Source organism: Rattus rattus, chromosome 5, assembly GCF_011064425.1.
Source record: "Rattus rattus isolate New Zealand chromosome 5, Rrattus_CSIRO_v1, whole genome shotgun sequence".
In the NCBI taxonomy this organism is placed as follows: domain Eukaryota; kingdom Metazoa; phylum Chordata; class Mammalia; order Rodentia; family Muridae; genus Rattus; species Rattus rattus.
This window is the reverse complement of record NC_046158.1, coordinates 124,115,623-124,247,589: the sequence shown is the minus strand read 5'-3', so window position 1 is coordinate 124,247,589 and position 131,967 is coordinate 124,115,623. Positions and strand designations below refer to the sequence as shown.

At 42.5% G+C, this 131,967-nt stretch overlaps 5 protein-coding genes across 6 annotated transcripts; 2 read left to right on the top strand and 3 right to left on the bottom strand.

Annotated features, from left to right (window-relative positions):
* Positions 1-3,926: 3,926 nt before the first annotated feature.
* On the bottom strand, positions 3,927-5,284 carry Smim26 (small integral membrane protein 26). The gene is made up of 2 exons (XM_032904336.1): positions 5,113-5,284; positions 3,927-4,260 (listed from the first exon to the last, which is right to left on the bottom strand). The coding sequence occupies exons 1-2, from the start codon at positions 5,225-5,227 to the stop codon at positions 4,052-4,054; spliced, it is 324 nt and encodes a 107-aa protein (XP_032760227.1). The 5' UTR covers positions 5,228-5,284; the 3' UTR covers positions 3,927-4,051.
* A 2,848-nt stretch (positions 5,285-8,132) lies between these two features.
* On the bottom strand, positions 8,133-46,191 carry Sec23b (SEC23 homolog B, COPII coat complex component). The gene is made up of 21 exons (XM_032904335.1): positions 46,022-46,191; positions 45,759-45,903; positions 42,816-43,050; positions 40,427-40,484; positions 38,187-38,273; positions 35,982-36,218; positions 35,795-35,880; positions 34,907-35,051; positions 34,105-34,263; positions 33,662-33,777; positions 31,556-31,679; positions 29,540-29,620; positions 26,367-26,456; positions 25,348-25,454; positions 22,341-22,494; positions 19,320-19,397; positions 14,457-14,618; positions 12,824-12,910; positions 12,260-12,415; positions 11,708-11,773; positions 8,133-8,597 (listed from the first exon to the last, which is right to left on the bottom strand). Exons 3-21 carry the CDS (start codon positions 43,034-43,036, stop codon positions 8,508-8,510), a joined length of 2,304 nt encoding a protein of 767 aa, XP_032760226.1. The 5' UTR covers positions 43,037-43,050; positions 45,759-45,903; positions 46,022-46,191; the 3' UTR covers positions 8,133-8,507.
* A 7,046-nt stretch (positions 46,192-53,237) lies between these two features.
* On the top strand, positions 53,238-59,471 carry Rbbp9 (RB binding protein 9, serine hydrolase). Its single transcript, XM_032904334.1, has 5 exons — positions 53,238-53,416; positions 54,671-54,713; positions 55,846-55,951; positions 58,267-58,352; positions 58,702-59,471. Exons 1-5 carry the CDS (start codon positions 53,318-53,320, stop codon positions 58,926-58,928), a joined length of 561 nt encoding a protein of 186 aa, XP_032760225.1. The 5' UTR covers positions 53,238-53,317; the 3' UTR covers positions 58,929-59,471.
* A 790-nt stretch (positions 59,472-60,261) lies between these two features.
* On the bottom strand, positions 60,262-76,719 carry Polr3f (RNA polymerase III subunit F). 2 transcript variants are annotated; one of them, XR_004388036.1, is made up of 10 exons: positions 76,431-76,719; positions 75,526-75,643; positions 69,827-69,894; positions 69,077-69,144; positions 68,312-68,424; positions 66,726-66,869; positions 66,440-66,547; positions 65,065-65,256; positions 63,565-64,259; positions 60,732-60,756 (listed from the first exon to the last, which is right to left on the bottom strand). XR_004388036.1 is itself a non-coding variant. In XM_032904332.1 (9 exons), the coding sequence occupies exons 1-9, from the start codon at positions 76,655-76,657 to the stop codon at positions 64,182-64,184; spliced, it is 1,116 nt and encodes a 371-aa protein (XP_032760223.1). In that variant the 5' UTR covers positions 76,658-76,719; the 3' UTR covers positions 60,262-64,181. The 2 variants fall into 2 exon arrangements, 1 of the variants encoding a protein (XP_032760223.1); XM_032904332.1 differs by having other exon boundaries at positions 60,262-64,259.
* Positions 76,720-77,847: 1,128 nt separating this feature from the next.
* Dzank1 (double zinc ribbon and ankyrin repeat domains 1) lies at positions 77,848-125,811 on the top strand. The gene is given in 22 exon segments (XM_032904331.1): positions 77,848-78,117; positions 78,623-78,739; positions 82,309-82,462; positions 91,469-91,583; positions 92,870-92,966; positions 94,064-94,188; positions 97,338-97,423; positions 98,944-99,061; positions 100,904-101,017; positions 102,104-102,196; positions 108,984-109,106; positions 110,265-110,429; positions 111,606-111,813; positions 115,306-115,409; positions 116,512-116,586; positions 117,564-117,660; positions 118,255-118,355; positions 120,973-121,053; positions 121,526-121,653; positions 124,620-124,694; positions 125,489-125,585; positions 125,587-125,811. Coding segments are annotated over 22 exon segments (2,427 nt in total). The 5' UTR covers positions 77,848-78,032; the 3' UTR covers positions 125,656-125,811.
* The last annotated feature ends 6,156 nt before the right edge of the window (positions 125,812-131,967 follow it).

The following is a 131,967-nucleotide window of genomic DNA, read 5'->3' as shown; positions in this document are numbered from 1 at the left end:
AAAGGACCCGCGGCTAAAATAGCCATTTAACTCCCTAACAACTGATTTAACTTAGACACATCACGGTGGTAAATAGGTATATGAGTCTAGAATTCTAATTCCTTCCTAATACAAATCTAATATGTAGCTCTATCATAGGATTGTTAGGAAATTCGAATAAGCTGTAAAGATGCTTAGATGGCTACAAAGAACTGTATAGCTATTACTGTAGCAAGTTTTCATTACTAAAACAGCATCTTCATGGCCTAGTAGTAGAGCACGTGATTATAATTAAAAACAATAAAAGGGAGGGAGGGAGGCAAGATCATCCCAGTTACTTGAGATGAAGCAGAAAAGTGTTTTAAGTCCATGAGTTCAAGACCACCAAGGCAGGCAATATAATAAGGCTTTTCCCTTAAAGAAGATATGGGAGTATCAGAAAACGTTCACCCACTTCAGAATGTCTTCGCTTTGAAAGCCCCTACCAGGATTAGCAGATTCAGGAAAGCATTTGATAGAAAGCAGTTTGATAGAGCTATGATTTGGCCAGAACACTCCAAGGAACAGAGGTCCCACATCTGAGATCCAAGCATTCTGGAGACTACAGTAGGAGGTAGCACAGGATACAGAGTGGGACATTGTCTCAAAACACAACAAAAAAGGCCTAGAAACATGCATTATCGTGGGGTATCCACCAAAGACTACTCAGACCAGGGCTTAAGGCAATAGAAAGTCTTTATTAGCCAGCTGGAGACTATACTGGGTGTTCAGGATCCCAGCATAGCCCAGACTCTTTTTCAGAGTGAGTATGTTAGTTAACAAGCACCGTTAGGCAAAAGCAGAGTTACAGAGATCAAAGAGCAAGGTTGGTACATTTAAGGACTTTCCCAGAACTGTGGAGTTTGACTGATTGGGTCTTCCTTTTTTGTTTTGGCAGGTGGTGCTGTCTATGTGCTGAGTTTTATGGCCTGAATGGTATTTCTACCATGGAATCAGTTGTGCAAAGATCTGGGAGCCTCTTCCATGATGCTTAAATATTAAATAGTGAATGCAAAATTGTATGAATTAATGTCACAGATACCCGTAACAGCAATAAGATAAATGGGCTTCCTGATCCTGAAGGACACAATGGTAACTCTGCAACAACAAAACTTAACCTGGGGCTAGAAGTGTAGCTCAGTGGATATAATACCTACCTACCTCAGTGGATACAGTACTTACCTACCGCGTAGGAAGTCCTAGGTTCAATCCTCAGGATCATAAAAACCAGGGATGGCAACCCTTACATGGAATACCGGCACTCAAGAGGTAGAGAGGCAGGAGGGTTCAGGGTGGAACTATACAATCAGAATGCAGGCTGAGCTGCATGAGACTCTGTATCTAATTGTTTTTAAAAAAAAAAAATCTAAATTAAGAACATTCTATCAGGTAGTCAATTTTTCACATCCAAAGGAAAAAAAGTCTGGCTCAATGGGTACAGACAGGCACTCACTGCCTTTAATGACCTGAATTTGATCCCCAGGTCCCTCCCTGACATCACTAGATGTCCTCCAAGCTCCACATGTACCCTATGTCACATGCAAATGCATGTTAACAGACATGTACACAAAACGAATAAAATGTGAGAAGGCTGTACTATATGCATGAACTTTGGTACATCCTGACCAGGATAAAAAGAAAGGGGAGAAAGTTGTTATTAGGATGCTAACAGTGAGCTCACTGACCCAGGAAAGCACTGTTTATAATTGTGGTTTCATTACAAATGATTCATATTTGATTAAAGACCTTTCTCGGAATAACTGATCTACAAATATTAATTTGGTTCTTCCTAATTTAAAAAAAAAAATTCTAGTTTGCTCTCGGTAGTGTCTACCAAAAATGGGAATTGGATCCCCTGGGACTGAAGTTATGGATTGTTGTGAGCCCCCATGTGGGTGCTGGGAATTGAACCCAGGTCCTCTAGAAGATATGCAGTGCTCTTAACCATTGAGCCATCTCTCTAACCCTTTATGCTGTATTCTTACACTATACTACTGTCACTGACAGTAGAAGTCTCGCACTTTATCCTATACGTGATGTTTTAACACCTCTTTAATGCCGGATGACATACTCCCTTAGCTCTCACCTTTCCTTATTTTTCTGGAAATCTCTAAAGATGGCAGATGTTTTGTAAGACACCCGCTGTTGGTTTCGAGTGCTGGGGATTTAGTCAGTGCTTTCTTTACACGAAGAGAGCATTCTACCAGAGGCACCTCAGCTCAGCCATCCATCTCATGCTACCCCTCCTGTCTTAGGCTGATCCTCGCCTTCAGTTCGATGTTCTAACATAAATATATTCAATTAGTATTAACTGGCTCTTGGCCTAGCTAAGGAGATACCTTGGCAGCTGGGATTCTTTTTGTTTGTTTGTTTGTTTTTTGTTTTTTGTTTTTTTGGGTTTTTTTGTTTGTTTGTTTCTTTTTTTTTTTGGAGCTGAGGACCGAACCCAGGGCCTTGCGATTTTAGGCAAGTGCTCTACCACTGAGCTAAATCCCCAACCCGACAGCTGGGATTCTTATCATACCATCCACCACTATGCCTTGCAGGGTCTCTAATAGCTATGAGTAAGCCGGGGTGCGGTGGCACATGCCTTTAATCCCAGCACTTAGAAGACAGGCAAGCAGAGCTATTGGAAGCCAGCCTGATCTACATGGAGTTCCAGGATAGCCAGGGCTCCATAGAGAAGACTCTATCAAGACCAAAAAACAACAAACGAACAAAAACATTACATAAGGGTAGAGCCATAGCTCAATGGTTCAGAGGTTCAATTCCCAGCACCCACTTAGCAGCTCACAGCTGTCTGCTGTTCCAGTTCCAGAGGATTTGACACCCTCTTCTGACTGGACATCAGTCGGTCATGGAGTGCACATACATACTGTCCCCAAGAACAGGTCAAGTCTATTAACTTATAAGTTACATTCTAATTCATAAGTTATCCAGTAGATGGTAGAGGGCTGCTTTGAATGCCCCATGAGATTGTACTCCATCCAACCTTAGTGGGACAGCTAAAGCACTGTCTAATAGCAGCAGGAAAAATAAGTTATATAAACTATTTGCCAAAAATTTAGCTTACAAAACCTGAATGTAATTTTCATTATCAGAGCCAGAGAAATCATTCAGTAAGTCACCGTGTTTGATGCTTGACAGCATGAGTTTGGATCCCACATAAAGTCTGATGAAGAGGCATGTCTTAGTCCCAGCACTCCTACAGCAGAGACAGAATCTCCTGAAAGCTTACAGCACAGCTAGCCTGGGGTACCCAGCGCAGCAGCAAAGAGAGATTGTCTTTCAAACAAGGTGGTAGGTTAAGACCAGGACTAACATTTAAAGTTGTCCTCTGACCTCAACACCCATTCACGGTATGTGTCTGCCCTCAGGTACAAATGTGTGCACACACTAATTTTTTTTTTAATAAGATTTGTTTTTATTGCTTTTAATTACATTCAGGTGTGTACGTCTTCGAGTGGAAATGTGCATTGAGGGCAGGTGCCCACTAGGGTCAAAGGCATCAGATCCCCTGGAACTAGAGTCTATGAATGTGCCGGATGAGAGCGTGCTGAGAACTGAACTCTGGTCCGCTGGGAGTACAACGAGTACTCTTCACTGACGAACTATTTCTCCAGCCCCATAAGTAGATTTTTAAGAACTGAAATTTCAGGGCTAGTGAGATGGTTCAGCAGGTGCCTGATGACTTGAGTTTGATCCACACAGTGGAAAGAGACAACCAACTCCTGCAAACTGTCCTCTGACTTCCGTGCACACATATAGCATGCACACGCATGCACACATGTGTACTCACACACACAACTTTTAAAATTTAATGGCTTTATATCAACCTTTCAGCCATGTAAACATGGAAGACTACCTCTTGAATTATGTGTTCAGTACCGTCAAGAAAACACTTGTCACACATTATTAACGCTTATATTTTACAAAGTAAAATTAAATACACTCTTTCCACAAACATGAAATGGAAATCAAGGCATCTGTCAAATACTGAGCCAAGTCCTTGTTTTCAGAATGCAGCAGCTGTTCATGATTGAGGGCCAGGCCCACCAATCCATGAGTTCAGATAGTTCAGGATCCTCTGAGTAACTGGAACAGAATTTTCTGAATACCTTACAATTGTCTTCGTATAAAACCCTTTAATAGGCTCAGCCCTTTCCATTGCTAAATCAGAGTCTTCACTTGTAGAAAAAGGCATTTCATCGCTTGAGTCATCCTCTTCATTTTCCCCATAGTCTTCAAAAGAAAAAAGAAAGAAACCTGAAATTATTAACTTAGACATCAGTCATTAAAGCCTTAGGCATAATAAACCAAAGTTTGATTATGCCATCATATTCTATTGTTATCTTTCTCCAAAAAGGAAAAGCAGAGACAAAAAGGGAAACCATGATGACTGTATGAAATTTCAAACTACAAACACCTTCATGACCAAAAAATTTCCAGCAGATTTTACACTATGGCTTTATTGAGATCTACCTAACATAACATTCAAACTCCTATTACAAGGCACGGTTCAATGGTATTTAGTCTATTCGGCTTGGGCAACCAGACCCGCAATCGATCTTAGAGGACTTTCAGCCACTAAGAGTCACCTTTCAACCTCATCATCACTCCGGTCTCAAGCGATTACGCCAACTGACTTTCCGGTTCCTTAGATTGCCAGCATGTTATCTAAAGGTTTAAGGAGTTTCACGCAACAACTGAGGTGATTTTAATACTCCTTGGTTGCTGTTAAGGCCTGAAACTGCTTGCTCGCCGCCTGCCACAGGGTCGCAAGGAAATGAACGGCACCCGGGCTATTGTCCGAGCCTCTGAAACCCACCTGGCACTACATGGGAGAATTCACAAGTTCTGGCTGAACACAGGGACAGTCTTAGTCAATCAATAAATAAGATGATCCAGATGATAATACTTATTAGCTTCTGGAGTCTTGCTCTTTGCAGATTCCATCACTGCAAATTATCTAAATACTCTTTTGCAGCAGTTTTGCTTAGTACCCCGGGGTTCAAGTACAGAAGGTGGCTTCGGTTACCGGGAAAACAGTCAGGAAGCGGCGGCTGCAAGGCCGATCTTGCCGGAGAACCCTACCTGACATCTTCGGTTTTCGTGTAAGGAAAATCGCCGAGCCCAGCACCGACCAGGCGCCTAGTGCATAGACAATAGACATCCGCCGGTACCAGATCGTAGCCTGGTCAGGACGCATGACTCCATAGGAGAGCTCCAGGGTTCGCGAGGAGGAAGTTCTTCCAGGTGACCACCCCAACCACCAATGGGTCCTCAGCCACTTCCTGGTCAGGCCGCGATGCCTTTTGGGACTCGTAGTCCACGGTTAATCCTGGCTGGGACGAACATTTTAATCGAGACCATAGCCATAGGTTAAGTGCTCAGCTGGCTGCTGGCAATTGTACTGTGTACTATGTGATAGGGAACGGATAGTGATTTGAAACTTCCTTACTTGCAAAGTTGTAATACCTGCCCTCCATATGTCAGGCAGTATTTGAAATGTCGCCCACCATTCCGGCTTCACCCTATTGGTTTTTATTCTCCCTCATACAAAGGTGCACACATCTTTAAAAAAAAAAAAAAAAAAAAAAAAGGTGGGGTGGGGCTTAGATTCCATCGACTACTTGTCTTATTAATACACTTCTGCCAGGAATAATTTGTCTGCACACCAGTAAACCAAACAATCTGAGAGTAAGCCTGAAGTGTTTGCCCAGAGCCGGCTGGGTAATATATTTTGCCTGTTTCAACCTTCCTCAAACTTGATTTCCAAAACAACTGACACCACTGACCCTGCATGCTTTTCTGGTGGCTTCAAAACATTTTTTTCTGTTTCTTTCCTTTTACATTTGTGTTTGCCCTATAGAAATATATACCTGTGTAACATTTAACTCAAAAGAGACTGTGCGTTTAAATATAAAAGCTAAAATTATAAACCTAAAAGCAACCACATACACACACAAAAATCTTTGCCATGCTGGAATGGGCGAAAACTTCTTTGGATATGAGACGCATGAACCACATGAAAGCTGCTTAACTGGACCTAAGAATCACAGTTGAGGAAAAAGAACAATTTCTAAGTCAGAGGTTGACATCAGGTTAATCACTCTCCACATAATTTTGTGACGGGATCTCTCACCTGTAGCTCACTGACTCAGCTAGACTGGCTGACCCAAGCTCCAGAGGTCCTTGAGTCTCCACTCCCCAGTAACTAGGATTACAGACACTCACTTATGCCTAGTTTTTATGTGGGTGCTGGGATCAGAGCTCAGGTCCTCCTACTTGAACATCAAGCACTTTACCTACTGAGCCCGCTCTCCAGCCCAGATGAGCAGCTGGAATTCATGTTATATTGTCTTTAAAAGCCGGCAGGCTTTCTTTTTCAAGATTTTTCTTTTTATGTGTGTATGCATGTGAGAGAGACTATAAGTCACATATAAGTGGGTGTATGTGGAGACCAGAAAATGGTATCAGATCCCCCTGGAGCTGGACTTATAGGTGGTTATGAGTATTCTGACGTGGGTGCTGGGATCTGAGCTCAAGATTCACTGGAAGAACAGCAAGCGCTCTTGACCTCTAAGCTCTCTCTCTCCAGCCCCTAAGGTTGAACATAGAACAATCTTATAATCTATTCCATTCTACTCCACTCCTAGTTACTTCCTCAAGAGAGACAAAAAGCTGTGTCCAGATATATTTTATTCTCAGTAACAAAAGGAGAAACCACTCAAATCTGAGTAGAAGTTAGATTAAAGAGTAGTATACCACCTGGCAATATTTATGAATCTCAGATGGTTTAGAGTAGATGAAAAGCAAACAAGACAAAAACCCTAAAAGTAAATGGAGATAAGAGGGAAAAGCTGGTCAGTAGCCTATGGCCAACACCTACGGCCAACACATAGGTTTCATCTAGCAAACTGATTGAATTGTACGCTTAACTGGGTGAAGATATTGTATGTAAAATCCATCTCAACGAAGCTCTAAGGAGCAGAATAATTGTATTATTTCACAATTGCCTTTCTTCCCACTCTCAACTGTTTGTGTTACCTATAACAACCTTTTGGTCTCTCTGGAGTTTCTGCTGTATACAAATCCAGACTGCCAGTCTACCTAGCACTTCTACTGTGCATCACCCAAGCTCCTTAAAATGTACAGTATTGAACTAATGACTGCCACACACAAGAAACAAACTTTCTCTTCCTGTTCCCTAATTAAGGCAGTGATTGCAAAACTAACACCCCAAAAATATTGATCCTTCCTCATCTGTTATTCTGCTCGCCACCTCTGAATACCTTGCTCTGGTTTAAGACTAACTTTTCTCTTCTATCCTTCCTGACATTCAAGTCCCAGGTTTTCCCACCAGAACTGACCGCTTCAGCCCCTGTCTGAGGTAAGTGAGAGATGTGCCTTGACTTCAAACAGAGCTCAGAGTCTTCATGAGGTACACTGGACTCAGGGGTACCCACTTAGCAAGCATTCAACTCTGTACCCCCTCTGAAACCCAGAAGTGGGACTGTATGCCCATGTCCTCCGTGCCAGTCTCTTGGAGGTGCTCTCACCTCATTTTACTATTAGAATACCTGGCTTTCCTCTGTTCATTTGTAACAGATAGATAGGTCCAATGAGGAAATTTTAGTTCCAATCTACTTTTAGTTTTATGTACTCCTCTATAAGATGTGTCTCAATTATAAATTATATAAAAATCTTCTAGAAAATGAAATATATAAATTCTTGACATCTGAAATGTTAACTGTTGCACAGTAAATGCTTCTACAGAAGAACAAATATGAACTCAAAAAGTGGACAACTGTCATCAGTCAGGCGCCCGACATCCAACTCATAATTCTCTTTCAGGCTCAACTTGGGGCTGGTGAGAGTGCTCAGTAGGTAGACACATGCCAAGATTTGATGCCTGAGTTTTATTCCTGGGACCCACAAAATAGAAGGAGAAAACCACCTTCAGCATGACCTCCATGAGCATGAATATGTGCATGCTCTCTCTCTCTCTCTCTTTCTTTCTCTCTCTCTCTTTCTCTCTCTCTCTCTTTCTCACACACACACACACACACACACACACACACACACACACGCAAAATAAAAATTTGCATTAGTGTTATTTTTGGCCAAAGCCATCCTCATCCAGATTTATTTCCTTTATGATCATTAAGACTGTCACTTAAACAAGTAGTCAAAAATACATAAACTCTGATTTTATAGACTCTAAAGCATTAAGGTACAAAAAGTAAGTAACATCTACAATTAGCAGAACATTTATGACATATAATTTCATGTATAGGAAAACAGGTAGAGAGGACTACAAATAAATTATAACCTGAAGACATACTATAACCTGAAGACATACATATAAAAAAAGCCTTGGGTTATTTATTAGAATCTCCCAGAAAGGTGAATGATGCTAGGACACTATCAACAATGTGAACACAATCTGACAGCATTTTCTTCCACTTCTAGGCTGTGCTACCAGCTTAAGAGGCACTGGACACAGCCAGCTTCTTCAAATGATCCATGAACACCTGCAGGCTGACATCGTCTGTCAGGATGGGCGCTCCAGTTTCCTGAAATAAAACCAGAAAGGCTTACTGACAAGGAACTCAACAGCCACATTTGATTCCCAAGCTGCTCAGGGCCTTCTGCCCTAAAACATTCAAAGGTATCACCTTTGTCCCTCACCACCCTGTGTTCCGCCTAGCTAATGCTATCCATCAGAAGCTTGCTTTCCTCTAAACCCTTTCCTGAGACTGGGCATTCCTGCCACTGCTGAGAGGGCTGAGTATATAGCTCTCTATTTCATCCCTTCTCAGAGTCCTAGAGACCTGTCTGAAATTATCTGGAGCTCCTCTCCAGTCGTGAACCCTCCAAGACTTGTACACCAGCCCCGCATGGAGCACGCCAAGGCCAGCACCACACCTATCTCTGAAGTGTGCTAACAGAAAGGTGTCACAGGCAAGTGAATGAATGACACTAACACTAGATGCTATTTATACATCAGAGCACATTTATGAATTAATGTTCCAGGGAAAAAGACTGGATAGAAATCAAAGTCTGTAGCAAGATATCAAATTTGAAAAGAACTAACATATGAACACACCTAAAGGTATTTAGTTTGTATTGCCTAGAAGGTAGCTAGAAATAGTGCTATGGGTAATTTATCTCTTTCTTTCCTAAAATTCAGTAGTCATGAGTATAAGAGTATAGTGTTAGAGGTATGACAATCCCAAAGGTCCAAATCAATTACAGAGCCATAGTCACAGAACAGAAGAATCAGAACATTTTTCTAAAAAGCAGTGGCTTTATTAATGTCAGATAAGGTAGATGTTACTGCAGAGAAAATTATTAGAGACACAGGAGGGCTAAGAAAACATAATTCTAAATATGCACACACCAAACGGGGCTGCGAGGCATGTGAGGAAGTAACTAATGAAGGAACAGAGGAAGACATAAACCAAGAGCTGGGGCTAGAAAACCCATTTCCAAACCAGTAGAATGACAAATAGCTGTAAAGATACATAGGAACGCAGCGATGCCACCAACTGTGACCAGACTGAATTAACATTGGCAGAGCATGCCACATGGCTGCTCAATACACATTCTTTTCAAGTGACTCTGGAACATAAAGCAAAACGGATCCTGTCCCCAGATCATAAAACAAACTTCAAACAAATTTAATAGAACTGAAGTCATACAAAGTATGTTTCCAACCAAAATAGAATCTACACAGAAATCAGTAACAAGAAACAAGGAAAACTCTGCATAGTTGGAAACCAAGCAACACACACCAAAACCGACGAGACACAGCAGCAGCTGACAGGGAGCAGCAGAAACCAGGGGAAGAGCGTCACACTGACAACCACCTGCTTATGTATTCACTAGTCACCTACTTATTTGTTTATTTTACGAGTATAGGTGTTTTACCTGCATGCATGTCTGTCTTGTGCATGCAGTGCCTTTGGAGACCAGAAGAGGGCATTGGATCCCATAGGACTGGAGTTAAGGATGGTTGTAAGCCACCATATGGGTGCTGAGGACCAACTGGGCTCTCCTGAAGAGCAGCCAGGGAATGCTCTTCACCTCTGAGCCCTCTCTCCAGGCCCACACACCAACCATTTATGCTCTATCACCAGAGGAAAAGAACTCTAAAGGAAACAGAAGACAGCAGCAGAACAGAGGTCCCAAGGCTGAAAACAGAGATGATAGAGAAAGTCAGGGAAATGAAACACTGGTACCTTTGAAGAAAAGTAAACTTCCAAACTCTAGCAGGCCAGGGGAAGGAGATGAAATTGACTAATATAAGGAACAAAACTGGAATGCGACCACAGAGTCTTTGGACAACTAAAGAATGGTGTGTGTGTGTGTGTGTGTGTGTGTGTGTGTGTGTGTGTGTGTTTGACAGCCTAACAAAAATGATTCCCCAAAGCACACAACTGCCAAATTACTCAATAAAGATAATTTTGAAGGCCCTGTCACTATTACAGAAAATGAATTAGGAATCTAAAAGACATCTCTATGCTCTGACAGTTTTACTGGAAAATTCTAGTCAATTTCTCAGGAGTAATTCCAGCAAGATAGCACATACATGATTTTAATCACAGGAACACTGAGCGGATTACTGAGTGGCAAATGTTAAGATATGGCAGGTAACAGTGGTTATGAAAGGCAATATGAGAGAGAGATCAACATAGTGACAGAAATGCCTATATCACTGACAATATCCTGACCATGATATTGAATTATTATTTTTCAGAATGTAGCTATTATCTTAAAAATTATTTTTAGAGGTTGGGGATTTAGCTCAGTGGTAGGGCGCTTGCCTAGCAAGCGCAAGGCCCTGGGTTCGGTCCCCAGCTCTGAAAAATAGAAAAGAAAAAAAAAAAAAAAAAAAGCCCAGCATCAAAAGGGCTGGAGAGATGGCTCAACGGTTAAGAGCACTGACTGCTCTTCCAGAGGTCCCGAGTTCAAATCCCAGCAAAAACATGGTGGCTCACAGCCATCTGAAATGAGATCTGATACCCTCTTCTAGTGTGTCAGAAGACAGCTACAGTGTACTTATATATAATGAATAAATCTTTAAAAAAATTATTTTTAGGAGATCTCTTTATAGAATTACAATTTTTTTTTTTTTTTTTGAGACAGAGTCTCAGTTTGTAGCCTTGGCTAGCCCAGACTCAGCAATCCACTGGATTCTGCATGCAGAGTGCCGGGATTAAAGGCATGTGCCAGTCATGTTCAACTTTTGTATTATTTCTTATAACTGCAGATAAACCTACGGTTATCTCAAAGCCAAGTTTAATTTAAAAACATTTTAAGGATCATTGAGAGAGAAAGAAACTTGGGGAATATTAAGGAATGGAGTCAGGCTGACAGTGAACACAAGATAGATTAACAGGGAGCAGGAGATGGCATATAGACAAGAGATAGAAGTTGAGGCCACGTTCCATGTGCACGAGGAGAGCTGCACAGAGGCCGCGTTGGTGCACTCTACCCCTAGCACAGTAAACTGTGTATAGGAGACCCACATAGGTAGTACCCCACTCACAACACAATATGTTACCCCTACAAAGTTCCAACTCATTCTGTCCCTCAACCACAACAGGCCCAATTTATGGGCTCAAAGAGGCTTTAAATAAAAATAGATGAGCTTTCTCCCCAAATACCTGATGATTCTTACCTGTCCCCAAGCATACAGGTTATTGTGTGTCTGAGAAGGATTAACTTTAGACAACAGGAATCGAGCCTTTAAAAAGATATTTTAAAAATTAAAAGCAATATTAGTGTACAAAAAAGTAAAGATTTTACAACATTTCCTTATTTAAATTAGAGGGAGTTTGGGTTTTGTTTTTTGTTTTTTTTAGAAATCTATTGCTTTCATCTTAAGCCCAGGCTCCTCACCTACAAATGCTCCAGAAATATTGAGAATCGTATACTTTTGTATCAGCACATTCATTTAACAAGTCACCACTAGGCACGGCAAGGTACATGTCAGAAGCAGAGATATGAGGATCATGAGTTTGCGGCCAACCTTCGCTATACCTAGGAAGCCTCAGGCCAGCCTGGAAGTGCAATAAACTAAAACAAAACAAAACTCACAGCTGAAAGACCACCTGTATGGAAATTTACCCACCACATAAAACTGTAACCAGCCTACTTACATTAATAGCTATAAAATAAGTCATGAACAACAACAAGAAAATCCATTAGCGCTAGAACAGGGCTCACCCACCTGACTGCCACCGTGCTCTGTGTTGATATATCGTGGCATTGGGAAGCGTGCTTGCAAAATTTCTTGGGCATCATCCAGCGGTGCCTGCAGAAGGTGCTTGAAGTTCTCATACTCAGGCATGTCCTGGTAGCCAGCTTTCCGCCACTGGGCTATGGTCTACACCAAAACAAACCAACCAGAACTGCTGGTGAGGCCCTGCTAACAGAACCCACTGACACCTGAGACAGTTTTCCACTAGCACAATCCAAAGAAGGGCAAGAAGTCCATGACAGCTGGTATGAACTGTTCGCCTGACAAATTCTAGGATCACCTAAGGCTGGCCTCTAGGCACCAAGCCTGATGACTGAAATTTGACCCCTGGACCGGGTGGTGGGTGAAGAAAGCAGCCTGCTACAAGGTGTCCTCTGACCACCACATTCACATTGGAAGGTATCTGCCCCAGGACCAAGATGGTGGAAAGACAGAAATGACTCCCCAAGCTGTACCACAGATTCACAAACATATACACACAATAAACTGAAGTAAAGAGCAGGGGAAAAAAAGAAACTGATGACCACATCTTACCTCACCAAGGTAAATGACAATTTGGAAGAAAGTATCCATCAGCAGAATTCTGTCAGCTAGAATGCTACTGCTGTCCAGGAGTACAGGCTATGGAAAGACAGACAGCATTGGTCTTCCCTCTACACAGACGGCAATCCAACCCCAAATGCACAAGCCCACAAAACAGCCATTTGCAAATGGTTCCAGCACAAGGCTTCCCCTCTTCACACACTGCTATCTTCCACTCCCCAAACTAGTAACTGGTAGCTCTAAATCTCAGTTTTGTAGAAGAAACAAGCCCCTGGCACTCCATCAACCGGGGATAGAAACTGATGCCATCCTGTGATCCAGAAGCCAGAACATCATCCTGAGCTTTCTGTTTGGTGCAAGAACTACTCTTAACCAGCTGATCTCTCAAGTCTCCTGCAGCTACAGCTAAAATGAACAGGGATGCCTACTGGAAACACAGAATTTAATGTAAGATTTTAAAGTTTACCACAAAATATATTATGATTTTTATTTCAATAATAAAAAGCAACTTGTACTCGTTTCAGAAAATCTGTAGCTGAAAACAAGTAATACTCATCTTTTGGTTCACTTCCATATCCTTTATTTTTATAGTCCTAGTATATGCAGCTTAGAGTTTATTTTCTTGTTACCCCTTTTTAGTTTAAAACCTTTATTGGCTTTATTTGCAAGTTGGACAGCATTGCAGTCATTAAGTTTTTAAGGCGTTTTCTGTGGTCCACTTGCCCATCACAGCTCCAAGTGGAGGCTGCTAGAGCCAGAGGGACCTCGCTGTGACAACTGCTCCAGCGTCTCTTCACCTCCTCCTCTGCTACTGATCTCCACTCTTGCACAGGATGGGTTCACTTCTGCTCAAACACTGCTCCATTAGGTTTTAAGGCTAAACTTTCTCCAGAGTGTTTGTCACAGGGCATTCTTTACTAAAAGATTTATACTTCGGTTTTTTTGTTTTGTTTTGTTTTTTTAACCACACAACATCTTAACATTTTACAGCTTTATGTAAATTATGTGACTATTCTTAGAATACTTAACTACTTCCTTCTACCAAGTACATGGATTGTCATCGACTCCTTTTTACCTGGGCCTCATGCATTCACGGCCAGACCAACCCCGAATTCTCTTGGAATAGTTCATTTTCTGTTTCTTCACATAAAACTTATTTTGTATCCATAGTCATATTTCTCTCAGATACCTCACATGGTTGGAATTACTGAGCAAAGTATGCAAACTCAAAACATTGTGGTTTTTAAGGTTTTCTTTTTTCTTTTGTTTTGGTTTTGGGTTTTTTGTTTTGTTTTGTTTTGTTTTGTTTTGAAATATATTCTTACTTTCCACACACCCACACAAAAAGCTTTATCTTTTGACTTTTCCTATTTATTTATTTATTTATTTATTTCGGAGCTGGGGACCGAACCCAGGGCCTTGCACTTGCTAGGCAAGCGTTCTACCACTGAGCTAAATCCCCAACCCGACTTTTCCTATTTTTTTAAATACTCAGAAACAACATAAAGTTACTATAAACTCAACATTTTGTTTAGTTCTGCCCTAAGACTATATTTGATAAAGGGAAACAAAGAGCCCTTGTGACGAGGTCACGGCTGAGACAAGCGTGTGTGAGCAGCCTCACCTCTGGGGGTCCGTGGAAGGAGTAAGAGTAGAGAATGGGCTGGATCATGATGAGGGACTGAGTCAGATCCTGCCGGGCAAAATGGTGTCTATAATAGGACGACTCGTCAGGACTGTTGTTAAACACTTGAAGAAATGGAGATCTCCTCAGATGGAACATGAACTGCGTTTGCAAAAGCAAGAGAGAGAGAGGCAAGTGAGTACATCCATGATGCTAGACACACAGAGTCAAGTGAATACATCCATGATGCTGGACACACACAGTCAAGTGAATACATCCATGATGCTGGACACACAGAGTCAAGTGAGTACATCCATGATGCTGGACACACAGAGTCAAGTGAATACATCCATGATGCTGGACACACACAGTCAAGTGAGTACATCCATGATGCTGGACACACAGTCAAGTGAGTGCATCCATGATGCTGGACACACAGAGTCAAGTGAATACATCCATGATGCTGGACACACAGAGTCAAGTGAATACATCCAAGTGAGTACATCCATGATGCTGGACACACAGAGTCAAGTGAGTACATCCATGATGCTAGACACACAGAGTCAAGTGAATACATCCATGATGCTAGACACACAGAGTCAAGTGAATACATCCATGATGCTGGACACACACAGTCAAGTGAGTACATCCATGATGCTGGACACACAGAGTCAAGTGAATACATCCATGATGCTGGACACACAGAGTCAAGTGAGTACATCCATGATGCTGGACACACAGAGTCAAGTGAGTACATCCATGATGCTGGACACACAGAGTCAAGTGAGTACATCCATGATGCTGTGCACACAGAGTCAAGTGAGTGCATCCATGATGCTGGACACACAGAACCGATCTACTCTGGATCTCTAAAACATGAGCCTGAACTCAAAAAAATCTGTGGGTTCACAAACACGAAGAAGGTGCAGCGGAGCCAGCAGAAGACAGAAATAGCGAGTGTCTTTCACTGGACACACAGTCAAGGTGGGTTTTGTTTGTTTTGTGACAAAATGACCTTGTCTGTCTGGCCTCAAACCTGAGACCCTCCTGCCTCACCTCCAAGTGCTGGAATTAAAGTGTGTGTCCCTCTTGCTCTTTGTTCTTCTTCTCTGCTCTTGTGCCCTCTCTGTCCTTGTCCCTTCTCTCCCCACCCACACCCCTCTTCCCTCCACGTGCTCAAGGCCCGCCGTTCCTCTCCTTTCCTCTCCTCTCCTCCTCTTCCCTCATTAAACCTCTCCGCATTGGGGTTGGGGGGCGTGTCACCACATCTGCCTCAGTGTTGGGATAATATTATTGTGCACTGTGTAAAGACTCTCTTTGTATTATTCAAATGCTTATTTCTGTGCCCTAAAGAGCAGAGAGTTGAGTGCAGGCTGGACTTTGGTATTGTTATTCATATGGCTACATCATACTTTGTAAATACTCTCTCTCTCTCACCTTCCGATTGGTTTAATAAAAAGCTGATGGCTATAGCAAAGGCAGGAAGTAGAAGGCGGGACTTCCAGTAAGATAGGAACTCTGGGAGAGAGTCAGGCTTGGGAAGAGGGGATTCAACAGGTAGACATAAACAAGCATGTCTGGACTGCAAGAGAAGTAATTAACAGGCCACATGGCAGAACTTAAGTTAGGATGGAGGAGTTAAGTTATATGAGCTAGCTGGGAACAAACCTAGCTGTAAGTGCCTAGACATGCATAAATAAATATTTCTCCACGTCATTATTTGGAAGCTAACAGTCCCAAAAAAGTCATGTTATAGCTCAGTTAGATAAAAAAATTATAGAGATCTGGTGCACAAGAATGTGAATGTATTTAATACCACACAAGTATATATTTCAAATGGGTTAAGGTGATAAATTTGAGGCTAGAGATGCTGCTGCTGCAAAGGATGTGAATCCAGCTCCTAGCACCCAGGTGGCTTACAACTACCCACGATTCCAGCTCCAGGGGATCCACTGCCCTCCCTGAAAGCGCTGCACTCTTACTTACGTCCACAACTACACGTACACGCCACACGTTAAATCAGTCTGTAAAGTTATGTATTACTTAATTTTATGTATGTGAGTACCCTGTAGCTGTCTTCAGACACACCAGAAGAGGGCATCGGATCCCATTACAGATGGTTGTGAGCCACCATCTGGCTGCTGGGAATTGAACCCAGGAAGAGCAGCCAGTGTTCTTAACTGCTGAGTCATTTCTCCAGCCCCTAAATCTTTTTTTAAGTAAGTTTTTGCCTGCATGTGGTATATGTATGCATATGTGTGTAACAAACAGTTGTGTATGTGTACCTGTGTGTAACAGATGTGGAAAGCTCAAGTATGTCCTGTGTCTGTCACTCTCTGCTTTTACTTATTGAGGTGGATCTCTCATTTGGACCGAGAACTCAACAACAGGCTACCCTAGTTAGCCAGCTCGCCCTGGACATCCTGTCTGACTCCTGAGCACTGAGTTTTCTTTTTTATTTATTTATTTATTTTTATTTCATGTGCATTGGTTGGTGTTTTGCCTACATGTTTGTCTGTGTGAGGGAGTCAGATCCTCTGGAACTGGAGTTACAGACAGGTATGAGCTGCCATGTGGGTGCTGGGAATCGAATCTGGGTCCTCTGGAAGAGCAGTCAGTGCCCTTAACTGCCAAGCCATCTCTCCAGTCCAGCACTGAGAGTATAATAGCCACCATACCTACCCACCTTTTACCTAGCTAATGGAGATCTCCTTAGGCCCCAAGATGATACATTTTGGTTTTTTTTTGTTTTTGTTTTTAACCACAGTTTTAAAAAATGTCTTATGATTGTTGTTTTTTTGTATCATTTTTTGTGAGTATATGTGGGGGAAGGGAAGTGAGTTAATTTTACATGTATAGGTGTTTTGCCTTCATTTATGTCCATGTACTATGTGCATGCAGTCCTCAAGGAGGCCAGAAAAGGGAGTCAGATCCCCTAGAAGTACTGTTACAAAGAGTTGTTAGTTTCCATGTGGGGAATCAAACCTGTTTCCTCTGGAAGAGCAGTCAGTGCTCTTAAATGACTTCAACCCCTTAAGGATTTGATAATAATGGGGGAAGCAGGGGCATGTGCATGAGAGTGCAGGTCCACTCAGAGGTGTCGGACCTCCTGAAGCTGGAGTTAGTAACTGTGAGCGAACGGACATAGTCCTGAGAACTGAACTCAGATCCTCTGCAAATATGCTCTTAACAACCGAGCCATCTCTCTAACCCTTCTAGATAAGTTTTCCCCCTTTGTTTTGTTTTCAAAACTAGCTCTATAAACCAGGCTGGCTTCGAACTCACAGACATCTGCCTGCCTCTGCCTCCCAAGTGCTGGGATCAAAGGCTCACACCACAACCCACACCTAGCCCAGGTAAAATTTTTAAGATTTATTTTATTTTTATTTTATGTGTGTGTGTGCCTGTGTGATTGTATGTAACATATGGGCACACAACTAGGCCACACTAGGTGCTGGGTCCTTAAAGCTAAAGCTACAAGAGGTTGTGGGCTGCCAAATATAGCTGCTGGGAGCCCACGTTAGGGCCGTGAAAGAGCAGCACCCACTCTGTCTGACCATTTGCCCAGCCCCCAGCCCAAACGCCTTTGTTTGCATAAGCAAACCATAAGGTTTGTTTTTTAAAGAGCTCCCCATGAAGGTGCACACTCTGGAAGGCACCAGCTGTGAAGGCTTTTATGACTTGGTGTACAGAGCATCCTAAGGTACCAGTCAGGAGCCAAAGAGCCTAGGTCAGAGTCCTACTCCGTGGAGGTGACTTTGGGGAAGCTGCCTACTTTTTGGTGCCTCAGTTTCCTGACCTATAAACTACAGAGGTGGGTTTACTCTCAAGTGCTTATTCTGCAAGTAAGAATGGCTGTCACGGTTACCATTAAAAACCTTGATTTAGTATTTGGAACTTTAGGATGCTTTTACTTCTCAAGGCTCATTTTTATATTCTAGAGACATTTTAGAATTAGCCAGAGTCTGCCTGCCCTGCCATCAGTCATCACTGTCGTCCTCTCTGCAGACCTGACCCTCATTCTACCCTACAAGCTGTGTCCTGAGCGCTCGCGCTCTCTCTCTCTCTCTCTCTCTCTCTCTCTCACACACACACACACACACACACACACACACACACACACACACACACACGCCTGCTGTTCCTGTTCTCCTTCTTCTGTGGCCCTCTGGTCTCTCAGGATGAATCCTCAAACCCCACAGCTTCATCCCCGTCCCCAAACACAGTACACTCCCTTACTGTGGCTCAAACCTCAAAGCCTCAACTGTGCTTTTCCCCCAGACCTATTTTCTGTGGGAAGATATTCTTTCTCTTGAGCAAGTCCCTGGGGAGTACAGGACCTCTACAGTGCAGGGACCCTGGAGGGTGGAGGCTCTGGTGGAATCCAGTGGATCCAGGTGATGGGGATACCCAGAGAAGCTTCAGATCTGCCTGCTTTTCACATTGGCTTCTGAGGGAGGGTAGTTCACAGAAGGAAAGGATTTCACAGCTTTAAAGAGATTTCAAGTCACTAATCTAGACCAACCCTCCTTTCTAAAGATGAGGTAACAAAGACTCACAGGTCTCAGACCTCACCTAAGACCACCACCACCAGCAGCAGCAGCAGCGCCAGTTCTGACTCTCCGCCCTGACTGGCCAGCCCAGAGCTCTTTCACATCAACAGGCACCTGAAAGTCCCGGGACCCAGATACTGGCTGCTCACACATACAAAGCACTGTCCAAGTGCTATACCCTTGCTTGACTTCAACAGAGGCTCAGAAGAGATGGGATCTCAAACCATTAGTCTTCCTGTTCTACCAAACATGAAAAGTTAGGTTCTGATGATCATTCTTCTGTAATTCTCTTTAAAAACCTATTTCTTACCTGAGGATACAGAGAAAAGGAGTCTGACAGCCTGAAAGACGTGGGGTCTTCTTTGTTATACTGTCCAAACTTCTGACACTGTTGAAAGGAAATAGGGAAAGACAGAGTCTGAGTTAGTGCCACCTAGAAAAGTCCCACATGGGGCTGGAGAGATGCTCAGCGGTTAAGAGCACTGGCTGCTCTTCCAGCAAACCTGGGTTCAATTCCCAGCACCCACATGGCAGCCCACAACTGTCTAACTCCAGTTCCAGCGGATCCAACACTATCACACAGACATACTTGCAGGCAAAATACAGATGCAAATAAATAAACTAAAAGAAAAGTGCCAGACAAAAGCTATGTAGTGAGCTACAGCTCATGAACTCTAGCCTGGCTCTCAGGCACGAAGGGTAGAGAATGAGCAGGTCTTGTTAAAACACATATTTTGCATGTGAAGGCCCTGGGTTTATCCCTAGAATTTGAATCAGGAGGGGCTGCCCACACCTGGATCACTGGCAGTCGGGTCCCCTGAAGACCAACAGTCACTCATAGCTACTGAGGCATCTCTCCCACAGGACCTTCTGATCTTATAGACCTGTTTTCTAAGGTTTCAGCAGTTCTTTTTTTTTTTTTTTCAGAGCTGAGGACCAAACCCAGGGTCTTGGCTTGCTAAGCAAGCGCTCTACCACTGAGCTAAATCCCCAACCCCAGTTTAGCAGTTCTGTCAGCTCCTTCTTCCCTTCTTCCAAATGGTCGCTCCACTCCCACTGCACTGCCCTGTCTCAGCTACTGCCATCATGCCAGAAATCTTTCCCCGTAATTCTCCTTACATGGTGATGTTACTGGTAACACAGCAACATGCCTATCTTATTCCCTCTTGGGAATTACATGCAAGGGGCTCAAGAAATGGTGCAGGAGTTAGGAGCACCCATTCCTCTTGCAGAGGACCAGGGATCAGTTCCTAGTATGCATAAGGTGGCCAACAATCATTCATTAGGTCCAGTTTCATGAGATCCAACCCTTCTTCTGATGTCTACAAGCACAAGACATACATGTGGTACATATATATTATATATGCAAGGAAATTATTTATACACATAAATCTAAAAGAAAAAATTTTAAGAAAAACAATCACATATAAGTCTCTTCTTAAAGTTAAGGGAGAAATAATCAAGGTTATCCTCACTGCCTCTGCTCCCAGCTCCCAGCCTGCTCTCCTGTGACGGGACCTTCCTCTCACCATAGCTGAAGGGCACAGCTGCTGCCGCCTCCACGAGCTGCCTCATGCTGGGCCCTACTGGCCAAACTCTGCCTTCTCTCCTATCATGCCATTTATAAGAGGATCTGATTCAGGACTGACTTCCCACATGAAGCCTTTGCCAGCCCTTGGGACTCTGGTCATCTGAGGACAGTTTGTTTGAAATCCTGGCACTCCCAGATGAGTAACTTTATAAGGTACAGATATGGACCTGAGACATTTAACACACCTCCTTCCCAGGCTTTTGATCACAAACACAGGCTGAGAATCTGCAAGAAGGTGAGGTTCCATGGTGTGTCAGTTAGCTATTTATTGCCCATAGGGCTCCCACTCGCCCTTGTGTCTATGACATGGATGAAGCCCTTAAACTGCTTGCCCAGCTGCTGTGATACACAGCTTTGTCGACAGAGGGCAATGGAGTGACGGTCGGCTGCAGAGTCCTGGTGTGCTCATGGATTCCATGGAGCTGAGATGCTAGAGCACACCCAGCCAATTGAGACCCCAGTCCTTGTATCCTTCAGGTGAAAATTTTCCTTGGGAACAGATTTTCTCAGTCCCCAAGATGATAGACGTCATCTAATTCTAATGAGTTTCTAGCAAATTCCTTGGGTACAACACCATGATAATCTGTGTTATGAAAGACTCACTGGGCAATAGCTATGCTCTTTTACCTAGGCCTGGTCGGCCCGGTGGGAGAGGGCCTCTTCCTTTTGTTCTCTGTCTCAGCCCTAGAAGTAGAAGCCACTCATTCTATCTGCTAGTTATCTATGTAGCTCTCATTGTCCTGGAACTCGCTTTGTAGACCAGGCTAGCCTCAAACTCACATGAGTGCTGGGACTAAAAGCATGTGCCAGCCACTACAAGCATCGCTCTTCACTTGACAATCAATCCTCCTTTAGGCGACAACCTGCCTTTCCTGGAACCTAGGGCTTTACATATGCCAGACGGATCCTGTACCACTGATCTATACCCCAACCCCAGTTGTTTGTAATATAAAGCTTTCCCTTTTAAATTATTATTTGTGTTTACTTGGGTTATTGTTTTGTTTTTCAGAGTCATTGAGGACTCAATATGTACCTCATGCTGGCCTCGAGCCAGTGGCCCTTACTGCCTCTACCTCCCTAGTGCAGAGATTAGAGCCGGACACAACCACACTTCTTCTGTCTGTTCTCTCTTTCCTAATCAGACCTGGGTAAATACATAAGTTCAGGGTATTTCCCTGAACTTGCGTGCCTGGACTCCAATTTCTAAAGCCTCCTTTTGATCTCCTAGAATACCAGGCCATTGCAACCGGCAACAACTCCTCTAACTCAGCTTTTAGCACACATAGATTTGTACCATTCCCCAAATGGTCCATGTTGTTTCTTACACACTGCAAGGTCAGCCCTCAAATGAAAATGTACATTTAACACTTCTTTCATTTCTAGTGTTTGGCCTAAAGTGAGCAACTGTTAAATTCTTGCTATTTGACTATATAACGTCATAGGATTTGGGACTGAAAAGAGTCTCAGTGGTTAAGAGTACTTGCAGAGCCTGGGGTGCATTTCCTAGCACCAACACAGCAGTTCACATAACTTCAGTTCCAAGGAGATCAAACCTTCTTCTTGCCTCCACAGGCTCCTACAAACACTTGGTGCACACACATGCACTCTGGCATGCGCACACACAAGTAAATACATAAATACTTTTAAAACATAAAATATAATAGGCTAAAGCGGGAGTTTCCTTTTGTAGAAAGTGGAAGAGACACAAAGACTAAACTCTATGCATTGCTCCCATCTTACCAATCTGATGAGTTGTCGATCCAGCCACCGGAGCACGTCAGGCCCCTCCTCTGACTCCGCCCGGAACACTCCAAGCCGTGCCATCAAGACTGCTGCAGCCTCCTGGTCAAACGCTGCTTCTATGTGCCTCAGCTGACTCTGTGCATCTGCCCAACTGACAACCAGAGTTAGCACCAGACGTCTGACTGGAACTACCAAGGCGAGATCTCCACTCAGAGATCCCATTCCATTGTCCAAGACAAGGTTGCCCTGCATTTTTGTTAAGGAAGTTTGGCAGTCATTTTAGTCACTCTCAGGTGCTGGCTGAAGGTTAAAAGCACAACAGAAGGGGGCTGGAGAGATGGCTCAGTGGTTAAGAGCGCTGACTGCTCTTCCAGAGGTCCTGAGTTCAAATCCCAACAACCACATGGTGGCTCCCAACCATCTGTAATGAGATCTGAGTCCCTCTTCTGGTGTGTCTGAAGACAGCTACAGTGTACTTACATATAATAAATAAATACATCTTTAAAAAAAAAAGCACAACAGAAAAACTTCCCCATAATCTACCAGGCAAGTCTTAATTCAGACTGCCTTCCTCCAGGCCAGTCCTTATGAAAAATCTAAGCATTTACAACTTTACAAAAAGACTTCCTAGAATCCACCTCCTTGGAAAAGTGAATGAAGAACATGTATAAGAGATTTTCAGGTCACTAAAAATGAAAAGAGCTAAAAGATCATGAGGGAAGAAAAGCAAATGCAAATACATAATTATTCTGCAAACCAATGAAGAAAAGTGCTATCACCCTACACAGCTGGGCACGGAGGCACAGGCATATAAACACAGCACTTTCCAGGTGGGGCAGAGAGACAAGGATCTCCAGGTCATACTCAGCTACAGTGAGCTCAAGGTCAACCCAAGGAGAGGGTGGGGGGGGATGGGAAGAAAAAGAAAGAAAAGATTTTATAATCAATGGCAGACTCTGAGAAGATCCGATCTGTCAACCTGACACAACTTAGAATCAGCTGGGAAGAAAGTACCATTCAGGGACTACTTAGGACAGGTTGGCATGCTGAGGGCACCCATGCTATGAGGGATTTCTTTAAATCTTTTCCTTTCTTTCTTTTTTTTTTTTTTTTCCGGAGCTGAGGACTGAACCCAGGGCCTTGCGCTCTACCACTGAACTAAATCCCCAACCCCTCCTTTCTTTTTTAGAGACTTATTTTTTATGTTTATGTGTGTGTGTACAGGTGCCCTTGAAATTAAGAAAAGGGAGTTGGGTGTCTGAAACTGGTCACGGGCAGTGGTGAACCATGCCGCGTGGGTGCTAAGAACCCAACTCCAGGCCTCTGCAACAGCAAGTGGTCTTAACTACCGAGCTATCTCTCTTCACTGGGGTGGGAAGACCCAGCCCAGGGTGGGTGGTATCATTCCTTGGGTTTGGGTCCCAGACCGTGTAAGAGTGGAAGACATGGTTGAGTAGTAGGAACATATCTATTCTCAGCCTATGGATTGACTGCAGATGTGATCAGCTCCCTCAAGCTTCTGCCACTGTGGCTTCCCCTCTATAATGAACTACAACTTGGACTTGTGGGCTAAAATACCCCCCCCCCACATTGATGAACTAGAACAGGCTTGATCACAGAAGAGATAACATGAAATATCAACTCAATGATAAATGTGGAAATCTAAATGAAAATGAGATATTACTATTTGCATTTACATATTAATACCATCCACTATTAATGAGGTAGTGAGGTACTCTCCTTACCATACTGAGGAGAGCACAAATCACTTAGGGTAGCAGGTTTTGCAGTTTCTAGAATTTCAACTCTATGAAATGACTGACAAGAAATACACTTGGGGCTGAGGCTGTAGCTCAGTGGTAAAGTGAGAGAGCATGAGAGATGGACCCTGGTTCAGTCCCCAGTACTGTGGAGAGTATATCAGGAGGGAGAGGGAGAGGGTCAGGAAGAGGGAGAGGGACAGGGACAGGAAGAGGGACAGGAAGGGGGAGAGGGACAGGGAGAGGGAAACACTTCCATATACAAATGCCTAAAACTAAAATGTGAAAAGCAGCAGCAGGGAGTAGCACCTGCAGTCCTTTAACAGCAGCAGCAGCCCACATAAACTATGCAATAGTATGTGACCACTGAAATAACAACACGAGACATGCACACCAGGGATAAACACACACAGATATAAGTACACAGACATAGAAATAAGCTGGAGTGTGCAGTGAAGTTTACACAGCTTTAACTCTGAGAAGGGGAAGTAAAGACACCCATAAGTAAGTAGTTATTTCTCACTATCTACTGGAGACACCCCCTCCCCACCCCCTCGGTTATCAAGTCACTGATATAAAACAGCATAGTTCACCTGGGCATGGCAGGGCATGTCTTTAATCCCAGCCCACAGGAGGCAGAGACAGGCAGATCTCTGTGAGTTCAAAGCCAGCCTGGTGTACACAGTAAGTTCCAGAACAGCCAGGGATACATAGTATCTCAAAAATTAAATAAATAAATACAGATACAATGCCATGGTATTTGTAAACATCTAAATAGATTGTCCTACATCTCTACACTACCACTGACCATGGAAACGCTATATAAATAGCTGTTATACTGTATTGTTTATGGAATTTTTAAAGAAGTCCCTACATGTTTAATACAGACATAATGTCAAATAATATCTTCCATTCCAGTATGGTTAAATTTATGGTTATGAAACAGATGGATACAGAGGACCAACTGCACTTATGTTCTGTTTACTTCCTTAACAAGATGCATAATTTACTTATCTAACAAATAAAACAAAAAAAATTTTAATTAACTATATTGCTGCTGAAAGCTGATTTCTTCTTGGTAAGTGCATAAAGGTTCACTTGGGTTAACCAAGAAGGGCTGATCAGTGAGTGAGCAAGGAACTGGGAAAACCAGTCAAAGAACCAGAAAGCTAAAGTCAAAGCAGTTAAAACGCTCACAGGACACGCCTCAGCCTTGGTCAAGAAGAAAAAGACAAGACACTCACTTGCGGGCAATGGTGGTCACTCGGATGCGCTTCTGAGTGCTGGAATGTTGATACTGAGTGACAAACTGGATGGCACCTCTGCCTCCCTGGGGAATCGGGGCATTGTGCTACAGGATGAGAGGCCACACATCTGGTTACTGTCACAGGCATGACTTAAAAATGGTCCTTCTAAAGCACTGAGGTTCTCAGTACATTTTCATTGGTACACTTAGGACATGCATGTTCTATGGTATCATTGCATCTTATCTAAAAGGGAAAGGGGAGGAGGAGGAGGAACAGTAGCACATTCAAATGAACTGGGGCTGGCTATGTAGCTCAGTGATAGATCGTGTGCATACAATACATGAGGCCTTGGGTTCATCCCCAGTATCAGAAGGAATAAAGTAAACTCTCAGTTGACGAATTGGTGCTGAACTATTTAAAGATGAAAACCACGGGTGACTGCAAGTTGCTCTGAAGCGTATCAAAAATAAGCCAGGTGTGGTGACGTACACCTGTGATCCCAGGTGTGGCGATGTACACCTGCGATCCCAGCACTTGAATATGGAAGCAGAAGGATCCGAAGCTCAAAGCCACACTGGTCTACAAGACACCCTGTCTCATCTCCCCTGCACCCACAAAAGCACAGAAAATAAAATGGAGACAGTTAACAACGCGACTATGTAAAATAGATTATAGAATCTAAGTAGTGGTTATGCAGGTGTTCCTGTACAAGTCTTACCAACTCTTCTGGATATTTGTGATTTCTCATAACAAAATATTGGGAAAAGACTGATTCCCTCAAAAATTCATGAGTTATGATGGCTAAGAAAAGCCAGTACTCATCTCAGGACCTTGTCAGATCAACAATAAAGGAGCAAAGTAATTTGCTGCTTGATTCTAACTAAATGCTGGAGGGAATTTTAAAAGAGCACACCAAATTAACACAACAGCTAGCAGGATACCAAAGGTATATCAAGCCAGGACACAGTACATCCTAATAAATCAGAAGAAATTGTAACATGAATATTGCTACACACCTGATTGACAACTTCAAAGTAGATGCCAAGAGTAGACGAGGGATCCAGGCCACAGATCTTCCACTGACTTGTGCCACCAACACCAAGCTCCTAGGGATGAGAGGGGAATTTCAAAAGGCACATATGAAAATAAATCCTGAGGGAAACCAGGAATTAGAAACACTAAATGAGCGGGGTAGGTCACATTTGAACATTTGGTCCAAGCTAAAATTTTAAATTCTAGTAAAAACATTTAGAAAATGTGTAATTACAAACCAGAAGGAGTCTTGATGTTTACATTTATAGTATTTTTTAAATTAACCTTTTTATACAGGCACTCTAAATCATCTTAATACATCATATATATAAAACACATATATAGCATATAATACTTAAGTCAACAAAGAATCATGTCAAATGTTGGGGAAGAACACGAAGAGAATTGGTTTAAAAGCTGCAATTGCTTTTTTCATCACTATTAGATAAAAAAACAGAGCTGAAGATCAACTAGAAATCATAGGGACAGACAGAAGCTTTGAGCAGATTCCAGTTTTATCTTTAACCCTAACTTGCATTCACTCAAGCACAGGGAGGAGAGAAACAGCTTAAATACCACTGTGCAGAAGCAGATGCCCCAGACCGCAGACTCCTCTAGAGAAGATATTCAGCACTGCCTTCAACATCACTGTCTGGAAACATAAAAGCACAGAAACAGAAAGAAGAGACCAAAAGGTGAGGCTAGGCTCGGGCTTGAGAAATTAAGGCTACGGAACTGAAAGCAACGCTGGTGGGATTGGGAGAGCCACAGAGAGCAGTTGGGAGCAAACTGGGGCGAGAGCGCAGGCTAGGTGTTGTACCAGATGCTACTGCGAGATCATTGTTCATTTTCACAGACTTGACAATGAGGAAATGATATAACAGCCTTATTTTTAAAACACACACACTGTATATCACTTAAGAACCAAGTGTTATGACATCTGAAAATTATTTCCAAAGGTTTCTGAGAATAATGGTGGCAAAGCAAACATACCAGGAGGTCATAACTACACACAATGGGCAAATGCAGCACCAACTGCTATGGAATGCCGCAACACCTCCCAGTGGTGCTAGAAGATGGGTACACAGGAACACATGTACTGTTCCTAAGACTGCAGCATGATTGCAGCTGCGCTTTCCTTAACCCTGAAAGCATCCTCACCCTCCAACCAAAACTTCAATGCTGAATTCAAATGGAAACTAATCAGTGTGGTGCAAGTTTTAAAGTATCTTTTTAAAACCACTGCAGGAAGCTTCGCCAGGGAGACTTTCCAGCTCACAGAAAGTATTCTGCGTGGGGCAGCCTTCCAAAACCCTTCCACGCAAACAGGAATGGTGGTGCAAATCACTTGGCACACAGAGACAAACAACCTTCAGATGGGCTTTGGGGCAGAAAGTCCTTCATCCAAGGACTACAGAGGCGTGTATACAAATAGTGACCCCCCCTGCCAAGCTCGACAAAACTTTCATTTATATAGTCACTGCCAGTGTCGGCTCTGACATACAAGAGATATACAACTTGTATAGGGCTCCAGTGTGTCTGGTCCTAAGTATGCCAACCGACCAACCTCATTCACTCCTAACATTCTTAAGTAGATATTGCTATTTTCCCATTTTCTAGAAACACTCAATTATAAAGCGTTAAGAATTGTACCCAGGCCACTCAGCTAGTGAGTGTATGCACCCTAAGTCCACAACAGTTCTATCGTCCACCTCCCACTGTGGATGACAAGAAGGGAAGGACAAGACTGTGTAACAACATCCCAGGACACCTCAGAGACTGCAGTGATACAATTTTATAGGGGGGAAAAAGTTCTTGGATTCTAAAGGATTGAAATTTTGTTGGACCTCACAGTCAAATACACCTCTTGACCACAGGCTAACCTACTGTGCAATCAGTGTGTTGGAGTGCAACCTTAAATAACAATGTAACACTAACCTTACTTGCCTTGGACAGCCCATGAGTCAGCTTTTACACCTGAACTAATGCACCGAGCTAATCTTACATTATATACTCTCCCATGCTCCTGAGCCGGAGTAAGACACGTGTACATATGTATACATGCAGCTAACAACAGCCAACATGTTGGAAACGACCTTATAAAACAAATACTCACCGCGCATCTTAGAAACAACATCTAGGCATAGCTTGTTTGCAGCACTGAGTGCAAATTGGGGTTACTTGGGGTCAGTAAAAACACCTCTCCCCTTGTAAACCTGTTAGTGACTTTTGTAAAGAAACCCTCTTCCTTCTCCATGGGATCCTTCCTGGGTTGTTCAGTAAATACAGACCACAGACAGACAAAGGGAAAGTGAGACACCAGACAGCATTTAGACACCCATGGAGATCACGGATAGACCAGTAACTATGGACAGACAGAAGAACAGAGAGAAGTGAAGAGCTCAAACTTGGGCTTACTCTGGATCAAAGTAATCAAAGTGGAATCTGTGACTTCATCCCTTGGTGCAACACTCACTGATACATTTTCATATTCTGAGGTTACACTTAGTGCAACTCACTTACAACACTCACTGATACATTTTCATATTCTGAGGTTACACTTACTGCACGTAACCAATGCAGAAGAGGCCACATAAATCAGGTGCTGTGGCTTCTAGCAGCTAAAGCATGCTCACAGCATGGGGACTATCAGCAAAGCCACTTACTTACGCAAGGGGATGCCTGCACTTTGCTCTCATAACTAACAATACATATGCATCTGTATCACCCATCCACTGTCCGACCAACTAAGAGGTCTCACTCGTTATCAGCTGAGTGAGACGGGGCACCAACTCTAAGATATGGAGCACACAGGTTATTCTGGAAGAATTCTGAATTTGCTGTAGGGAATTGCTTTTGTTCTCAGTGAGACAGCATCCACATATCAGATGTTGTGGGAGGAACCTGAGATCTGGGTCCTCTTCATCAGCAGCTGTGTAAGGGTTAACTTAACCTCCCTGACTCCATGTTTTCTTCTCTGGTCAAAGACATATCAGTGAGCAGAAGGACAGATGACAATACCTCTTAGAGTTGTCATCAGTGAGGGTTAGAGCTCCTCTCAGACAAGTCCACCTCCCGTGATACAATACAAGATCATCACAGTCTGACTTAGCTAATGAGTTTACTACAGGGCAAGTGAGAAGGTGATTTTCCTTACATTTTCTGACACACATGGTCCTTTCACATTCAGAGACACGCATGGACCAATGGCACCTGCAATCTTCAGTTCCCGAGAGGTCTAAAACAAATCACACATTAAGTTAACAGTCAGCCTGCTGCTACTACAATCACAATACAAACTTAGAGGAAAATTCCCAGAGAAAATCGCTAATGGAGTACACTATCTAAATGCCCACTCAGGCTTTTCCGAGAACACTAGGAGCTGGTTAAAGCATCAACAAAGTCCACCGTAGAAAGTCCATCAGAAGACCAGGTGTAATGGTTCAATAGTAATACTCAGCAGGCTGAGGCAAAGGTGAAGAGTTCAAGGACAGCCTCGATGTATAGTGAGTGTATTTGAGGCCAGTCTGAGTTCATTAGACCATCTCAAAATCAAGACAAAGTTCTTTTGTTTGATTTGAAGCAGGATCCCCAAGTAGCTGAGACTGGCCTAGAAATCCATGGATAGCTCAAGTGAACTTACACTCACAATCCTCCTGCCTCTGCCTAAATGCTAGGATACAGGATGGCACCACCACACCTGGCCAGATGGCATTTTCAACTCTATTCATTTCCAACCTTTGATACTGTTATATATGAAAGGTAACAACTCTACCAACTGCATTACATTCTTTTCCAAATACCATGCATATTCATACTTATTTACATATTTCTATCCAGTAAACATTGTCTTGTATTCCTTTAAAAATACTGAATTCACAAACCCTAACAAAATGATAAGACCAACGGAGATCTTTTTCGTTTCTTTTCTTTCCTTTTCTTTTCTTTGAGGCATGTCACCTCTATGTAGTCCTGATTGTTCTGGAACTCACTACATAGACCAGGCTGGCTCTGAACTCACAGATTTTTCTGACTCTTAATTTTTTTTCTTAAATTATTATTTTAAAATCTGAGTTCATTTCAATAAAATGAATTCAGTCCACACCTCTTTTTGGGGGAGGCAGGGGTGATTTTAGACAGGGTTTCTCTGTGTAGCCCTAGCTGTTCTAGAACTAGCTTTGTAGACTAGGCTGACCTTGAACTCAGAGATCCACCTGCTTCTGCCTCCACAGTGCTGGGATTAAAGCATGTGCTCAACCCATTCCTCTTAGCTTTTACATAGATGCTGGGGTCCTAACTCAAGACACTCATGCTTACACAGCAGACACTACATCCACAGAGCCAGTTCCCTACCCCCTTTTTAACAACTTCCAACTCTGCTAAATAAGCAATGAAGCAAATGCCTTAAACATGTAAAGACACTGTTTAAAGCCTACCGTAGATAATTTAATGCTTTTCTCTAATTCTCTAACCAAGTTTCTAACAGCCCCTTTTAATGGTTTCTCAATTACTTAAGATTCAGCTGTCTAGGACTCTGATTTCCTACAAAGTATTTGAACACCAGCGTTCTTCTTAAATATAAACCCCACTCTGCAGTGCAGTGGCTCACACCGATGGCTGGGTGGATACTGACCATGTGTGACTTGTCTGTCTTTAAGCCCCAGTACGGTAACCAACACCCACCACACACCCAACTAACTCTACCTATCCTAAACCAGGGTGCAACAGAGCAGGGTCTGAGGGGAAAGAGAAACTTTCTGTTTAGAACCTTAATAAAACACATGGGTAATCCCTGAGAAGAAAGGAATACAGTGGACCACATACTTCGTGATATCCATCTTACTGGATCCTTTTAAGTGGTCATTAAAGCTTATATCTATCAGCTGAGGCTGCAGGGTCAAACTGAGCCACACTAATCCCAATCAAGTTTCAAAAGTCTGTCATATGGCTACGTACAATACAGCACACTGGAGGGAGAAGCAGCAGATCTCTAGGAGTCCGAGGCAAGCCTGTTCTAGACTAGTGAGTTCCAAGCCAATTGAGGATACACACAGTAAGACCCTGCCTCAAGTAAATAATAAATAATTAAATATTTATCATGCATGTATGAAAATGCTATAAGCTAATTATATAAGCTAATTTAAAATCAAACTTTTCTAGAAACCTACTGCACCTTGACTTCCAGTGTAGCACCGAACGCCATTCTGAAATCTCCATTGAAGTCTTTACTAAAAATCCTTTGGAAGGTCTGCTTGAAGAGAGAGGTGTTGAATGAGTCTCCCATCACCATGAGGCCTCTAGATAAGAAAGGGGGAGAGTACACATTTCAAAGGACTGGAAGCCATTTTGGTTGTTCCCGTAAGATTCGCAAACAATTCACACACACACACACACACACACACACACACACACACACACACACAGAATTTCCTCCCTCCCTGACAGGTGTCTCCAGGTGACCACGTGCCCCCTGTAAATTGAATGTTTAAAGGAAAAAGCACACCATCTCAGCGAGGAAACCCAGCACTAAGGGATCACCAGTGCTTTTTCCAGGAAAACCCTCTACTACCCCTCTAGCTCAGCCTGGGGTCACTGTGACTTTGCCTGAAATAATCCTCCTAGACCAGACCATGGACTGCTATTGTTTTCATGGTTGTTTTAGTGCTCCCTCCCATCCCACACCCATTACATGTGTCCATCATCTCCTTGTATGTGTGTATTTGTAAGTTTCTGTGTGGGTGGACATATGTCATGGAGGGGTCAGAGGTCAGAGGACAACCTGCAGGAGTTGGTGTCTCCTTCCACATTTGAGGGTCAGGGACTGAAAGCCTCAGACTTGGTGGCAGGCAGGCACCTCCCTGCTGAGCCATCTTGCTAGCACTTGTGTTATTGGCTTTTGTCTTTTTTGGAAAAGGGGCTTTTCTTTGTAACATCAACTTCTTGCTATACAGCCCAGGCCAGCCTTGATCTCAAGATCCTCCAGAGTGCTAGTGTTACAGGTCTGCCACCAGGACCAGTGGGAACTCACGCTATTCCAATCCATGTTCAACAATACATGTATCTCATCTCTAGTACATCTGACCACTCCAAAACACGTTCAAATGACTCTACCTCCTATGCCCTCCCCTAAGAGAGCAGAGAAGAATCACTATGGAGGTTGATTAGAAAGGCAGAAATCTGGACCAGAAGATGGTTCAACAAGTAAAGGTGCTTGCCACCAAGCAAGAGATGTTCAATCTGAGTTCCACACAGTGGAAGAAGATAACTAACTTCACACAGTGTCCTGCGACCACCACATGTGCACACTGGTGCGTGCGTGCGTGCGTGAGTGCGTGCGTGCGTATTCCGTCGATGTAGGTTCTGATTTAGCAAGTGGGAAATGAGGTCTGAGAGGTTGCACTTTACTGAGCAACCAGCGAAACCAAGGCTGTGTATGCTCAAACTCTGATCTATGTTAGAATCACAGGACAGAAACTTTGAAGAATGCTGATATGCAAGCCACGCCCATGTTCATTATATTAGGCTGCTGGGGACTGGGAGTGGGGAACATGACAGCAAAGCAGCTTGTTTGGTTGCCCTTTCACTCTTAACGCTCCCTAGGTGACACTAATGTGCAGCTGAGCTTCGGATTCAGTGTCCACCTCAGTGCTTCTCGCACTTTCATGAACACCCCAATCTACACCGCTGCTCCCCGAGAGCTCTTGATGCAGAGGTCTGAGGAAAACCAAAGAACACTCCTAATCAGTTCCCATGAGTGCCTAAGGTTCCTAGGCCAGCCATCACTGCAGGCTGAGAATTTATTCTACGACTTCACTTGAGGACAATATGACTTGTTGACAAGTGTACCCATACGGTGACAGTGTGACTAGCATTAATCACAGAGCCATTGGCCAGGTCAAGCTTCTTCTAACTACTTGACACTCAGATGGCATTTACTCTCTATCACAAAGAAGTGCCCTGCTGAAGGCCAGGTACTGCATACCAGCTTGATGGCCTAGTCTGCAGACAAGTCTAACAACTCCAAAGAAGAGACAAATTAACAAAGTTACTCGGATGCAACTTGTTCCCAGTGAAATCCTGAGACCTCTTCTAAGCACTGTTTCTTCCTCCACAGGGTCCACAGTCCCTTTCCAGTCACCCATTCCAAACCTCAGAGCCACCAGAAAACTCCGAAGCTGGCCTCACTCACCCCTATAACTCCATCGTTCATTCACTCACCCCTGTAACTCCATCGTTCATTCCTTCCCTATTTCCCAGATGTTCAATGTGAACCTCTTACCCTGTAAGATTTGGACAGCACTTCATCTCCAGAAGTCCAGTTTGATCAAGGGCACAAGCATAAATATCAATGCAGTGACCATTTGTAGCAGTTCGATTAGCAAGCATCTCATAATGCTGTAAAGAAAGAAAACTCTTAGCATAGTTCCCAAGGCACATCTTACCACACCTAAGGGTCTTATCAACAACGGGAGCACAGAGTTCACCGCCTATAAAACAGCCATGTAAAATCAAAAGGCAGCCTTAGAGTCAAAACTCTTTAAACACTCTAGAGCCGCTCACTCTAATCAGTCAGGTGGGGTCAGTGAGTTCAAAAGAGGCAAGATCTGGAAGACTGTCACTACACAAGCACCTGCTGACCTCAGCAAGCGGACATCACTGATCTGGAGCAGTCCACACCTGGCTGTGCGACTGTAAGTACAGCTGGCATCTGAGGGTACCTACCTTGGTTGCCTTTTTCATGAACCGTGCATTATCTTTCTCAATATCGTGCCAGGAACGAATAGGAGTCTTCAATTCATCTCCAACCACCATGCCAGGTCCTTGGGTCGGGGGCCCACCAGTGAACAGCATGATCCTGGCTCCAGTATTTGGGAATGTACCCTAAAAATAGAGTTAGCGTAAAGACTGTGGCAGAAACATACAGTTCCACCTCTGAGCACGGTTTGTTTCTATATTCAAATCCTCCAGAGACAACCAACTGTCCTCACACTCCTGCTGCCTCACAGGTTCTTGGCACTAGTTCTGCTGCAGAGTAACATCCATGCGGGGGTGGGGGAGAAGAGTATATCTTACTGTCTCCAAACCAGTAAACTTCCATTACTTTAGTAAAAGCACTCCACTACCCTAATTCCCTTAGCTTTTCATGAAAACTTTGTGGTATTTGCAAAATACTGAGTTCCTCCTCGATGTGGATAATAATGACGGAAACATTTTCTTTTTTAAAAAAAACAGATTTATATATTTATTATATGAGTACACTGTCACTGTCTTCAGAAACACCAGAAGAGGGCATCGGATCCCATTACAGATGGTTGTGAGCCACCATGTGGTTGCTGGGATTTGAACTCAGGACCTCTAGAAGAGCAGTCAGTGCTCTTAACCACTAAGCCATCTCCCCAGCCCAAAACATTTTCTAATACATAGACAAAGGGCTGACTTGAGGCACAAGAAATTTTCCAACAAAGCCAACAAGAACAAGAACAGCTTGTATGATTTGATAGGTCTCTATAAAAATCTGAATTACCTCCAACAAGCCAACAGCAATGGACAAAGCAACACCAGTGGATCTCAGTGGTCTCTTCCCCTGAGTTACGGGCCATGGGTCCCTCTGCAGCTCCCCAAGAAGATCTGTGAGGTTCATGTCAATCTTGTGAACGGGCTGTAGAAATCTGTATGATTTCAAAAGGGAACATCAGTTGAGATTTAATAAAGTACCTTGACCTTCAACCCTAGGTCACACAACTAACCACTCTTCAAAACAATTATCCAATAGGAAAAACTCAAAACTTTTTCCTTCAAAATGATCTCTATAAATACAGAAGCAATTCCAAGCAATTTTAGTGTGAAATATGCCATAAAATCTAATAATCACGCACTTATGCATGTATCATAAAAAAACCAAGTTGAAAAGGGAAAAGTAAGTTTAATTAAATTTTAAGCAGCAGGGAAACCCTAATGATAAGCCTAGTGTGGCTCCCGTTTGTTTGAGGCCCGTTTATGTGGAGAGTCCTCTCCAGGCTGAAGCTTCTGTTTCCAGCTTGGGCCTCAGCAGCTGAATAGAGAGAAACTCTGGTTTCTGAACAGAGAGGAGGCTGTCTCCAGCAACCAGAAGCTTTCGATACACTGACAAAGTGAGTGCCTCCTCACAGGCTTATTTAAAAATACCCACAGAAGTGATTTATGTTCTGTCTGCTTTACTTAAAGATGAAGGATAACAGCCATGTGCCAATGAGGAGACCGGATGAACCGTGTCGGAACATTTCTATGAAGAACTGAGTATCTACTGGTTTGGTCTTTATTTTTTTTTCTTCTTAGAACTATGGACCCAGAAGTCCTAGGGCTGCTCTCCCTTGTCACCTGGGCTGTTAGGCAGGCCCACCACAAAGCATGACACTGCACCCTGCTGTCTTACCTACTGGAAACAGCAGGCTGCTCCTGAGGTTGACCAGGTCTGACTTGCTGCACAGGCATAGCTGACTTGGTCAGGCCCAGCATCTCCTAAAAGTGAAAAACAGAAAGATCCAATCCCCATTAACACTACAAGTAAATAATGCCGTTGCAGACCCACCCTTGCTCCTGCTTCTTTATGAGGTACTAACCTGTATTTGCTTTGCAGTTAAATCCTTGGTCCCTCGGAAGACATAGCTCTTGGAGATTCCTTCACAGCTTAGCTCATGAACCTGCACCATCCTCCCAAAAGTGATAAGACCAACCAGGGCATCTGGAGGAAGGAGACTCAGAGACATCTGCAGCGACTCTTTGAGTGCTTGAAGGTCATCTTCTTCCAAACACGTGTCAACCACATAGAGAAAGATCAGAGGGGACCGAGCACCTCTCTTCAGGAAAAGAAAAATGGCGTGATGATCAGCATGCACATAGGCATAACCAGGGAGCACAGAAAGAACACGAAAAGTAAATAATAAACCTCTTCACGAGGGACAAATCTGCATTCCACAGGACTAATCAGGTACAATATAGGAAGTCTCCACGCCTGTAAATATCCAGGGGAGGAGAGCTATATAGTAAGAACCTACAGCAGCTTTACCTCATCAACTGATTACCTCATCATCAAATGATGAGAGCCCAAAGTCTATCAAGACAAACATAAAACTAAAAATGTGTTCAATATTCAATACTCCTATGTGCCAGACATTACTGCAGACCCTGGGCTACAACACTGAACAGCAAAGGGGAGGAAGCCGGGGGCAGCAATAGTGAAGGAGGAGGGAGATGCCAGGTCCCTGTGTTAAACAGAGATCATGGCTGGGGATGCTAGCCCATGACTGTAACCCCAGCACTCAGGAGAAACAGGCAGATGGATCTGTGTGAGCTTGAGGCCACCCTGGTTATATACTGAATATTAGGACAGCCAGACCTACATAGTGATACCATGTCTCGAAAAGTAAATAAATAAAAAAATAAAGAGATAGAGAAATGAGGGCAGCTTCATTAAAAAGGTAAAAGTTGAGGTAACTAGATGGCTCAGCAGTTAAAGGCCAAGCCAAGCCTGATGACCTACACTCAATCCCCAAGACCCAAAAGGTAGAAGTACTGGCTCCAAAAACTGTCCTCTGACCTCCGCACAGCGCCCCCACATACATGCACACACTCACACACAAGCATACACACGCATGCACACATATGCCCCCACACACACACACACACACTCAAACACACATACATGCACATGCACGCATGAGCACTCATGCATACACATACACAAATATACATGAGCACACACTCTCATACACATGCACACACAGACTTACACATGTGCACACACATGTATGCAAGCACATGCATACAAACACACACAAACAAATTATGGTTGTGTGGAGGAAGGAGAAAAATGGGGAGCAATGCAGAGCAAAAAGAGTTCTAACACCCTCCTGCAGGTGTGGCACTTGAGGATTCAAGAAGGCCCATGGAGCTGGGCAAGGACATAGCAGGAAATAAGACAAGGGGCTTGAAGACTGCGTTTTGCTTTGGTGAAGAGGGACCGATTCAATCCATCAGTAACCAAACATATGTCTGTATAGAGTTATACTGACTGTTGGGTTAAGACTAAAACACAAACAAAGATGAAGAACAGCCAAGAGACTGTCAATGTAGCTAATGAGAGGAGGCACATGGCCCAGGATGGCTAGGGCTGGGAAAGGAGTGGTAGGTGGGGTCTAGGTATGTTCTGAATAATGCATCAATGGATGGTCTACCAAATGAGACAGGGAATGTGGAAGAAAGAGGTCCCTGATAAGAACAGGAAGGGGTGGGTCTGACCTTTCTAGCCCAGGCTAGCCCCCAGCACTGTTCATCTCTTCAGCTGCATTTGGTTGTTGATTTCACTGAAATCATGCTCAAGAGAAAGAGATAATGGGCGCATGGGTGAAAAACTTACATCCCAGACTACTAAGAGCAGGTAGCTAGGAAAGAAAACAGACTACAGGATTTAATTCAGGGTAAGGTGGTCCTTGAAAACCCATCTTTCCTTCTAGTAGATAGAGACCAGCGGCAGGAAGGAAACACTGTACGCTGAAGTCCACCACCTAGAATATGAAGTATCTTCAGGTGACATGTGGAAAGCTGAGGAGGACAGGCTTTCAATTTGGTCAGGTCCATCCTTTTTGAAGCCTGGGTCAAGACTTGAAAATAATACAAGTAACACAAATGTTCTAGAACATACCATCTAGAATCCTGCTCCCAGGGACACCAGCTTTTCCTCTTGAGAACAGGTGAGAGACACAGGACTCTAAGTATTTCAAAGAAACTCAATTTAACAGTGTTCATTAAACACATGACAAAATTACCTGGATCATGTACTCGATTGTGGAAAACTGGGGCATCAATTCAGCAGGCTGGTTCACCTCAGAAATGCCTGCATATGCTGGGGGAAACTGACAAGAAGAAAGGAAACAACATTTACTTAGGGCTGAGAGTCTGGTGTTCCACACTTTCCTCTGTACTGGGGACTAAGCCTAGGCACATCCTTGTTAGGAAAGTGGAGCTTCTGAGCTCCAGCTGTGCACGGTACACTTATTTTCTGTTTACAAAATTTATTTTCTGAAAGCACAAAACATAAAACATGTTGCTAATACATACATATAAGCACTCAAAGTTTCTAAATCTCTTACATGTCTATGATTTTATAACCTTAAAAATATCTACTACTTAGAAAGGGCCTGTTCACCTACCCATCCATACAGCCAAGTTCACATGGTTCAAAATATATGACCCAAAAAATCTGGAGAAATGGCTCAGTGGTGAAGAGCACCAGCTGCTGTTCCAGAGGACCTGGGTTCAATTCCCAGCACCCACATGGAAGCTTACAATTGTCTCTAACACCAGTTCCAGGGCATCGGACACCCTCATATGAATATACAAGCAAAACATCAATGCACATGAAATAAAAATAAATAAAATAAAAAATAAATAAATAAATAAATAATTTTTTTTAAAAAAGACACAGTGCTTAAGCTTTGCCTTGCACATTATATTCTGAGGCTGTCTTCAGTAATCTGTACAAAGGTGAAGACATACTCAGTGATACAGAACTTCCCTAGCACACACAAGGCTCTTAACTCTGGGAGGAGAAAAAGCACATATAGTCGATAAAGTCTTTATTAGGTTTATTATCAATAGAATAATGCACTGTGGTGGTCTGAATAGTTGTGGCCCCACAGACTCATATGTATGCATGCGTGGCCCATTGAGAAGTGGCACTGTTAGGACCTATGGCCTTGTTAGAGTAGGTATGGTCTTGTTAGAGGAAGTATGTCACTCTGGGGAGTACTTTGAGGTTGTGTGTGTGTGTGTGTGTGTGTGTGTGTGTGTGTGTGTGTGTGTGTGTGTGTGTGTGTGTGTGTTTGCTCCACCCAGCGTGTGATAATCTTCTCCTGGCTACCTTCAGATGGAGATATATAACTCGAGGCTCTTCCAACACCATGTCTGCCTGTGGGCTGCTGTGCTTCCTGTCATGATGATAGTGGACTGAACCTCTGAAACTGTAAGCCAGCCCCAATAAATGTTTGCCTTTATAAGAGTTGAGTGGTCATAGTGTCTCTTCACAGCAGTGGAACCCTAACTAAGATATACGTGCTCTGTAAAGAAAACCTCACAAGCTTAGGAAAGTGAAAACAGTCACCAACTGTATATTGCTTATACTGTGCTTGTCATCCTTGAACCTAGTATGTGCTTTATCTGAAAATGAAGTTAATCATAGTTACGATTAGCATAGGAGTAAATACATGTCCTTAATAGCTTGGGAGCTGTTTGACTTCTGTATATAATTAGTGTTATCAACTTTATTTAGGTATATTTACATACCATAAAAGTCACCCAGTTTAAGCACATAGATAGCTCCATGTGTTTTACAAATAAGTCGTGCACTAATTACTACAATCCAGTTTTAGAACAATCTTATCCTACAGCAGTTACTTTTAAAAGGAGGTCTTAGCTGTGGGTATTGTTCAGTTAGCATACACAGGTCAGAGATTTGATCTGAACACCAAAAAGAAAAAAAAGAAAGAAAGGGAACATTCCATTGGCATTAGGCTTTCTTTTAGTTTAAAAACCTTTAGCCGCTGGGAACAGCAGCACATGCCTTTAATCCCAGCACTTGGGAAGCAGAGGCAGGTGGACCTCTGAGTTTTAGGACAGGCTGGTCTACAGAGTGAGACCCAGGACAGCCAGGGCTACGCATAGAGACCCAAAACAAACAACAGCAAACTTTTCAAGCAAAAGAAGCTCAACACTGATACTGGAACCCTAAAGTTACAAGATGAAAATGTAATGTCGTCCAATAAAATATGAACAGACCTATTTTCTTTAGGTAACATATTCACCTCCTATCAAAACCTTAAAGAAAAGACAATTCTACGTCCTCTACTATTCAACACCAATGTGCCTCACAAAAGCTATTAGGTAAGTGCACCAAAGACTGCTAATTGCAAGTGTAGATAGAAATTTAAATTAATGTAATCTTTCCCAGAGCAGTCAACCAAAACAAAATGTGTAAATATAAACTTACATATTATTTTAAATTACATACCTGATTTCTTTGAAAACAGAAATTGCAGGCCCAAAGTTTTGCTCGGTAATCAACTTGACTGCAAGATAGATAAATAAATATTATAATCAGATATCATATGTATTTTCAAGCTAGAAAGCAAGCAAATGCGGATTTAAAGTTCCATAAATTAAATAGATGTCCGTTTCTGAGTGTGCATATACAAACGGATTGGTGGAACTGCACTGCAGGGAAAACTGGCTATCAAGCACACCAAGAGTTTCCCGCAAATATTTGCACTTAGTAAATTCTTTTCTATCTTTTCCAATTCCAAGATCATGTTTTAAAATTTCTTCACTCATATAAGCTATAGGCTATTTCCTTTTGCATTCTATTTTTTAACCTGGTCATCATGATTTATCCAACATTTTTATTGTTCAAAGTAAAACCTTTTAAAAGATGTTTAGTTTTATCTTATGTGTACATGCCTAGCAGAGGTCAGAGAGGGCAAAGAATCCCCCATTTCTGAGGTTGAGAAAGGTCGAGCTGCAGCAATAAGTACTCTTAGCCACTGAGCCACCGACTTCCAGCCCCTATGTCAAACCTCTTAATTTCAATGATAAAAGCACATTTCACACTTGGGCCATTGATAAACAGGGTAGAAATGGTTCAAGAAAAACCATCTGTTACTTCCTCTCCCTTTCTGTACCTAGGATATTAACAGACAACAGCTATCACTTTACAGTGTTATCACTGTAAAGCAGAGTTGAGGCATTCCTAACATGAGCCTGATAAATAAAAGCAAAGGGACATAAAGGTAAAAGTGCTCCAACATACAAAATTTTCAACACTCTCAACTTGCTTCAAAATCCCTTCAGTCGTGCATGGTGGTGCAGCCTTATTTCCTCCCCATGATGCTAGGGGGTCACACAGCACTAGAATTCGAGACCCACTTATGCAACATAGACATCTATCTCAAAAAATAATGGTTAAGGGCTGGAGAGATGGCTCAGCGGTTAAGAGCCCCGACTGCTCTTCCAGAGGTCCTGAGTTCAATTCCCAGCAACCACATGGTGGCTCACAACTATCTGTAAAGAAATCCGATGCCCTCTTCTGGTGTGTCTGAAGATGGATATAGTGTACTTATATATAATAAATGAATAAATCTTTAAAAAAAATAATAATGGTTAAAAATTCTTCCCAATAGTGTCCAAATATACTAATAGAGTCTCAGATAAAAATAAAATAATTATGGGGTTGGGGATTTAGCTCAGTGGTAGAGCGCTTGCCTAGCAAGCGCAAGGCCCTGGGTTCGGTCCCCAGCTCTGAAAAAAAGAAAAAAGAAAAAAAAATAATAATTACACCTAATAATAAAACTGTTAGGAGTTAAAATTTCTTCGGCCAAGGCTAGAAAGCCAGGTCCATGGCTACCAGCACTTGCTGTTCTGAGGAACAAAGTTTAGTTCCTAGCATCCAGGCCAGGCAGCCCACAGTACCTGGAACCTTAGCACCAAGTTCTACTCCTTCTGCCTCCATAGGCACCCACATACAGATGCATGCACATATACATGTGCACTTGTGCAAGCACGTATGTTTTTACACACACACACACACACACAAATAATCTTTACCAAAAAAAAAAAAAAAAAAAAGAAAAAAAGAAACCAATTCTTCTGCAAAGTACTTCTTCTAGACATACTATATCATCATTAAGGTACATACAAAAAGAGCAAATTTTCTGTATATTTTTTTAATGCTTCAAAGGATACCCCTTTAAGTCTATAATCAGTCCAGAAACAAACTGATAATCTGAAAGTGGGGAAAAAGGAAGGAAGAAAGAAAAGGAAGGGATGGAAGGAAGGACAACTCCAAACTCTTTCTATCCTCCAGTTTTCTTCCAGCCATGCCTTTCATCTCAGTACTTGGGAGTCAGAGGCAGGAGGATTTCTGTGAGCTAGAGGCCAGCTGGGTCTGCATAGTAAGTTCCAGCACAGCCTGGGATACATAGGGCTACACCCCTGGAAAAAAAAAAAAAAAAAGATAGATTCTGATTTGTCCAGGGCATCTGCCAAAGAGGGTTCATCCTCTAAGAATCTCACCATCTACTTCTCATCTCAACTTGAATCTCTCCTATAAAAAGCAAGTAACTTTCACTGGGGAGGGTCGGTATGGAGGTAGAGGGAGTGGTGCACGTCTTTAATCCCAGCAAACAAGAGGCTGAAGTAAGCAGATCTCTGTGAGTTCAAGGACAACCTGGTCTACAGAGCAAGTTCCAGAACAGCCAGGGCAACACAGAGAAACCGTGTCTCAAAAAAAACAAAAAACACAAAAAAGGAAGACAAAAATAATCAAGTGACTTTCATAAGACTTGCAAAAAGACAACAATTTACTATACTCATTATTTTTACCAGTTTTCTAAAAGGATTCATACCAAAGTGGATTGAGAATAGCTTTGCAGGTAGGCCTACTGCAAAGCACAGGTTCATACTGTACAGGAGGTAAGTCTGGGCGCTCTTTTAAAGGAGTGAGGAGACAAGCCAAGGGAACAACCATTCTTGTGGCTTCAAGTCGGCTAGAAGGCCACACGTTCCAACTGAAACGCACGCCATCTCGTTCTTCATTCTGCTGAATGAATTCCAGATATGTTGCCATGGTCTAAAAGGAAACTAAAGATAAAGTTTTAATTATATGCAAAATTCTCAGCTGATCTTCAAAAAAAAAATAGTTCCAAGCCAGGTGCAAAGGTTCACTCCAGAAATCCCAGTGCTCAGTCCCAAACAAAAGAAATGATCTTATAACATAGTATTTCACACATACCTAGTCTAGAAAAATCTGTCACTGCAGGATAACAGTGACTACCTTCTCTCGGATCCCCAAAGTTGATTACTCTTCCTTTCTTAGTTTTCTATTGCTATAACAAACAGCATAACCAAAAGAAACTCGAAGAAGAAAGGGTTTATCTCAACTTTCACCACCCCACCCCCAAGGTGCCCAAGTGCTTTCTGTGTAGTGTCCATCATCTTCCAGGAAAGTCAGAGCAGGAACAAATCAGGGGCCACGGAAGAACACTGTGTTCTGGCTCTCTCCTCAACGCACACTCAGCCTGCTTTCTTATACAATTCAGGGCCACCTGCTTAGGGGTAGCACCACCCATAGTGGGCTGGACCCTCATACATCAATCATCAATCAAGAAAATGCCCCACAGGCCTAGCTGAGGTTCCCTTTTCTCAAATAACAATGGCTTGTGTCAAGTTGGCAAAAAAGTAAAATAAAATAATCAGCCCACTTTCTCAAACCATCTCTGTAGAACTTGAAAACATGTGATAAACACGGTCAGAAGGTGAACTACTTGACCATTTGTTAACTGTGTGTAGTTGAATATTATTAGTATTTATTTATTTGTGATGCTAAGGGTCAAATCCAGTACCTTGTGCATGCTAGGCAAGCACTCAACCACTGAGCTACATTTCTCAGACAAGCCAGTTTCAACCGTGTGTCCAAAGGTAAGTCTCAAATTCTGTTTTATCATCCAACAATATCCCTGATTCTATTCCTTTCTTTATTGATCAAAGTAAACACCGTATGAAATGTCACATTCCAAGCCTTGATTTTTGTGTGTTTGTCATAATGCTGTATCCCCTGCCACGCCCACCACTTCGCTGACTGTGGAGAAAAGAACTGCATGCTGATCTGAGAATCCGGTTATTAACAGGAAGCAGCTTGGCACTGAAGCATTTCTAATGGGCATACCAACACTATGAAAGGAAGTTTGCTTTTGTATTGAATATCACCATGTTCTCCTCCCTTACCATATTTGCTAATGCTCATCCTTTAAAGACTCTGACTCTTTAACAATTAGTCTTTCAGACTAAGCTTTCAGACTCAGATAACCCAAGGTTGTTAGGCAAATGCATTCTATTCATGATCTAAAATACACTGACACATGAACGACTGAACTAGCCAATCAGGAGAGCAAAAAGAACTAGCAAGTTGGTCCAATGGGTAAAGTGCTTGCCACGTAAGTCTGACAACCTGAGTGAGATCTTCAGATCCCACAAAAAGATGGAAGACCCAATATCACAAAAGTTGCCTCTACCCCCAACATAAATGGCTTGACAGGTGCACAGACAAAGCACAGGTTCAAGCAAATAAACTTTTTAAAAAGGAAAACAAGAAAACTAAACCTATGAAATGAGAATGGATGCATATTCTTGTAATTTCCATATTCAGGAGGCTGAGGCAGAAGAACCAAGGGAATTCAAAGCCTCCTAGATTACATAGGGACATCCCATCCAAAAAATTAATATATATATATATATATATATATATAACTTATATGTATGTAATTTGGATAATATATCCTGCAAATAATTTGGACGAGAACAATTTTACATACCAAGAAAAACCAATTAATTATTCTACTATACAGAATCCACACAATGTCTGTTCCAACTGAAACTCTAACACATTTATTTGTTAGTTCTGGCAAACTCAGGAAGATGAAACACTGACTACACAGAAAGCACCTGGGTGAGGGGCTAGCAAGTAAGTCACAGTACATTCTACCATCACTATTTCCAGTAGATACTTCAGCAAACCCCACTAAATAATGGTAACCCCTCTATAAAGTTCTTTACTTAAATGTACACGTCCCCAAGCATCAACTCATAACATCTGCTCCCTATTTCCCACTGCATCCTTTCCTCGACCTTCTAAACCAGTTTCTTAATCCGGGACACGCAATCCACAGAGGATTTCAGTGAATTCATGAATCCTCTGAAGCTCTATGTATTTTTACTAAATTCTATGTGTTGAGAAAAATGTACATTTTCCACTGCTTCTATCAAATTCTCACCGAATACGGGTATCTGAAGAGGTAAATAGCCGAATGGATGAATGAATGAGTGAATGAAGAGAGAATGACTGACTGGCTGAGTGACTGGGTAAAAGAAAGGCCTAGAAAGGCACCCAATAAAATATCTTAGCCACTCTAATCTCTCCAGCACATAACTTTCCAGGACTTAGTAACCAACTGTAGACACAGTTAAACACCTAATCCTGTACTGAAGATCTGGGTTCTGGTTTCACTTAACACAAAACAAAATTCAAGATTTTCATGGGGATTCGGTCCTTTTGGATGTTCAAGCCATCATCAACACCCCAATTCTGAAGGCTAAGAAGTCAGAAATCGGTCGTCTGCTATCAGGCGTGGTGCGGATGAGTCAACTTTCAGCCGGCTTCTGGGTCATCGATTCCCTCTGATTCCCCCCCATAAGCAAGCCCACCTTGCCCCGTCATCTCTGGCTTCCGCCCTCTTCCTAAGCACCCACTCACTACGGCAGAACCAGCCGCTCACCTGTCCGGAGCCACTCACCTGGACAGAGCCTTCCGCGCCCCACGGACAGCAGAGCTCAGCTCCGGCTTCCACCGCCAAGTCCACCTCAGCTCACAGTCGATTGGTCACTGCTCCAAAACGTCATTTCGCGGCGCCATGCTGTAGCCAATCAGAGAGCGCTTCTCTGGCAGACAGGAGAAAATGAAACAGTCAGAAAAGTTGCGCCTCCATCTTTGAATAGGGCAAAGCAGTAGTTTCTCACCCTATAAACTTTAGAATGTAGAGTTCCATAGGATACATACTTTCTCAAATATATTCTTAAAATTTTCTCCTGAATAGAACCACGGCGCCTACGAGACCGTCATCCAAACGGATCCAGCACTTCTCAGGAAACCTCCTTGACACAACATGACGTCTGTTTGCCTAAGAGGGAAGTCCCTCTCATCACCTAGTTACCGGGAACCGAGAAAAGTGACGCGTAGCCCCAGAGGAAGCTGAAGTTGTCCAAGTTGTCCGGAAGAGGCCCTCAGCCGGAGGGAAGGGGCTAAGAGGTGACAGAGTCTCACCGCTAGTTGGTGTTCTTTTTCTGCTCAGCAGGTGCAGTTACTTACTTTCTCACTTGCTGCTATGGTTTCTGTGCTCCATAAAAACTGTTTCTGGTGAACATCTTCTGCCATTCCCCCGCAAGGAGATGAGTAACTAGGAACGGTCTTATTCAATCCTTTAAGGAAACTAACAGAGTCCGTATTGATGAGTAACACAACTTTCTGTGGCCGCCGCAATCATTTTACACTTTCTTACAAGTGGCATAGACAGGCAGACAGTCAGACAGACAGGCAGACAGTCAGACAGATCAGCAAATTCAGCGTGTGTGTAGTGCCTGCTGAGGCCAAAAGAAGGCATAGGATCCTATAGAGTTAGTTACCGTCTGTTGTGAACCTCCTGATATGGGGGCTGGGAACTGAACTCCAGAAGTATACACTCAATCACTCAACCAACTCTTCATCTCCAAACTAAAATCCTACAGTTACAACGCTAAAACATGTTTAGACATCCAAAAAGTATCCATTAAATAACCCAATTTACTAGTAATGCAATAATACCATTTTCTTTACAACAGAGCCTAACTATGTAGGTTTGGCTGGCCTGGAACTCAGAGCTCCTTTTTCCTCTGTCTTCTTATGCCTCCTGAATGCTGGGATTAAAATCACAGGCCACCACAGCAGCTAAATCAAAGTTTTTGAAGTCTACAAATCATAGGACTTAGTTTAAACAGATGTTACTATGAAATATTACTGTTCGCATTCAAAGCTTTTTAAAATAAATTTATATTTTTCATCATCTTACCATAATGTTAATGATGGCATATTTAAAACCTTAAGTATTTTGGGAAATGTAAAGTTGTCTCTTCCCAAGGAAAAATATTCAAGTAAAATAAAATATACATGTTCATTATATCGAACGATGAGAAAAAGAAGTATCTTTTAAAATAACAAACACTAATGTAATGTGATTTTATTTGTCAAAGATTTCCCTTTCAGTTTTTGAACCTGGATGATTTCCAGTAATTTCTGTAAAACGGATTTTTTTTTTTTAATTTCATGTTCAAAGTATAAAAGGTTGAATGTCCTTACTTGGGGAAATTTTAAAAGTATTTTATTTATATGAGTATACTTGCAGGGCAGTAATGGTGCATGCCTGTAATCACAGCACTTGGTAGGCAGAGTTACGGGAGGTATCTGTGAGTTGGAGACCAGCCTGGTCTACAGAGTTAGTTCCAGAACAGCCAGCACTACACAGAAACACTTCATCTCAAAAAAACAAAACACCCCCCCAAAAGTACTTTTTTCTGTAACTAAGATCTTTTAATTGGAGAAATATAACGATTTGACTTATTGTGTGACTCAACAAGGGTGTCAAGATATCCTGTTCTCTCATAGAAATAGATGTAAATGTTTTCTTTTTCATTCTAGCCCGGCAGACACATTGACATATAAAGAACAGACAGCTTTAGTTCTACACTCTCAGCCCCAGGTCAAAAAGAAATTCAGAAAGATAAAAGTTTGGTGCACTAGAGAAGAAGAAAGACACTTCTTCCCGTTGGTGTGGCAGTCTGATTGTCTTGTAGAATGACAGAGACAGTCAGAGAGCACTAGAAACTAGATTTGCTGCCACCTCTTACCTAAGACACTACCTCTTTAAACTTTTGTTCCCTTAAAGGGAAATGCCTGGCAAAACCAAATTTCTGGTTGTTGGTACTATCAGTGGGAGGAGAGTAAACTAACAGCCATGAGTAAACCAGAAAGAAGAACTGAAAATCATTAGAAAGAAGAAAAGAAAGCCAGGGGAGCAGTACCCTCTACTTAGCATTTGCCTTCTAGGACCCAAGGGAAAAGAAACAGTTGAGCTTAAATTACACCCTGTAATGTGCTCTTTCGTGATGTGAATCCCAGTTCTATCTAGAATCTTAGTGAAAATGTTAAGTGTAGAACATGGCTCGATGGCTCAGCAGAACCTGGAACCCACGCAACTACTGAAGGAGAGAACCACTTCCAAAAGTTGACCTCTGATTCCAACACCCACGCCATGGCAATGCCCCCTCCACAAAAAAAATAACAACAACAACAACAACAATAATAATAATAATAATAATAATAATAATAATAATAATATAGATATAGATAAATAAAGGTTTTTTTAATATTACACAAACAAGATAGTCCAAATAATTTACTTAACTCACATATTAATGAGGAAACCAATAGAGATGTTCAAATTGGTCTTAAGAAAATCTCATAAAAACTTATATTCTGTACCATACAGTGTTATATTCATTGTTATGGGCCTCAGTTTTGTATGTGTTTATACCTGTCAACTTTCTAAAGTTAATCTGTCTATACTGAGTTGTATAGTAATGCAAAGTATAAAAGTGCACAACCCTCAGATGACACCAGCACATCTCACAAAATGTCCAGTAGTCCATGAAATATAATTTCCTTTTTCTGTTTCAAAATGTTTTACAAGACTCCCAGCATATTGTAATGGCTAATATTTATTCTCAACTTATTGGATTTTAGAACCACCTAAGAAACACAACTCTGGTTGTATCTGAGAGAGCATTTCCAGACAGGAGTAACTGAAGAAGGAACCCTAAAATGGCTGGCACCATCTCCTACAGTGGAGACCCAGACTGAATAAAGTGGGGAAAGGAGATGGCCAGATGAGTATTGGTTTCCCTTTCTCTGTGGTTGACACTATAGACTAAGCCATCTGCCTCCATGCCTTTCCCAGCCTACTAGACTCTGAACTGTGAGCCTTTATGCCTTCCCACTATGATAGACTGTTTCTCTAAACTGCAAGCTAAAATATATCCTTCCTCCCCAGAGTTGCTTTTTGTCAGCTATATCATCACAGCAACAATAAAAGTCTATACAGAGCAATACTGTAGAGAGAAGTGAGTTGGTTCTGTGAGGAACATGATTAGTGTAGTTCCTGGACTTTCTGAACTATGTTTACAGAAGTTGAAGAATTTGAAGCTGTAGGCTGGAGATTTAGAGAGCTGTAAGCAGAGATGAATGGACCACCCAGTGAGATTTTGGAAGACTGGAATGCCAATAGAGATATGAACAGCAAAAGGTGTGCTTACGACATTTCAGATAGGAACAAAGACTGTGCTGAGAAATGGTCAAGAGATCATTGGTATGAGAGTCTGGGCAAGGCCATAGCTGTGTTTTCACTGTGTCCTGAAAACTCGACCAAACTAAATGCAACAGGGACCATCTACTGGTTCTCCACAGCACATGAACAATTAACACCAGGTTCTTCTGGCACGCAGATGCAAGCAGACCCTGCTGAGCCACACATGCCATGGCCTCTGCATGCCTTTGACCCTCAAACTGGGGAGCATTTTCCTAGTCCAGGAAAGAGTTTCAATAGAGGATGACATTCCATCCAGGCTGAGGAATGGTTACTGTTCATCACATATATTGTGGTTTATTATAGATATTTAGCAGGAGGATGTGAGAATGCAGTATCGTACAGACAAGGGCATGAACATGCTAAAAGATGCAGATGAAGCAAAGCTGGAGCGAGCAGCTGTAACTGAAAAGAGATTGGCACCATTAATGGGGAACATTTACACTGGGGCAATAAGAAATATGCCCTGAGGTTCAGACCCCACCCACCAAAGGTTCCAGCTCTTTTTTTTTTTTTTTTTTTTTGGTGCAGCTTATTGATGGTATTTAAGAGAGTGGGAAGGGCTCCCTAGGCCCCTCCTGTTATTATGGGGTCTGGGATGGAATTGTGAGGGAGATGCTCAGTGTTGGGGGCTGAGTTGGGATGGGGACTCCTCAGCAACTGAGGGCCTCTCTCTTGCTCTCAGTATTCTTGCTGGGGTGGGGTGGGTGGTCCACGTTTCTTACTCCTTGTAAGCCATGTAGGCCATGAGGTCCACCACCCTGTTGCTTTAGTTATATTCATTGTCATACCAGGAAATGAGCTTTACAAAGTTGTCATTGAGAGCAATGCCAGCCCCAGCATCAAAGGTGGAAGAGTGGGAGCTGCTGTTGAAGTTGCAGGAGACAACCTGGTCCTCAGTGTAGCCCAGGATGCCCTTTAATGGGCCCTCAGATGCCTGCCTCACCACCTTCTTGATGTCATCACACTTGGCAGGTTTCTCCAGGCGGCATGTCAGATCCACAACGGATACATTGGGGGTAGGAGCACGGAAGTGAACTTCCCATTCAGTTCTGGGATGACCTTGCCCACAGCCTTGGCAGCACCAGTGGATGCAGGGATGATGTTCTGGGCTGCCCCACGGCCATCACGCCACAGCTTTGCAGTGGGACCATCCACAGTTTTCTGAGTGGTGGTGATGGCATGGACTGTGGTCATGAGCCCTTCCACGATGCCAAAGTTGTCATAGATGACCTTGGCCAGGTAGGGCTAAGCAATTGGTGGTGCAGGATGCATTGCTGACAATCTTAAAGGAGTTGTCATATTTCTCGTGGTTCACACCCATCACAAACATGGGGGCATCAGCGGAAGGGGCGGAGATGATGACCCTTTTGGCCCTACCCTTCAGGTGAGCCCCAGCCTTTTCCATGGTGGTGAAGACGCCAGTAAACTCCACGACATCCTCAGCACCAGCATCAACCATTTGATGTTAGCAGGATCTCGCTCCTGGAAGATGGTGATGGCTTCCCGTTGATGACAAGCTTCCCATTCTCAGCCTTGACTGTGCTGTTGAACTTGCCATGGGTAGAGTCATACTGGAACATGTAGACCATGTAGTTGAGGTCAACGAAGGGGTCGTTTATGGCAACAATGTCCACTTTGCCAGATGCAGAGCAGAAGGCAGCCCTGGTAACCAGGCGCCCAATATGGCCAAATCCATTCACACCGACCTTCACCATCTTGTCTATGAGATGAGGTTGGCACTGCACACGAAGATGAGTCTGTCTCTGGAACAGGGAGGAGCAGAGAGCCAGGTTCCAGCTCTTAAAAGTACAAATTTGTTTAAAACAAGAAATCCTGAACTGAGAATGCCCCCCCCCCTCTCAAGGGTTCCCTGCTGGCCAAGGGAAATGTTCTCCCAGTTTCAACGTCAAAGGCAGGCAGAAGCCATGTCATTGTGGCACACCAGCATCTACCCACATTTAAGTGGCAGCAGAACTTGATGTTAATTGTCCAGGTGGTGCTGTCTTAGCAAGCATGCAGACTGTGAGTAAGAGGGATTTGCTAGGCACCTTGGCATATGAGGTAAGTTGATTTCTGTGAGTTCCAAACCAACCCAGTCTATATAATGAGTTCCAGCCCAGCCTACCTAATGGCAGCCCTATCTAAAAGTAAATAAAATGAGAGCACATGAAGGCTTGCTCTAAGGTTCTCGAAAGCTGCCATGACTAACAAAATATGGCTCGGTTGTATTTTCTGTGGAGAAGCCCTGAAAAGTTGTTGCATGAGTCTGTGAAAGTGGAGCTTCAGTTGCAGTGGCTAGCACAGGATACTGGAGACACAGGATACTGGAGACACAGCTCATGTCTAGCATTCATGGAGTGGGAAGCAAAGAGATCCCTGAAGCTTGCTGGCTAGCTACTCTTGCTAAATCAATGAGCTCCAAGCTCCAAATTCACAGATCTTGTTGCAAAACCCAAATGTAATGTGGAAATGAAGGAAAGAAGACACTCAACATTGACTTCTGACACACACACACACACACACACACACACACACACACACACACACACCCCACATACAATTAAAAACATAGAATGTGGCTATTTGTTCTTGAGTTGACTTGGCAAGATTTGAGCATAGTTTCTACACCCAAGGTTCACATTATTCTTGGCAAAATGCAGTTTTCATACCCACCTCAATAAAACCCTTAAGGAACAGAGTCATGACAACTGATCCTGTGTTCTTTTCCTGGCTTGTTTGCCTGGCTCTTTGCAAAGTGTCTTTTCTCCTCTGCTACTCTGGTTTCATTAACAACTCCTGTCAGCTAGCCACGACCTAGAACTAGAATTGTTGTACACTGCAACTGAAGTGCAACTCTCACAGACTCATCGTGGGCTTAATGAGAAGTCATACATCAGCTGACCTGCAGGCACGCCTGTGGGAGATTGTCTTAATTGAGCTAACTGAAGCAGAAAAACGCACCCTGCTCTTTGACAGTTCCATTTTATGGGCAAGCCCTGAACTGTATCAGAGTGAGGGAAACCAGTCACAATCAGATTGGACAACCCAAGTTCAATGTCAGGGACCCACACGATGGAATGAGAGAAAGGGGTCCTTCAAGTTGTCTTCTAGCCTTTGCATACATACTCATCTATGCTCAACGGTACACACATCATGTGCGCACACACATGATAATTTAAAACAATAATGGGGCTAGAGCAATGGCTCAGCCATTAAGTATAGGTGCTGCTCTTTCAGAAGACTGGAGTTCAATTCCCGGCATTCACGTTTGACCCAACGCCAGTAACTCCAGTTCCAGGAGACCCAACATCCTCCTCTGGACTCATCAGGCACTACCACTCCCACTCCTCACATATGTTGTGTATGTATACACACACACACACACACACACACACACACACATATGTATATATATAATTCTTGCTGAATATGGTGACACTCCTTTAATGCCAGCACTCAGGAGACAGGGTCAGGCAGATCTTTGTGAGTTCTAGACCAGTCTGGTTTCCATAGAGAGCTTTCGGCCAGTAAGGGCTACATAATGAAACTGTCTTAAACAAATTAATGAAAGTTCATTTGAAAAAATAATCCTTCCTTAAAGAAATACTGGTACAACTAACAAAAAAAAAAAATAACACGTTCTGAGCATGCTGTTGCCAGTCCTTCAGAAGGGATGTGGAGTATGAGAATGCTGGAAAGGGGTAAATCGAAGGTGATTAATATTTGAAGGTAATTTACAGGGTTTTTTGGCTGCCTATGAGCTAACCGGAGAAGGCAAAAGCCTGCGTGTATCCAAGAACTACAATTCCCAGAAAGCTGCGGTGCGGGCTCTGGGCCGGATGTAGACTTAGTCTGAGCACTTCTGGTCCAAGCTGGGCAGGGGTCTCACGTCTGCATTCATGGCGTCCCCTACCAAGGCAGTGATTGTTCCTGGGAACGGAGGCGGGGATGTGGCCACCCACGGCTGGTACGGCTGGGTGAGAAAGGGGCTGGAGCAGGTAAGGAATGCGCTCCTGCTCTTTGGTCAGCGTGGCTCAGAACGAAGGCAAGCGAGGCTCCAGCCTGTTGTGCCCACCCTCCCACCTGGCGCAGCGGCTCAAAACTCTGAAGGCTCAGTTTTTGAGACTAAAGGGAAAACTTGTACAATGGGAGAGAATGCCCCCTCCCTATCCCCATCTAATGCCTCAGATTACAGACTTTTCAGATAATTTTGTTTATATTTGTTAACTTTTTAATTCACCATGTGATATTTAATATATACAAAGGATTGTATAACATAAATAAACTACCAAGCTAAGATAATTTTTCCCTCTTCTGTCTAAACCCAAGGTGTCTTTGATAATGTGTCCTGTTGTAGAATTGAACTACACTCCCAGGACAAAATGAAACTCTAGAACATTGCCAGTATTTTCTGAATAATCTGTCTGCCCCGTGTCCTATGTGTATGACATTCTGAAGTTTATTTTGCTTCTCTTTAAATTATTGTGTGCAAGGAGGCATCTGGAAGTCAGAAGACATTTTGGAATCAGTTCTTTCTACCTTTACATGGGTTCTGGGAATCGAACTCAGGTCACCAGGCTTGTACTGCAAGTGCCTTTGCCAGCTGGGCTGCTTTTCTGGCCTTTTTTGCTACACTTTTTTAAAACTTAAAAGTATTTTTTCAACCATGTGTATAATCTTTTGGCTTCTTTGAGAACTTTATAGAAACATCATTGCACCCTAGGTCGTCCTGTAAACTTAATAAAAGAAAAAAAAACCTCCTTCCGTAGCCCAGCAGTTAGTTTCCTGAGTTGGCCTCTAGAGTAGAGTTTCAGGAGAAAATAAGGGTCTGTTTGGAATAAAACTTCAAGGTTGTGGCTGAAAGCTATGGGCAAAGAAGCAACTCACAGGTCAAGCTGGAAATGCCCAGTAGGACTGGATACACAACTGTCTCAGTTCTCAGTGCTGTCTCTGTTCTTTTTGACTGTCTTTCTGTGGCACGGTGTTCAGCTAGGTCATTCTGTCTCCAGCACATTCACTTAGGTCTTTGCTGTACATGAAGCACAGACTGAAAGTGCGGAAACCAGTCTCCGCACAGGTCTACAACTGGACAGAGAAGTGTGCGTGACTGTATATTCATCCGAAGCCCCTGACACTGCTTAATCTATTTCATGTCATAATATTAGCAAATATTTACTGAACTAAGCACGGTCATCTCAGGCGTCACATTTTTAAGCTCTTTATTATAGCTTTTCCTTTCCCTTATATCACAGATTCCTGGTTTCCAGTGTTTGGCTAAAAACATGCCTGACCCAAGTAAGTCTGAAATTTGTTTTTGAAAAGCCTCATTTGTTAGATTTTTGAGCTCACTATTTGTAGGGTGAGGCTTGGAAGCAGGAACGTCATAGAAAAGGACAAAAATACACACTAAGAACAAAGAAAGCAAGGAGCTCAAGGTGGTAGGAGCTCTTGCCTAGCCAACACACACACCAACACACACACACACACACACACACACACACACACACACACACACACACATACACACACAGAGGGAAGATTTCAGTAACAAGATATATAAATTTTTTTTTTTTCGGAGCTGGGGACCGAACCCAGGGCCTTGCGCTTGGTAGGCAATCGCTTTACCACTGAGCTAAATCCCCAACCCAAGATATATAAATTTTAACTTTAACTTTGTAAGCTAGCAATTGTATTTTCCATGTTTAAGTATCAGGCAAAATTTAGGTGTTTTATTTGAAACAGGTAAAATAAAACAAAGCCTTACAGTATCTAATTGAGTTCTTATGTATTTAAAATTATAAAATTGCCCTTTTTTGTGGGGAGGGGTCTGTCTATGACTTGGTTCAGGAAAGAAGTGATATAAACCATATATGGGTTTTAGAATGTTGTCAAGGTTTTGTGTGTGTGTGTGTGTGTGTGTGTGTGTGTGTGTGTGTGTTTTGTTTTTCTTGGTGCTGGGACTGAACCAAGGATCTCACACATCCTAGCTGAGTAATCTGCCCCTGAGCTGTACCTCCAGCTGGGGTATTTGTTTGCCATGTTTAAATTTGCACATTAAAATATTAGAATTGAGGCCAGTGATCATGGTATATGCCTTTAATCCTGACACTTGGGAGCTCAAGGAAAGAGGATTCCGGTGTGGGCTACACAGCAAATTCCAGACTAGCTTATGCTCATAGTGAGGAGGCTCTATCTCATAAAAGAAAAATGGGTGGGAGGGAGACTTCACTTCAGTTGTAATGTAATTTTTAAGAACATGGTAGGTATAGAAGGGAGGGGCGGAGAGCAAAACTACTAAACCACAGGACAGAATCTGCTAACACAAGCCCCCATTTAAAAGCTGTGAGCTCCTATTTACTTAGCGAGGTGGGACAGCATCAGACTTACAGACTACCCCAAGTACCAGACTGTTTTACCCTGACCACAGTTACCGCTCGAGAGAGCATCTGGCTGCCCTTCATGGAGACAGAACTGCACTGTGATGAGAAGACCATCATCATAGGCCACAGTTCCGGGGCCATCGCAGCCATGAGGTATGACCTGTTGAATTGCTGCCCTGGGTGTGTTGTAGGCATGCTTGCTTGGGAAATAGTTTTGTTTCTTAAGTTTCCATTGCAGAGGAAACAGTGCTGACCTCAAAAGAGGTAACATAATCTGCCCTAATTTCTTCCTTGTTTGTTAAGGGATTGAAAGAAACTGATTGCTTTTACCAGGAGCAGTGATCCTTTAAAAGCCTCTATGGCCCTGAAGAAGCTTCCTGTTTCTCAGCTCTGATGTCTTCCCCTCACCTCTTTTCTCCTCTTAACCAGGCATAGTGATGTCATTGAAGTTCCTGGAATATTCCAAGTATACACCGGCCTTATCCTGCTCAGCCTTCTAGTTGGGACATCATCTACAAGCTGCCTGACTTTCTCTTACTGTACTCTGCTTGGATGTCCCTTTTTGGGCAAGATCTGTGATCTGTCCATATAAAGGAGCAGCCTTACTTTACTATCTCTTTATATTTAATACCTGCAGTGTTTTGGTTTTGTTTTTTTTTTGGGGGGGGGGTTGGTTGTATTATCATCCGACACATGTTGATTTCTTCTGTGTCCCTATTAATAGAATGGAAGCTCCACAAAGGTTCACTGACAAGGCATCACAGTGCCTAGGAGAGAGCCTGACATAGTGCCCAACCCGCTCAACTTGGAAAATAGAGGTTGCTTTCCCTACCCACCTCAACCCCCTAATCCTTGGGATTCACATGTACACCCATAAATAATGCTTTTATCAAAATCTCTTATCTTCCCCATTAGCCTATTGAGTAAGGAATTAGCTGCCAGCTGTTTAAGGTTGAACTTTTTCCATAGTTCCTACCCTGGTAACAAAGGCCATCCCCAGCAGTCAAGATATTGGATGAATTATCATGAAATCTTGCCAAATTTTACAACCTTTTAGCTACACAGGTCAAGGGAGTGGGGTAACGTGTTTGAGTACAGATCCAGAAAACAGTCGCGCAGTAATAGCAGAAGGGCTATTTACAGATGTGCAGAGGGAGCGGTGCTGACCTCAAAAGTGGAAATTGGATCTGTCCATTTCTACCTTGTTTAGCAGTTATTGGTAAAACTGTAATATTTGTGTGTAAGTCTTCTGGGTTCGTTAAGACTGTCAACAACCTTCTAAGAATGGACTCCTAAAGCTAAGAGAGGCAAAAACAAACAAACAAACAAACAAACAAACCTGAACCATCAGTGTAAAGGTATGAAGAAACAGGAAACTGATACAATCATCAGGGGCTGCTAACTGACTTATTAAGGGATATTGAGCCTTCTCAATAGAAAGTGCTAGAAACACCTTAACAAGCAATCAAACTTAGTGTCACTGACAGTGGGACACACAAATACCTGCCCCTGGAGTGATGGCAAGGCTCTCTTGGGAAAAATGTTTAACCTCAGTCTTATTGTGAGAAAACAAGTTCAGTTTAGGGAACTGACCTTAAATCCTTTGTGAGAATACAGGAAGCACTAAATTTATTGGGTGCAGTAACATTACTAAGGTTATTCATAAGAGACACACACTAAGGTAAGTATAAAGTGTGGTAATCTTAGAGAATCTGGATGCTTTTCATGTCTTCTGTGGGTTTGATATTTCTGAGTAACCAGATAGAGGGAAAGGTTTAACCTAAAGAATGGTATTCTAGGGGGTTGGGGATTTAGCTCAGTGGAAGAGGCCCTGGGTTCGGTCCCCAGCTCCGAAAAAAAGAACCAAAAAAAAAAAAAGAATGGTATTCTAGGCCTAAACGTTTCCTAGCACAAAAGCTTCAAAGGTGTCACATCATTCCTCAGCCTACTCTTGGCTGAGCAAGGGCATCTGCAGATAGTGAGCTGGTGGTGTATGTGTAGGGTGCTGTTCTAAACACTTTTCCTGCCCGTACAGGGCCAGTGATAGTTTATCTGGGAGTGGAGCCAAACACAACACAACTGAGAATGTATGTGCAAGGGACAGTACAAGTATTTTTCTGGCACTGTCCAGCTTTTCTAAAATCATGGTTCACAGTTTACTTGTACTAGTCAAATGGATTAGAGATTGCATGCCTTAAATTTGCAGGTTCCTGGGCCTTAGTCCCTCAATTGCATGCTCTGAGGCTGAGCCCCATGCTGACTCAGCATGTTGACCACCCAATTAATGCTGACACATAGAAAGGTGGATAAAGGCACAGGTCAGAGACAGTGATTATGAGATCTTGATGTTTTTCCATGCTCTCAGTAGCACATGCTAACTACCTTCCTGTGAACTTACATCAGGTAGGTTACTGTTTTTTCAGATTTAATAACACCATGTCTTATTGACACTATCTTTCTCATTCCAGGTATGCAGAGACACATCAGGTATACGCTCTCGTATTGGTGTCTGCATACACATCAGACTTGGGAGATGAAAATGAGCGTGCAAGTGGTAAGTCTTTAGGAAGAGCCCCTAGAAAAACCCCTCCCTAAACATAGGACAAACTATTCAAGTTACAAAATAGTTATTCTCTCTCAACCTAAAAATATAACTAGCAAATGGGAGATTTTTGACTTACCTTTGGATGTGAGGTAGATCTCTGTTCTAACTAGAATGAATCCCAGGACCTGGTTTTATTTTAGCCTTTTCCTTTGACTTTGTTAAGTCAGTACCAAGCCCCACAGAGACGAAAACCAAAGGACTGCTCTGAACTCAGGTCTCTGCTCCTTTGCATCTTTGATATTTTCAGATGTCAAGGCTGACGATTCATGCACATTGATAGGTTTTTCCACTCCTACAGGGTACTTCAGCCGCCCCTGGCAGTGGGAGAAGATCAAGGCCAACTGCCCTCACATTGTACAGTTTGGCTCTACTGATGACCCCTTCCTTCCATGGAAGGAACAACAAGAAGTGGCAGATAGGCTGGACGCCAAACTGTACAAATTCACTGACCGTGGTCACTTTCAGAACACAGAGTTCCATGAACTGATTAGAGTGGTGAAGTCTATGCTGACTCCTGCTCTGTAACACACCAGGATGGGGTAGAATAGTAACAGCCACTACCCTCACACAGCTTAGACATGGGACGTCCGTCCAGTTAGGCTACAAAAGTGTCTGAGCAACAAACCCATTTGAACACTCACACTGAGTTACTAGCACTTCCAGTTCCCACAGAGCTTAAATCTCCCCGAAAAGCTACTAGCTACAGCAGTATGTTTCCTGTTTGATAAGAGACAGGTTTTTTATTTTTAGCTATCCTGTTGATGCAGAGAGAGTTAAGTCAGAAGAATCCAGAACTTGACATAGACCTGGTTGTGTGTCCCTGTAATCATTTCAGAAAAAGCAGGGGATCAGGAGGGGAAGGCTATCTTGACCCTGTCTCAGAAAGGGTGAGCAAGATGACCCAGGTCTCCTGAAGCTCATTCCAAATTATAACTCACTATGTTTAGCAAGATGTGTTCCACTTCTGAGACCCCAGTACTTGGAAAGGTGAGGAAGGTAGATCTTGAGTTTGAGGCCTTGTCTAGGCTAAGTCAAACCCTGTCTCAAAACAACAAAAACAGGTTTTCATTCAAATTATATGACTGACACTTTCCATTTAAATGAAAACACGATTCAAGGTCCAGAATGTTGTCTTAGAACTCAAAACTCTGGTTGCTCTTTAAAGCTGGCTCAAGGGAATAAACTCAAACTTGGGTGTTCATCATTGAAATTCCTGACCCCACCATGTCCCCAAGTCCTTCTAACAGGTTGAGAGAGAACAACATATGGATGCTTAGTAAGGGACAGATAATCTGTATATCAACTGTATAGGACTGGCAGGATTCGGTCATGGGGAAGTGCTGCAATATAGAAATGTGACCAATACTTATTCTTTTTTTAACTGGAGAAATATATGTGTATGTGTATATAATCCCTACATGAATTATGGTAGCTGGGAACAGCATTGTAATTAAAAGATTTGCAAATGCTACAAGACAAAGACCAGGTCATCCCTTTGTGAACTTGGTCGTAAACATTTTTAGAATCTCTATGAAGTCCAAGAAAAACAAGATAACTAAAATGGACATAATACTAAAGGGTGGAAAACAAGGGAGCAATCTGTATTTTGTTATTAAGTTTTTAAGTATCTTCAAAAGAACTTTTCCAGGGCTCGGGAGAAGGCTGAACAGTCAAGAGCACTGACTTTTTTCCAGAGGTCCTGAGTTCAATTCCCAGCAACTACACGGTAGCTCACAACCATCTGTAATAGGACCCGATGCCCTCTTCTGGTGTGTCTGAAGACAGCGACAGTGTACTCACATACATAAAAAAAAAAAAATCAAAAAAAAAAGAAAGAAAAAAAGAAAAAACTTTTCCACAATGCAAGTTTAACTCTAGAATATTCAACCTCTTGTAGAGTGCATTCAAGGAACACTGCAGACTTTTCTTATACTCACTCAAAAATAAACAACTTTTTAAAACTGCTTTTTATATTGTATAATTCGATGTATAAAATGGTTTCATGATTACATTTTTGCTGGCTTATAAAGTACTTTGTCCACATGTTTAAAAAAATGAAATAAACTGTTTATTTCCTAGTACCTTCTGACTGCTGTGATGGCAGAGATCTCATGTGCACCTACACTTGACGACAGAACCTGTTACTGACACAGAAATGTGATTCTCCACACTGTTACCCTAGAAGGGGTGCAAAGCTGTTGTGTTAGCCTACAATGATTTGGGATTTTCTAAAGTCAGGAAAGATTTTAACTTTTAATAATAGGTATCTTTGGAGGATAAGACAATTATATGTTCACATGGCGAAGAATAATATCAGAAACAGAAAGTTATATCAAATGAATATATTTTTATCCTGCAACAGAAAACAAATTGCAAACTGTTATTCATATGTTAATTTTTTAAGATTTCAAAAAAGCAGGGTAAATAATTCAAATTCAAGTAGACTCAAATTGGATTTTAGGTTTGGCTGAATCACTGCAAAAAAGTCTGTTATACACACACACCCACACACACATAATGAAAACATTTTTTTGTTTTCCTAACTTTAAAAAGCTCAATTATAAACTAACACATTTCAGTGTGAAATTCCCTAATTCCCAGGGGGAGAATATGCAAGAGAGCTCTCTGTTGAGCTGTGCTGTCTAATATAAACAGTATGCACAGGCAACTAAATAAAAACTTAGTTCCTAATCGTGTCAAGTGCCGGCCAGCCATCTGGCTCAAGGTTTCTGTATTAAACACCAAATACAGACTATTTCCATCATGGTAGAAAATGCTATTTGTCTAGATGTTGTGGTGCCTATCTATAAACCCAATAGGAGCACGCAGAAGCAGGACTGAGTTCAAGATGCTGTCTTACTGGACCACACTGCCACAGGGCACCTATTTTGTATTCATCTCTCACCTGCTATATAGTAAATCTGAAACTACCTTTTCCCTTCGCTGTTGGGCTGATGGTTGGGGCCAGAGACCTCACCATACCAGGAGTATTCTATCACTGGGTCCATCACAGAATGGAATTGTCCGATTTCATTGCTTAATTGATCACCACCAAAACCCTTATATAAAACTTATTTAATGCCAAACTGAAAGTTTAATGTGAGAATCCACATTCATTAAAAAACCACTAAATTGGGGTTGGGGATTTAGCTCAGTGGTAGAGCGCTTGCCTAGCAAGCACAAGGCCCTGGGTTCGGTCCTCAGCTCCAGGGGGAAAAAAAAAGAAAGAAATATATCTAAAAACCACTAAATCATCTCATGATGTCTCCTTTTTTTGTGGATCACTTTTATTCGGGGTCCTCAACAGATTAATATGTGTTCTCAGGTGAAGAAAGTGCCTAATATGAAGTGGCAAAGTATGAAGAATCTGGGCTTCATCTGCAGTTTGATTTTGTGACATTATGATTTTAGAGGCCCACAATTTCTTTTGATAGCTTATTTCTGTAGAATTCATTTTATTTACAGAACAGTTGCAACATTTTCAAACTTACCTATCCCTCTTCTCAGTTAATACTCAGAGTAGAAAAAATGTTATAAGGCAAAAATATTCAGAGTAAAAAGTAATGCTGAGAAAAAACATTTAAGCTATCTCTTTATGCTGGTGAGCATTTCTAGCCACTGAGTGCTGATTTAAAAACTCTAATTATCAAGACAATGCAAAGCCAGGCATGGCTGCATGCCAGCACCTGGGAAGCTGAAGCAGGATAACCACAAGTTCAAGGCCAGGCTAGACCCTAAGACCATAAACTGAATTCCAGGCCAGCGTGGAGAGACGCTCTATGTCCAACAAAACAAAAAGGACAGAATGCAGAGTGCGTTTAGACAACTCGATTCCTTCTCTCTTATTGTCATTTGGTTTTTCAAGATAGGGTTTTTTTATGTAGCCCTGGCTGTACACTGGGCTGTATAGACCAGCCTGGCCTCTCACTCAGAGATCTGCCTGCCTCTGCCTCCTGGGTACTTGGATTAAAGGCCTTCTCCACTATACTCAGCTTACTTTGTGTCTAAGGTTTTGTTTGTTTGTTTTTACTAAGTTTTTTAAACATATAATCCAAAAGCATGGGCCAACTGAAAGGGTTTGTATTGTGCTCCTCTTTGGAGCTGAGCTCTACCACCTTTTGGCAGTGTTCTAAGTGAACAGAATCATTAGTTACCCTGATATATAGATCAGTAAAATCAAACTCACTAGCTCATTTTTATCAGATGAATTCCATGGCCAGCTCTACAGAGTAAGCATTTAATGTCACCAGCTTTTTTTGAATGCTAGATTATATATAAAATGCAAGTTTTTTCCTCCACTTCTTGTGAAGGGTGGCAATGGTAACAAAGTCTACTCTAACTGGATCTTACTCCAGTGTAAGATAAGCACTAGTCTTATCTTACAAACCCTGTCTCAAAAAAAAAAAAAAAAAAAAAGACAATCCACCTGCTGAGATCCTTCAAAGGCACATGGCTGTCTTCTGTGCAACTGGTACACAGTGATAGCTTTCTGCTTAGACTTGTCACACCACAGTTGTTTTTTGAAGAATAAAAGGGGACCAGCTGAAGACCCCTTAGAGAGTGAGTGAAGGGTAATGTTCTGTTTTTATGTTGGAGACAGGGTCTATCCCTATATAACCCTGGATGTCCTGGAATTCACTATGTAGACTGGGCTAGCCTTGAACTCACCACTATCTGCCTACCTCTGCCTCCCAATCGCTGGGACTCAAAGAATGCATTACCACACCCAGCTAGTTTTAAGTTTTAATTTTAGTTAAAAGATCAGCTATTATCTAGTCTATCTGCTTTGACAGCGCACTGTAGATTGATGGTTTATCAAGGAAATAATTCTAAAAGCTGGGAAATCCAAGGTGCCAGTAGATTACTCATCTGATGAAGGCTCACTTCCTTATTCTTTTCTTGTGTCCTTCCATGACAGTGGGTAACAGAATACTTTGGGTCTCTTCTATACAGGCCCTAACTCCACTCATGAGGATTCTACATACAGTGTCACCTTCCAAAGGTCCCATTTAGCATATTCCATGTAGAGATTAGACTATAAAATTTGAATTTGGCACTCGTGGTAGAGAGTCACACTACAGGCATGGAATAAGAATCTGAAAAAAAAAAAAATTCCAGGAAATAATACACTTAAGGCATACAGAGAAAGTTAGGGCCTTACCAAGAAAGGACAGTGAGATTATTTCCTTTAGTATGGAGGATCAGTGATGTGGAAACATGTCCTGGACAACAGCGTTTGGGAGGGATGTCGGTATGGAGGCACGCTCCTCTGAGAGTCCTACTGGGGTGAAAAACAGATGGTGTGGAAAAAGAAATACCCACTTTACCACCCAGGCCCGGGCTGGTATACACTCCCATTACCAGCTGGTCCTGCCTGCACCACTTGTAATTTCTTCTCAACAAAACCCAAGAAAAACCAAACAGAAATGGCGGTAATAAACCCGATGAGTTTTCAATGACGATCTTAAGTAACTCAAGTGGGCATCTTCTCACTCCAGCCTTTATCTCAGTACACGGTCAACGTAGGTTTGCTGGCTTCTTTTCCTTGGTCTTCCAGACCTTCAAGGTATTTTACTTAATGAAGAAGAGACTTCCCAATTAAACTTTATTAAACTTAATCTCCTTTGTGTTCTGTCTTCATAAATAAGTGTTTCCATAGCAGCAAGTCAGTACCCATTATTGTGAAGTATGTTCTCAAAGTAATTTGACACTCCATCATGAATTATTTGTTTCCCACGAAGTTCAGTTTGCCAAATGTAAATAAAGTTCACAGCTCTATTAAAATTCGAGCCACTCTGTCATGTAAATACAATTAGATGGTGAAATTTCACCACCTTCATGGCAGTCATCAAAAACCTTAAAAAAAAAAAACATAAAAAGTTTATATTCAAGTTTTTTTTTTTTTTCGGAGCTGGGATCGAACCTAGGGCCTTGCGCTTTGCTAGGCAAGCGCTCTACCACTGAGCTAAATCCCAACCCCAAGTTTTAAAATATCAAAACCCCACCGATTTAAAGCAGTATTAAAAGAAAAAAAGAAACTCTTTGAAACAGATGAGGACTACATTGAAGAGCACACTGTAACAGTGTCTACTTTGTGGTCATGATTAACTATAAGCTTTTATATTTTTGTTTTTTTAAGAAAGGGTGTCATTATGTAATCCTGCTGACATGTTCAGAATAGGCAGGCTTCAAACTCAGAGATCCAACTGCCTCTGTCTCCCAAATGCTGGGACTGCAGGTATGCACAACCCTGCCTGGCTTGGAGGCATATTAACACAGCATAAAGATGAACCTTTCACCTGTCCTTTTACTTGGGCAAAAGGTTATCAGCAGGTGCATAGGAATGAAGGAAGTGAGTCCTATACTTATCGGCAATTTAATTTTTACTAAATTGAAGATATTCTGTGTTTAGGTATCTTCAAAGAGTGCTAAGTAGAATTATCAGGATGTTCTTGGTCCTAAGAACAGAAGCATGTACCTACCCTGAGTGCTCCAAGAAAGAATATAAGTCCTATTCATCAATCTGTGAATCCATCAAGGGTCTGGGGGAGGGGTTAAATAGCTCATGTGACACAGGTGGGAAGCCTGCTGTGCCTGTTGTTTCTTTATGGCCTCTGCATAAGACGGTGATAGAAGTAAAACTGAAGCAGCTTTCACTTACGGGACAGAGTCCACAGGGTGCCCGGACCAAGCCTGTAGGTGGGAGGATTGGGTTGACTGCCCTGTACAGTTTCATGTGTCCATCAACGCTCCCAACAGTGCCTTCCTTGGCAGCAATGATAGTCATCTCCACTTTGCCATCATAAATGAGTGTGTTCAAGATGGTTTCAATGTCCTCCATGGACAACTCTACCTAGAAATGGGTACATAGAAAGCATGCATAAAGGACAAAGAAACCTCCTTTCAGAGAAGGTATTACAAACAGCAAGAGGTCACAGCCACTCAGTCGAGTGGAAAAGCCATGCTCTAGGGAAGAGTAATGGAAGGCACTAATAGGATGAGTAACAGTCCACATGAGCACAAACCACTGACATGCTGAGGACAGAAGTCTATCTTCATGCCCAGCCTCACACGATGTCAGCATTCTTTAGAAGAAAACCTAGAAGGCTTATGAAGTGACATTTATTAAAAGATTTATTTATTTTATGTAAGTACACTATACACCATCATCATCTTCAGGCACACCAAAAGAGGGCCATCGGATTCCATTACAGATGGTTGTGAGCCTCCATGTGATTGCTGGGAATTGAATTCAGGACCTCTGGAAGAGCAGTCAGTGCTCTTAACCACTGAGCCATCTCTCCAGCCCTGAAGTGACATTTCTTTGGCAACCAAAACCCACAAGAATTTGGACATTCTTTAAAAAAAAAAATTATTTAATGTATATGAGTACACTATAGCTGTCTTAAGACACACCAGAAGAGGGCATCAGATCCCATTACAGATGGTTGTGAGTCACCATGTGGTTGCTGAGAATTGAACTCAGGCCCTCTGGAAGAACAATCAGTGCTCTTAACCACTGAGCCATCTCTCCAGCCCTTGATGAACATTCTTAAAATGTTGCTATAGAGAGACACTTGAGACATGAAATAAATTGAGTTCCTAATTTTTTAATCAATGAGAATCTGGGAACCAGAACTGAAAATGACTTCTCCAAATGCTACTTTGGCTTCTTTGCAGACCATGAAAAGCATCAGTGTCCTTATGTAAAGGTCTTCAAAAGGATGCTGAAGGACCCTTACATTTGACTAAGTAAGAAAGTATCAATAAATCATACTAACACTGTAACAAACTCAACTATCAGACAATCAAGAACTTAGAACATTTTCATTTTGGGTGAACAGAACTGCCAGGACCCAATTGAGAGGAGTTCTCCAGAGTCAGACACTTATGGTGTCTGCCTACTGTAAGACAATGCTTTTCCAAAGTGGGTTCAGCAGAATGTGGACCTGAAAGGGCGATGGGTCAAACACACCACAGCTACAGCCTTGTGAGGAAGACTAGACCATACAGTCGGGGTAGAAATAAGCTCTGACCTTACTGATGCCCAGTTCACAGATGTACTTCCACACTTCATGTGATGAAGCAAATGAACTGTTTCTTTGTATCACTGGATTCTGTTTACTTTCTCTTGCAGTCTCTGCCTGTGAGATTAGAAGAGGAAGCTCAAGCAAAAATTCATGTTAGTGCTAAAGTTACATGCAATACCAACAGTAGCACATATGATAAAAATTTCCAATTTTTGGGATTTTTAATCTACAAGTCAATATTTCACAAAATCTCTTTTTAAAAGGACTTGTGATGTTTCCTTAATGACCTCACCTTGCTCTGTAGGAATTTGAAACACTGTTGATTAAGCACCTCAACAAATTCAGATTCAAAATCCTGGTCACTGTACCAGGCCCCGCCAGTCACAGACCGGTCTGGCTGCAGGTTATAGAGCATGTAAACCTTCTTTTTGGAAGCCTAGGAAAGAATATGCACAGATCATTTCTTTATAAACTTCTAGAAACTAAACTTGAACAGCCAACACTTATATTTTATAACAGTTTTCAATGTACCGAATTACTGCAAAGATAGCAGAGTCACTGAATTTGGGACTGTCTCTAAAGTGAGGGCCGTCTTCAAGGGGAACTATACTGCAGCCAGCACTGTCCATGGTCTGCTGCTATGTATTGTAAATCAGAAGCCTCACAGGAAGAGAAAGAACACTGGTTCAGATACAGTATGGTATTTAAGCACATTTTCCTTTGCCTTTCATTTTATAGCCACCATTCATTTCTACAAGTACTTAGGTCAGCCTCTATTCCTCTAAGCCCTACTGGTGTGGTTTCCAAAATTCTGTCACAGTTATTTTAATTTTTAAAATTAATTACTTCATGTGTTGGTATTGATGTACATCTGGGCTATTACCCACAAAGGCTAGAAGAGGGAACTGAACCTGAGTCCTCTAAAGAGTAGTCAGTGCTCCTAACTGCTGAGCCATATCCAACCACTACTTTCTGCATTCCACTCAGGCATCCCCTAATCCCCTAATGTCTAAGTAACTTTTAAAATACTAAAAAAAAAAAAAAAAAAAAAAATGCAGATGACTGGGCATGGTAGCATACACCTGGAATCCCATACTCAGGTGGTTAAGGCAGGAAAGATCCTGTATTCAAGACATTCAAGACCAGCCCTGGTTATATTATCAGACTTCTCTCTCAAAATAAAATAACACAGTACAATTAAGATTACTCTGTGCATTGTTTATAGGTTTCAACACATGCTTAAGGCTTTTGTTTTATAGAACAATTTAGCTGCCCCAAAACATCTCCTGTGTTTCATCTTTTCTACGTTCCCTAGGTCTAGCAAACATTTAACGTTTTACTGTCTTTCCCACAATGTCACCTAGTTGGAATCACAGTGTTGCCTTCTCAGTATGATTTCTCACACCAAGCAATAAGCATTAAGACCACTCTATGTCTTCACAATAGGTCATCTTTTTTATCACTGAATATTCCAGATAGAGAGAGAGAAGGAAAAACACGTAAGAGACACAGAACAGGAATCTTTCTCTGACTCGGTCATTAACATACTCCAAGTGCAAAGCAGTACCTGCCTGTCATACTCCAAACAACAAACACTCGTTGAGTGACAACACAAAAACTAGGAAAGGTACTCTATGTTTTCTATAGAGCACAGGACAAAGTAGGAATAGGTGAGACATCAAGAGTCCAGAAGGCAGCAAGTTAAAGTCAGCACAACAGGAGCTAAATTTTAGTCTTCAAAACAAAACAAAGCCCCAAAACCAACAACAACAAAAACATGTCTTAAATCCCACATAAATTAACGAATGAGAGGCTGACAAAGCTGGCACGGCTGCCTCAAGTGAAATCCACAATGAACTCAGAAAGCCGACTACTCACTGCTACAGACTTCACAGCTTTAATAAGCTTTTTACTTTCCAAATTCTTGAGAATTTTGTTGATTTCTGTTAATGGCAAGTTGCTTTTGTACCGAATATCTCTGCTCCATATTCCTGTAAGAAAGTAGGAAAGCTGACAGCACTTCATTTAATATAAAGTTTAGAACTGTTCTCAGAAACTAAAACCCGAGAAACAAAACAAAACAACTGGGATAAAGAAAGACTACAAGAGCCAGTCATAAAGCGTCTGCTTTACATTCTAACTGAACATTTCTCAGAATCTTGGTGTGGTTTGGTTTTGTTTGGGTTTTCTTGTTTTGTGTTGTTTGTTTTCTGAGAGGGCCTCACTATGCAGCTGCTATACAGACCATCCTGGGGGTGTGCACACGGTGGGGAGGAATACAAAAATTTAGCTGTTTCAATGCAGCATGTACACCTACTATTTAAACAACATTCTACTTGTAAGACAGAAAAAAAAAAAGCTATGATTCTTTCATTCAATAAATACCCATTGTGGGAAGTTATGAGTTTTCTTTCAAACAAAGAAAGTTGTACACGAAGAAAGAGACTATGTATCAAACATACATGCTTAGCTTCATGTAGTAACATGCTTGCAATCCCAGCAATCAGGAAGACAAGGCAAGAAGATACTGAGTAGGAAAGCCTGGTCTACATGATGGGACCCTCTCTTAAAAAATAAAATGAACAGAGCAACACAACTTTAGGTCTAGACCTAAAGACAAAGCATCGCCCTCCACATGCTCACCTTTATTCCCTGCATCCTCTATGATTTGGTAGACTAGCTTTTCCTGGTTATCCGACCCCTTCATTTTACTGCAGGGAATAAAGCAGAGTAAAAAAGGAAAAATTGTAGGCTATGTTATCATCTGCATGACTACTTAATTAGCAGACAAGGCTATCACACTGACTGATTTAGCAAAAGAAGGGCTTACCTTAAAAAGAATGAAAAGAGCTGTGTGTACCAATATGAAAAGATGTCCAAAGTACAATAAATTAAAAAAAACAAGTTACAGGACACTATGGATAGCATGAGCTAGTCTTTAAAAAAAAGAAAAAAAAAAGAAAAAGAAAAGGAAAAAAGCGATAACATATAAATAGAATCGTCTATGAATATTTAAATCTATCTAGAAGAAATTACCTAGAGCAGTTACTCTGAGAAATTGAAGCACAGGACAAAAGGCAGGGATGGTGAGTTTACATCAGTTTCTTCTGTGTCTTTCAACATATAGCCTAAATTGTCTTTAACCTCATCATCACCCTGCCTCAGCCCCCATGTGGTAAGTCTATAGGTGTGTACCACATACTGAGCTACATTATATACATACAGTCTCACATCGCTCAGGCTGGCCCTGAACTTTCTGCCCTGCTTCCCAAGTGCAGGCATATTGGTGTGTACCACAATACCTGTTACTATGTTAGCAATTTTTATTATGTACATTACTTTTGTGTAATAAACAAATTTTTCTAAAAATTAAAAAAATAGGTGCTTACTTACCCAGCATTCTGAGAATCCTTTATTCTATATAAAAGGCCTGTATTACTCCGTAAAAGATCCAACTGCCCCTGAAGTGTTTTAAAATAGAAAATTGTAATCAATTACTCTGGAAACACATCAGTTCTGACGGCAAGTGTTACCACAGTTTTAAATGTGTTGATTATACCCACTAAACTGTTCTGCCTCCAACGCTTGTCAGTTCTTCATCTGAGACTGGGGATTTGCTTACACACCTCAAACAAGGTATTTTTTTTTCTTCTTTTTTTTTTTTTCGGAGCTGGGGACCAAACCCAGAGCCTTGTGCTTGCTAGGCAAGCGCTCTACCACTGAGCTAAATCCCCAACCCAAACAAGGTATTTTTAAAAACTAATCTAAGGATAGTTCAAGCAAGAGATACTAATAGTGTCCCACATACTAAGTTGGCTTTGTTATTTGGCCAAGGCACAAACAGGTTTTTAAAAAAAGTCTATTGTATTCCTTAGTCAGGGGTGATGGTGGTGATGGTGTGGCATACGCCTTTAATCCCAGGGCTCAGGAGGCAGATGCAGGCAGATCTGAGTTTTAGGCCAGCCTAGTCTATAGAGTGAGTTCCTGGACAGCCAAGGCTATACAGAGAAACTCTGTCTCAGGGGAAAAATTATTCTATTTCTTAATGTATTTTGCTAGCATATATGTCTGTGCACCATGTGTATACAATGCTCATGGAGGCCATAAGAAGGCATTGAGGGCTGGAGAGATGGCTCAGCGGCTAAGAGCGCTGACTGCTCGTCCAGAGGTCCTGAGTTCAATTCCCAGCAACCACATGGTGGCTCACAACCATCTGTAATGACATCTGCTGCCCTCTTCTGGTGTCTGAAGACAGCTACAGCGTACTCACATACATAAAATAAATAAATAAATAAATCCTTAAAAACAAAACAAAACAAAATCTCTCCTAAGGTGGGTTTAAAAAAAAAAGAATTTTGGGTTCATTTCCTAATATCACAGAGTACAAAAGCCTATCAGGCTCATTGTTTAGCTTACTTCCTTTTTAAAAAAATTGTTTAATCTTCATAATGTATATGACTTTGAGTTTTATTACTCTGAGAGGGAGTGCAAGATACAAGCTTTTCTGGTTACAGACTAAGGAACACAGTATTTTGGGAGAAAGATTTTGTCTTTGTGTTTTTAAAAAGTGTGACTAGGCTCTGGAAATCTTACAGAGTCATACTGATCAGATTTGATAAAGGTAAACTGCCTGAAAAAAATGATTCAGGAGAATCAAACAAGATATCTCGATTCTAAACTTTAGTCTTGAGAGTTGTATTTTGCAGAATGTGCCTACTTGGATTCCTGGTTTCAAGGGCTTTCAGCTGGGTTCAGTCAGGACACATGGGCTACAGCATTTGCTTCATTCTTCCTATCCCCTACCCCCAAGGATATCTCAACGCCCATGTACAGCTTGAAGAAGTTATGGAGGAGTAGTTGCCCCAATTCCCTGGACTTTTGGGGGGCTGAAAGTGGTTATTCTAAAGTTGTTTTTATGAGGAATTTAGAAATGGTTGTAATTTAACAAGGAGTAATTAGCTAGATTGAGTTATATAGTCATAATCTCATTTGGTAACTAAGCTAAAATTGTATCTTTGCTTTGATATAGAATTTATTTGTTAAAAGAGTTTAAAAGTACAAGATTTAGAGTCAGTCCTTCTATTTGTGTCGTTACAAACTTCTGAGTTGATTACACATTTGAGTTAAGGGCCAAATGGCAATTTCATGGCTCTGACTTTGTGAGAGTACTTTCAAGATATTAAGATACAAAGACAACAGTCCAGATTGTCTTATATAGATAGATGGTTTTCAAAAACATCAGAAATCTACAAAATTTTAAATCAAGTTATTTATCTTTTGTTGAGATATATCTGCTCCTAACAGTTCCCCTTTGGCAGATTTAATGAAGAATGTGAACATCTCTACCTCCAGGTGAGGCAATACTTTGTGGCTAGGCAGCCACTGTACAAAACTGCCTGTTTCATCTGCAGACTAATACTGTCCAGAAAAGGACAAATTATGCAGAATAGTAGACTGATAAACCCTGCCAAGACAGGGTGATCAGCCCTTCAAAATCTTTCAAGAGTCTGTCAGTTGATTTTGGGCCAGAAGGCTGAAGACTTGCGCTCACATGTTGCTAACAGGGGACTGTGCTAGTAGAGATTTGTCTCTACAACCTCTCAGTTCTGGAAGCCATGTTAGGCTTCCTATGTATATAGATATTTGGTCATTCTCAGATTTCTGACAGGGTTGCAAACTGATTATAGTTTCATAGCCTATCAGGCTGTATCACTCTGGAAATACATATTTTATTGGATAGTTATCAGATAGTATAGAAGCTAGCCAAGATGTAACATTGATTTTAAGCCTTTCTTAAGCTGGAATGGATAACTAAATGTTCTGTTTAACTGATATAGTGTTGGACTGGGTACTAGATATATTTTATGCTTCTAATTACAAAATGATAACAGTTGTGCTCAACTTATATTTGAGAGAAAAGTTTTTTTTTAATTAGACAAAAAGGATGAAATGTGGGATGATGTCACAGGTGAAGCAGGTACAAGATAGAAGGAGGCCTGTCATTGGAGAAGGAAGGAAGGATAGGTAGAAGAAAAGTTTGAAGGAAGAGGAGGAGACTGGAACGGAAAGGAGGAAGAGACAGGAGGGAGAGGGAGAGAAGCCATGGCAGGACAATATGGCGGGGGATGTTAAGATTCCACGCTGTACCTTTACAGGTTGTTACAAATGGTTTTTTTTTTTTTTTTTTTTTTTTTTTTTTTTTTTTTTGGGGCTGGGGGCCGAACCCAGGGCCTTGCGCTTCCTAGGCAAGTGCTCTTCCACTGAGCTAAATCCCCAAACCCCTCCAAATGTTTTTAAGGGATGGATGTGTACTGGGCTTTGTATGTTTAGGTGGGCAATTATATCTTATCAACTGGGCCAAAGGTTATTGTGTTGTATGTTCTTTCATGTGTAGATTTAAGTGTAATGGAGTGTGGGGCGGCTGGTCTGGGTCACCTTGGAGTTGGGATGTGTGTATCTGGCATGGAAACCTGCCTTGGGAGCTAGAAAGGTAGAGAGATTGCTGCCAGGCTCAGAGAGAGGCCTTTGGCAGTGTGATATGGGATGGAGCAGAGCAGGTGAGATGCTTGGTGACTGAGAATTAAGATATCTAGCAGATACCTTGGGGCACTGAGGTGCCGGACGTAGAGGGGGATAAAAGACAACCTTACATTTTTTATTTTTTATATTTTTACAACAACAACTGGGGTTCAGTTCTCAGTACCCACACGTGGCTCACAACAGTCTCTAACTTAAGTTCCAGGAGATCAGGGTCCTCTTCTGGCCTTTGTCGGTACCAGGCATGCATACAGTACATGGACAATACGTGCATGCAAAATACTCACACACATTAAATAAAAATAAATCTTTTTTTAAAAGTTATTTTAGGATAATATATATATAAATCCATATTGAAATCAAAGTAAGTCCCAATTATGTAAAATATGGGTAAATATAATTAAAATAGAATTTGTACTGATAAAAATTTAGTCCAGATAAAGCATAAATATGAATATTCAACAGCATACTAAGTTAAACTATAGTTCTTAATGATTTTACTAATATATACAATTTAAGTCTGTGATAGGAGAATTAGGCAAAAAGATTAACAATGAATGAACAAAGGGTCTCTAGGAGTGGTACTTTATCATGCTCTTTGAACCCCCTTAGGCCTAGGCATCTAGAGAATCCAGGTATGTGTACCACTGAATTTTCAGCAGTTACAGGAACCATAACCAAGTAGGGTGCCCTATGGTATGTTAAGAATGTAAAATAGGTTTACTTACTGGATAAACTGCAACGCTCTCTCTTCTTTATAAAATTCAAAGTGGGATCACAAAACTCAATTCAGAGGTTCCCTTCTGTCATTTATTCATGCTATTATAGCCAATTACTAAACACGTGTACTCTACCATTGTTGGGAGAGCTGTTTAAGTGGACAACTTGTTGTTGAATTATAGGGCGGAGGACTGAACATACTATGCAAGCTAAGTGAGTGTTCTACCATTGAGCTATATTCCAAACTCTCAAAGGGAAGCACACAGATGACTACAACACTATCTGCTTATGAGAAACACAAAGGTGGATGCACAGTCAAGAGAGGAGACTGGCCCCAACCTGGGGCTCCAAGTATCCAAGTATCCTGGGGATAGACGCAGAGAGGAGTCCTGAAGGATAACAAGGAGTCATTCTACACAGAAAATGGAAGCCCATAAATCACCAACTTGTCTTCTGTGGGAGAAAACATAAGTCACTGGTCCATTGCTTGCTTTTTTATTAATAAAATTTCATGAGGAAAAGCCACACCCACCTGTTTATGTATCACTGTTCACAGCTCATGACTGTTTATTAAAATGACAAGTCATACAGTTGTGATAGAAACCAGATGGGCCACAAAAGTTATTTTATTTACTACTTCATAGAGAAGTTTGCCAAATTCTGAGCCACAAAGGTGAAGACAAAGGCTTAACACTATATTTGACTATCCCTATCATCTGTGTCTAGTGCCTTGAGGTATAACATCTGGTTGAAAGCTTTAAAAAAGAAAAGTCATTCAGAAGAGGCCTAGTGTAAGACTCTTAACTAATAAAACCAAACCAAAACGTCCTCAGGAAAAAGGAATCAAATGACTTGTGAAAGTAGAGATATAGGAGATTCAAAACATCAGCCAGTGTCTGGTGGGACATTTTTCAAAAGTTGGAAGAGAGGCATTTGGGCTCCAAGTTCTTGAGTTTCAATGAAAATTCTACTGCACTGTCTCTGAAGCTAAGCCTGTACTTTTTCCCAAAGAAGTCCTCAGTGGGACGTCTTCCTGCTCTTGACACTGTGATACCCAATCAATAGGCTATTGATAACTCACAAAAAAAAAAAAAAAAAAAAAAAGAACCCACAGTGGAAATAATTTATAGGGAATGGCTAAAAGCTAGCAGCAGGAAGTAACAGACCACATCCACATGCCCTTTTGTGTCAATGAAGATAATACCATAGTTATAACAGAATTGCATGTAGTTTCTTCATCTTGTCAAATGGCAGGCACGTAATTATCTTTCCTTCCAATTCAGACATGCTAATCCTTTCCCTGGTTTGGAATCAAATCAAAAATTCTGGCCTAACAATTAGTATACTGACTCACTAAAAAAAGAAGCTTATTATGCTATCATTACTTCATACGATTATGGTGGGGGAGAATTCTTGTAAGTCTCCTGCAAGGTGGAGACTCGAGAAGGCCAGGGGCATACACCAATGTCACAGACCTGATGCATTAGCCTCGGTGATGAAAAGTCCACGGTGTAGATGGAATCTTAAAGCCTAAGGACAAAGAGTTGTGAAGACTGGTCCTGGGACTCAAAGTAGGCTGGGGTAAGTTCTTCTGTCCTCCATTTGTTCTACTTAGGCTGATACTTAATTGGATGGGGCCCACTCACCTTCTACAGTCAGCACAGCAATTCAAATACCACATTCTAGAACATCCCAGAAACAGCATATAGGCAGATCTAGGAGTATCACAGCCCAGCCAACTTGACACATGAAGTTAAACATCACAACTATGTGACAGGAAGCAATGAAATACATAATATACAACAAATTACATGAATTAGTTGAATTCACCTTACCATGGACAATAGTCTATTGATGGCCACTGCCCGTTGCTGGGCTTCTATGTGAGGCATTTCATTCTGAATTACTTGATCTGTGATTCCATGAGGGAACTGGTGGCATAATTCTATAATTCTAGGAACAAAGGTATTAATGATTTATGTTTGCTTGTTTTAAAAGGCAAAAAAGGAAGATGCATGATAGTTAAGCTAAAATCTCAGTTTTATCAATGGGAATAAGTACGGCAAAGTGAATCCAAGGTCTGTGGGCAGAATGCAAATGTAGAATATGCGCACGTGTACGTGTGCGTGTCTAGAGAGGGTTATAGTGATTCACCATAACTGGAGTCTGTTTGAGAAATTATCTTCTCCAAACAAACTGGAAGGATTAATTTGTTTGGAGGTGTAATAAGCTTATTACCCACAATAATAATGTTGAGAAAGTCGTTGTCTTTTAACTACATTATAACCTAAAAACACATGTGCGCTGGGGGTTAAGGCACTCACTGAACCTACTTGGCTCAATGGTTCTTTGTAATCACAAACTGAACCCTAAATTGGCCCGAACGTTCTCTCACAGAACTTCCCTTGGCAACCGAGCAATACTGGATTCGAACACATGCCCAAGAACTACGGGGAAAATGCAGGTTTTTTTTCTGGCACTGGCTGCTGTCACGTTCCAAGTGCTCTAATAGAACCCCGGAGGAGCCAGTTACATAAAGTTTCAAGCTGTCACGCTGCTCTGGAGCTTCTGAAGAGTTCTACTCTCCCTAATCGGGAGGGGGACTCCCAGACAGCCGTCAACCCTGCTCCCGCGTGCTCAACTAGCCTCTTCCGTCCTCTCCCGGGGACCGAGAGAGAAGGGGTACAGCTATCCAGCTGACTGCTCGCCTAGCGTCGGGAACCTAGCTTCACTGCATTACCTGTTTTCTATTTCCACCGGATCCGCGTCCGGCGGCTGCACCTTCACCTTCACCTCCGCCATGAGGGTGGTTTTCAAGACTAGAGGAAAAGTGGCCCCGAGGAGCGCGCTGGAATTCTCGGGAACCGGTGGAGGCGCACGCCAGGGGTGGGGGCGTGGGAGGGACGAGGGACCTTCTTCCTCCGGTCGCGCCGGGCCTTCTTCATGAGGTCGGCTTGGGGCGCCCATGATGTGCCTGCTCCGCCTTGCTCAGCAGGGTCGCCGCAACTTATCCTTTCTGTTGTCCCAAATTTCAGTACCCATCGAACGAGATCCTCTGGCTCCAGTGAGCTGAATGGGGTCCCCTTCTTCAGTCTCTTCCAGCCGCTGAGAAGGCATATTCTTGGACACCTAAAAGAAAGTGTCGCAGAAGGAGCTGGGGGCGGGTACCAGACGGAGGCTGCAGCCAGAGACAAGGGCAGGGCTGGTTGCTAGGAAGTCGATTGCCTTGCCAATCATCTGCTCGGCTCCTGGTGGGCGGGGCGCGGTCTGCAGCGTCTGTGGTAACGCAAGCTGCTGCGGAGGAGCAGTCGTGAGGCGGTGAGAGTCTAGACACCCGGTTGGCGGCAGTGGACGTGCGTCGGGGGTCCTTATCTCTGTCCTTGAGGCTGGAGAAGGGTGAGGAGAAGGGCACCTCTCACTGGGTTGGGAGGAATCTAGGCGTCTCTGCCTGCCTCGCAAGGCCAGGGCATGACGCGGGTCTGGGTCTTGGTTTGGGCAGCGAGGAGGTTGGTTCAGGTGAAGGATGTTGGGAGATGCTGGTGGCATGACACCGACACCATGCTGCAGTGTGGACCTAGCGAATCAGCCATCTCTGTCTCGTGATGGTCCATTGATCACCCCAGATTTCCAAGAGCAGCTAATAGCTAACCGTGAGCACATCAGTGTCTAACCATCGGTGTTTATTTAGAATCTAGTTTTCAGCTATCTTTATTTTAATTGACTCTCAATCGAAGGGAAATGTGAAGGTTGGTAAATCCCTCTACAACCAGCCTCATTTATGAAGGGTCAGATAGCTGTAGTTTTTATGCTTGGCCCTCAATCTGGAACTATCATAAATTCGTCTTTTAAATCTAATTATCCCACTTTCCAGAACAAGATATGTCAAAACGCAAAGATGTTCGCAGCAACATTATCATAATTCCGTCTACCAAACTTAAAAAACAAAACAATAACCTCACCATTGAACAACAAATTGTTAAATGAAAAAAATTAAGTAAGCCAGGCATGGTAGTACATGCCTTTAACCCCAGCGCTTGAGAGGCAAAGGCAGGTGGATCTCTGTGAATTGGAGGCCAGCCTGGTCTACAGATCAAGCTCCAGGGCATTATATTATTTGTCTTGGGAAAAAAATGAGGATGCAACATGTTGATTATAAAAGTAAGATAAATGTTTACATTATAATCGAATAATTGTGTAGCCATAATCTTTGAAACAGCAGTGCAAGATGCAAATACTGGATTAAGAGGACTCCTCCCACTTCAATGAAAAGACCCATAACGTCTCTGTTCTGCTATTTACAAAACAGTAGAGCGAATAGGAACCTGTTTGTTGGTTTATAGCCATGTCAACTTCCTTTCTATTGCGAACAGATGCTCTGCAGTCTTTGCAGTATATTTTCCAAAATACAATACACTGCAGTGGCAAAGGTAAGATTGTGGGGCTTAGAACTTCTTTTAAGATTTGGCTCTAAATAATTCATGCTATGTGCAGAGTTACTCGCTTCCCTTATGTAATGAGTTGCCTTGAAGTCAGGAGAGTGAGTGTGTATGTGTGCCCTTGCTGAAGGCAGTGAAGAGTGAATGATCTCGCGGGAAGTGAGCTCAGAGCATTCATTAGTGGTGGATTCTGTTCTGCCTCATCCATTAACCTGCCCTTTTAAAGCAGCTCCAGTCTCCTATTGAATTTGACTGCTTGCCTTTATGAGATGTAAAGTATTTAGCTGAATATCCAACTCCGGACCTCAAGAGCAAACATTACAGCTAAAATGTAAAGATTTCATTCATTAAATGGGGCATTATCTGTAGGTGGCATATCAATGATCTGTTCTTTAGGCTTTACTGGCTTCCTCCATTTAAAATACATAGCACTCTGTAGTTTTCGTGTTCGGGCATAGGTTCATGATGGAATTTTTAATCTATCTTTTTATATAAGGAGAGAACATGACTGCTGGTTCAGTGTGTGCCCCTCAGATCATACCACTGCGAGTGCCTCAGCCTGGAAAAGCTAACCATGAAATCGATACCAATACTCTTTTGGAAATGAAATCTGGTAGGAAGCACATGCATTTTCAATTGTTTAAAATAACACCGTCATACTCTGTGTTCGTGTGTCACTAATATCTTTGCATGTTTTCTATATTGGGGCTTTAGAAGTTTGCAAATCTTCTATATATTGAAAGTGTTGTTCTTCGGTGATTCGTAGAGTGGCATGTATGTGTTTGTTTATCATGAGATGAGATCTTATGTGACCAAGATCAGCCTTGAATTCAATACATAGCCCAGCTGAACTTGAACTTGCAGCAAACCTCCTGTCTCAGCCAGGAGACAAACAGGTTGCTAGTGGCAACACCCTCTTGACTCACCCGAGTCAAGGTGAGATATGCAGTTGTATTCTCAACCTTTCTCAGGATGCTTATTACTTTGCTGAGGTAATAAATTTGACCTACAAATACAGTTTTTTTTTTCTGGTATAAATAGAGATTGAATTCCGGTTTGACAACCTTGCCGGCCTTGGGCCCATTACTCAATTTTTCTGCGTGTCAGTGTCCTCATGCTAAGATGGAACAACCATACTTACCACCTGGAGCACTTGGAGAATTAAATGAGTAACTGTGTACTGGTACCTATCCACTGCCATATTGAGTTTGTTTATCTGGGGCACACAAGACTTGGCTCATAAAAAACCTCAACTATTAAATCTGTGTAGATGCTTATATATAATCCATCTAAAGACGTTTCATAAATAAGCTATATAAAGTATTTGCATTGAGATGTTTAGATTCCAATTACATAAATATCTACCTAATTCTGATGGTTTAAATGTATAAAACTTGTTTATCTGCACTTATAGAGATATTTCTGGGCTGCTTAGTCAAAGATTTTGAGATTGACCATGCTCTCTTTTATCTGAAAGGCTAATGTGTTTAATAATTTAGACATATGAACTTATAACTCTTAGAAGAAGTAGGGGTATTATTGAAAATTGATGGCATGAATGATAGGGGTCTCTATAGTCTAATATTTAAATGTCAAATAAACAGAGTTGCCACAGTGGGCGAAAGAGGTGGTTATGTAAAGCCTCTGTGCCAACCCTGGGGAGGCCAAGACAGGAGAACAGTGACTCTGAAGCCAATCTGTGCTTCCTTATGAGACCCTTCAGGGTCCTCGAAATAGAGATAAAAATGTGTACACATATGGAAATGAAAGAAGAGAATTTGATTTAACATAATATCTATTATTAGCTTATAACTATGTTAAAAAAAATGTCTTGGGGCTGGAGAGATGGCTCAGCAGTTAAGAGCACCGACTGATTTTCCAGAGGTCCTGAGTTCAATTCCCAGCAACTACATGGTAGCTCACAACTATCTGTAATGGGATCCGATGCCCTCTTCTGGTGTGTCTGAAGACAGCGACAGTGTAGTATATTCACATATATACAATAAATAAATCTTTTAAAAAATAAATCTTAACTATTACAGAAACAAAGTAGTAAATAGCACTTATTATTAAATCTGCTTATATGTGTATATAGATGTAAGTAATGTAAATGTCAGTGTAAAGAAGTTTTATAGATAAGACATGAACAAATATTTATATTAAAAGACTTAGATTTATAGACAGACACACACATATATATATGTATGTATACATATATATATATTTAGACATATATATGGGAGAGGGTAGGGAAGGAGGAATGAAAGAGGGTTTTAACAGCAGAGGGCTTGTGAGTATGACCAGGGCCTTGGGTTCAGTTCCCATTGCTGCAAAATCAACAAATAAAAAATAAAAGAAAGAGGGGTTGGGGATTTGGCTCAGTGGTAGAGCGCTTGCCTGGGAAGCGCAAGGCCCTGGGTTCGGTCCCCAGCTCCGAAAAAAAGAAAAAAGAAAAAAGAAAAAAACAACAAAAATAAAAGAAAGAAAATAACAAATGTATGTGTAAATCTATGTATTTGCAAATATATGTGCAGAATCTAGACTTTTTACTTTAAAGACTTAAAGCTGAGGTGGAACCTTTGGGAGAAGGAAAGGAAGCGGTGAGTCAGGGAGAGAGGGGCTAACCAGAGAGGATAACAAAGGGGTTAATGAGTGTGACAGTGTCACAACGGAACCCACTGCCTCTCATAATGAACGTAAGCTAATAATGACAGGAAAGAAAGATAGGCAAAGGGCATGAAAGACATTTCTATAGGTAAGAAAATAAAACTGTCATTTCTATAAATGAAAATAAGCTTCTACCCACCCCATTATTGGCTCCCTGGGAAGAACTTCTCTCCTGTTTATTAGAAAGTACTTCATTACTGTCTGATAAAATACATTTGGTTGATTGGTTACCATTTATGTGCCCTCAAATGTATGCTCTATGAAGAAAGAAATATATGGGATAGGACATAGAATTGATATACAAAGAGAAGGGAAAATAAAATATAAGTGTACGTTTGCACGGATATGAAAGTTTTTCAAAGATACCTGATATGCTGTGGGTATCTAGTATGAAGGCCATCTCATTGTACAGCCATTTTTTAACCTTTTGAATTGTGAATTACATGGTTTTTTTAATGTTTCAAAGAGGTAGGGGAACTATTTACTGAGACCGGATAAAATACTTCTTAAGAAATGCTCCAGGCGGAGTTGGGGATTTAGCTCAGTGGTAGAGCGCTTGCCTACCAAGCGCAAGGCCCTGGGTTCAGTCCCCAGCTCCGAAAAAAAGAAAAAAAAAAAAAAAGAAAAGAAATGCTCCAGGGAGCTGGAGAGATGGCTCAGCGGTTAAGAGCATTGACTGCTCTTCCAGAGGTCCTGAGTTCAAATCCCAGCAACCACAAGGTGGCTCACAACCATCTGTAATGGGATCTGGTGCCCTCTTCTGGTGCATCTCAAAACAGCTACACTCTACTCATATAAGTAAAAATTAATAAAAAAAAAAATTAAAAAAAAAAGGAAAAGCTCCAAAAGAGTAGTTTTGCTTCCTATGTGGTTCATACTATCTTAAAACGGACCCCTCTTCTTCTTATATTGATACCTATTGGAAGACAGAGCACAGTGGGTGGGGATTACAGGCTGTGCACTCAGCCCAGCAGAAGTCAAACCACATATCCTTAGCATGCGGGTCAGTAAATTTTGTGTATATTAAGATGTTCAGAGCTACTACCATTTCAACTTGGAGATCATTAGTCACTTTCCTTTTCCTACTCCCGTTTTCTTTCTTCAGAATATTTATATTTTTATTTTATATGCATGGGTGTTTTGCCTACATGCATGCTGGTGTGCCACATGCCTGGTATCTACTGAGGCCAGAAGAGGACATTGGATTCCTTGCTACTAGAGTTACAGACAGTTGTGAGCAACTGTGTGAGCGCTGGAAATCCTTTGTTACTTATCAAGTTCATTAATCTCTCAGGTACTCAGTTGCCACCAGTAGAATGGGTACAAATCAGGGCCTACTGCATACAGTAATATTGAATGAATAGATGAAGTGAGCTCATTCACACAGAGTACTGTGTTAGCACAAATAACAGTCGTCATTCACTTACTGTGTGTGTGTTCTCTTTAACCGACTATAGGTATACAAGGACTTGTCATTTCAGTGCTAATTATGGTTTCCTGTTCTGGATTTTTCAGACACCCCAGACGTCAACATATATTACACCCTGGATGGCAGCAAACCTGACTTCCTAAAGAAAGTTGGTTCTGGTGAAAATAATACATTTAAATATATAAAACCTATTACTCTGCCTGATGGAAAAATCCAAGTTAAAGCTGTTGCTGTCTCTAAGTAAGTTAAGAGCATGGTAGGCAAACAAGCATGGTAGCGTCTCACTAATGTAGATATCCTAATGCAGATGTATAGATATCCTAATAGAGATATGCTATAAACAGGCTTCTCTATGTAGCTCTGGTGGTCTTGGAACTTTTTCTATAGACCAGGATGGCATCAAACTTAGAGATCCACCTGCCTCTGCCTCCTGAGTGCTGGGATTAAAGACATGCACTCCCAGCTACATTGTATTCTAAATTTATTCAGTTCTTCTTGGGAGAATCAATGTGTTAGAAGGCCATTAATGACAAAGTTACACCAATTTCAGTATATGTATATATACATATATATACAATATATATTGCATTTTATTGAGGTGTAAAGTCCACAAATCTTAAGTATATAGCTCAATAAATGTTACCTATATTAATAATATTTTTATTTCAAATTCCACATTGTAATTCCAGGGAAGAAGTGCTTTCTCAAGAGCTTCCTTTTGCTCTAAGGAAGTGCTGTTTTGTGAATGACTCTTTTATCCCCTGGGATGGGACATCATTCTTTATTTCATTTTTCTGTTGACTTAAATGATGTTCAAAGCTCATTTAAACTTGTTCAAAATTCCATTTCAACTTGGAGGCCATTAGCCACTATTTTCCTAAATCTTTTTTTTCCCACTCCCATTTTCTTTCTCAAGAGTTTTTTTATTCATTTATATTTGGCTTTTGTTTTTTGAGACAGGATTTTTCTGTGTAGCCTTGGCTCTCCTGGAACTCAGTCTGTAGACCAGGCTGCTCTTAAATTCACAGAGATCTGACTGCCTCCTGAGTGCTGAGACTAAAAGGTGTGCACCACTGTGACTGGCCTTGATTGTTTTTTTTTTTTTTTTTTTCTTTTTTACTTTTTCGCCCCACCACGCGCGCGCGCACGCGCGCGCGTGTGTGTGTGTGTGTGTGTGTAGAACACAGTTGGACAAGAAGAGTAAAGAACTAGGGAACATGCCAGGAAGGGGAGGGTGTTGTCAAAGATTGATGGCCCACACTGGCGATCTAATCCCAGGGTCTACTCACCCTCTGCTTCTTTAAAAGTCTTAGGATCAACAGCATCCTGTCTCTCACCAATGTATTTTGTCATGTGTTGGGAGTGATTGTGCAATTTCCCTTCTCTACCACTGACCTATGTAGGAGTCACAAAATATTAAGCCAAGCAGGAACAAAAACTGGAACTATGGGTGGTGTTTTGTGACAAAGTAGTGGCTGTGAACAAGCATCTGCTCACCCCAGATGGGGAACAAAACACAGACCAAAGTAAAGCTGCTACCAAACTTGGTGAAACAGTAGGATTTATGGGGTTACCCCTGAGAATATGAGTGTGTATTAGGGGAGTTCTTAAAACAACAGAAATGAGTCAAAGACAGCTGAACTACCCAATGCTCACCCCAGCATGGGTTCCAGCCCACAAGAGTTGGATCCCTGCATCCTACTTTAAAACCAAACTTGCAAGTAGCTTGACATGGCAGAGAAAGAAAGTGTCTCCTCCAGGCAGCTCTGCTGGCCTCTGCCTCTTCCAAGTGGTTTAGCTGGTTTGCGCCCTCTTTTGAGCAGCTTTGCTCATCTGAGAGCATCCCTCCCCAGTCCTTACTTCGTATGTAAGCTTGGGGAAGGCGGGACTAGACCTAGTAAATCTAGTTGGTTTGGGGGACTTCTGAAGCCACTGAGTTGTTTACTCTCCTGAGTTTATCAGCTCCATGCAGGATGAATGTTTCGACTCCCTTTAATACCCTAAGTCTCAATAAACCTCCCTCCAAGGTAGAATGTGTCATCTGGAAAGAACTTGCTACAACAGAATTCCAGTGTGAGCTTTCAGAGCAAGTGAATACTTCAGGGGCTCAGATTCCTCTGAGAATAATTATTTTCTTAAGTAGACTCGTGAAGGACCCCAAGTTTTCCAAAAGGGTTGGTAAAGCAAATAAAAGTTAGCTACCAGCATATCTCACAGGCCTTCATCTGCAGCTCCTTGAAACACACACACACACACACACACACACACACACACACACACACACACACCCTTAAAATATCAACCTCCTAGCTGGAGGGCACCATGCAAGCTTTCTGTGTAGGGACCCTGTTCAGGAGGCAGTGCAGTGAAGAGACCTGAATGCCACGTCCACAGGCAGCAAAGGCAGAGAGAGCCTGGGAGAAGTAGCTGCACCTGTAGAAAGAATATAGAACTTGAGAACTGTACTCGCTACATTGTATTGCTATGACCCAAATACCTGAAGACCAATGAAAAGGGAAGGCTTATTTTGAATCATAATTTCAGAGGTGTTAACCCATCAGGGTGGAAAAGGAGTAGAAGAGAGACAGTCACATTATGGCTACCAGGAAGGAAAAAAAAAGAATATGGGAATATAGGAAGAAAGGAATACGTGGCTACAGGAAAGGGTCAGGGCAAGCCGTAGTCTCTATGGATGTGCCTTCTGGTGACCTGCTTCCCCCAGAGGTCCCTCCTGCTTTTCACTATGTCCAACAGTACCATCATATGGATTTGTCCAGGGATGATCTACTGATGAAGTCAAGACACAGCACACAGACATCCCCCGAGTGTGCCTTACTAATCCTTTAGGCCTGTCTCAATCCAATTGAGTTGACAAGATTATCACCACAGAGATTTGAAGATTTTAATCCTACTTAATCATTAATAAACAGTCAGTGTGACCTTGTTCAGGTGGACTTCTGACTTTCATTTTCTTTATATTAGTCCTCATTTCTGAGGCTACTAGAATTTCAGATCTGACTCGGCTTAGAATTCAGGAGTTTGTGCTAGGTGAATAAAATGTGAGTTAATTCTTTTATGTTCTTAAAGTCAAGGTTCTCTGGGCATAATTCCTCTCCCATGATATATATGGTAATGTCAGAAAATCTTTTGGGGGACTGGGAAGATGGCTCAGTGGGTTAAGTGCCAGCTATGCCCACTTAAAAGCCAGACAAGTACCTGTATCCCTGGCTGTATATGGCAGCAGACACAGGCAGATCTCTGCAGTCACTGACCAGCCAGCATAGCCGAATAGGTGAGCCCTGGGTTCAGTGAGTGACTCCTCTTAAAGAAATGAAGGTGGAGGTCAGATTTAGTGGTTAATGCCTTTAATCCCAGCAGTTGGAAGGCAAAGGCAGGTGGGTCTCTAAGTTTGGGGCCAACCAAACTTAGAAGCAAGTTCTATGACAGACAGGGCTCCACAGAGAAACCTTGTCTTAAAAAGCAAACAAACAAATTAATGAGAGGGAGGGAGGGAGAGAAAGAGAGAGAGCGTGCGTGCGTGCTGGGGAAGATGGCCCAATGGATAAAGATGCTTGTGGCACAAGCATGATGATTGAGTTTGGTTTCCAGAATCCATGTCAAAATCTGAGTGCCATTTAATAACCTGTAATCCCAGTACTCCTTCCTACAATGAGATGGCAGGGAATGATAGGTGAATTAGCCAGAGGCTTCCAGGCCAAGTAGGCTGGGGTACATATCTTAGAAATCACAGAGCCACTCCTCCCTCAGAATAAGATGGGAGGAGAGAACCAGCTTCGGAAACTTGTGCTCTGACCTCTTCATGCATGCTGTGGTCCATTGTCTCCTACTTCCTATGTTGTACGCACTTAAGCACACACAGTAAATAAAATGAACAAAATTGAGAGTGATAAAGGAAGACACCTGACCCCATCTATAGCTTCCACACACGCACACTCGTGCATGTAACTCATATCCACACAGATACACACGTAAGCATGTACATACACTGTGTGCACATATGCAAAGAAACATTTGGGTGCCACTATGAGTCTTATTTGCTACTAGCATCTAGTGTTTAACAGGTAGACTTGCAGCTGGTCACTTTATAATGCAGAGGACAGCCCCTGTGAAAAAGAGTTATCTAGCCCCAAATTTTAATAGTTTTCAACTGACTAAGAAGACTCAACCCAAACCAAATTGTGAATTCCCAGTGACCCAGCTTTGTAATTTCCCTGTAGTCATACAGAAGATTCTGTTTTGTAATGCTGAAGTTTGAACCCAGGCCCTTGCCCATTCTTGGAAGCCATGTTATAACCTGTGCTACACGCAAGGTCTTCAAGCCTGGTATTTCATGGAAAGGATAGTAGTGGGTTGGCCTTGTGCTGCTTCTGTTCTAATGCCAATATTGGGCCCCCAAGACTGCCTGCCCCAAAGGTGAGAGGGTCTGCCCATAGATGCTAAGTGACCCTGTCCCCCAAGTTATTTCTCATGGGTAAATAAAGATGCCAACAGCCAATAGCTGGGCAGAAGAGGCAGGTGGGGTTTAGGTTTCGAGGTTTAGGGATTGGAGGAGAACCATAGGAGAAGAAGCTGCAGGAGGAGGAAGGAGAAGGCCCGCTGGGTTAGGTGGGCTATAAAAGCATGGCCCTGAGGGCTGGCCACTTGGAGTTAAGAGCAGCCCAGCTGAAACATGGTAATAGTAAATCATAATAACTTGGGGTTATCAATAGATTCTAATAGCGTGGAGGGGCGGTATCTGCCCAGCTCTTGTGCTGTTTAAGGCTTATTGTAAACATAAAGGCTGTTTATGTCTTTCATCTAGGAACTAAAGGGCGAGGTAGAAACCCCAGGTTAGGATTAAATAATTTCTGTAATAGGATAGTATTTGTGGAGCTAATGGTACCCAGAGACGGCATTTATGCTGGGTATAATTTATGTTGGTACACACATATTTAAGGTTACTAACCTGAGCCCTAACAGAAGTATATAAGTGTTTCAAATATATCTTAGGCTGTGAGTAAGATTTATAACTCTATTCTCAAACCTAATTCTTTTGGGGGCAGCTGCCTATGATGCAGTTTAAGCTGACCTTGGGGCTATTCTGGGCTAAATAGATTCTGTGGGCAAATGCCTTACCTGGGTCTCCAAGGACAAGGCTGTCTGTGGTAGGGAGATAACAGGGTCCTTAAAGGATTGGAACAAGTAGCTGAGAACCAGTGTGACTTCAGTGTGACCTCAGTGTGAGTCTGAATGCCCCTTCAGGAGCGTTAGAGTCTGTGCTAAGGACAGCTAAGGTGAATGACGTAGTTCATGGATAGAGCATCTTACAGTGGTCAGACAGGAGCTGCAGCTTTGCTCTCATGTTTTAAGTGATGTGAGTCCCTCCAGGCACCAAACACAGAGGTAGTCACTAAACATAGAAAGCCAAGTGTGTTGTTATGTTTTTAACACTGCAGTTCAGATATTGTTATTTAGATGAATTTCATACTTCTGAGATTTTTTACTTTCTAAAATACAGCTTAAAACCTCTATATTATGTTAAATATTTCTTAACTATATTAGAATTGATGTTTTATATTTTTTATTTTACATAAAGAATTTTAGACTTTGGGGACATTTATTTGCCTAGAGTTTCAAAGACTTTAGCAATTTTTTAGAAATATATGAAATCTGAGAAATTACTGAAGCACAAGTAAAATATATCAGAGATCAATCTAAAAGTCAACAACAATAAGGCAAGCAAAGAATTCAAAGAAAGTGGATGACTGATGTTCAGATTAGCCTGAGTCATGGCTGAGTGATCCACAAGGCTCAGGCATGTACACAACAGGAAGCTATGTTCCACTGTGAGCTTTCAGAGCACGTAAGTCATAGTGGCATTTAAAGCATCCCACAGATGCTCAAGACTGTGATAGTGATGTGATAGAGGGTCTCCCAGCCCAACGTCTGCTTCTCCCTTCTAAGAGAATGGCCACTGTCAATTTTAACTATGTACATGGTTGCCTAATAGGCACTTCCTAATCTTCCTTAAAGATAGGTCCGAGTATATCACCAGGCCGTGGCCCATGTAGAAGTGACATGTGAAACTTCCAGGCTGTCTTTAAAGGGAGACAGTGGGCTCTGCTTTCCCGTGTCTGGAATGTGGATGTCAACCATGTTGGAGCATGAGAACAAGTGCTATGTGCTAGGAATGGTGGAACAAGGACATGGAAAGTTGACCCTATGACACCTGTATTACTTTGCTTAGTGCCATGATGAAAATACCTGACAAAAGCAACAGAGGAAGCAAGGGTTTATTTTGGCTCACAATTTGAGGGTATGGTCCATCAGGGAAGGGAATCCATGGCAACAGGATCATGAGACAGCAGTTCACATTGCATCTACAATCAGGAAGCATGGTGGCAGGGGGCTGGGAATGGGAGCTCATCTCATGTTTCTTTATTCACGTGCAGGACCCCAGCCCACATCCAGGGTGAATCTACTTATCTCAATTAACCCAATCTAGAAATCTCACAGAATGCCCAGGGCTTGTTTCTGATGTGCGTCTAGATCCCACCAGCAGTCAGCATTACAGCACCTCTATACCATCTGTCTTAGTGTTCTAGTGCTAAGAAGAGACACCATGACCGTGGCAGCTCTTATCAAAGAAAGCATTTAATTGGGGGCTTGCTTACAGCTTTAGAGGTTTGGTCCATTATCATGGCGGGAAGCATGCAGGCAGACACTAGCACAGTAGCTCAGAACTATATCCTTATCCATAAACAGAGACTCTGGGCTTGGCATGGGCTTTTGAACCCTCAAGGCCCATCCCCCAGTGATACTCTCCCTCTAACAAGGCCACACCACCTAATCTTTTAGGTTGAGCCACTCCCCAGTGACCAAATCTGTGAGCCTATGGGGGGTTACTCTCATTCAAACCAGTACACCATCTGTGGCTGCTTTCACTTGTCACTTCTGGTTTGTTCTTTTGGGTGTCTGTTTGTTTGTTTGTTGTTTTCTGAGACAGGGTTTCTCTGTGTAGCCCCCTGGCTGTGCCCCTGGTCACTTTGCAGACCAGGCCGGCCTTGAACTCACATAAATCAGCATGTCTCTGCTTCCCAAGTACTGGGACTAAAGGTGTGAACCACCACTTCTAGTATTTCTTTCTTTTTCTTCAGTCATTATTTTGGTTCTAGTTATAGTAGCCAACCCAGATCCTAAGACACAAGGAGCATCTCAAGTAAGTATCTACAGAGAGTAAAACCAAGTGCAATCAAGTGGTCAACAAGTTGACGATATCCAGTGCCATTGATATGCTGAGAAATCAGAACCCTTATGTAATGTCCTTAGGACATTATGTGAAGATTAGTTTTGTGTGTGTGTGTGTGTGTGTGTGTGTGTGTGTGTGTGTGTGTGTGTGTGCGCGCGCGCGCACGTGTGTGTTGACTCTCCATCATATCGACCTATGGCAAGTCTGTGGGGCATTTTCTTTACCACTGATTGATGTGTGAGGGCCCAGATCACCTTGGGTGATGTCACTCCCAAGCAGGACGTCCTGGGTTGTATAAGGGTAGGTGAGCATGCCATGGGAAGCAAGCCAGTAAACAGCACTCCTCCAGTCTTCCTCGGTTCCTGCCTCCAGGTTGCTGCCTTTAGCTCCTGCCCTAAATTCCCTCAATGATGGGCATAAACTATCAGCCAAATAAGCCTGTTCCTCCCCCAAGTTGTTTTGGTCTTGGAGTTTTATCCCAACAGGAGAGAACCAAAGTAGGACAGCAACAGCACTCAAGTCCATGGCGCTGAATGCTATTGGTCTACGGATTGCAAGTGCTGGGTATCCACCCACACAACCCTTGTATTCATCCATGTTATTAAAATGACAATAATAGAAATGAATGCTACTTTATTTTTCAAAGGGAACTCAAGAACAAGGTCATTGGACATTTTAAATATAAATACTTAATTATATTTTGGATACAAATAGCATATATTTCATGATCAATGTCAGGTAAATAGAAAAAGACCAGAAATAATTATAAGGAAGATACTTCATATCAGGTCCATTTTAAAAACAGCTATGGTCCTTTGAGAAAATCACTTTAACCTTTTTATTAGAGATTTCTGCTAGCCTTTTATTAATAAGCTATCAATTGTCTGTGCCCTTGGAATGTTGTGTTGTATTTTTATTTTATGTTTTATTTTTATTTTACATGTTAATAGTGTTTTGCCTAACTGTTTACCACATGCATACAGTGCCCCTAAAGGCCAGAGAAGGGCATCAGATACCCTGAAGCTGGGATTGCAGACAGTTGTAAGCCACCATATGGATGGGTGGAATTTAATTCAGGTCCTTTGGAGGAGCAGCCAATGCTGTTACCCACTGAGCCTTCTCTCCAGTCCCTGTTGCATTTATTTTTATTGTTGGATTGTAGGAGAGCTTCTCCAGGCCATATAGGACCGACAGAAGGGGAAAGCAGAGAGGCTGTACATGTCTCCTGGAAATCGTTTTTGAGGCAAGGGCTTGCTATATAGCACTGGCTAGTCTTGAGCTTGGAGGGATCTTCTTACCCTAGCTTTCTGATGCTGAGATCACAGATAGGTACCTCCCATCCAAGTACTAACCAGGCCCGACCCTGCTTAGCTTCCGAGATCAGACGAGATCGGGCACGTTCAGGGTGTTATGGCCGTAGACCAGATATGTACCTCTATGCCTGGATTTCCAGGAATATTCTTGAAGATCCAGAGCAGCCTTAAGTGGGGATACCAAAAATGCAACCACTTCTGTGGGTTTGAGCTCCTTGGAGCTGAAGCATTCAGGCCACTGCAGGCCAGGAGAGATGAGGAGGGCTGCACACTGGCCTGGGCTCTGTGAACACCACTGGGTAGAAGCAGGCTCTTGAATACCGTAGCCACTGCTGAAGGCTGGCATTACCCCAACCTCTCACCCCCTAAGTCTCCTTAGCTGGAAGTATATCTTAACCTTTCCAACTTAAAATGTAACACATTGGGGTTGGGGATTTAGCTCAGTGGTAGAGCACTTGCCTAGGAAGCGCAAGGTCATGGGTTCTGTCCCCAGCTCCGAAAAAAAGAACCAAAAAATAAATAAATAAATAAATAAATAAATAAATAAATAAATAAATAAATAAATAAAATAAAATGTAACAAATTTAGTGGCCACATTAAGGAGCTTTAGCCTCATAATAGGTAGCCACCTCTCCCTTGAATGTTTGTAGATTATACTCTTTCCCTTTTTGATACGATTTTCAGAGACTGCAGACAGAGTGGGATTGTGACAAAGGTGTTTCAGGTGGACTATGAACCACCGAAGATGGTGTCTTCTGAGGACCATGGAGAAGATGCTCTCAAGGGGTTTTCAAAGCAGGCAAGTACTGAAGCCTCCGAGTCTCTAGGTTGTTACTGTATTTTCAGCCTTTCTTGCTCAGTGGGCACATCTTCCCTTTCACTACAACACTTCTACTCATAGTCAGATCTTCATGATTAAGTATCAGCCATTGTGAAGAGTCTTCACGATTCCCAGACTTGGTCAAACCTTCTTCTAAGACCAAAATTCTGACACAGCACGGTCACTGCCTGTGTTCAAGTGTCTGAAGTGACTATCTATGATCGAGACCATTATGCTGCCACCCAAGAACCAGTTTCTGTGTTCACCCAGCTTTTGTGTTTTGTTTGTGAACTCTGCATAAACCTCAGATAAATAAGCTGTTTGCATCTTCTCTATCCCTGCATTTTGCCTTCTGTGGGGAAAAGTGATCTGAGCATGTGCGTTCTTGTCAGCCTTTTCCGTTTATAAGTTCTGAGATAAGAGTAAGCAAGCCTACCATACTTTTTAGCATAGCGTAGGGCAGAGAGGGCAATGAGTATATATTTGGGGAATGGACCATTGCAGTGCATACTGACTTCTATTAGTTAAAGACTTCACCCCACAAAGCCTGCAAATCCGCACTTCTTTGCACAGTTAATCTGATACCCAGGAAGGATGTTTGAAACATTAGTCCTGAGTTGCTGATACCAGTGATCCAGGTAGTAGGGTCAGAGAGTGGGCAACCAACCAAGAGGTCTCAGTCAGTGGGTACTTGTTGAGAGTGACAGAGAAGGTTTGTGGGGGTTACTTAAGCCCTGTGGTAGCCCTGAGACCAGAGCACATGAGGGACAGAGCAGTGGATAGCGTGGCAGACTTGTAGTGTGGTTCTCACAGTAATGATCAGCAGGCCATCATAGACTCTAGTCTGAGTCACAAAGGACAGAGTCCACAAAAAGAAAACCAAAGAGATGAGTGTTTGGAGCACTATCTGGGCAGGTAGTGGGCGTAAGGCTTGTCGTCTTGGTCTGACCCCACCCTATTTTCCCCCTCTGACTCTTTTTTTCTCCTCTGACATTACTGTCTCTGATAATGGCACTATCCATGTGCTGTCCTGTCTCCTGCCTTGGCTGCCTGACCTGGTGAGGCCTACCAACCAGATGCTGACTCAGCAAATAATTCAGACGCAAAGCTATGGGTTTATAAAGGAAACAGATATTGCTTTATAAAAACTTCTATAATCCCTTTCAAGTAAGAAGTGTTCACCGTGACATTGTCTCTGCCATGACTTCTAAGTTTCATACTCTAAATGTATATAATCAAATAACATGTGATCTCTTCATTCCTAGGAATTAAAAAATGGGTTTGTCGGACCAAAACTAAGGAAGAAGTATAAGAATGCTGAAAATAAATCAACCTGGAACGTTAACCTTAGACGGCTTGCAGGTATTCGAGGCGGAAGGAAGCCCGCTAAGCTGGCTTCCTGCCTGCTCACTGCAGGCTTTCTGTTCCCTGTGTTGAAATAAGAAAACCAGGAAGGCACACCACAATCTGTTTTATTATTTTATTCTAGCTAACAGAGCAAGACTGTGAGAGATAAGCAGACTGATAAATTTGATTTATTGAATAATTATATTGAAGGAACCATGGGATGCCTCACCCAAGAAAGAAAAAAAAAAAACCCACTGGGTTCAGGAATGGGTGGTGTTTGGGTAAAACTTACACGAAAGCAGGGTTTTGATAGAGCCAAGCAAATCTGAGCGGCACAGGAAGTGTCAGCGTCAGAACAGATTCAGGTTTGGTTACTTGGGAAACGACAGAGGTGCATGTAGAAAGAATGTGTTCAGGAGATGGCTAAAACACGAGCCTGCTTTTTATGCATTGGTTGGCCAGCAGGATAGCTTATCAGGTGAGAGAAAAGCGTTTGCCGTGCAGACCTGATGGCCTGATTTAATCCTGGGAACCCATGTGTGATGAGACAACTGACTCCCAAAAGTTGTCCTCTGTGGCATGCATGCACCCTGCACACAAACAACAGCAACACTAGTGTTGGAGGGGGTTTGTTTAATTCTTTTCTAAAAAACAAAACAAAACAAAAAAAACCCAACAAAATAACAAAGTGACTTGGGTCTTCTAAGAAAAGTCGAGGTTCTGGAGTCCTCAGTGAATAAGCAATAGCCATGCAAAGAGAGTCTGCCATGGGTATCTTTTCTTCTTGTTTGCTTCTTTGTTTCTTTGTTTCTTTGTTTCTTTTTGTTGTTGTTGAAATAATGTTACCTGTTAACTTTGCATTGGTGTGGTCTGTTTTTTAAGTTTGACCTGGAATGTTGTAGAAGGCACCAAGGAAGTTTATTTTCTTAGACTGGGCCAATTATTTCTTTCTCAGTTTTATTTCACTGGCTCAGGGAGGATGACATTATAGTATTTGCTGCTAGGGAAAGAATGTGATGCGCTCCTTTACTGGAAGTTTTAGCTATGAGGACATATTCATATGGCTTTATATGATAATGATATCATAAAACAATGTTCTTATATAATTATAGACCTCAAGGTGGGAGAAAGAGCAGACCCTAAAACTCTGAAAGATCTTCGCTTCTCAGAGAGTCCACTGGAGATCCCAGCCTACCATGAGGGAGCAAGTGCTCGACTGCCTACTCACCAGGCCCAGGTAACACCAGCGGAAGTTCCTTAGGGTCGCCAAAATGCCCCAGGCACCTTAATGCTTCCCAGCATACTCTCAAACTGTAGCCATGTTGAAGGCAGTGTCTGGAAATACTTTGTCCAAAGGGAAAAGCCTTCCTGTTCATAGAGCTCCTTTGCTAGGAACTGACTTGAGGCAGGTAAATAATAATCAAGTAAATAGTCACACAATTGGTTTTTTGAGACAGGGTCTCTCTGTGTAGCCCTGTCTATCCTGGAACTTAATCTGAATACCAGGCTGGCCTTGAACTCAGATTCATCTGCCTCTGCCTTCTGAGTGCCAGGATTAAAGGGATGACCCACCACCACCCAGCTACATTAAAAAAAAAGTAATGAAATGCACAAGACAAACTGGGCGGTGGGATAGCACAGTGGTTCTCAAAAGTGGTTCTTTATACCTGCATGATCACAATCACATAGAAGTTCATTTGAAGCATATGTTCTCAGGCCTCACACCAGCCCTAAAAAGAGACTGTAGGCATGGGGCCAGTATCTGCGTTTTAAATATCCATCTTTCTGGCCTAACACTGATTTCAGGGTCAGGCAGCAAAGTAGAAGATAAATAATCTGTGACAGCCAGCTTTAGGGTGAGGGTACCAAGTCTGTGGGCTCTGTGCTGATACGGGATCAATCCAGAACCTGAACACACACACACACACACACACACACACACACGGCGAGTGAAATTCATTGTCTCACAATATTCTGGCAGATAAGCCACCAGTTTATGACTTCTAGAATAGGCCATGCTTGATGTAATATAAAAAATTAAACAAAGAACAACAGTAACAAAACATATAAAAAAAATAAAGAATGACAGTAATGACCAACACCAAAACAATAACAAAACCACTCTGAATGCTGCCCATTGTCTACAGAAGAAAGTTGAAATCCCAAGCTTTAGGACCCACACTGTTGATGTGAACTCACGTCAAATGGCTTGAGCTTCAGCATTCACTCAAGGATGAGTATTGTAACCCTCCCATGCTGCATTGACAGCGCCCTTCCTCTAGGATGTGTTCCAAATCCATGTCTCATCCAGTCACAGGAATATGAGACAAAGCCAGACTCCATGGTCATGCCATAGCTATGAATTGCTATGAGCTAACTGTCATATTCTTCTTGTTTTGTTCTTAGACAGAATCTCACTATATAGTAGCCCTGGCTGGTCTGAAACTATGCAGGCTGGCCTCAGATTTGTGGTGATCCTCCTGTATCTGCCTCTTTTAAAAAACTTTAAAACATAACCACATTGCTTTCTTCTTCCTTTTCCTCCTTCCAGCCCATGTCATGTAATATCCCCTCTTCCCAGTCTCTCTCCAAGCCATGACCTAGTTCTCGACTGTTTTATATATTGAGGTCTCACAGCTATAGATCCTACTTCTTAAATGCAGGCATTGCAGGCGTGCACCACTGATATCTGGCTGACCTATTGCTCCTTAAATATAGTCAAGGCAAGAAAGAGGAAGAAGCTGAGTGTGGTGGTGCATGCCTTTACTCCTAGCACTCGGGAGGCAGAGGCAGGAACACCTCTGTGAGTTCAAGGCCAGGCTTGTCTACAAATCAAGTTCCAAGACAGACACATCACAGAGAAACCCTGTCTCCAAAAACCAAACCAAACCAAACCAAAAACATGAGAGAGAGAAAGAGAGAGAGAGAGAGACAGACAGACAGACAGACAGACAGAAGCAGGAAAGAAGGAGGGAGGGAGGGACAAAGGTGAGGAAGGAGGGAGGGAGGGAAGGAAGGAAGAAGAGATGCCGAAGACTGAGAAAGCCCTTCAAATCACAGGTGACAAAGTGGACATGACAACTAGATGCAAACTATGATATTAGATCAGATCCTAGACCAGGAAAACAACACAGAGCTATAAAGGACACCATTGGCACAACTAGCAGGGTCTAAATGTGGGTCTGTGGATTAGATAACAGTGTCACCCTCTGCTGACTTTGATTTATGGTTATTCTTGGGAAATGCACATTCAGCTACTTAGGGCAAAGGGAAATACTGCTTGCAGCTTATTTTCATGTGACTTGGAGAGAATAAAAGTTTATGTACAAAATGTTGACTTAAACAATTGTTTAACAAAGAACAGGAGTTATTTTGTTCTTTTGATAACTTTTTTTAAAAGATTGATTTATCCAAATAAGATGTTACGTGCTCAGTGTGGTGGTTTACTTCTTTAATCATTGGCTTCAGGAGGCTGAGGCAGGAGCAAAACGTGGCCAACATAGCAAGACCCTGTCTCAAAATAACATTACAAAAATATAATAAAATGGGCATGGCATAGCACAACTCATAGTGTTGTTACTGTGAATGTCAAGGATAATGGCTGCTGTATGCCAGTGTGTTTTACCATCAGTAGTAGCATGGCTAACTTCTCTCCTTCATCTTTCTTTTTTGGGCATCCTTTCTGTCCCATCCTATAGTCCACAGTAGGCCATATGCATCCCAGGATGGACCCGCCATGCACTGCCCTGCCATGGTACCAGTGTGTTTCCTTACTGTGGGTTCCTTTTGTTTCCTGTCTACTTTACACACCTTCCTCTCATTTCCCATGCCTGTCTGGGTTGTTGCCACTTTCAGGATCCCTTCTCCTAGTGTGAATATCCCCTCTTCAAGATTCCCATGGCACACAGCACACGTCTGTTATCTTGCTAGGTCCATAGATTTCAATTATTTTGTACAGGTATGAGGAGTGTGCTTTAGGGACAGGGACCACGTAATATCTTGTTTTTTGACCTCTCTGTACCAAATAGAAAATTAATTCAAATACACTATTTGTATAAATGAGTCTTTTTGAGTTTTCTAGAAATATTATCCTTAAGACAAATGGATACCAACTTAAGTCTTCCAATTCTAAAATATGATCTGTCTAATAGTAAATTCTGATATCTTCTTTTTAAACTTTTGTTATAAATAAAATATACACATTTGCTTATGAGTAGAAAGCACTTAATGAATTATTTTGTTGATTTCAGAGTAATAAGTACAAAGACTTTTCCCTGTGATAGTTTTAAAACATGAATGTTGGTAGATGGATTTTGAATGGACTTCTCCTGTCCCATAGCCAGACTGTATGTGTGTCACTGTCTCTGTCTGTGCTCTCCATTTTAGTCCCCCGGATTTGCACACATAACTGGCCAGAAGAGTCTGACGAGCACTGAGGTCATGAGGATCCAGAGGGAGACAGACTTCCTGAAGTATGTATCACCTTCTCTATCTGTCTTAGACCCTTCCAAGTTACACTTGGTCTATGAGATTAAAAGTAAAATATAGGGGTTGGGGGTTTAGCTCAGTGGTAGAGCGCTTGCCTAGCCCTGGGTTCGGTCCCCAGCTCCGAAAAAAAGAAAAAAGAAAAAAAAAGTGAAATATAACACTGCCTTTGCTCATTCCTGGTTTAAAAATTAGATTTGTTATGACAGGGACTTGCCATGTCATCCTGGCCTAGCGCTTGCTATGCCATCCAGGTTGGCTTCAAACTTTAAACAATCTTCTGCCTCAGACTCCTGCGTGTTGGTATTTACCATGCCTAGACACTTTTTAGAGTTTTAAAAATACATAATTGGGAAAAAGAAGCCAGGACTGGAGAGATGGCTCAGTGGTTAAGGCACTTGCTGCTCTTCTGAAGGACCTGGGTTTAATCCCCAGCACCCACAGGTTGGCTCACAACTGTCAACAATTCTACTTCCAGGGGATCCAACGCCTCTGTAGGCATGGGTTTGTATTGCAGGCAAAACATTCATATGCAGAAAATAAAAATTTAAAATAGAAAATACTTGAAAAGAAAAACGAGGCTGACATGCACTGAAGTGCATATCTGTGAAGAGTGTGATTGACACGTGTGTGAAACTAACACTACACTCCCAGGATGAACAAGCTCATCCCGACACTGCAGCCTCTATCCTGCCCCAGCCAGGGCTGTTGAGCTGCTGCTTGTCCCTCTGGCTTGGTTTGCATTGATCCCATACGTAATGTATGTAATAAATCAGCATGCACTCTTTCCTCACTCCAGGCTCTATTGATTCAGCATAATTGTTTTTGTGAATCATACATGTTGCTGACATCAAATATCTGTTTCCTTTAATAAAAGGCATTTTGTATATTGCAACTTCTATTGAATGGGCACACATAGTTTGCTTATCCATTAATCGTGAGGGCACATGCTCCTCCCAGTATTTGGCTAAACTAAAAAAGTAATGTGAGCATATATATATATATATATATACGAGTTACTATGTGTACGTCAGCTTCCATGTCATTTATGGTAGATATCTTGAAGGAGAATGACTGGGTCATATCCAGTTGTTTCCAAAGGAGGGATACCACTTATTTTCACCTCACCAGTGATAGAGAATTCCAACGTTTCATAATTTTTGACATTCTAGTGAGATTGTAGTGATATATCGTTGTGATTCTAATCTATATTTCCCTCATAATTAATAATATAATCTTTTACACACACACATTTTCAAGAATTTCCCTCTTTGATGTCATGTGTGTGTACATGTATGCATGCTTGTGTGCTTTAATTAGGTTTGCTTGCATAAGCGTGGGCTACTGCTCCAAAGGTACATCACTGATAACACTGTCCCCACAACAAACCTTTCACCAGCAGTAGTCCTAGGAGGGCCAGGAGCTAATGCACCCTCCACCATTCATTGGATATATATGATTATTAGTGTAGGCAGTTATGGAGTAATGGAAACCTGTTTCATTGTAGGTGTGCCCACTGTCTGGCTTCCCGTCCATCTGATCCTTTTGCTCGCTTCTGTCAAGAATGTGGTGCTCCTGTCCCACCCATATTTGGCTATCGTCTTCCACCCCCAGAAGGGGCTCAGGTAAGCTGCAGAATGTCTGAAAACACTTATTTCTGGTTTATGTGACCTGTATACGTATCTGTGACAAGGGCCTGTCACATGAGCCACAAGCGGAAACCCTCATTGAAAGAATTTAGAACACATTGATATCTTGCCAAGGATTTCCTCTGTGTGGCCTTGGAGAAGACACACTGAAAAACAGACTAAAATCTCACTGTTTTAATGGGAGAAGATTTGCCTGAAACTGTTTTCAAGTACCTTGAGCTAGTAAGGCTTCACTGAGATAACTGTGGACTGGACAGAATATAAACCTTAAGACAGTCCTCAAGGTTGCCTAAGCTTCTGCTCATATTGAGCTTTCCTTTACCTACACATGCGAGTACAGATGCGTGGATGCTTGGGCGCTGAGAATGTACTGAGACACTGCAGTCAGATTACCTGTTAACATTCTGGGCATCGGGCGGGCAGAGCATCCACTCAGTGAAGTGCTGCTTGACTTGCAAGCACAAGACCTGGGTTCAGTCCTCAACAACTAGCTCCCTGCCTAGCCAGGAGGCTCCAGGCCTAGCATAATTGGTGAGCTGCAGGCCAACAAGAAACCCCATCTCAAAGGAGACAGACAGCATTCCTGATGATGAAACCTAAAGTTATCTACTGACCTCCACACATACAAACCTGTACATACATGTGCACCTGCACACACACGTACACACACACATTTTAATATGTTTGAGAACTTCATACATGAGCATTACACCTACATCACTCCCAATGCTCTCTATCCCCAACACACACACACACACACACACACACACACACACACACACACACACACACACTGTTTTCAAAAGTTAAAATAGAAATCATAATAAAAACAAAAGAATCTACTCATGACATAATAAAAACAAGCAACTTTCCCTGGGCACTTAATTAATTAATAAATATTTTATTGGATATTTTTTATTTACATTTCAAATGTTATCCCCTTTCCTGGTTTCCCATACACAAACCCCCATAACATACCCCCTTCCCTTTCTTCAATGAGGGTGCTCCCCCACCCCATCAACCCACCCCTTCCCGCCTCCCCACCCTGACATTCCTTTACACTGGAGGGTGGAGCCTGGGCAGGACCAGGGCTTCTCCTCCCATTGGTGCCCAACAAGGCCACCCTCTGCTACACATGCAGCTGGAGCCATGGGCCTGCCCATGTGTACTCCTTGGGTAGTGGTTTAGTCCCTGGGAGCTCTGGTTAGTTAGTGTTGTTGTTCTTATGGGGTTGCAAACCCCTCCAGCTCTTTCAATCCTTTCTCTAACTCCTCCAATGGGGACCCTGTTCTCAGTTCAATGGTTGGCTGTGAGCATCCACCTCTGTATTGGTCATGCTCTGGCAGAGCCTCTCAGGAGACAGCTGTATCAGGCTCCTGTCGGCATGCATTCTTGGCATCAGCAATAGTGTCCTGTTTGGTGGCTGTATGTATATGGGATCCCAGGTCATCTTAACAATGTTTCCAATATGGCCAACTCCTATAGTGGCAGCCGCAGCAGTGCAGCTGTTCTCATCCTGCCCTGAGCTGGAGGAGCCCCAACCCAGAGCACGAGCAGGAGCAGGAGAGTAGCCTGGAAGAACCTGTACTCTTGTGCAGATGGACATTTCCTGGGAGGCCTCAGTCTGTTGCTCACCTTTGGCTTATGGTTCACATTCTAGAGTAGACAGATTCTCACACTAAAAAAAAATAAATAATAGGAATAAAGTAATAGGAAAGGAAATTAATTCAACTGTTTGCAAAAGCAAATCCAGCCACGGGAGCTAAGTCCTGTCAGCCTTGGCTTCCCACAGCAAACCTGACCTTTTCCTTTGATCAGATGGGCCTGTGTGCAGAGTGTGGCAGTATGGTTCCCATGAACACCCCCATCTGTGTGGTGTGCGAAGCTCCTCTTGCTCCACAGCTGCGGCCACAGGCCAGCCTCTACTTGAAGGTAAGGGAGTGTGATTCTCTGGAAATGTGAACGAGATATGCAGAAAGTAATGTTTGGATAATTATGTCTGTCTTCAGCCGATGCAGTGGACTAATGATAGAAACTAATGTGTTGTAGACAAACCCATTCTGATGTTAGAAAGGCAGACTAGTCCAGATACATGACTGCCAGTAGAATCTGTGAGGGAGAAGCCTATGCATATTCCCCCAAACAAATTGCATCTTTTATGGCTGCAAGACAAGTCTGCTGCCATCTCCAAATAAACTCTGGCCCTACTGCCACAGTTGCCTCTGTGCTCCTTGGTGACTGAACCTGCAGAGCACTGACATAAGCAGTTGTGCAGTTCATTCCAATCAATTTGCATTTTGCAACTGCAGCCTTCCATGGGTGGGGTCTTACCCTGTATACATTTTCCAATGTTCCAAGGCAAACTGCAAAACATGAGGTTTCTCCTTAATTGTACTAATCTTTTTTTTTTTTATGTATGTGGGTACACTGTAGCTGTCTTCACACACACCAGAAGAGGGCATCAGATCCTATTACAGATGGTTATGAGCCACCATGTAGTTGCTGGGATTTGAACTCAAGACCCCAGGAAGACCAGTCAGTGCTCTTAACCACTGAGCCATCTCTCCAGCCCTGCACTAATCTTATTAACAGATACAGCTTCCCACCCCCATCTCCTCCCTCCTCATTTCTAGCTCTATCTAGTTTTATCATCTCTATTTCTATGTTGCATCTTATCTTGTGAGTTAACTTGGGAAGCTGCATTAATATTTTCTTCTGACAGTCACTCCTTCAAATTCTTTGTAAATTAGAACCTACAGAACAAACCTAAATTCCTAATTAGCATAAAGTCTTGGGACCCAACAGACTTATAAATCCAAGCTGGAGGAGCCCCCACCCAGACTTGGTCTCAAGTCTTTCTCTTTACACTGTAGGCCAAACAATGGTAATGTTTTCAATATTCCCCAGACCAGTGTAGCATTCCTGACTGGGGCTGTAGCACCAGTAGTTGACCACCAGGACTGTGGAGCATCTCCACCCTGCCATTGCTCATTCTCTTTGTAATTCCCTGTTGTCAAGGAGAGGGTGATCTGTCGCACCTGTGGCACTGGGAATCCTGCTCATCTGAGGTACTGTGTCACCTGTGAGGGGACCCTGCCTCCAACACAAGAGGTAGGTGGACTACATGTGAGTGGCCTATTTTTGGTGGCCTCTAAGTTTTGTTTGCTGAAAGTAGCTTTGACAGGTCAGGTATACTGATGAAGCCTGAAGTTGGTGTAATCACTCAGCAGACTTTTCTCTGAGAGCAAAACTTACATATCTAGAACCAGAGAAAAGGGTGAAAGTGAACACACACACACACACACACACACACACACACACACACACACACACACACACACCCTTGGTAGCTGAAGAAAGGCTCCAGGAAGCTCCAACAACTTTATTTTTTCTCTCATAGCTTATATATTCCAGAAAAATATTTAAGTCAATATAAAAAGTACAATGTGATTTCATCCTGTTTTTCTTCAAGTGAACGGTTACAAAGAGTATGGGTAAAAAACCAGCACATCTCTAAGTTCTTTCAAGGGTGGTTGTTGACTCATTAATCTGCTCTAAGCAGTAATAATACTTGGAAAAGATCGGTCTTTATCATTGTAAATGCCAATGATACCTTACAGAGAGGGGCTGGAAACCCCCTTAGAGTTTCCACACATCACATAGGTTATGAGGGATGAGTTGACTGGGAGGGCAACAAGCAGACAGAAACTCCTTAAGAGCATGAAGTCCTCAGGACACGTGGTCCTCTGGCTCTGCCTCCCTGAGGCACACCCATCTCAGTTGTGTTAACCAGTAGACCACATTCCAGGAGTTCTAAAGCTGCCCTGTCTTCCTCCTGCACGGCCCCCAGCAGTTGATGTTAGTGGAGAAGTAGACATACAGTGAGAGGAGAAAGACCATTATGAAACACAAAATAGGGCTGCAAGATGACCCAGCAGATGAAACTACTTGCCACAGAAGCTCGTCAACCTGAATTCCATGGACTTGACAGTAGGAGAGAGTTGACGCCCAAAATTATTCTGACCTCCACTGCAGACGTGTTAATCTGTGGTAATTCTGATACCTGAACATGGGATGCCTTTCCATTTCTTTCTGCCTTCAGTTTCATGTTTTCCACCTAGGCAGGTGTCTCATACATTTAATCACTCCTTTCCAACAGTCGTACATGATACCTTATGGCGTCACCTTTTACTCCTCAGAGGTCTGTGGGTAGACGCTTCTCTAATCTTGATAGTATGGGTGCCCTTGTCCCATCCTCCCAGCAGGCCAGAGATGTGTGAACTTTGGGGTCTTTTTAAGTCTTCACATTTTACATCCCAGTTTTTATTTTGCTTTTTATTATTTTATTGCCTTGATTTTAATTTGATCCTCTTTTTTTCAAATTTCTTTTTACTTATTTGCTCACTGGTTTACATTTTTTTTTTTTTTAAGACAGGGTCTCATTATATAACCCTGGCTGGCCTGAAACTCACTCTGTTGACCAAACTCACAAAGACCTGTCTGCCTCAGCTTCCTGACTAAGTGGGATTAAAGGTATATGTCACTATGCCTGGCTTTTTTTTTTCCTTCACATTTTCTATTTAGGATGTGTGCACATACATGCACTGCTGGGTTTCCTGTTTGTTTGCTTTTGTTTTTGTTTTGTTTTTTTGTTTTAATGTTCTAGTAAGTTTTGAAGAAGTGGTAGTAAATAATTAGACATAAACATTAAAAAAAAAAGTTTAAAGCAGCAATAAAAGAAATAGAGAATCTGAGCATGGTACCAAGCCTCTAAGCCCATGCCAGCCTTGGCTACACAGCAAGACTGTCTCAAAAAATGAAAGAGAAGAAAGAAAGAAAATGAAACTTAAGACCGGAATAAGTGGAAGGCTATCCCGTGCTCAGGCATCAGAAGAATTAAAGAACAGTTTCCAAAGCAGTCTACAGATTCAGGACCTCTGGAAGAGCAGTCAGTGCTCTTAACCACTGAGCCATCTCTCCAGCCCGCAGTCAGTGCTTTTTACTTCAGAGCTATCCGTCCACCCCACTATATAAATTATTCTTATTAATTAAAATGTATTAAATGCCTCCACATGTGATTCAGATCCTAGTATTTGCATGATGTTTTTTTGTTAGGCATATTAAAGTAGTAATGAAAGAAAGCCATTAGATAGGTCAGATCCCCTGACCTCTTCCTTCCAACTATAGGTACACATATTCTGCACCTATACATTGCATACCTTGTAAGGATGTTATAACCTCTGCCTTAAACAGTTCAAGAAAAGGAAGGGCAAAAAGAGTGCTTGCATTCAGCTTTAGTTTTCTGATTCTCCTCACCCCCTGCCAAAAATACTGCCTTTTGCCTCCCACTTGGCGTGTGTTCTGTTCTGTGCTCTTAGCCCCAGACCGAAGGCTAAGACTGGAACTAAATTGCATAACTCACCTCCTATGTGTGTGCACTCGTCCACTCTCCAGAGCCTTCATGCATTAGGAGCAGGTTTTATAGCTGTGCACTTACTTCATTGCCACCTAAAGGAAAACCCGTGTAGGTTTAAAAAACTATCCCTGCTACATAGCTGAATTTTCAGAATTAACTGTGGAAAAAGGCTAATGAGACTGGCAAAATTGACTAGAACATCCACATATTATTCCCAAATCAAATCAGTTATAAATTGGGGGAATCTTGTATTTGTAGCTGTCTGGTGGTGTGAGCTCAGATTTTTATCATTTTGTCATCATGAAATTGCACTGTCATTTCCCGTGAGAAAAGGATAGTGAGGTTAGGAAACCATAACATAACAGAAGAAAATGATGGTATTTATGAAAATCTTCTCGGAGTGAACGTTCCAACAGAATCAAGAAAATGTCTCATCAAAAGATTTAAGGTTAGGCTAGAGATAGCTCATCTGATAAACTGTGTGCTTATTCCTGGGCTCTGAGTTTGAGTTTTAGCGCCCATAAACTGTGTGGACTGGCACACGCCCATGAGCATTAGGAGGTGGAGGCAGGATCGTCTGAAGGTTAAGGTCATTCTCAATCTGAAGCCACCATGGGACACATGAAACTCTGACTGTGGTGTCACACTTCTATAATCCCAGTGCTTGGAAAGCTGAAGCAGGAGGATTATGAGTTTGAGGCTATCCTTCCTTCTTTCCTCCTCCAATCCTTTCCTTTCCTTTTCTGGACTTCTTATCAAAAGTAACATTTAAATCAATTATGTTAACTGCCAATGACATGATTCGTCCATTTCTGGTTTTCATCTGTCAACAGAACTGTTCAGGAGCCATATAAACATTTTAAAAAAATTAGATGTATTTATTTTATTTTACATATATGAGTGTCTTGCCTGCATGCATGTGTACCATATGCATGTCTGATGACCATGAATTTCAGAAGAGATCGTTGAGTGTCCTGGAATTGGAGGTACAGATAACTGCGAGCCACCGTGTGCATGCTGAGAATCAAACCTGGTCTTCTGCAAAAGCAACTATGCTCTTAACTGCTAAACCGAGTCTCCAGGACCCCAAAGTTGAGTGTTTTTAAAGACACAATTGCATCCAAATGGCTTATGAGGATTTAGATGTTCGGATGATAGCATTTATAGAAATGGCAGAAAGTAGCAGTGCGTGTTCAATGTGATAGCTTCATGTCTTTGTTTAGCAACATTGATAGGATAGGGTAAGACAATTTTTATTTCCTTAAAGTAACGTTAAAAAACTTGAACTTTAATCTTTGTCTTAGGGTTTCCATTGCTGATGAGAGAGAGACACATGACCAAGACAACTCTTATAAAGGACAGCATTTAATTGGGGCTGGCTTACCTGGTCTAAGGTTCATTCAGTCCATTGTCATCATAGTGGGAAGCCTGGCCGTGTGCAGGCAAACATGGTGCTGTAGATGAGAGTTCTACATCTTGTTCCAAATGCAAACAGGAGAAGACTGCTAGGAGGAGGGTCTCAACGTCCACCCCCACAATGACACACTTCCTCCAACAAGGCCACACGTCCTGATAGTGCCACTCCCTAGCCCAAGCATATTCAAACCTCCACAATTCTCAATGAAAAAATGTGAAGACTTTGTGTTTAAAACCCCATATTGGCAAAATCTCTGTCAAAATTTAATTTAGTGGCTCAGTAGTTGGGAGCATTTACTGCTCCTGCAGACAACCCGGTTTCAGTGTCAAGACCCACATGGTGGCTCACAACCATCCGTGATTTCAGTTGCAGGGAATCCAGTGCCCTCTTCTGACATCCTCTGGCACAAGGCATGCACATGGCACACATACATACATATAGAAAAACTTACACACATAAAATAAAAAGAAATCTTTCTGTTTAAAAAGAAAAAATAATATTAGGATAATCGAAATGTAAGATCTGAAGCAAAAGTTTTCAAAGAATTGTGCCTTTTGGATTATCCCAAAGAGCCTGTCTCTGATTGCACAGACACTACGTTAATGAACGTAGAAATATTCCTTCCTCAGCTCCCTGTGTTATGGGCTGATGTGACCTCTCTCCTTCCTCAGTTCCCCATGTTATGGACTGATAGGAACCCTTTCTATAGAGAAAAAAAGTTCTGTTTTTGGATAACAAAGTACTCCTGAGTTTAACAGGGTTCAGCTGGGCAAATACAGTTAACTAAATTAACCATCTTTGAGAGAAAATTGTCCTTAGAAAAATGTCTTTGTTGTCCATATATTTAATATTACATATGGAATATGTGGCAGTACCATGTATTTGGTTATTAATTGGATCTGTTATTCATTGATTCAGTAACTATTTGATACCTAGATGCCAGGATCACTGGTATTGCATAAGTGGGGTGTAATGTAGAATTAGAGTCAACACCTAATAGAAAGGCCAGAGAGACAGACACTTGAGGTGTAGGACTGACCCTATGCCGAGCATTCCTTCATATTCACTTGACATTGACCATCCCAAACCCGCTACAGACCTGTGAGGATGCTGTTAAAGCAACAGGACTCTGGAATCTTAGACAACAGGCTATACAATCAGACATAAGGTTGTAGATCAGTGCCTGAATCTAGTCACAGAACTGCCACTTTTACTATTATCACATTACACACTTGTGAATAAGGAACAGAAGCCAAGACACTAACCCAGGCCTATCTAACAGTGTCAGAAATACTCAAGAAACAACCCTTTTTTCTCTTCATGATAAAAGAATTCCTTCTGTAACTAGGAATACTGGAGCCAGGGACCAGAGGCAGGAACTGAGTCATGAAACTGTTCTTTATTTAGAGATACGGCAATCTGGGAAGCCAGGGAACTACCATCGCACAGTCTGCCTTCCCCATTCCATCCCCAGCTGGCACACTTAACAAGGAATCTGAGGAAAGACACAAGCCATTGCAAAGGTTGTCTCTGGTCAGGCGGCAGCCTTGCCTCTGAGGTTCATGGTGTTGGAGTTTCTCCCCATATCGCTTCCCTCACTATTGTCACTATAGTAACAGTTCATATACCCTCGGTGATGTAGTGTACATCCTCCCCAGAGAGCCATCTAGAGATGCCTGTGTTAAAGGCTAGCTCAAACAAACAAGCTGTTAGCAGCCGGCCCTGTGTGTATGCTGGACTACTCACTGTCTGTTAGCAGCCGGCCCTGTGTGTACGCTGGACTACTCACTGTCTGTTAGCAGCTGGCCCTGTGTGTATGCTGGACTACTCACTGTGTGTTAGCAGCTGGCCCTGTGTATATGCTGGACTACTCACTCTGGATCTGCAGATCCTACAGCATGAAGTACAGATGTGCTCTTATTGTTTTTAATTTTATGATTTATGTATATGGGTGTTTTGTCTGCGTGTATTTCTGTGTGCTATTTGTGTGTCTTGTGTCCTCAGAAGAAAGTGTCAGATCCTCTAGAACTGGAGTTACAGTTACAGACAATTGCAAACTACCAAATTCCCAATGCTGGGAATTGAGCCAGGATCCTCTGACAGAGTGGCATGTTCTCTCTAACTACTAAATCATCTTTCCAGCCTCAAATGTGGTCTTACTAGATAGATTAAAAGTGGCTCTTTACTTACACTACCATTTCCATGCCCAGAATGGAAAATAAAGCAATGTTTCATTAGGGCAAAGGGTAGAAGCTAAGCCTCAGTCATGGCCCTGCATGGCCCAGCTTGGTTTATCAGTGATGTCCTATTAATCAAGAGTTGGCTTGCTCAGCCTGAGATATCAGCGATACAGAGGAATACAGACAATAGACGGCACCATTTTCATCAACTTCCTGTGGTTTCCAGGAAGGAATATTGTCCTAGTTATAGTTTCCATTGCTATGAACAGACATCACGATCAAGGCAACCCTATAAAGGACAACCTTTAGTTGGGGCTGACTTACAGGTTCAGAGGTTTAGTCCATTATCATCAAGGAGGGAGCATGGCAGCTTCCAGGCAGACAGGTGCAGGAGGAGCTGAGAGATCAGCATCTTGACCTGATGGCAGCTGGGAGAAAACTGACTCTTCTGCCCTGGGCAGAGCTTCGAAGCCCACCCCACAGTGACACATTTCCTTCCTCCAACATTATACCTCCTAACAGTACCACTCCCTATAGCCAAACACATTCAAATCACCACAAATATGAACCTAAAAATTACTGAGATGGGCTAGCCTTAGTGATACACACCTTTAATCCCAGCACTTGGGAGATAGAAGAAGGAGAATCTCTGTGAATTTGAGACCATCCTGGTCTATGTATCAAGTTCCAGGACAGCCAGGATGATGTTGAGAGATCCTGTCTCAAACAAGCAAACATAAATGAGTCTTTTTTTCCTTTTGTCAAAAAAGGTGGGTGGGGGTAGTTGTAGTTTCTGTCACTTTTAGGCTTTACTCCTTCCTTTGGATGGCGTGGGAACTGGAGAACACAGTTCTGACTGCCTGTCAACGCTGCTTTGTTCAGCAGTGGCTGTGCAACGGAGATGAAGTCCCTCGTCCGCCCACTCGAAATGGGGAGACCATTTCCTGCTCCAGATGTGGCTGCCAGAACCTCTGGGAAGCATCCTTCTGTGACTGGTGTGGAGCCGTGGTAGGCACTTTAAGACTGAGCCTCACCAGGTGGTGGTGGGCACCTTTAATCCTAGCACTCAGGAGGCCAAAACAGGCAGATCCCTGTGAGTTTGAGGCCAGTCTGGCCTACAGAGCAGTTCCAGGACAGTCAGAGCTACACAGAGAAGCCCTGTCCTGAGATACAAAACAAAACAAGACAACCACACTACAACAGCCTTTTTGTGCTGGGCACTCCATCTGCCCAGTCTCCCTATGACCTTACAAGAAACACTTCCTATGGTTTCTGCATCAAGCTTTGAAGATGGAAATAGCTTAGTATGTTGGACCTGAGAAGCTCCTCTCACTGCCATTTGGTTTGCATATTTGGGGGTTAAACCTCTCTACTCATTTATTGACCACTGGAATTTCTTTTGTAAATGGAGTTGCCTAATTTTTAATCAAAACATTCACATTATCTATGTTTATCTGATGTAACATTTGAGTAACAAAAGCCTTACAGTGAATGGCCATCTTCTTCATGTCGGCCCACATCTCTGCTCAGAAGCAGTCCTGCCGCTGAGGAACCAGGTGTTCTCTCAGTTCCCCAGTGGGCTGCAGCTTACTGACCCAGTCTTTCCACCTGGCGATGTACTCCGCTAGTTCCTCTTCCTGCTTTCTTTCTATAGTTGCATTTCATTGTCTATACTGTAGACTGTGTGCACTCATCATGGCCTGTTTAGGTGATATCCCCCATTGCTGCCCACTAAGGTTGTTCCCAGTTATTTCCTCTAGACTGACACTACCAAGCTGGAAAGATGGCTCAGTGGGTGGGAGCACTTTCCACCAAGCCTGACGTCCTGATTTCGATGTTTGTCATCCATGTTGCGTGTCAACCAACTCTCCAGAGTTGTCCCCTGACCTCTACTCAGGTGCTGTAGCACACACACACACACACACACACACACACACACACACAAACATAAAATAAATTTAAGAAGTAATTTTTAAGTACCTAAAATACTGTGAAAGACAGCCTGGGATATATTTCTTTAAGTGCTTGTCTGTGTGTAGGAGGGAGTCTAGAGGTAGAGCTGTTGGGTCAGCAGGCAGGAGCCTATGCTACTTTGATGGCTAGAAATGGTATGGTGTGAGAATAGTTTACATAGTCTAAATCATACATATATTTTCTGTTCTCTAGCTTGGCATTTCTGCTAGCCACTCTGTCTGCCCAAAATGTGGGGCCAGCAATCATCTGACTGCCCGATTCTGTGGCTCCTGTGGTATTTACGTGAAGTCTATAACAAGATTTAGAATGAACAACAGCTTGGCCATAGTCGCTGGGGGGCCTCGCCCATTTCCTGAGGTAAGAACTGCTGCTCAGGTGTAGTCTGACTGTGTGCCCTGTGAATCAGCCCAGGAGAACAGGGCCAAAACATGTAGACCTTGCATGTGGACTTTGTAGGTTTTAAATGTTTGAATGATTTCTTCAAAAGTTATATATTTGCACAAGTTCAAATCTAGCCTAGGGTAGAAAGTAAAACCTTGTCTTCAAAAAAAAAAAAAAAATCAAGAAACTGAAAACTGAAATTGCATTGCTCTGACAGAGATTCGGGTCTAATAGCATGAGGCAGTGGATGTAGTGACCCGGAAAGAAGTAACTCTCTCTGCAGAATGATTCTGAGAAATTTCCTCCCTGCTCTGCTGTTTTAGAAAAGTTACATCAAGTGTGGAAGATCTCTCCCTGCCTGTCAGCACACACAGGGCTGACCGTTTTCCCGTTAGCTTTTACAGATTCTCTAAGCCGCACAGTGCTTCAGACTCACCTTCTCTTTCCTGAGAAAGGGAGAGAGTGCATGCACTTGTGAAGGACACACGCCATCTTAACTCAGTCATATTTGTGCACCTGCTGGGGCCCACTCACACCACAGTTTAAGTGAAAAAAAGGTGTTCTTTCTTAGACTGTTTGCCGTCTGCTAAAAATTGTTTATAGTTCATTCTTAGACATTTTCTTCTCCTCTACCAGGAAATTTAACTTAATAAATACACAAACACACATTGTCTGTCGTGTGAACAGTGCCTCTTTAATTGTGGTGACATCAGGCAGCCTACACAGCCTTCCATGGTGATTTTCTTGGATCCATCAAAGAAATTGGTTCTCAGCAGTTGAATGTTTACATAGTCAAGAGTGTATTCAATTGAACTACAGAACTGAGAGGGTAGAAGTCTCCCAGGTCCCAGGCAGGATAGAAGCATCACTAATTGGCTGAAATGGGGACAGCCAGGGGGAGTGGACTGCCTTCATGGATCATGCTAAGTCTTGCTGGGAAAGATAGGAGCAAGGAAGATGAGGGAGAATATCTTCACCACTGTCGTCACCACCACCACCACCACCACCAGCAGCAGCAGCAGTCAACAAAACTTTTAGTTCAAATAATGTTTTTAGGAGTTTTTATTCTGATTTAAATTATATTTTCTGAGTGTAGATGAATTTAATTAAATTATACTCTAATCTTTAAGTTATTGTCTCCCTTGCTCATAGCCCCGATCTGCCTGGCAGTCCCTAAATGTCCCTTTGCCCACACCTGCCACTGGGTCTAAGAAGGACATGGGCACACAGACCTCTGGCCTGTTCTACCCATCTGGCAAGCTCCTGGCAAAGAAGGAACTGGAGGCGGCTTCTCACAGGCAGAGGCAGGAGAAGATGAGTGACCACAGGCCGGTCCTCACGGCTGTCAGCCCGGGAAGAGGTGAGTGGAGGCGCTTGCCTCTGGTGGGAGAAAGCCCTCTCTCTGACAGAACCTCCCATGTTTTCTTCTTTTTAGGTTTATTTTCATGGACTGAGGGTATGTTCCTTTTCTTTGTTCAGGCCACTTTCTGTAAGAACAGTAGCCTTTCCTTAAACTTTTCTCCCCCAGTACTTTAACTCCTAGCCTGCTGCCTAGTCCGTCAGTGTCATGGCACACACGGGCTTCTGCTGCTGAGTCAGTGTGCTCATTATCACTTGCCATGGCGGCTTTCTAGTGTTTAAAATTCACATGGTATAAAGCTCACCATTTTAACGATGCGTAAGCGTGCGATTGAATGACATCAAGCACGCTAATGATGTCACAGTCTGCAGAACACATCAGCACCTCAGGAGTAAGCCTGTGCTCTTCAGATGGTCACCTTCCACATCCCTTCTCCCAAGTGCCAGACTGCTGACAGCCACTGATCTGCCCGTCCGCGGGCTTGCCTCTTCCTGACATTTCTCTGGCCCTTGTAACAGGTTCCTTTCACATAGTGTCCCAGAGAGAGGATGTGTGCGTGTGTGTGTGTGTACTACAGAGATGATGCAGAACATCTGAGCATGTTTCTAATGGCTCCTGGGAAGTTTTGTTAAAGCCTCAGTGTGCAGTCGCTGTCACAGGCAGGTTTTCTCACCTTTCTTTTTTCTTATGTTTTACCTGAACTTTCCTCTTTGATTTCACATTTCATAATTTTTTGTTGAAACTGGGGATTTTTAATAATTGGTTCTTTCAAGTCCCGGCTAGTTCCCCCTCGCTGCCTTTCACTGCCGTTTGCACACTGTCTGTCAGCAGCTGGCTCCTCCTTTCTAGGGAACTTCAGTTCACCCCGATGTGTGATGCAGCTCACGGGGGAGCACCCCTCTGGCCTGCACTCCATCATCCTAGGTCGATGGAGGTTTTGCGGTTTGGGCAAGGCTCCTTGCCTCCTTCCCGTGACCACTCCCAGCCATTGAGCCAGCATACTGTTAGGTCATTGCTCTGCTGTTCCCACCATGTTCTAGGTCATCAATCCTTGGACAGACTGACCCAATTAAATGTGGAATCTTTTACAGCAGCATTTTCTCAGGTCGGGGGCACTTAAATAATTTTCCGACTTCAGAAGAACTCTTATTACCTGATTACTGTCCTGGTTCTGTGTAAAGTGGCCAGCCTATGATTTAGCTGTTATCTGCAGTAAATTTATCAGCAGTGTAACTGCCCCCTCTTCCTTCTTTGGTATTGAACTGAGGGCCTTGTGCATGTAAGGTAAACCCTCTACCACTGAGGTAAATACTCAGTACCTTAAATTTGCCTCTAATTATCCTGTCTTAGAGTTTCATTGCTCTGAAGAGACACTATGACCAAAGCAACTCTTGAAAGGAAAACATTTAATTGGGAGAGGCTTACTATCATCGTGGCAGGAAGCATGACAGTATGCAGGCAGACATGGTGCTAAAGGAGCTGAGAGCTCTATGTCTTGATGCACAAGCAGAAGGAGACTGTGTGCCACACTGGGACAAGATTGAGCATACATGACCTCTAAGGCCACCCATACAGTGACACACGTCTTCCAACAAGGCACCTCCTAATAGTGCCACTCCATATGGACCAAGCATTCAAACACATGAGTCTATGGGGTCAAACCGATTCAAACAACCACACATCCTCTCCATTGTTCTGAGCGTGAATTTTCCCAGTCAGTTACAATGAAGTCAGTTGCTTTGGGAAGAGCTTCCAAACTCTGATTTCTGGCCTTCTTTCTCCCTTGGGCGGAGACAATGGTACTTTTCTCTCAGAATAACCCAAGGATAACAGCAATCATATTTAGTTTTCTATTTCCACCTCTCTCAAAAGGGACCTTTGATAAGTGAGTCAAGAACAGGTGATCTGGGTACCCAGTATCAACAATACATGACATCAGCATAGAGCCTTCAGCCTGTGAGTAATGACGGGACAGGGAGAAGTCCCTTGACCGTGCTTGCTGAGGACTCAGGCTGTGGAATAAGCAGTTGTGGCAGGAGGAGAATATGGAAGTCCTGTTTATTCTGAGGAGATACTGAAGTGGAACTTAGAACTAAGATGGACAGGACTGTGTTTCTGACTGTACTTATCTGGAGTGGAGTTTCCATCATATTAGGCAAAAGGAGGTAGAGAAAGTGGATCATGAGTCAGACACCACCCACTGACTCTTCTGAGTTTCTGTACATTCTTTTCATCCATGTACTGATGTCTTAAGAAACACCTCCAGAGAATTTAAATCATTATTTTTAGATTTATTTATTTTGTATGTATGAATGTTTTGCCTGCATATATGTATCTGCATTGTATATATGTTTGGTGTCTGCCCATGGAGGTCAATGAACACATCAGACCCCCTGAAACTAAAGCTAAAGATGACTGTGAGCCACCATGTGAGTACTGGGAATCAAACCTGTGTCCCCTGCAAGAGCATGCACTGTAATCACTGAGCAACTTCTCCAGCCGCTCGATGCTTTCTAAACTGGTTTCTCTGGGGAAAGGGAGCACCAAGCTCCTCAGGCTGCCATGATAGAAGTATCCCAGCTCCACTCTTGTGCCGTAAGTTTCCATGCTAGGAGTTAGAACTCATCTACAATTTGATCGACTCTTACCGACTTGAGTATAGCATTAGTCCTAAGGGAGATTGTGTGCAGCCATTTCCAGAATGATTCCTAATATCCCTCCTGTCCTCAAAAGGGAGAGGCTGTTTCCTCTCTCTTGGAATCTAGATGGCCTGGTCACTTGCTGGCCAGTGGAACATGATAGGCGATACCCTGACAGTTCTTGTCTTAAGCCTTAAGAAGGATGGACGTCAGTGTGCTCTCTAGAAAGTTAGCACCAAGTAAAGAGATTACTCCTGTGTTCCTGGATGAAAGAGAATCTGCTTAAGAAGAAAAGGGGTACCCTGTTCCAACAAGGACTAAGCCGTTTGAGTGACCCCGGTTAGCAGGAGGGTAGAAAAGCGGTTACCCTGCTAGTGCTAACTGGTTCTGCCGTCTTAGCTGAGACCCCACCCCAATCCGTTTCCCCACGGTGAGGCTCTGCATCCTGGGCAGAAAGGCGGAAGCCACTGTGTCTTTCTCCCACACATGAGAAGCAAACAACTGGGCTCACGGAACTGCTCTGACTTCTGATCCAAATGCATTCAAGTCCCCATGTAGACCATCAAACCCACACATTTAAGACAGCATGGTTTATATGTAAGATAGAATAACATAAGAAGAAAGGGCTTGGCATGCAGTAGTCCATGAAATGCTGAAATGCTGTAACCTGTGATAATCATGTCTCATAGCTGGGGTGGTTGTGGAGCTTACTGTAGTGTGCACTTGAGGATCTGTGTGGAAAACCAACATGGACGGCCCAGGAAAATGACCTGATAATGTGTGTTCCACACTCACGTCTGTCTTTCTTAAATATGGAAGACTTACCCATGCTTGGGTCTCTCTCCTTTCTTAGGCTACTGGAGAAAACAGTTGGATCACATCTCTGCTCACCTCAGGTCCTATGCTCAGAACAACCCTGAATTCCGGGCCTTGATTGCAGAACCCAGGATGGGAAAGGTGGGTAAGATGAGGCCTCTGCCCAGAGCATCCCTGAAAGCAGGTCTTCCTAAGCCTGCTCGCTAAGTGTGCCTTCTCTGCCTTCTCTGCCTTCCACCCTTCTCCTGTCTCCTGTATGGACAGATAAGTGGTGGTTTTTTTTTTTTTTTTTTTTTTTTTTTTCGGATATGGACACCCAACATAAAATCCCCAACCCCTATAGTGGTGGTTTTTAATGGCACAAAATTGAAGAGGTTTTGTTTTGTGTTGTGTTGTGTTGCATTGCCTGGTTTTAACTCTATAGATATCCATAGCAAGTTTTACTAGATTACCTGTGTATCCGTGGCCCAGAGAAGTCGGCAAGCTGCTCCAGACTGCACTGCTGCATCTTGGGCATTTAGGTTGTAAGGAGCATGCAGGTTCCAAGCCACATGCCTTTTCTTTGGCCCAAAAATCATTACTAAGAGAAGTTCAATGGAAGAACTCTTCCTGTTTGTCACAGACTAGAACTCTTCCTTTCAAATCAGACCATCAGCTCTTCTGTCACAAAACAGTCCAGCACTGAACCTGTCTTGTTTTCAAGTACTGCTCAGCTTCATTAATAAACAATTTTGATAGCATTTGCAGTAGAGAACTCTTGCCTTGAAAGACCTAAAGAACCTTTACCATCGAATTAATCATCAGAGCATTAGCTGCCCCTGTTTAAAGTTGTTCCACAGCGTACAGAAAAAGCTGTTTACTTGTGAAGTTCCTTTATTGCATGTAGAGCTGCCTCCCCACCCACTCACCAGGATATATTTTCAAAAGTAATGACAAAGCCATATAGTTGACTGAAGGAAGTTTATTATAAACGATATAAATTTGTTTCCTTATTCAGTCTGAGAGTCTGTGTCCTTGGTTGAAGTATTTTGCTCATTTCTAATTAGGATTACAGATCAGTTGGTTTAGCTGTGCTATTTTGTTCTTAGTTTTCTATTTTTCTCACCTAGTTATTTCTCTTTGTTGCGATCTAATTCATCTTCTGTGGTAAATATTTTATTAAATATAGAGTTTGACATCTCAGAATTCCTAGGTATTGAGTTCCACTCCACAATTGAGAATATCTTAAAATTTCTTTTTAAAGCTTATCTCTGCTACTGTCCACGAAGATGGCTATGAAGTTAGCATCAGGCTGAACTATATTCAAGTCTCAAACAAGGTCTGTAATCCATTACAAGTTACTCGTGATCTGATTGGACTGGTGAATTCTGGCTTATAGTTTACATAAATGCTTCTGTGTAATGACTAGAAAGGAAAGTTTCAAATAGTACGAAGCTTGGTGTCTTAATTAGGGTTTTATTGTTGTGAAGAGACGCCATGACTACAGCAACTCTTATAAAGGAGAGCATTTGACTGGGGCTGGCTTACAGTTCAGAGATTTAGTCCATTATCGTCATGACTGGAAGCATGGTGACATGTTTGCGACATAATACTGGAGAAGGAGCTAAGAGTTCTGCATCTGGACCCATAGGCAGCAGGAAGTGACTGCCACGCTGGGCATGACTTGAGCATCTGAGACCTCAAAGCCCACACCCAGGGACCACTTCCTCTGATAAGACCATATCTACTCCAAAAGGGCCACAGCTCCTAATGGTCCTATGTGGGTCATTTTCTTTCAAACCATCACACATGACTTTCAAAAGGAATTCCATAGGATTAAATAAATACTTGTGCTTACCATCAAAGAGGCCCATTAAATGGCACAGAAGGATTTGGTAGGAACCAGAGTTGCCATCCGCCCTTGCTCTGGTACTCCTCTGGGCCATTTAGAACTCACTGAAGTGATTGTGTCTGGGATACATCAAACTTGGAAAAAGACTAGCAAAAATGTTTACTGGTGTTCATCTAAACTTATTTGTTTCATACAAAATAACCCAGTTGGAAGGCTGAGGCAGGAGGATGTTAAGGTAAAGGCTGGAGTGAGTTTAGAGTTCTGGGACAACTTTGTGAGACACTGTCTCAAAACTAAAAGTAGGCAGCACCCACAGGATATAACTCAGTAGTAGACTGGCTGCCTACTGTGCATGAGGTTCCTGGCCTCAGGCCTGTGAGTGAGGCGAAGGGTCCCTCCTGAGGAGCACAGGCTAGCAGTGATCATTCTCTATTAGTAATGCTTGAAATGTTTTCATTGGCCAGAACCTGTACCTCAACAAGTCGATGAATCTTAGTGACCACTTTCTGAGCAGTGTCACCGAAGGTGGGAATGGGCTGTATGGCAGCAGGTCCAGCTTGGGTGAGTTATACACTTCTGGTGACTTTTCAGTAATTAGCCAAGGACAACTAGGCAAGGATTGAAACTTGTATAAACTTGATGCCAAGTCACAAAGCTCAACATGTTTAAGGAAGTTTATTTCTCTGGCTTTTCTGGAGTTGGTTGGGGTATGACTTTTTTTTTTAAAAGATTTGTTTATTTTATGTATGTGAGTATACTGTCACTCTCTTCAGACACACCAAAAGAGAGCATCAGATCCCATTACAGATGGTTGCGAGCCACCATGTGGTTGCTGGGAATTGAACTCAGAACCTCTGGAAGAACAGTCAGTGCTCTTAACCACTGAGCCGGGGTGTGACTTTTCAAGTCTTTAATGGGAAGTTTATTTGCTTTAGCTGGAGAGGGTGTACATGTGCTTTTTAACCTAAAAATTAAAATCCCTTCTTTTCCCTCCCTCACTCATTTTCCGGTTCCTGGTTGGGGTGGTCAGTAGTCCTTCCTGACAGGTTTAATAAAAACTTTCTAGAAAATCTGTTTTATCTTTGTGACTTTTGAAGGCCTCCTTGCATTCAGGAAATAATGATCATTTTGGTTCCCAAATCTTTGTCATTTCAGTCAGTGCCTACAGCCAGAGCATCTCAGACACCCCCGAAAGTATCAAGAAAATAAAGAATCCCAAGGCCAAAAGCTTCCTTGCAAACCCAGAGCCACTCACAGTAAGTGACCTTCTTGGTTTCTATAGCTCCTTTGCAGCCTATCGCTTTGACGTTTATTTGAACATTTTGTAATAGAATGCTTTCTCATTTTCTCCTCCTCTTAAATAACAGTATCATTTATTTTGTGGAGGCATAATCCTTTAAAATTTCTCAGAGTGGTAAACTAGAACTATTTTAAACTCATCTCCTCAATTTCCTGCATCATCTGTTTTTTCTGGGGTTCTGGTTCTGAGTACTTATCAATCTCTGTTTTGTTTGATTTGGCTAAATACATGAAGACATGTCACTGTCTAGTCACTGCATAAATTAATGTAGGGCTAGTTGGATCAGGACTGGTGCCTGGCCTGGGTTGTCCAGTGTAAGTGCCGCGCATGAACAGGTGTGTGAGTTGAAGTCCCTGTGTAGATGGGTGGTTATAGATGGTTTTACTTGTTACCGTTCTACTGCTGTGAAGATATTCCATGAGCAAGGCAACTTATAAAAGAAAGAGTTTAATTGTTGGCTTGCTTAACGTTTCAAAGGGTTATTAATCCATTATCATTCTTGGCAGGAAGCATGATGGCATGCAGACAGACACTGAACCATTAGCTGGGAACTACATCCTGACCCACAGGCAGAGAGGGAGAACTGGGCCTGGCATGGGCTTTTAAAACCTAAAAGCACACTCCCAGTGACACATTCACTTCAACAAGTGTCACACCTCCTAACCTTCCCAAACAGTTCCACTGACTGGGGACCAAGCATTTAAACATAGGAGCCTATGGGGACCACTCACTCAAAGCACCACAACAGGATTCCAGAGTTACTTGGCAGGAGGCAGGAGAAGCATTAGGGTCTCCTGGCTGCCAATGTAGATGGTCTTTCCTCTGGTGCACGGGTCTTAGTGGTGTGATGTGCTCCTGTGCGTTTGCTCTTGCTTTGCTCTCATCTACTTTAGTCATCTTGGGAATCCTCGAAATCACTTCAGGATTTCCTAAAGCTGTAAGGTTGGTTGTTTTTTAAATATATACCATGAATAATCCCAAAGGAGGCTTTGGAGAAAGTGTGAAGAGGGTGCCCCCACTGCCTTCCCCACATTTCCTGTCACTGGCCCTCGTTGGCTGCAGCACAGAGACCTGTGAGGAGCAGCGAGCCAGACATGGAGAGGGGCATGTGTAATGTGTCCTTCCTCCCTGGGCTTGGCCAGGCTCTTGGGCCTCCACAGTGGCATGTACCAGCCTCCTTGCTTGTACCTCAGCTGCTCTGAAGGCAGGGACTGGGGGTTGTTGTTGTTTTTCTTGTGGCTTTCTTTGTTTTTTGTGGGTTTTCTTTTGTTTTTTTTTTTTTGTTTGGGGTTTTTGTTTGTTGGTTGGTTGTTTGGTCTTCTGCATTTGCATGCCACTCCTGTAACATGGGCCTCACAGGCACTAGTAAATTTGGGAAATGTTGTGATCGTTTATGATTGTTCGTGCTCTCCACCTTCCCTGAGTTTGAAATAAGTATAAGAGAAGTATAGAGTTCCTTAAGTTAACAGCTTATCATTTTAGAGACCACATCTCCTTAGTCTGCGTGTGCCCAAATCTGCTGCTGCTGTGTGCCTTGACTTTCTTAACTGTACTTCCCGGCCCCAGCCCTGTAGTGATTATTTCAGAACATTCAGATGTGGCCCTAGAGCTCAAAACATTTGGTGTTCAATACATTTCCCCCGTAAAGTACAGGATTCACTGTGACTGGGTACCATACCCAAGACCCATGCTGGGGTTTCTCTGATTTGGATACAGGACTTTGTTCTAAGAAAGTCACCAGAGAGGTGGAGTAGCAAACGAGGGGTAATGTAGCCTGAACCCCGTATCTTCTGAAAGGCTTAGCAACCCAGGAAGGCAGGGGCATTAGGTTTTGTCAACACTTTCAAAAAGAGCAGGATCCAGTGACAGAAGCATACTAAAGCAGTGTGTTTGGCTGACTTCCTTCAGGCTTTTAGTGTTTGAAATCTTTTATATATAAAAAACGATGTTAAAGACATATAACTGAATTTCCTAGCATTTGAAAACATAAAAGAAATTCTTCACATGTCTCTGGACAAATGACAGTGTTTTGTCTTTTAGAGGTAGGCTCTGTTGGTTCCGTTTCTTGGGTGCCTTATGGTCCACCATAGAGGCCTGGCCGTGGGCACTTTAGAAAGCCTGCAGAGGAGGCTCCAGGTTTCCCCCCAGCCGCTCTTCCTAGAAATGTTCACTACAAGGTTAGCAAAGCTTCTCAGGTGTTGTGAGGCCTCTCAGGAGCCTCCTTGACCTTGGTTATATAAAACAATGTCAACACAGTGTCCTTACCACAGCCAAGCTTAGCTGAGCACAGGTTACATGTGACACATGTTAGTTACAGAGAGATGTCAGGACTGCTGCATATGGAAGACAGTAGACACCCAGAAACACTCGAGAGAAACACACACACACACACACACGCACACACACACACACACCCTCGGCACTCATCCAGTCATGTGATTCAACAGAGAATGTGGCTGCTAAGCTGGGAGAGGGAGGGAGATCGGGGGATTCTGCCTTGAGTGTTAGGGCTGGGACTGAACAACACAAATACACAAAGGAGACGAAGATGACCACAATCTGTCATCCTGCAGCCTGAAAACAGACTCCTGCTGGAGGAAGTTGGGTCCACAGGGAAAGGAAGACTGTCTGTGCTGGAACAGCTGCTAGATGAAGTGAGTGCCATCAGAACGGGCCTCTGTGCAGAGAGGAGCCTGGTCTGTGCCTGCTGCCTGTTAACTAAACTCTATGCAACTGGGGTAAATGACTAGTGAGGAGCTTCACACGCACTTACTCTGCCAGTTTTTATAGCAAAGTCATGTAAACGAGCACATGTGAACCCAAGCAGTGTCCATGAGGCTAGACAGAATCCTGCTCTGTGGCCAAATTTACCTCCAGCCTGCTTTCCTGCCATGAAAAGGTGGCTCCTCTTGATGTGGGAGAAGTCTTAAACACCTTGGGGCTTGACCACTGTATTCATTATAGTAGCTTTGCTCATGAGAGTCCTCATTCTCCTTTCCTGGGATTTATTCTCAACTTCATGCCATCATCCCATTCTAGGACATTTGTTGTTCTTGGTGGGATGGCAGATGGGCAATGTTGAATTCAGGGTTTTATGGCAAGTTTGTCCTTTTCCATGACCCACAGGGAGCAGACCCTAACTGCTGTGATAGTCAAGGTCGACCTGCTGTTATTGTGGCTGTTGTGAATAAACACTTTGAAGCCATTCCAGTTCTCGCTCAGAGAGGAGCAGACATCGACCAGCAGTGGGGACCGTAAGTGAAACTCTGAAAGGACAATAGGGTACCCTGTTGTGACTAGGTATAGCTCACAGGGTTCTGTGGCAGTAGTCAGTCCATAGAGTGCCCTGTTGAACAGGAACCACCTAGAACGCTGTAATCTATTCCAGCCTCTTGAGGCTGAATAGGGTGTTTTCCCAAAGCTAGTGTTTTAGTTACTTTGTTATTCCTGTGGTAAGAAAGCCCTGATAGAAACAATTTAGGGGAGAAAGGGCATAACTGGGCTTACAGTTCTGGGAGGATGTAGGAACTCTTAGGAACAGGAAGTGGGACATAAAATATCAAGATCCACCCCCCAGTGAATCTCAACCTCCTAAAGGTTCTACAGCCTTCTATAACAACGCCTCAGGGGACATTTCTTTAAATCACAACACTGAGTAAAAAAAAAAAAATGTTTTTTTTAAATACTCAATTGGGTTGCCTAACTTATTAGGCTCTATAAATGACAATGCACTGCTAACCTATTAACTTTTACCTTTTGGGCTATTTTTATGTAGAAATGGCCAATGTGGGCTAATCTGGCCTTGAACTTGCAATGCTTCTGCCTCTGCTTCCTGGGTGCCGGGACGATAGGTATGTGCTACTGCAGCCAACATGAACTTGTCTGAATCTAGCAATCTTTAACTCCTGGATAGTAGATAAAGTTTTTGTCATGATCCAAACTGTTAAGAACTTTGCCAAGTAAAATGAGGCTTCATGAAAATACACCCACAAATTTAATGCAGAAAGAAGGCATTGCATAGCTGCCTGCAGGTGCCGATACCGCCGGTGAGGAGCCGGCATATAGGTTTACCACATGATCTCTTGGCTCCTTAGATGTCCCCATCTGAGGGTGGAAAAGTCCTATGTAAAGTCATTCACTGTTCAGCCTCAGAACCACCTTGACTCACAGCCCAGTTCCTATCTGTGATTCTGTTTGCTTCCAAATTACTTTGGGGGATCCTGGAGTAATTTGTGGCAAGCTGTCACAGTAGAGATGTCTGAGGATGCTATGGGCTTTCAGCCCTCTTGCTTCCTGGATTCTTACACAGACAAGTTCAAGGCCTGGCTGAAATGTGCTGTTGGTTATCTAGCTACTGTGGAGAGGGGGGCAAAATTCCCATAGCTGAGCCTCTGTTATCTGTTTCAATTTCTCTCGTGTTTTCCTTATTCTTTCAAATTAACTATATGTGTTTATAAAATATGTTACTATTTCTTGGTACACACCTGTAGTCTCAGCACTTGGAAGCCGAAACAGGAGGACCATGAGTTTGAGGCTAGACAAGTCTATAATAACAAGAGCCTGTCTCAAAACACAGGAACTAAATGTTCTTTTCTGAGAGCATTTTTTTGTTTTTTTTTTAAGATTTATTTATTTATTATATATGAGTACACTGTAGCTGTCTTCAGACACACCAGAAGAGGGCATCGGATCTCATTACAGATGGTTGTGAGCCACCATGTGGTTGCTGGGATTTGAACTCAGGACCTCTGGAAAAGCAGTCAGCACTCTTAACCACTGAGCCATCTCCCCAGCCCTAAGAGCATTTTTTTTTTCTTTTTTCTTTTTTTCGGAGCTGGGGACCGAACCCAGGGCCTTGCGCTTGCTAGGCAAGCGCTCTACCACTGAGCTAGATCCACAACCCCCCTAAGAGCATTTTTATATTTCCCATAAGACATGTATATGAGAAGATACTGCTCCCTTTCAGTTTTATTTTATAGCAGAATGTTATGAAACTCTGTTGACTTTCTTGAGTTCTCTGAAAGTTTATATTCACCATGCTACCACCCCTTCATTTCCCACACCTTTGCCTCATTGTCTTGATCATGAAATGATGCTGTTTGTTTAGGGGAAGGTAGATAAGGTCTCACTGTTCGGCCCTGGCTGGCCTTGAACTCACAAAGATTCACCTGCCTCTGCATCCTGAGCACTGGGATCGAAGGTGTGCACCACTGTATGCAGAGGTGCTATCTGCTTTATAGTACACTTTATATAATCCAAACTAACTTTTCATAGCACCTAGGCATGATGCCTTGTGCCTGATACACAAGGCACCTTTTGAATGATTCTTCGGTACAATGAGTTCTGAATTCATGAACAGTCTAACTAAGAGTCTGAAACTAATCTGCACATAGAACAAGTTGCCATTTTTAATGTGCTCTTTCTTAGTTTCCTTACATACTTCGTCAGCTCTCCACAGTGACAGAGATGCACATATGATCCCATCTGACTGGTGAAACAGTGCCATTGCAGCCTGCTGAGCCCCAGCACTGAGACTGCACTGTCCATTTGACTAGTGTAATAATTCCACTCCTGCTGCATTATCAAGTTTGCCCTGAGCAGGGTTTAACTTATGGGTGGAAGACTTTTAGGGAAGAAAGCCAGACTGAGTGCCACTTTCTCAAATCCAACACAGATTTCCTTTTCCTTTTTAATAGTTGCCAGTAAAAAAAAAGTAGACTTGCCCCAAAGAGTAAAATGCTAATAAATCTAGCTCAAATATATTCATCTAAAAAGTTTAGACCAGAGCCAGGCATAGTCACACATGCCTTTGATCCCAGCACTTGGGAGGCAGGGGGATTTCTGTGAATTCAAGGCTAGCCTGGCCTACAGAGTGAGTTCCAGAACAGCCAGAATACATAGTGAATCTTATCTAGAGAAACAAATATCAAACAAGAGTTTAAACCTTTTGGCATGGCCTTTGCCCTGCAGCTGGCTCAGTAGACCCAGGGAATCATGTCACGTTCCCTTCATCCTTCCACTCTCAGGCATCAGCCAGCGATCTGGCTTCTCTGTAGCAGAGAGGCTTGGCAAGTTGTTCCTTAGCAAACCAGGACTAGGGCCAGTAAGATGATTCAGCAGATAAAGGTACCTACCACCAAACCTGAGGACCCATGGTTAATCCCTTCCCATTGTACTGATAACACCAAAGATTTACCCAGAAAAATTTTCCCACAAATAGGTTCAGAAATACAGCTCTTCACGAAGCAACTCTACTTGGCCTGGAAGGAAGGAAGAGCATCGCCACTTTACTGGGGTATGTTTGAAAACCTGAGGACACCAGTGACATCTCCACTGACATTCAGTGTTAGAATAGCCCTACCTCTGAGGTGTTGCCCTGCCAGTGAAGGCCACTCTCTCACAGTGACCGTCACCCTCACTGAACATGGTTATAGGACTTTAATACAGTTGAGACAAATGACTAGGGCAGACAATTGAATATCTGAAATCACACAGCCCTTTGAAAGGTCTCAAGGTTGTGTAAAAAGTATGATTATTATGTTCATATATATACAGTAATTAATGCTGGAAATTAATACAGTGGAATTATTCCTTAGCCAGTTTTTCCCATATAACCACACAGAGACCTTTTAATATTTCAGAACCTTAGTTAGGCCTTAGCTGGGCAGATTCCCAACCAGATCATCTAATAACCTGACCACCCACCCCTATCCAGCTATGTGGCTAGCTACACCTTCCAGACCTGTGACCATGTCTGTCTCCTCCCATATCTCCTAGTGACATGAAAGAACTTTTTTTCCTTCTTCCCAGAGTTCCTTTCTCCCTCCCAGAAAGTCCCACCCTCCGTTTCCTGCCCAGCTAATTGACCATCAGATTTTTATTAAAGCCAATCAGAGAATGTCTTAGGTAGGTGACAAAGACAGAGACATGGTTTCACATAGTGTACTGTAACAAGGTAGAGTCACTCTGAGAGTTGAAGCTGTAGTGTCCTCTTTAGGACTTTTATGGAGTACATTGGCCTCTAGGCAAGGCATAGTCAAGCTCTGAGGGTCACCAAGCTGAGCAATTGTTTCTCCACTTCTTTCACAGGTGCAATGCAAACACCCAAAAGAAGAACACAAGAGGCCAGACAGCATATGACATCGCCCTGGAGATGGGGGATGACCTCACCTCTGCGCTCTTTGCCGACTAAGTTTGCTCAAGGTCTGGAGGACCAACTTTCTCCACCTGGGAACCACATCCTAGCTGACAGTTAGATCTGAGGTACTCAGGAGGCTGCAAAGAGACTACCCAGCTATAGCCAGTCTTACTTTTGGAATGTGTATTTAAGTGTAAGAATTAGGGTGGAAAGGAACTCATAAGACTGTGTGTGTGTGTGTGTGTGTGTGTGTGTGTGTGTGTGTGTGTGTGTGTGTGTGAGAGAGAGAGAGAGAGAGAGAGAGAGAGAGAGAGAGAGAGAGAGAGAGAGAGAGAACAAGGCTTCCCAGATGCTAAGGCAAGTGTTGTACCATGGAGCTATATTCCTAGCTCTCTTTATTTTGAAATAGGATCTCATAAAATTGTTCAGGCTGGTCTTGAACTCACCCTGTAGCATAGACAGGCCTTGAACAATGTGGGATCTTCCTGCTGCAGCCTCCCAAGTAGCTGAGATTACAAGTTGTGGCAAACAAAACCAGTTTGATTTTTTTTTTTGGTATAACCACATAATACCACATATATCTTAGAGTATGGTAAAATTAGTGTTTTGTGTTTTATTTTCTGTTTTGTTGTTTTGTTTTCCTTGTTTTTCTGAGACTATATAGACATGGCTAGCCTAGAATTTGCTATGTAGACCAGGCTGGCCTACCTCCCAAATGTTGGCATGTGCCACCATGTCAGATATTTTTTTTTAATATTTTATTGATAATTTTGTTTTTAATTTTTGTTTCTCTTTACTGTTGTTTTTGAGACAGGGTCTCATGTGTCTTGTCCTTGCACTTGTTATGTAGACGAGGATGACTTTGAACTTGTGATCCTGATGCCTCCACCTTCTAAGTGCTGGGATTACAGACTTGTACCACTACATTGAATTTTATGTGGTACAGGGGATTGAACCCAGCGCTTCATGCATGCTAACTAAATACTCTACCAACTCAACTACATTTCCAGCCTGGTAATTAATTTATTTCTCAATAGATAATAATTACTTGTGGTTCGAAGCCAAAAAGTATAAAGTACTATAATAAAGTTCTTCTCATCCAGCTTCTTCAGCCACTGCTTCATCCTCAGAGTCAACCCTGTCTCTGTGGAGGTGGTTCAACATCATATAATCACATACGTATGTGTACACAGGAGTATAACATAAAAATATATAGCTCGTATATATCCTCCTCTAGAATATAGTAGCTTAATTAAATAGTTGTAAGAATCATAGCAGAATGGCTATGTCCTTTCCTTAGCAGAAAGTAGAATCTATCTGAAAAGTCTCTTCCCAGGATTCAGAACTGGATGACCCTGTCTTGTGCTTCCTCAAACTGGACCCAGTCCATCTCTGAGCTCTTCTCCCTCCTCCCAGCGGTTCTTTCTGCCTGGTGGTGACCCCTCACCACAGCAGACAGATGGCTGAAAACAATTCAGCCTTTCAGATTGGCTGTTTCTTTCCTACAAAGGAACACAGAAATACTTTCCTAGAAATGGGTTTAATTTTGATGTAACTTAGATTCTACTAAATCTGCTGAAGGCAAGACCACACTCAGCATGATATTGTGTCTCTTAATGGCTGTTCCTCTTCCCCAACTCATGTCCTCACCCTTGATGTGATATTCTGGACATCCATCAGGAAAGAGAGCCTCTGTCCATAAGAGACCTGGGAGGTATCTTCACAGATATGTGGACATCTGGCTAGTGATATTAGATGATGCTTCTGTGACTACAGTTTTTCGGGTGTTTTGTTTTCTACCTTGTAGCAAAAAAGTCTAGCACTCAGGCCTCTGCTTTGGAGAACATTCTACATTGTATGAGAAACTCATCGTTCATGGGCCTCCAGCAGCTGTATCTCCCCCCCCTTTCTTTACAGCGTAGTACATGTGAGTGCACTTGGAGAGAGGGGGTAACTGCCATCTTGCCTGCCTCTCTGTATAATTGGTGACAATCAGTAGCCCAATAGTAATTGTGATCCCACATTCCTCAGAGCTGCTTTTGCCAGGTTACTCTACAAATCCTGTTGACCAATTTGAACCCCAAATTCTCTGCCCAGTTATCTGTTCTACGTATACCCCTTGAAAACCATGAAATGATTCCCACACAGATATACATACTGGCACACTCATGGAGCTGGCATAAATCAACCTTACACACAGCATTGGAGAAGCACAGACAGAAAGTGTGGAAAGAAGACAGAGAAATTAGACCAACTAAAGATGTTGGAATGTTATGGTAATGGCATTAATATGGTGCTTAGTACATAAAAAAGAGCATAGGTAGGCCCAAAATGATAAGTCCAGTCAGGCAGAGAGAAGCTCGGTGACCATGCATGAGTGGAAGATGGTGGAGGTGTTGATGGGGTGGAGTGGTCATTTTAAGGATGGACTTGCATGGTTCAAGGAAAGAGCATCTGATTAGCAGAATACCTCTCCAGACTGTTGCCTGTCTAGGGCATTAGTGAATTCAGAAGACATTTGAGTTCTTAACTGATTGGTGGTAACACCCCAACCAATGGGACATTCTATAGAGCCAATGATGTTTGATGTTAGGTAAATTCATAATGCAGTCTGCTGACTTAAGCTGTGTATCTCATTCCCCACATAACAGACCTGAAGGCCTCAGTAGACTTCACAGACTGAACCCCTTGAAATTCCCTAGAGGCCTCCATCTTAAGCAAAGTTGAATTTGTAAGGTTGAGACAAAAATGGTATTCTCCAGCAGGTACATTGTCTCCTGTGACTGAAAAAGCAAAGCACTCCACTGTTTTTAATCTGTTACCATTTTTGCCCAATCTGGATCTTTCTATCTTCATTTCTCTGTATCTATTGTAGGGACCCAGGAGATGCTGTCAATTTTCTTGGTTGGCATTTTTGACAGGATTCAGTCAATAGGTTTGAATTAAGTTCAGGTTACTTAAAATGTTGAGTCAAAATAATATCTACAAAAATGGATCAAGTCTGAGAGTCTGAAAGCTGCCTAGACAATTCAGCTTTGAACACGGGCCTTTCACATAGTCTAGATTCGTTGAATGCAAGTCTTTTTAAAGTGTATGTAGCACTTAGGCCAGCTCATGCACCATGTACCATTAGGACCCTGTTGGAATGAGGCTGCACCTTCCTGCCTACCAGAGACATCCCCATGGAAGACAGCAAAGAGCTGGTGATCCGTTGCACATTCTCAAGGTTAGCATGTTTAACAGGATTTTTGTTGTTGTTGTCTAATACTGTGAAGTAACAGTATAAGTAGTCTGTTTCCATTCAGTAAGCTTCTTCAGTGATGTGACCTTATGGGTTGTTTCTGTGTTATGTTCCTGACAGCCCAAGTCCTGAAGGTGCCTTTTCATTTTAAAATGGTTTGATCACTCAGTTGAACAAATCTCGAAGCTTGGCTAGGAAAAATGGGTGAGAATAGAGGAGTCCCAGGAATAAACCTTTAAGAAATGTGGGCTACTGAGATGTCTTTTAGTGGTTGAAGGTTTATCTTTGAAGGGGCTTGTAGGATCTCCTCATTCTCTTTTGCTTCCTGGTGATGAAGTGAATGATTTTGTTCTGGTATGATGTAGTGCCTTGCCACAGGCTCAAAGGCATGGAGCCAAATGACCACAGACTGGAAACTTCAAAACTGTGAGCCAACACACAATTTTTTTTTGTTTGTAAGTTGATTGTGTCCAGTATTGTGTTATAGTAATGAAAATCTAACTAGCAAGTAATCTGCCTGCATACTTACACACCCAACCTCCATGCCTGAGGCTGTAAGTTCTATGTTTAATTATAGCTCCTGGCACAAGGTGGGTTCTTAGGAAATACTTGTGAAAAATCACTTCATGTTTTTTTTTTTTTTTTGAATGGTCAATGTGCCTAAAGTATAGCTTTGCAAAATAGATATCTCAGCTTGGAAATACATTTATTTTGTGATACAAGGTTGTACTCAAAATGAAAATACATATGCTAGCAAATTTCTAAAATGAATCAATACCTTGGTTGTATTGGTCTATGCACTGTAAGAAGAGTAATTTTGCTTCCTGGACATGTGTATGGTCAGTCGAGATGGGCATTCAGATCTCAGCAGAATGATTAAGTGTGCTTAACCCTGTGTTTATCCTGTGCAGACAAGTGATTGTTTCATAAAACATTTCATTCTTATAATACTATAAGAATCTAAAACAGCAGAACATTTAAATAAAGTAGAAACTGCTGAACTACACATTCTTAGAATGTCCGTTTTCTCGAGATTTCTGTGCATGTCAGATCTCAGCAGAGTGATTAACTTTATCCTGTGTAGACAAGTGATTGTTTCATAAAACATTTCATGTGTGCTATAAGAATCTAAAACAGCAGAAAATTTAAATAAAGCAAAACCCGCTAAACTACACATTCTTTGAGTGTCCACTTTCTCAAGGTTTTTGTGCATGGACTATTTCAAATAGCTAGCTAGTTTTGTTAAATAATACCTATTTCCTTATAAAATTATGATTTTAAGAAGATTGGGGGTGAGGGGGTTCGTATTCCTTTGGTGCTCACAGATACCATAAGAGGGTATCAGGCATTTTTTTTGATCTGTATGTGTCTTAGTTTCTTTTCTGGTTGCTGTGATAAAAATATCCTGACAAAGCCAACTTAGCTTACATGTGGCAGTAGCTTGAGGGAGTGGTTCATGTCACATCCATAATCAGGAACAAAGAGCAGTGAATTCCTGCAAGCTAGTATTCAACTCCACATTGTCCACTCTTCTATAGTGCAGATCCCCTGCTTAGGGAATGGTGCCACCCAAAATGGTTTGGTATTTCCCACCTCAAATTAACATAATCTAGACAATCCCCCACCAATGCACGCCCACAGCCCAACCGGATGTAGACAGTCCCAACCGGATGCACCCACCAATGCACGCCCACAGCCCAACCAGATGTAGGCAGTCCCTCACTGAGATTCTTCCTAGGTGGTTCTGTGTTGTGTCAGGCTGAGAGTTAAAACTATCATAGGATACCAAGAAATGGTGTTAGCGCTGTTTTTAAAAAGGATTGCATCACCTGCTTCTTTCCTTAAATTCCTTAAAACCAAGGATATAAAAGCAGTGTACTCTAAGGCTGTTTAGTGTATGTAGTGTATGAGAATTATGTAGCCCTATTCCTGTAGAATCAAACAAAATAAAATAAGATGTGACTCTAACACATGAGGATTTGCTATGGCCTTGGAAGACAGAGAGTGCTGCCAACCATCTATTCAATGGGCTGTGAGGCGTTAAAGGGACTAAAGGGACGTACAGCGGCTCAATTTGGGTTTTTAACAACTGCAGTTCTGGGACATCTTTTGAAGATCTGTCACAAAATTATAACCAAAATAATTCATAGCCCAATGTTGCAGTAAAAATAAAAAAATGGATTGGCGGCTACCAGTACCCACACGTTCCCACGCCGTGCGGATCCGTGGGAGCTGTGTGCTCTGGTTGTCTCTCTCCCAGCCGCTTTCTCACACTGTTCCCTTGGCACGTTGTTACCTCGCCTGACACACACATCACGTTCCCTGGGCCAGCGGGCCATTCTAGTATGGCACCACGCCATGCTAGCCCCAAGCATTCTACAGCCGCCCTCTCCAGGCTGTCTCTCTGCCTACAGGGAACTTTGCTCACATCCCCTGTAACCCAGTAAAATCAAAGTTCTAGAAACTTGTAATTTATCAATCAGGTTTATATGTTAAATTCTCAGTCCACAATACATCCACACAACAAATTCACTGCCAATTAATAAAGATATACATCGCTCACCTAGACAAGATAAAATTGACCTAGTCCACCTCGGTCTGGATCATCCTGCTCCGTCATCTCCATCTTGATTGTTTTCCACTCCTCCTTCTCCTCTCCCCTTCCTAGACTTTTTGCCTTGCCTACCCTTCCTTCTCATCCAATGATATAGGCTTTGCCTTGTGCTGGACCTGCCTTGCTGCATAATGACATCATCCTAGAGCCCAAGCCAATGTGAATGAATAACCGTGTTTCTGGACTAGTCCGGAACAAAGTAACTGCTTTAGTAATTAGGTCAAAAATAAAGAAAACCACAATCTGAATGAATATGGATCTTAAAAAGATGCAATTGCATGGTGTTTTAGGTAAAAAAAAAATTATGGTAATAAACTGATGCTGACTGCCCCATCCCCAAATTATGCAAATTTGGACATAAACTTTCTTAAACCATTCTTGGAGGACAATATGGCATGCACTTTTGCCCACAATTTCACTTGTGGCAAGTTTCGGTGAAAGGTCACCTTTTTAAAAATTCCATTGGACCCCCCCCAAAATTATTTTGACCCAAACTCACTTTCTGTTTAAAAAAAAAACTAGCAAGGAGCTGATATGGTAAAAACACACACACACACACACACACACACACACAC

Coding starts and splice junctions, on each gene's coding strand:
- Smim26 (XM_032904336.1), bottom strand. CDS start 5,227: ATGCGTCCTGACCAGGCTACGATCTGGTACCGGCGGATGTCTATTGTC. Junction 4,261..5,112: donor ACGAAAACCGAAGATGTCAG/GTAGGGTTCTCC, acceptor TTTCTTTTGAAG/ACTATGGGGAAAATGAAGAG.
- Sec23b (XM_032904335.1), bottom strand. CDS start 43,036: ATGGCAACATATCTGGAATTCATTCAGCAGAATGAAGAACGAGATGGC. Junction 12,416..12,823: donor TTGTCATTTACCTTGGTGAG/GTAAGATGTGGT, acceptor GTTTTGGTGTAG/ACCATAGCCCAGTGGCGGAA. Junction 11,774..12,259: donor CAGAGCACGGTGGCAGTCAG/GTGGGTGAGCCC, acceptor ATCTTTTTAAAG/GCTCGATTCCTGTTGTCTAA.
- Rbbp9 (XM_032904334.1), top strand. CDS start 53,318: ATGGCGTCCCCTACCAAGGCAGTGATTGTTCCTGGGAACGGAGGCGGG. Junction 53,417..54,670: donor TGAGAAAGGGGCTGGAGCAG/GTAAGGAATGCG, acceptor CTTATATCACAG/ATTCCTGGTTTCCAGTGTTT. Junction 54,714..55,845: donor TAAAAACATGCCTGACCCAA/GTAAGTCTGAAA, acceptor CCCTGACCACAG/TTACCGCTCGAGAGAGCATC.
- Polr3f (XM_032904332.1), bottom strand. CDS start 76,657: ATGGGCGCCCCAAGCCGACCTCATGAAGAAGGCCCGGCGCGACCGGAG. Junction 69,145..69,826: donor AAGGATTCTCAGAATGCTGG/GTAAGTAAGCAC, acceptor TATTCCCTGCAG/TAAAATGAAGGGGTCGGATA. Junction 68,425..69,076: donor AGAGGATGCAGGGAATAAAG/GTGAGCATGTGG, acceptor ACTTTCTTACAG/GAATATGGAGCAGAGATATT.